Source organism: Artibeus jamaicensis, unplaced genomic scaffold, assembly GCF_021234435.1.
Source record: "Artibeus jamaicensis isolate MK-2021 breed Jamaican fruit bat unplaced genomic scaffold, CSHL_Jam_final contig_466, whole genome shotgun sequence".
Classification (NCBI taxonomy): Eukaryota; Metazoa; Chordata; class Mammalia; order Chiroptera; family Phyllostomidae; genus Artibeus; species Artibeus jamaicensis.
The window spans coordinates 19754679-19898023 of record NW_026521844.1 but is presented as its reverse complement, the minus strand read 5'-3'; the positions used below and the strand labels follow the sequence as shown (position 1 = coordinate 19898023).

General features: G+C 45.9%; 3 protein-coding genes and 1 long non-coding RNA gene across 7 annotated transcripts; 2 read left to right on the top strand and 2 right to left on the bottom strand.

Moving 5' to 3' along the window:
* Nucleotides 1-26108: 26108 nt before the first annotated feature.
* On the bottom strand, nucleotides 26109-56148 carry TMEM44 (transmembrane protein 44). 4 transcript variants are annotated; one of them, XM_037153415.2, is made up of 10 exons: nucleotides 55876-56148; nucleotides 53206-53332; nucleotides 51620-51713; nucleotides 50321-50487; nucleotides 50041-50127; nucleotides 47683-47853; nucleotides 46015-46155; nucleotides 44823-44927; nucleotides 39275-39433; nucleotides 26109-27206 (listed from the first exon to the last, which is right to left on the bottom strand). In XM_037153415.2, exons 1-10 carry the CDS (start codon nucleotides 56010-56012, stop codon nucleotides 26976-26978), a joined length of 1419 nt encoding a protein of 472 aa, XP_037009310.2. In that variant the 5' UTR covers nucleotides 56013-56148; the 3' UTR covers nucleotides 26109-26975. The 4 variants fall into 4 exon arrangements, with proteins under 4 accessions (XP_037009310.2, XP_053523228.1, XP_037009312.2 ...); XM_037153417.2 differs by having other exon boundaries at nucleotides 27025-27206; nucleotides 39275-39429; XM_053667253.1 differs by lacking the exons at nucleotides 53206-53332; nucleotides 55876-56148 and adding an exon at nucleotides 51858-52011.
* Nucleotides 55876-56841, top strand: LOC119055247 (uncharacterized). Its single transcript, XR_005083661.2, has 2 exons — nucleotides 55876-55964; nucleotides 56145-56841. It is a non-coding gene; the product is annotated as an uncharacterized LOC119055247 (long non-coding RNA).
* Nucleotides 56842-65762: 8921 nt separating this feature from the next.
* LSG1 (large 60S subunit nuclear export GTPase 1) lies at nucleotides 65763-96289 on the bottom strand. The gene is made up of 14 exons (XM_037153410.2): nucleotides 95892-96289; nucleotides 94298-94424; nucleotides 90370-90490; nucleotides 90105-90191; nucleotides 89481-89567; nucleotides 83572-83632; nucleotides 82336-82512; nucleotides 78479-78895; nucleotides 75961-76062; nucleotides 75661-75804; nucleotides 73425-73548; nucleotides 70833-70912; nucleotides 69363-69536; nucleotides 65763-66327 (listed from the first exon to the last, which is right to left on the bottom strand). Exons 1-14 carry the CDS (start codon nucleotides 95988-95990, stop codon nucleotides 66148-66150), a joined length of 1980 nt encoding a protein of 659 aa, XP_037009305.2. The 5' UTR covers nucleotides 95991-96289; the 3' UTR covers nucleotides 65763-66147.
* A 12688-nt stretch (nucleotides 96290-108977) lies between these two features.
* FAM43A (family with sequence similarity 43 member A) lies at nucleotides 108978-112178 on the top strand. The gene has a single exon (XM_037153422.2). The coding sequence runs from the start codon at nucleotides 109931-109933 to the stop codon at nucleotides 111212-111214; it is 1284 nt and encodes a 427-aa protein (XP_037009317.2). The 5' UTR covers nucleotides 108978-109930; the 3' UTR covers nucleotides 111215-112178.
* Nucleotides 112179-143345: the final 31167 nt, after the last annotated feature.

Below are 143345 nucleotides of genomic sequence, written 5' to 3'. Positions count from 1 at the left end.
GAAACACGAGGTTGAAAGTGGCATTGACCCTGCCCAATATTTGCAGGATCAGCACGCCCTGGGTCTTCCTATTTCAAGAATCTATGATTCAAAGACGCCAAACAATATCACTAGATCAAAACTATTTATAAGAATCATTTCCTTCATAATGAGTTGAACTTCCACCAACTGCTTGTATGTTTAGATGACATCATCTCTGAGATTTATGTGAAATGACTCCTTTTCCTTGATGTTATCAAGGAGTTTCAGCAGCTGAGTTCCTTATATTTCATTGTGTTTAAATGATATCTGAAGAAGCTGTCATTTGTCAAGGTTTAATCATTTCCATTATTTTTTTCCTGGTATGTATCCAGATATTGCTGGGCAGATTTGATCATGGGTCCGGCAAAGATTTCAGGAGATGGAACATACCTACAAGTTCCAGGTTCCGGCCCAGATCCTTCACTTTTTAGCTGTGTGACCTTGAGTTAGTTGCTCTTTCTAGGCTCTACTTTTTAAAATTTATATAAAATGTGAAGGGAAGTTAGACAAGATGATTTTAAAGATTCTATTCAGCTCTGACTCTATGATGAGTTTTAACTCTGAGATTATCAAGGAGTATCTCATAGTCCTGCTTCCAAATTTTCTTAATGTTATCTTAATATCTAAGTCTTTCAATAATTATAGAATTATGTTTTTGAATGGTACCTCAGAGTCTACTGCTAAAACACCTCCTACACTACTGGTACTAGGTGGTCACCCTGTATCCATTTACTAACACACAGGGACAAGATGCTCACTTCCTCCCAAAGCAGCCCATTTCCCTTTAGTTGGAAAAGCATATAAAAAGGTGTTCCTTGGCAGAACTGAAATCTGCCACCCTCGTACCCAATGTTCTGCACTCTGGATCACCTTGCAAAGCCCATGCAAAAGGCACTTTTCTTTTTTCCCCATTCACCGTCCACTTGACAGTCCCAATGAAGGTGTTTCCTGACACTAGTCTTGGAGGAGAAAGTCTCCCCTTTCTATTTTAGACCTCAGGACTCAAACATGGTTAAGAAGTTCTTCACTCAAAGCTCCAGTGATGAATGTGAACCACACAGAGTCAGAGTATGGAACTCAGGCATTGAGTCCCTTTTCTCAGACTTTGTCCTTTCCCCCTGAGCAAAGTCCGAAGCCTCGTGCCCTGACTTATAACCATGTGGATGTCCCTTCCTTTCCTAACATAAGCTCTTATCTTTCTTCTCATATTCCCTCTTTCTTTCTTTTTTAACCACTCCACCCCCTGCCCTGGAGTACCTGCATCTCCCCATCCCATTTTCCTGAGTTACCAACACTCTTATCAGAAACCCAGGTCCAAGTCCCCTCTGTGTCTGTAAACTGTGCTGCCTCCAGCACCTCACTCCTCTCTCTCCACTTTCTGCCACTGGGTACAAAGAAAAGGTGGTTCTGAGGCCCAATAATGGAAAGAGAGGACATCCAGAATAAAGGGGCCTCCCATTTTAGAGTGCTGTGTGCCTTCCTCCAAATAGGATAGAAAAAATATTAGACACATCTTGCACCTCGAGGATCACAAACTTGCAACTACCAGTTAAGTATGTCATGGAGAGCTAGTGCACAGCATAGCGATTATAGTTAACAGTACTGCATGAGATGCTTCAAAGTTGCTAGGAGACCAGATCTTCATTGTAATCACCAAAATAATAATAATAATAATAAAATTATTATTATTATTTTGGTGATTACAATGAAGATTGTAATTATTAATAATTTTATTATTATTATTATTATTATATGATGTGATAGAGGTGTTAACTAACACCATGGTGATAATCACATTGCAATACATAAATGTATCAAATTAATACCTTGTATACCTTAAACTTATAAAATGTTGTATGTCAAGTATATCTCATTTTAAAAAACAGAAAGAAAAAAGGACTAGTTAACCTTTAATTGGTCTTCATAAGTACTTTATGTTCCTTTTGTCAACATAATTTTAATCTTTCATTTTGCAAAGGAACAGAGGTCCCTCTGCCTTCCCAGCCCTAGGTTTTCATTATAATGTTCTCTTCCATTAGCCTGAGAGATTCATGCCCAAATGCTCCCACCTAATTCTTGGGTTTCTCTATTGGATGGGAACGTGGGAGATTGGAGGATCTTTGGAGAGAAGGGTTTCTAATGTCTTTATCAGGCAGAATTCAACTAGAGAAGAGCAAATAGGAGATACATATTAACATATTAAGAGAGTCATTGCGAGGACTTGCCTTATGCAACTGTGGGGTCTGGCCAGGAAGTCATGAAGCCCACAGCTCAGACCATCAGGAAAGCTGGCCTGCGACTCTCAGGTGGATTTCTTCTTCTCCAGGAGATCCTCAGCTCTGCTCTTAGACTTTTCAAATGATTGAAATGACTGATTATCTAGAATAATATCCCTTACTTAAAGTCAACTGGTTAAAGACTTCAATCAAATCTATAAAAAAGACTATCACATCCCCCAAATACCTATCTTGGAACTTTGGAAGTGACTTATTTCATATGTAGTATACACCTGCTTATTGATTTTTCCCTATTTTTTTAAAAGAACTAATAGAAAGTGTTTCTGAATGTATCAGTTTTCTTTAGAAATGTTTGCATCCTTTGCCCAAGGCAGTAATCCCCTCTCTGTTAATAGAGGGGAATGCAGAGCCCCAGTGTCTGGGTGGCAGTCTCAGTGTCTGGTTCGGTGGGATCATTGTGTTTCCAGTGGGAGCCTTCCTCCCTTTGGAACTGAGACCTCTAGACCAACAGGGCCTAGAATCACAAGAAAGGAAAGTAGAAGTTCTGCTATTGAACCCATTAATTCCTGAACCCATACATTCTGGCTGTGAGAGAAACAACGCCACATACTAGATACTGATTTAGAAGTATCTACAGCATCTTAGAGGACCCTGCCGCAGCCCCGTGAGATAGTGCCATCTAGCTGGTGCTATAACTGAGGCTTCAGAAGGCCATTTCACCATTCTGTCAAGTCAGGTGATTCAAGATGATGAGGAACATGGCAAGATGAGTGAATTCCGTGAGCAGATGTTCATTGCTCACCTCACTGGCTATCAGTTGAGTTCCTTGATCAGAGACAGTGCTGACTGGGATACTGTGATGGTGTATAAAGGACTCTGTAAGTCCACATTTGGTAGTTTTTGCAGAATCACTGTGTGTGGGGAAGGCAAATCCATATTCAGACTAAGTGGCTATTTCAGTAGGAGCAAATTTCTGACACTTGCCTGATAGAAATGATATCAATTTACCACCAGTGTAATCAGTTTGCCACCAGATAGCCAGTGGATCACCCCAGAGTCACATAGGGAGCTCAGGGTTGGTATCTGCCGCTGGCAGATTGGGCACCTAGCAGTGGCCATAGGCAGGTCAGCACTGGGGAGTGGAAATCCATGTTTCTGGGCCCATGCGTAGCCTCCATTCCTGCCACCATTCCCACCTGGTTCTGTTTCCCTGGAGAATCCTGGCTAATGCAGGGGGGAAGAATGAGGGGGACATTAAGAAGAAAGAATAGGTAAGTCCTGGAAATTAATAAAATATAGATTTGGTAGACAGGGGAAAGAGACAAGAATGATTCCAAGGTTCTTCCCTGGAGACCCAAACAGAGGATAGGCTGCTTAATTAGTAGGTTTGGAGAAGGGAGGGATCTGATTAGCCAGTCTGAGTTTGAGAGGCATGGGATTTGCCCAGGGGTGGATGTGTAGGTTCCTGTAGGGAACTTTGGACTGGTTCTTGGAAAATAGATCTAGTCTGTGGGGGTCATCTCTACCAAGAAGGTTGTAATTTTAGAGTGGATGAGACCATGTAGATGATTTCAAAGGTCCTGTCCAGCTTTGACTATGATGAGTTTGAATTCTGGGATTATAACAGGCCTGGTGCCAAATATTCTGCAAGTTATCTTGATTTCTAAGTTATTCAATACTTGCAGATTTATATGGTTGAGCAGCGCCTCGGAGACCAGCGCTGGAGTCTCGCCTGCACCAGCCCTGCCAGGTGGTTGCCCTGCATCCACGAACACCTTCAGGGACAGGAAGCTCACTTCCTCCTTAGATGGACCATTTCTCCTCGTTCAGAAAGACGAAAAGGCTGATTCTTGAGAGAAGTTCATGGTGGGAAGGGTTTAAAGGGGAAAACTTGCCAGTAAAACAGAGAAAGCAGTAAGTAAACCAAAGAGGAACAAAGGGAGGCTGGTACCAGGGAAGTCCAGAAAGGGCAGATTAAAAAGATACAGAAGAATTAGAATTTAGGCTTCTGGAGTTGAGTGAGGAGTCTCCCTGACAACTGAGGAGAGGATGATGCTGAAGGAGTGACAGAGACCGAAGCTGATTTCCAGAGGCCAAGACAGGTTTGGTGGCAGGATAGAGAGTGTGGATTGTTCAAGCAAACGCTCCTTTAGTGGACTTTGTGTGACCTCCTCCATCAGCAAGGTGAATCTGGGCCTTCCTTGGTACTTGCAGGTAGAATACCTATATCTGTTATGAATATTCAAGACTATGAAATGCAATTTAAAAGGTGGGTGTATAAGAATCCAGCTTTGAATGACTGCTGTATAAAATGGGATGGGCTTAGCACATACAGTTTTGTGATGGTTTACATGCAACCAGGCTGGAGACATTTACTGCTGTGTTACACATCAACCCCACAACTTAGTGGCGCAAAATAACAATAATGACTCACTCTCTCATTATTTTTGTGGGTCTGGAATTCAGAGAGGGCACAGCATGAATAGCTTATCTCTGTGCCATGTCTCTGGGCCTCAGCTGAAGACTCAGACATTGAGGAGCTAGAATCATCTGAAAGCTTCACTGGGACGGGAGGACCTGCCTTCAGACATAGTTCATTGATGTGCCCGGCAAGTTCACACTGGAAGTTGATTCCTCCTGACACTGTTTCACCACAGTGTTGCTTGAATGTCCTCACAATGTGGCACTGGCTTCCCGGAGTGAACAATTCAAGGGCCCGAGGTAGAAGCTGCAGTTTTTGCGGATGACTTCTCTTGAGTACCCACACACCATCAGGTGTGCACTGTCTTATTTGTCACGTGGATCAGTCCTCGTCATTGTTTGAGGGGACTACACCAGGTGTAAAAACCAAGTGATGAGGTCAGTAGGGGCCACCTTGGAGGCTGGCTGCCACACCTAGCCCGACAGAGGCCAGTTAAAGCCAGATCAGAGCAGTGCTGACGGAGTGCTGAAGGGCAGGCAATTGGCAGAAGCCCGAGCCTGACTGCGGAGGCGCACTCTCTTGGCTGTTGCAACCAAAGGGTCTTCAGATGGTGTCCATGGTCTAGCAGATTTTTCATCAGCCCGAATCACCTTCCTGGGTGGAGTTTATAGTTTCCTGAAAGGGAAGTGTCAGCTGGGACCTTCAAAACAAAACCACACAAAGCTACTCTGCTGGGCTGAACGAACTCTTTGCTTGCTACGTGTCTGTGGGATGCACAGTTTCTAGAGGCACGATGTCTGTAGTTGCCATTAAATTTGGAGCTGAGTGAGCCGGGGTAGGGCGGCAACAGCAAGCTTTCAAAAAGGATTCTCCACTGAGCAAAGCTAAAAAGAAATTGACGTGACCTAGTAGGTTTGGATTGAGAATAGTCTCCTCGCTCTTCGTAAACAGAAAGTGATAAATGCAATTGCGTGGTGATATGCAGCGCTCTGCAGGAACCAGCAGGGGTTCCCAGTTTGGCCCTTTATGGTTTAATGTACCTCTGCAGCTGTTCTACTGACCCACGGGACAACTGCGAGCCTAACATATTTCCTTCTCGTCACCTCCTCCACCCACTGCAGGGAGCTTTCCTGCTATTTTGCCTTTCCGGACAGAATGGTACAGCAGGGGACAGCTGAGATAGCTCCTGCCTGAACAGAAGGGCAGGGAAAACCAGAGGGACAAGAGGTGAAAGGACTTAGTAAACATGGGAGAGATATGGAGGTGCCAAAAACACAGCCACAGAGCTTCCCCTCTATAGAGAAGTGTTGCATAGAATGGGCCCTCTCTTCTTCCTGGGACGTCGAGTACCTCAACGTCAAAAGTACCTGAGGTCAAGAGCACCTCAGACTGGTGTGCCTCTGTTCTCACTGGAGCTCACTGCAGCTGAGGCCTGTTGTTTCTAAGCAGCTAAGTCATGATGAAAAGGAAAGAATTTTCCTTCCAGAAAACAAGGGCTTCTGTTTCCACGACACACCCTCTGCTGTTACTGGGCTATGTGACCAGGGCAAGCCGCAACCTTTCCACCTGTACTTTCTTCATCAGTGGATAATAATATCCTGCTTCTCTGTGGCTTGAACACATAGTTATTAAGTGCAGAAGGAATGAATAGATATTTACTGAACTCCAGAACACCATTAGGTGAAAGCTTATGAGGGAAACTTTGAGCAAAAGTGTTAATTTGCTCTCTAGTAATTATCCTGGCTTCTCTCAGATAAGAAAAGGCTAAAGGAGTTCATCACTACCAAACCAATGTAACAAGAAATGTTCAAGGGTCTTCTTTAGGAAGAGGAAGGAAAGATTTTAAAAAAATATGAATAATAAAATGGCAATAAGCACATATCTATCAACAATTACTTTAAATGAGAATGGTTAAATGGTCCAATCAAAAGACATGTGGTGGCTAAACCAGTAACAAAAGAAGATTCTTCCCCTGACTGGTGTGGCCGAGTTGATCGGGCATCATCCTGCAAAGCTGAAAGTCATGGGCTCGATTCTTAGTCAGGGCACATGCCTGGGTTGCAGTTCTAGTGCTTGGTCAGGGTACATACGAGAGACAGCCTGTCAATGTTTCTCTCTCATGTCAATATTTCCCTCCTCCCTCTCTCTTTCTCGTTCTCTTCTTTTAAAATCAATAAGCATATTCTCAGTTGAGGATTATAAATAAATACATAAATACATACATAAATAAAACAAAGTCTATAACAAGAGACAAAGAAGAACCAAGCAACTCCACTTCTGGGTATTTATCTGAAGAAACTCAAAATACCAAATAGAAAAGACATACATATATATTTCCATATGCTCATTGCAGCACTAGTTACAATAGGTAAGGTATGGAAGCAACCTAAGTGTCTAATAGTTGAGTGGATAAAAAGGAATTGGGATATATATATACACACACACACACAGACATACATAATATATATACAGGAATATGACAGCCATAAAAAGAATGAAATTTTGCCATCTGCAGTGACATGGGAGACTGAGAGCATACTGTGTTGATTAAAATAATTCAGACAGAGAAGACAAATGCCATATGATTTCACTTATATTGTAATCTAAAGAACAAAATAAAAGATAAAGCAGAACAGAAACACACTCATAGATACAGAGACCATTTTGACAGTTGCCAAACAGAAGAAGTCTTGGGGGACTAAATGAGAAAGGTGAGGGATTAAGAAATACAAATTGCTGTAGTTATGGAACTGTCATGGGGATGTAAGGTCCAGCGTAGGGAACGCAGTTGATAATATTGTAATAACTGTGTATATTGTCGTCTGGACACTAGATTTATCACAGTGAGCACTTTATAAGTTATATAAATGTTTAATCACAGGCTTGTACACCTGGAACTAATATAATGTTGTCTGTCAACTGTAATTAAAAAATAGAAAAATATTTTTAAAAACTAAAATAAAATAAATAATTATTTAATTGGGGGAGGGGGAGTGGTGAAGAGTTCACAGTTAAAAATTCTACACCTCCTGGCTGGTGTAGCTCAGTGGATTGAGCTCAGGCCTACGAACCAAAGGATCGAGGTTCGATTCCCAGTCAGGGCACATGCCTGGGTTGCAGGCCAGTTCCCAGCAGGGGACCCAACAAGAGGCAATGTACAATATCGTTGTACATTGACATGTCTCTCCTTCTCGCCTTCCCTTTCCCTCTAAAGATAAATAAATAAAATCTTAAAAAAAAATTAAAATCTTAAGCCATGAGTTGTCACTTTAGAGATTCTCAGCCTGGACAAGACTCGGGCCACTGTGGCCAGAGCCAAGCCTGGGTTCCCATCACCCCCCCCACCCCAGCATTGTTTCCCAAATCCCTGGTGATCTAAGCAGATGCCCTGAAGCAAAGGAACCAGGCCCACCCTGGCTTCCTCAAGCTGGACCAAGCCTGCCTGCTTTTCTTCAATCCCAGAAAAGCCAAAATTAGCTTCACTTTTGTTTCTTTTTTCAGGAGTCTGTCATTGTATCTCAGGAAAGGATTATTGTGCTCTGGGGACCCTATCTTATCGTGGGGTGTGGGGGAGGTGATGAGTGAAAGGAAAATGGTCTTTGACAAATTGGTTCAATTTGGACAATCACATGACTTTCCAGTAATGGCCCACCACTGCTTCAGTGAGGCTATTGTTTCAGCTCCCAAATATTTAGCCAAGTGGGAGGCTGGGAAGGTTGAGGAACGGTCAGAGGTTTGAGGGCAAGACAATGTGGGGAAAGGAATTTTTTGGTGATCTTTAGACACGCTGGGAATCGTGAGTTCTTTATCACCGAGTTCTTTGGGAGTCAGGAGACTCCCAGGAGACACCGCCGGGTCACTGATGGAATGCAGAGAGGAGCGAGAGAGTTCCTCTGAGGTGTGGGCTCTGGTGGAGATTGCTAAAGCCTAGTTAGATTAGGTAATTGCCTTCTTAATGTCTGGACAGGCTGAGGAGCTGACTCCTCTGGGGATAGATAGAAATATTCTTTTGCCACAGTGAATCGTCACAATGAACACTGCTCAGAGAAATCACATGCAGGGAGCAGGGGCAACTGTGACTTGAGCTGTCAGAGCTGAAGGTTTCTTTTTACCCAAAGAATTCAACTCAAGAACAAGCATTTTCCCGTATCCAACTTCCAAAATTCCTGCGTCTCCAGGGAGACTTGCTCGGCCTGACATCACCCCACTTTGGGACAGGAGGCCAGTGGCAGCAGCAGCACGTGAGAACGTGTGTTATCGATGGGAACACTTTTCCCCTGAGCTCGTGTGGTCATCTGTCTGATATGCCTGTGGGTGGAGGTGGGCAGAGGGGAAGGGAGTGTCTGGTCACCGGCGACAGAAAAGAGCCATGAGGTCATCGGAGCCCAAGGCTTTCCTTGCAGGACCATTGGTAGCAATTGTCTTCCTGGCTTCTATTCCCGAGGGTTCATCTCCGCTCCCACAGACAGCTCTGATATTGGGATTCCTGCTTTCTTTGAACATACATGTTCTTCCATCTGAAAATGTGCCCCAATATCCACAGAGGGGATATATTATTTGGCAAGAGATTTCAGACGTAACTTTGAGAACTGTATTTTGTTGCCAGCCTCTGATGACAGGTCCCTCCGGTCTGCTCTCGCCTGTGAGGTGCCACCCCTGCCTTTCATAACTCCCTGCTTGGGCATGACTGTGTGGGCAGCCCTCCCCCTCCCCCACTTTGCCCACACCCTCCCTGGATCCCTTTCCGTGGCCCAATACAGTTTGTGATTCCTCTCTACTCGTCCATCAGAACTACTGAAGCAGCCAGACTGAGCATGAGTATGGTAAGCAGACCGCCCAGGATTCTGCTGCACACTGAATCTGAGAATCACTGAGGCAGCTGATCTCCAAAGACAAATCTAGCTCCGGTACTCTAGAGTCATGACGTTGTGAGGAATGGCAGCCTCCAGGGAAGAAGCGCACAGCCTTCCACTTGTGCCGGTGAGTTAAATAACGAGTGGGTCTCAGTCCTCTCACTGCCATGAGCTCTACCTTGGCTGCACGTGAGAATCATGTGTGGTGTCTTAAAAAAACTACACCTAATATGGTTTCCAAACAGAGATTGGATGTGTGGGTTTCCCTTCTTTTCTCTAAGAAGCAAAAAATGCCTCAGAGTCAAGTTCCAGAAGGGTACATGTTGGCACCTGGTAATCTCTTGGGGAATTTCCCTAAGGAGGGGCAATCACATGGGCCACAGAGAACAGACAGCCTTCTGAACAAAGTGGGGTGTGGGAACCCCAGGACTTGCCCTGGTTACTTTCTTTAAAAGGGTGGCCTCACTGGGGAAAGGGACAGACTCGGACCCTTTAGGCTCCAAGACGGTGGAAGAAAAGCTGCAGACCCTGGAGTGGGTCTCTGTGGGGAGGACGGAGGTGTGGGGGGCGGGCAGTGGAGATTCCAGCTGCACCCACAGTGGGGCTGGAGCTGGGACTGACTCGGCACTGCAGCTTCAGCAGGCGTCCTGGGAGGGGGCGGCACAGGTGAACTGCTAAGGAAACTAAGTCGGGGTATACTTGGCCACAGTTAGCAAAGTGGTGGCAGTGATCCCTTCCCTGAGGTCCACTGCATGGCTTGAAATGCTGCTAGACACAGCTGGTGGACACCAGCTGAGGCCGAGGTAGGACCAGTGTCCAACAGCGACACCGTGAGGCCACAAGCGGTCATAGACGAAGTAATGATAACTGCTAATATTTCTTCGGTGTTATTTGCCTGGCATTGATATGACTGCCCTACACGGATTCATTCATTTAATAACAGTTTTGTGAGGGAGTTATTATCACCACTATTGTACATAGAAGGAACTGAGGCACGGGGAATCTAGAGTAGCTGCCAGGCTGTGACCAAGGCCGTCTGGCTCAGGAGCCCACACCCCTCCCCACAGGGCAGACCTTGCTGCCTCTGCAATGACAGCCATCATCTTCTGAGCGCTCACTGTGCGCTCTCACGTTCTCTGTGTCTTTTAGTCTTCCCCAGCGACTTACCAGGTGAGGACTTTGCATCCCCGTTTGACAGATGAGAAAGCGAGGCACAGGGAAGCTAAGCAGGGGACTGCTCCTCATCCATTCTCTCCCTCTGGGGATGGAGGCTGGACTAACTGTACCTCTTCCCATCACAGCTCCTTCACTTTTTGGAACTTCTAAGCCTTCAGGGTTCTCAGAAAACTGAAGCAAGGTCGGAATCTTTACTGGAGGATACTGGGCTTCCTGAAATAAAACGCATGCAGTCTGCAGTGACGAAGTGGAAAAGCAAAGATGGTGCGACAGTGCTTCTGCCTCCGGACCTGTGAGAGCAGAGCAGGCCAGTTCCAGGAGCCCTGTCTCAGGTGTGCTGAAGCAGAGCACGTGGAGGGTGAGCTAAGGCAAAACCCGAAAGCAAACCGCAGGTGATTCTGGCACACGGGCAAAGAGGAGAACTGCTGCCCTTTTGCCCACAGGAATATTTCACAGCCCCAGTGAGCAGGCAGCAGTGTTTCCAGAAACTGTTTCTAGTTTTCAAATCCTTATGAGTAAAAAGAACTTGTGTGCGGAAGCTAACCAGAGGGAGTGAGGACTAGGGCCGAGAAGCAAAGCCCAGGGGCCCAGGACTCCTATCGTGCGCTGTGTTTACGCCCACCCCTTGCCTTGTCTCCTTGGACAGTCATAACTGTTCTTCAAAGACAGGCTCAGACATCTCACTGTTGGTGAACACTTTGCCGTCTGGCTTCCCCTCCAGCTTTGCCCCCACCAAAGCACTGCCCCCCGTCGGCCCACGGCCCAAACCTCCCTGAGAGCATCCCTCACCTTGTCCCTTCTCTGTTCTTGCCCCCACCAGGCAAGACAATCTTGTGGGGCTAGATGTTGTTTACTCAATTCCCTGGCCCAGCAGGGTTTCTGGGACACAGAAACTGCTCAGAAAGTGTTAGCAAATGAACATCAGGGAAAGAAAGAAGGGAGGAGTAAAGGTTGGGGTGTGGGGAGGACAAAGAGGTCAAAGGAGCACCCACAGAGCGAGACGGCTCCTGAAATCTATTCAGTGCTGACCCCGAGCACATGCGAGTTCTGCACTGCTCAGTGGGACAGCCAGTCCAGACACTCGCGTGCCACCTGGAACTGTGGGCAGAGGATTGAGAAAATGGTGAGAACATTTATGATTTCACCAAGAATCATCTACTATCTCTGCTGATGCTTAAAACAGTCCTATGAAATAAGCAGTGTAGGTGTTAACAATCTCATTTTACAGCTGAGAAAACAGACTCGCACAGCTCATAAACATGTCCAAAGTCACGTGGCCAGTAAGCAGAAAATGAGTTCATGCAAATTCACTGCTAGACAAAAATAGCTCAGATTCTTAAGGTTGGAAGAGCCCTGGCATATCATCTGATCCAGCTCTCTGGTCAAGGAGGCATCTTCCCCAAGACATCTTAGAGGAGAGGTGATGGAATCACTCTAGTGTTAGAGAGCTCCCAGCAACCAGGGCAGCTTGGACAGGGCAAAAGGAGGTTCTCCCTTGCACCGAGTTAAACTCTGTCTCTGGAGCACATACCCACTAGCTCAGACCTCTCCTTCTGAAAGCCAATCAAGAGCTTAGCTCCTGGCCAGCTCCGTCAGCCCTGCTCTGCTGCCCCTGCGCCCTCAGGGCTGCGGTCCTGGACTGAGGAGGCTCGCTTCCCCTCCCTGGATGCGCTCCAGCAGAGACCTGCCAGCGCTCTCTCAGCTAGGACTGACTCACTCTGGACAGTTGGGTGAGTCACAGCTTGCCTGTGCGGATCTATTTCCCAATTAAGGCATATCAAAAGGGTAACATCCTCTGCCACTCTCGGCTTGCTCAGGAGGAAGTGGAGCTTCATCTCCAAGTTATTTCAATCCTGCCTCCTCAGATGTTCCAAGGGCTTTACTCATACAACCTCCTGATGAAAATGTACTCTGGGCCGAAGAGTCATCCCAGGGGAATTGGACCTAAAAGTGGGGGAAGCTGCAAAATGAATTGCTTCATGTCTAGGAAGTAATGTTAATAACTGACGCGTGCACGGCCTTTACCAGGCGAAAAGGCCCTTTTGTCGTCTGTTTTCAGTTTGTGCGGCCCATCAGTAAGGCAGGCAGGAGAGGAGTGAATGTTCTTTGCTTGAACAAGAATAAAGGGACCAGTCTCACAGCTGGAGAGTGTTGGGATCAGGACTTGCCCCCAGGCCTTCTGGGTCTGAGGGCAAAGGTTTTGACCCACTTGTGGTGGGACAGAGCCAGCCCTCTGGAGACCACCCAGATGCAACAGCACCGGGCACTCCAGGGCTCCGGCTTGAGCTCCGCAGGCTGCTCCCACTGGGATTGGTGGCAACGCGTCTGAGCCTGGTGTTTTATTGTGTACTATCTTATCTCAATAGGAAAAGGCAATTCAAGGAAGAATTTCCTTGTCACAGTGCTCCAGGCTTTCCATTGTCCAGCTTTCTTAGCCCAAGTTCATCCCCTGGGTCTGACCATTACTCATATCCATGGAGGTGCCTTATCATGGTTGTCTAAGATATAGGGCCTATTTTTTTTCTCAATACCAGACAAACTGGAATCTGTGCACTCTTTGTGGCCTGATATAATCCCACAATTAGTGGAATCTGGCCACACTGGGAAGCTGCTTTAAAAGCAGTTAGCCAGCTGTTTCCTTGGCAAAGCCCTGGGATTTCAGGGTCCCCCTTGGTGAGTGTGGTGGAGAGCCGCCTCCGGGTGGGTGGGGCTGACTGTGAGAGTCTTCACTCCCAGACTTTCTCCCCAGCACTGTTCTCTGAAAAACTTTAAACCCACAGAAAAGCTGAAAGAATAACACAAAGAACATGTTTACGCTATTTACCTAGATTCATCACCTGTTCCCATTTTTGTCATATTTGCTCTATCTCTTTTCTCTCTGTACATATATACCTGAAAATATGTGGGGCTCTGAAACAAGTCGCCCCAGGACGTGTCTCTGTGGTATGCAGATTGTCTTGAGCTAAAGGCAACTTTAGTCACAAGCTCAAGAGAAACTCCAACGCCCCTGCCCCACCCCAGCACTGAAAGTACCTAGAAAAGTTTGAATCACAGGCCTTGCCCATAATAAGATATTATCAGGGATAACTTCTTTTCACCTATCTACAGTGCTCGGCAACCTTCTGTTTACTAAACACCTGTTCTCATCATTCTGCAGTGACCCTTCGAAGCCGCCAGGGTGCCTTATCTTGTCCCTACCTCAGGATGTCTTACATACTCACATTCCCCTTCTATCTGTGGAGCACTCCTGCGTGTGGGATGCATCTCAGGCCTGCGGGCTTCCCATGTACATGTAGGTATTAAATTTGGTTATTTTCTCCTGCTAATCTGTCTCCTGTCCGTTTGATTATTAGACCAGCCAGAAGAACCTTGAGCATAGAGGAATGTTTGACCCTTCCCCACAAATACATACTTAAAAAAAAATCCCTGTTGAACTATTTTAAAGTTGTCTAGTTATGATGCTTTTCTCCTCAATAGTTCAGCTTTATATCCTAGGAATAGGACATTCTCCTATAAAACCAGAATCCTATTATCACTCTCAAGAAATGAAACAATGGCTCTAAGCCTCTGCTGATTTTGCCCACACCCGGAAAGGGTCTCTACTGGCCATTTTTTGAGTAAACTTAAATCCGCTCCATCCTGAAAATGTTAGACCATCTCCAGGTTGGGCTCCTCTAATTCACAGTTGGCAGACACAAGGCCTGTGGGCAGAATCTGGCCCTCCACCTTGTTTTATCTGGCCCGGCACCTTGTTTCTACCCAGCAGGAGCACCAAGCTGCTTGCTCCTGGTTAAGGAGTAGTTACATTTGTTTACAGTCCTAAAATTATATTCGGCCCTTTGAAGGCAACCAAGAGGCTGATGTGGCCCCCGGTGAAAATGAGTTTGACACCCTGCTAGATTATTTGGGCCCTAACGCCCTGTGCCTCCCAACAGGCAGCATTCTAATCAATTAGAATCCAAAATAAAGTAGCTCAAATTAGCCTTGACTGGTGTAGCTCAGTAGTCTGAGCGCAAACTACGAACCAATGGCACGTGCCTGGGTTGCAGGCCAGGTCTCCAATGCTCAAGAGACAACCACACAATGATACTTCTCTCCCTCTCTTTCTCCTTCTCTTTCCTTCTGTCTAGAAATGAATAAATAAAATCTTTTTAAAAAGTAGCTCAAATTAATGTTATCTACTTTGACAAAATATTTAAGGTGAGGATGGACAGGGACTTTGAATTATGAATAATTTCTTGATTTAACAACTGGAAGGTGGGCTTTGTGTGATGAAAATTTTTATTTGCTACCCTTGCCCCAATAAACATGTTGAACAACATGTTACCTTTGCCAAAATTGGTAGACTTTATGTAGTTCACCTTGGTTCCACAAAATTTAAAATGGAAGAAATTTCCAAAGAAATAGTTGTTTATTCAGAAAGGAAAATAACATAAGCCATGTTGTTCACCTTAGTGATTTATTTGGCTTTGTATAACATAAAATTTTGTTCTGAGTTCAAATGTTTTTTACTAGTTTTGAAAGTTGAAAAACAGCTGAAAATATATTGTGAATTAAGTGCCCAAATTAATGTAGGGTTATGAAGGTGATGATAGAGTATTGCTAGGATTATTATTTTTACAGCACATGTTGTTTTTTAAGTGGGAAATATATTTGCTTACTCAATCCATTGGTTTTTTAAATTTTGTAGTATGCTCATGTTTTTAGGGTGATGAGAAAAGACCTGGGCTAAAGGAGTATGTATATATATATATATATATAAAATTTTAATAGTTACATGCAATAAGCAGTTATGTTTGCTTATTGTAATGTTTCTTATATCTCTAAAAATCAGTTTTTATATAAAGAAATAAGTTTTTATATCAGGAAATAAGTCTAAAAAGACTATTAGACAAAACAATTCATTAGTAGAAGAATGTTTAGCTTCTTAAGTAACATGTACTTTATTGGTCTAAAAACAGATTTTTTATTATTTGTCACTAAATGAGCTTTATTTCCCATTTTTCCATCAATTTTTACATTTGTCATCTTCGGTAGTTGACACTTAGGTAGTTAAAATAAGTTATTTATTATATATAGATAGTGGCTAAGAGTACGAGCTCTGGCTTTGAATACCAGCTTCACCTCTTGAGAGCTGTGTGACTTCAGGTAGGTTTCTTGTCTTCTCTGCACCCAATATTCTTCATTTAAAAAAATTGTGTTTTTAATCCCCACCCAAGGATATATTTTTTAAAGATTTTATTTACTATTTTTAGACAGGGGGGAACAGAAGGAGACGGGGAGAGAAACATCTAACAGTTGCCTCTCACACACACTGAAGTGGGGGCTGGGCTTGCAACCTAGGCATGGGCCCTGATGGGGAATTGAACCAATGACGTTCTGCTCTGTGGGACAATGCCCAGCCCACTGAGCTGCACCAGTTAGGGCCCAAGGATATGTTTTTTTATTGATTTTTTTTTGGAGAGAGTAAGGGAGAGAGAGACATTGATGTGAGAAACATTGATCAGTTGCCTCCCATATGTGCCCCAACCGGTGATCAAACCCACAACCCAGGCACATGCCCTGACCGGGAATTGAACCCATAACCTTTTGGTGTAGGAGATGATGCTCCAACAAACTGAGCCTCCAGCCAGGACTTATTTTTTCTTTATATAATCAGAATAATAACACTGATCTTAGAGTTTTCTTAGGATTAAATGAGTTTTAAAAATGTAGAGACTTGTGACACTAATTAATAGTCAATAAATGTTAATTATTATTATGTGACTCATATTGGAAAACTAAATGTTCCTTAATAACATTTAGTCGACTAATGAATGGTTTTGTTCTTTTGACCATTCAGGCTTTTATTAGGAAGTGGAACATGATTGATTGATCTGTTTTGTTAGCTAAAATTTAAGTTAGATTAAATTGAATGTGTTGAAATCATTTTTCAAAACAATTTTACAAATCTACACAAAAATAGTAAAAATGACTAGGTAAATGACATGTTCTTATATCTGTTAAGAGTCTTATGCCTAAAAAAGCACAAAACAAATGAAAAACAAAACAAAAACGAACTCAGATACAGAGAACAGACTGGTGATTAAAAAAGAGGTTGGGAAAAGAAAGAACGGGTAAAGAGGGTCAAAAGGAATTAAACAATGTTAACTAATATACTTACATATTCAAATTTCCTCAGTTGTCTCAGTAATCCCATAGAGCTTCCCATTCCTCCCTTTAGACTCCTTTAAACCAGAACAGTTAGCTAGTCTTTTCTTTTTTCTTTCATGACATTGACATTTTAAAAATCAAAGAATTTTTATGTAGAATTGATAAGGGTACCAAGAGGTAAAGATTTTCGTTGCAGTTATACTTGACAGGCTTAAATGACTAACGTATGAGGGAACTCAACAGTTAAAAACTTTAACTGTCGTTGTAGTTGACGGGCTTAAGTGATTAATGCATGTGTGGAAAGCAGTTGTTCCAAGAACTGGAATACAGCACAAGACCTACTTGATTCTAGGAGGTGGACAGCAATTCAACCTTTGTGCCCCAGGGTGTCTGCAAGCCGCTGATGGAATCTGAGCCATTGTGTTCCAGGGAGGGAACTCAGTGATGAAGATAAAGAATTACTGGTCAGCAGAGAGAGAAATCCTAGGAAAATATACATGGACTGCAACTCCCATCTGATTAAACTTTTCCCCAAGTCCCTTACCTATCCTTTCTTCTCCTTATAAAAAGGTCTTCTTGAAATGAGATGTTAAGGTGGTTTTTGAGGGTACATAACCCACCAACTTCTCAGATTGCTGGCATCTGAATAAAGTGCCCATAAAGATTCAATCTTTGTCTCCACTTATTGGTTCTTTCTGGTAGTGACAGGCAGCATGCATGCTGACTTTTCTGATTTCAGAATGTCCCATGATTTGTCAGATTGTTTTCCCCCAAAATAGATCCCAATGAGAACATTTTGGCAAGAATATTTCATATGTGGCCTACTTGTGTGACTCACTTAGTTGGAACATTGCCTCATATACCAAAAGGTTGTGGGTTTGATCCTGGGTCAAGACATACACTTAGGCTGCAAGTTTGATAGGAGGCAGGAGGCAACTGATCAGTGTTTCTCTCTTAGATCAATGTTTCTCCCTTTCTCTCTCCCCTTTCTCCTCTCTCTAAAATTCATAAACGTATCCTCAGCTGAGGATTAATAAGAAGGATATTTCACATGTGGTAATGTATCCAGCTCAGGATATGACATCAGGAGGTGCTTGTTGTCAATTTACTCCATTTTGTTGATGTAAACTTGATTACTTATTTAAAGTGATATCCTCCAGACTTCATAATTGTAAAGAAACAATTTCCATTTGTAATTTTTAAAAAATTTATAAGGACTCCTGGCCAAGATGGAGGCATAGGTAAATACACTGTGCCTCCTTGCACAACCAAAATAAGGATAACAACAATTTAAAAACAAAAAACAACCAGAACTGACAGAAAGTCAAACTGTATGAAAATCTGACAACCAAAGAGTTAAAGAAGAAACATTCATCCAGACCAGTAGGAGGAGCAGAGACAGGGGCCCAGGACAGAGAGGACTTGCGGCAAAGTGGCGGCTAGCAGACCTAGCGAGGTGGCAGATTGTGGAGCGTGGTGTGGCAGTCAGGGTGGCTGGCTGACCATGCAGTCCCACATTCCCGCACAGATAAACCAGGCAAACTGGGGAGCGAAACAGACCGTGCAACCCAGGGTCCCAGGGCCGGGAAATAAAACCTCAAAACACCGATTGAAAACACCTGTGGGGGTTGAGGTGCCAGGAGAAACTCCCAGCCTCACAGGAGAGTTTGTTGGAGAGACCCACAGGCTCCTAGAATGTACACAAACCCATCCACATAGGAATCAGCACCAGAAGAGCCCAATTTGCTGGTGGGGAAGTGGGGAACATGACTGAAATCTGGCAGACAGCAGAGCAAGCACCATTGTTCGCTCTTGGACCCCTGCCCCACATACGCTGTCACAACACAGCGATGTGTGTTACCCTGCCCTGGTGAACACCTAAGGCTCTGCCCCTCACTACATAACAGGTGCATCAAGACAAAAAAAAATGGCCCAAACAAAAGAACAGAACAAACAAAGCTTCAGAGAAAATACAACTAAGTGATGAAGAGATAGCCAACCTATCAGATGCATAGTTCAAAACACAGTAATCAGGATGCTCACAGAACTGGTTGAATTTGGTAGGAAGTTAGATGAAAAAATGAAGGCTACACTAAGTGAAATGAAGCAAAATGCATAGGGAACCAATAGTGATGGGAAGGAAACTGGGACTCAAATCAACGATGTGGACCAGAAGGAAGAAAGAAATATCCAATCAGAATAGAATGAAGAAACAAGAATTTAAAAAAATGAGGAGAGGCTTAGGAACCTTGAGGACATCTTTAAATGTTCCAACATCTGAAGCATAGGGGTGCCAGAAGAAGAGGAAGAGCGACAAGTAGAAAAGTTATTTGAACAAATAATAAAGGACAATTTACCCAATCTGGCAAAGCAAATAAACTTCCAGGAAGTCCAGGAAGCTCAGAGAGTCCCAAAGAAGTTGGACCCAGGGAGGAATACACCAAGGTCCATCATAATTACATCACCCAAGATTAAAGATAAGGAGAAAATCTAAAAGCAGCAAGACAAAATGAGAGAGTTACCTACAAAGGAGTGCCCATAAGACTGTCAGCTTATTTCTCAAAAGAGACCTTACAGGCAAGAAGGGGCTAGAAAGAAGTATTCCAAGTCATGAAAGGCAAGGAACTACATCCAAGATTGCTCTATCCAGCAAAGCTTTTATTTAGAATGGAAAGGCAGATTAAGTGTTTCTCAGATAAGGTCAAGTTCGAGGAATTCATCATCACCAAGCCCTTATTATATGAAATGTTAAAGAGACTTATCTAGAAAAAAGAAGATAAAAAAACAGGTACAGTAAAATGACAGCAAACTCAGTTATTAACAACCACACTAAATCAAAAGCAAACTAAGCAAACAACTAGAACAGGAACAGAACCACAGAAATGAAGATCACATGGAGGGTTAGCAACAGGGGAGAGGAGGGGGAGAAGGGGGAAAAGTTACAGAGAGTAAGTAGCATAGATGGTAGGTAGAAAATAGACAGGGAAAGGGCAAGAGTAGTGTGGGAAATGTAGAAGCTAAAGAACTTAGCTTCTTTAGCTAAGAAGCTAAATGACACATGGACATAAAATAAAGGGGGGGGAGATTGAGGGTGGGAGAGGGTGTGCAGGGTGGAGGGGAGTGAAGGGTGGAAAATGGGACAACTGTAATAGCATAATCAATCAAATATATTTAAAAACATAAAAAAATGTATAGAAATTTATTTGAGCCAAAACTGATGACAAGTTGGGAATTAAGATCTCAAATGCTTCTCCATTTGGAATTAATAAATGAATCTGAATGGTAGTATTTTGAAACTGTATGAATATCCTATTCCCAATAATCTTTCACTCAATTCCTTTTCTTTTCTTTTTTTTAAGATTTTACTTACTTATTTTTTAGAACAAGGGGAAGGGAGGGAGAAAGAAGGGGAGGGAAAGTGATGTGGGAGACACCAGACTGTGAAATGAACCTTTTGGTTTGTGGGTTTGGGGGGCGATGCTCAACCCACTGAGGCACACCCATCAGGGCTTACCCTATTCTCTTAGCAACTAGTGAGGTCCTTGTCTATCGTAAGTGCGAATCACTTTTTCTGTTTGTTTTCCCCTAATTTTAAGAGAAATACATACGCATTATAGAAAAGATTTATAAAGGAAATAATATTTCTACATACACCCAGAGAACAAGATAAAAATACGTGCACCAGCCCTGGCAGGTGTGGCTCAGCTGGTTGGAGCGTTGTCTCTGTAACCAAAAGATTTGATTCCCTATCAGGGCGCATGTCTGAGCTGTGGATTTGATCCCTGGTCCCTGGTGCCCATGGGAGGCAACCAATCAGTGTTTCTCTCTTGGTCTCTCTCAAAGTAATGGGGAAGAAATGTCCTCAGGTGATGATAAAAAATATATCTCTATATGTACCAATACACATAGTTACTTATGAATTTCCTAATGTTTATGTGGATTTTATTTTATATATGTATTAATAAATTTATTTTATTTGGTCTAGTTATATAATAAATATATATTAATTGAAAAAAGTTTATAAAGTACCAAAAAGCATTAAAAAGTATAAAATTCATAAACATCCATGACAAAGTAACATATGTTTTCTTTTTTGTATGTCTCTTTTCTTATTTATACTAAGAACTCTAAAGAAAATCCGTCCTTTTAATTTTCCCGTCCTGCTTTTATTATTATTATTTTTTTCTGTCCTGTTTTTAACTAGTAATTAAGCTGCCATATTCCCCTAGGGGCTCTCTCCTGCCTATTTTCTCTGGTTTGTGAGTGGTTTCTATTTGGTCTCCCATTACTTTTCTCTGGTCTCATGGGGCATGATTAGCAAAGAGCTGGAACTACAGCAGCTGCTAGAGCTAAGGGCTGATCTTGGAATGAAAGGTGTTTGTGCCACAGACTTCAAAGAAAAGGGAACTTAGGGGGAGAAAATTTTTATTGGGGGGGGGTGTATTTAACTATTTCCACTTTCAAGAAACCACTATTATGAGAATCCACAGCCACCCTTCACAATAAAGTCTTCATCATGACTTGTATGACTTTTCTGATCCTATTAGTCAACAGTGTTTTTCTTAAACAACTGCTAATTGTGGCACCCACTCTCTTGTGTTCTACTTCTGTTCCTTGATACTGCGGGGTTCTTTGTTTGTTTGTTTTACCTGTTAGAGCTGGGAATTCATGTTGTGAGACAGCAAGTCACTCACACACTAAATTAGATTATTTCACAGTAATTCAGGTCTGTTCTTCAGTCTATGGTTTTGTGATCTTTTAAGTTTAATGAAAAAATATCATTTCTTCATTAAAGTACAGATGGCCCACAACATATAAGATGGTTCAACTCATGGAGGTTTGATTTCACCATGGTGTGAAAGCTATAGGCACAATGAAATGTAGGAGATATGCAACAATTTATTATAGAATAGGCTTTGGGTTAAATGACTTTGCCCAACTGCAGGCTAATGTAAAAGCTCTGAGCACGTTTAAGGTGGGTTAGTCTTTGCTAAGTTATGTTGTTCCACAGGTTAGGTGAATTAAATGTATTTTCAACTTATCATATCAACTTACAATGGGTTTATCATCATAAGTTGAAGAGCACCAGTATAATGTTTAATCTTTCCCATAAGTGAGGTTTAGGGGCTTTATCACTTTTTTGTTGTTGTTGCTATTCTGAATAGTTTTATGAGAACAACTCATACAAATAGATAAATTTAAAGCCAAATTTCCTTAGGGTAGCATATCTCAAAGAATGGTCTTGGATCACCTATAATAGAATCAATGAGGGAGCTTTTTAAAGATTCTTAGGCCTTGGTTGGTAGGAGCATTGTCTTGTACACCAACAGGTTGCAGTTTCAATCCCTTGTCAGGGCACACACTAAGGTTGCAGGTTCCATCTGCCTGTACAGGAGGCAACCAATTGATCGGTTCTCTTGCACATCAATGTTTCTCTCTCTCTCTTTCTCTCCTGCAATCTCTTTCTTAAAAAAAAATCAATAAACATATCCTTGGCTGAAGATTTAAAATAATATTAATAAAAATTCCCAGGCCCTGCTCAAATCACTGGGGGGTAGAGCCTAAGAGCCTGTATTTGCACAGGTGTCCCACATATGGGAGCTTTAGGATACGTGTATTCCGCAAAGTGCAACTGCTGGTCAGGAGGAAGGGCCTGTGGAACGTCCTGGGAAAGTGTAGTGGTTGTGTACAAGAGCCCTTGCTCCAGTTTCCGGTTTAGAAAATCCCTCCGACTTGCACTGGAGATGCTCCAAGTGCTAATACACCTCCAGTAGCAGGGATAAAAGGGTGAAAGACAAGGTCAAGTCCAGAGCAGAGTAGAAGTTTCCAGGCTATGTCCAAGGCTGTTGTGAGTTAGAACGCTGGACTCAGAAGTTGGGTTCTAGCTCAGGAAACAGCATGGCCAAGGGGGCCCTGGCCCAAATGATTCCAAAGCAACTTTTAGGATGTGAATGAAGATCATTCTGAACACACATCTCTCAATACATGGGTCCCAGTACACCAGTGGCCCTGTCCTGGCTGCTGTGTCTTATTAGCCTGCACTTAATGGAAGCTGGAGAAAATCCAACTAAAATTTTTTTTTTGGTTTGCGGGCGGACACTCAATCCCCTGATCCATGCCAGCCAGGGCTAAAAAAATTTTTTTTTGAATAGGATAATCTTAGAACCTTATAGCTAGAAAGCATATTTGAACCCAAAACTAAATGGGGGCTGGGTGGAGAAGGTGAAAGAATTAAGGAAAAACAAATTTGTAAACACAGACAATAATATGGTGATTATGGTGAGGAAAAGAGGGTGGGGGTGGTAGAAGAGGGTAAAGGAGGAACAAACAGTGATGGAAGGAGGCTTGACTTGGGGTGGTGAACACACAATACAATAATATAGATGATGTGTTCTAGAATTGTTCACCTGAAACCTATACAATTTTATTAACCAGTGTCACCCCAATAAATTCAATTTTAAAAAAGGAGGGGAAAGAGAAAAATACTAGAACAAACAAAAATATTAAAACTGGTCACCTGGAAAAACAAAAAATGGTTGTCAGAGAAGTAGGACTGTTGGGGGCTAAAGGGAGGAGAAAGGCACTGTTGTTTTTCTTCATAAGCATTTTGCTACAATCTGATTCTCTTAAAACAGAAATGTACCTACACTATATTTTAAAAAGCATGTGTAATATAGTTAAAAACAAAGAAAATGATTTAAAGGATGTTTAGCTGTCTCATACACGTTAAGAACGGTAAGATGACCTTGGCGTTATCCCCTCTAAAAATGGGGGGTGTGAAACGCACACTAGAAACCCTTCTGGGCAGTCCTCCCGAGGTCCCGCAGCCCGCAGCGCCGCAGCACCCAGGGCAGGGGTAGGTGGGTGCAGTGTGGCCTGGCGGGACTCAAGTGCGGCGGTGGCAAAGTGTGCAGGTGCGGAGCTCAGTAGGTCCTCCCTTTCTGGAAGTCCCAGGGGTGTACTGAATGGACCGTGCAATCCAGAGGTTTGACAACTTGTCCGAGCGAGAGGTAGGCAGCAGGAGCCCGGATACAGCTCTGAAGATGCCAACAGTGGGGGCCATGCCCCTCGCAGCTGGAGGAGACCACTTACTGCCCCGCCTTGCAGTCATGGACGAGCACAGTGAAGGCTGAAGAGGTGGGCAAGCGTGCCCCCTGCAACCACAGCTGCAGACCCTGAGGACCTGGAAGAGAAGAGCTGGGCTGTCTTCGGCCAATGACGACTGGTGGAAAATTTCCAACAGAAACGAGAGGGTACGTTGAGTTCTCAAGCGTCAGACTAAGTTGATCTGAAGGTATTTCAAGTTAATGCGCTGTTGAATGAAGTGCCTGGGCCCAGAAGACGCCATCCTGGGCGCCTGGTGGCTTGTTCGGCTTTCAAAGCCAAAGAAGTAAAGTAAAAGCAAACCAGATGTTCCCTAAATCACTTAATTTAGCACATTTTGAACTTCTCTATGAATGTCTTTCTTGTCTAATGATGATCCTTCGAATAATACAGGATAGATGTGTAAACCCCAAGACATCTTCAACATTACACAAGATCTTGTGTTCCTTCAAGGCAGAGCCTCCTCTGCTGAAGCATAGACCTAAACCTTGGGCGGGGGGTGGGGGATGATTTAAAGTTGAAGAGAGTAGATCAATGACTGCATAGTAGGAAAATGTGGGAGGAAATGATCTGGAAGGGACCTGCTCTAGAAAACGAAGTGCAGAGAATCTCAAAGGTGTTGTGGAATTAGTCTGGAGACACTGCTAAAACATTTCTGTTTTTTCCTTAATGACTTCTAGATTCTTTGTCTCACACTGTGGAAAATATTTTTCTTATGTTCTTCAATATAAGAGATGGTTTAGCAAGAATGAAGTTTGACCAAAATAAACTCCCTCTGAATAACAGAGCCTTTGAATATTAAGAAAGTAAATGCAGTGGCCAGAATCCCCAAGTTTAGAAACAAGGTGTTAGTGTTTTTAGTCTTCAGTACTGGAAGGAATCTGCGAAATCTGTAAATGTGAAATGCTGTGGTTTCCCTATGTTAAAGCAAGGATGGGGTTCTTGAGAGTTTATAAAGATGTCAGTCTTTTGAGGAAAACAAATATTCTTTGGCATATTCATTAATGGGAGAAAAGGGAAAAATATGGCCTAATTTTTATTTTACAGATGAGGAGACTGTGGCTCAGAAAGAGAAGTGGCTTCTCAAGGATCACACTGAGTCAGACCTGGGAGCTGGACCCCGGCCATGCTCCTTGGCACAGTGCCTCTCCTTACTCCGGGAGCTCATACCCTACTGCAACAGGCATGATGTAAGCGTGGCATCAGATGATGTTCACAAATCTATTCATCATACTGAAGTACTGGCCGGGGATAAGAGGATTGGGTCTTTGGGATCTAGACAGGATTTTAAGGACATCTTAGTGATCTGAGCTCTCCCTTAGATACAAGTTTCCTTGAGAGACAAATTGGGTGAAATCCTTTTTTTTGGAGTTTAAACAGGGTGTAGGAAATCACTTATTAAGGTTATTGTCATGGGGATTCGAATCACTGAAGTCTTTTCCAACCTGATTCTTCGGTTACTAACTGCCTTTCAGGGCCTATGTGGCCAGAAAGCATAGGGAGGAAGGAAACATTCTGTTTCGGTGTCTGCTTTGAGTCATGTACGGTGTTATGCATTTCACAGATGTTAATTCACTTAATCTTCACTACAAGCTTTCTTGGTAGGTGTTATACTCAGTCTACCTCAGGAGCTCGTACGAGTTAGGTAACATGCTCCTAGCCATGCAGAAAATAGGTGGCACAACTAACACTGTGTGACACCATCTCTCATCTCCAGATGAGTGGGCAGATGAGGATCACACATTTGTTCTCCGAGCTCTCCCAGGGTAGGTAACCCCCTGCACTATGCAGTGAGTGTTCAGAGCAGGTAACTCCCATTATTCCCCCTGGCCTAACAGCTAGGGATGAAGCTGCGGTGCAGGCGGGGACCCCCCTACTAGGAGAAAGGCATTTAGGTTAGCACCTTTTCACAAAGGCTCCAGTTAACGCGCTTTGCAGAACAGGCAGATTCTCATTGAATGATGAGGGCAATCTGCTTCTGAAATTCCCAGTTTCATAGCTGACCCTGGAAGAAGAGACACGGGATTCAGCTTTGAAACAAGCTTGGAAACTGATGATAGGAGCTGGTTTGGGAAGAAAGAGGCTAGAATGACAGGATCTTAGGGAGGCAGACAGCATCTAAACTCAAGTAGTTTGCGGTGCTGAAAGTCAGCAAGACCATTTTACTAAATACTTTATTTTTTAAAAGCAGTTTCTAATTTACAGCACAGTTGAAAGGAAGGTATAGTGAGATGTTCCACAGATAGCAAGATCATTTGATGTTCTTGGGTGAATGGCCATTTCCGTCAGGGTCCAGCCAATTTTTGGTGCCTTGGAGCATAAGCCAGCATCCCCTTGAGGAAGGGGGTATGTGCTAAAGGCAGACTTCAGGGATGTCATCCTATCCCCATGTCCCTGCCTTTTAAAAGAGGAACGCTCCTCCTGTCCTGCTGTTACCACTCGCACTAAGCATGTTCCCCATGTTCACACTGCACCCATGACTGTACATTTTTGCATCCTGAAAAGTTGTGGCCCTGGGGATGAAAAGCTCACCCATCAGCTGTGGCCTGCCTGAGGCAAGTCAGTTGGCTGCCTACCGTGGACACGTGGTGTTTTTGAAGATCTATCTCTAACCTCCAGCAGAAAACTCACGTGGGTGAACGGAAGGCAGGAGCCAGTTCCCATCAGTACCCGTGGTTGTGTCCCGGGCCCCCAGCATGTGGGTGCACCCCTTTCGTCTAGGCTTGGTCAGGTCTTGCAGAGTGGGGCTCTACTGAGATTCAAAGGCATTAGCTGTTTGTTAAATGAACTCATCCCTGGCACATAGCAGATGTTCAGAGCACGGTTGAATCAAAAGGGAAAGGGAAAAGAGTAACTTGAGACGGTTTATGTTTCACAGGAGTGCTGTGTGAACTTCAAATTCTCAGAACTCTGGGCATGTCGGGTCTGTCCACAGGGCCCAAAGTCTTCACTCCATTATGAGCACGGCGCAGACAAGCCAAGGTCAGTGACAGCTCCTGGTTCTTCACTTCATCGGGCAGCCTCAGCGAAGCTTAAATGCCTGCCATGGGTGCCGCTGCCAGTTGAGGCCTGCTCAGTTCCTGACACTTGGCTTTGGGCTCTGAGCTGTTGAGGTGGCTCCAAGAAGTGTCCCTCGTCAGAGGTCAAGTCAAATGGCCTCCTAGAGCGCCCATGCATCTGGGGTCTAAGCATCTCCACATTGTCTTTGTTCCCTTCCAGGCTTGTATCTTCAGGGGCCCACTGTGGAGAAAAGACAGAAAAGGTACCTGGTGGAACAGACCCTTCTTATCCCTTCCAATCCCCCAACAGCAGCTCCCATCCCAGTTCTCATGGTCCAGGCACACACAAGGACACACGGGTAAGGGCGGGGTAAGCAGGCCTGTGATCCTAGGACCCGTCAGGGCAAGCATAGCTTTAAATAAAGGAATTAATGGACAACCACCCTGAACAGACCAGCCCCACCCACTCATCACCCTCTTTTCCTTGTCACCAAGGCCTTCTCTAGTGAGACTGAGTCATATTTTCTTTATTCTAAGAATTCCCACTTCCATGCCTAACTCATTCCTAGAACAGACCAGGCAAACACAACCCATTCTTTATGGTTCAGGTGAGTACTTTTCCAGGAAGCCTACCCTGACTGCTTACGTACATTGAGCTCTCACCCCCTTCTATTTGTACTGCCTGTACCGCTCATTTGTAGCTGAGCATGGACAGTCCCGCCCTGTTGCCCGGCTTCTCTCTTGCCCTCTCAGGCAGATGATGAGCTCCTTAAGAACAGGGCACTTGTCTGTCGTCTGTCCTTGCCCATGCCCCCACCCCCATGGCAGTTCCTCTAAACTTGAGGTCAGCAGACTTGCCAAAAACAAGCATTTAAAACCTAAAGCAGAGTGGTTACTGCTAGTGAATACATCATTGCTCTCAGACAAACAGGAGAAATTGAAATTTGTGGGAATAGGTTAAAGGTTAAAAAGAGAGGTTAGCACGCACACTGGTGCAGCTCTTTGCAAAGCCCTCCTATTGCTCTAGTGTGATGGACAAGAGAGAGAAGCTCATACACGACCAAAGAGAAGGGAGTCCCCACTGTGATTCTAGCCATAGAGGCGAAGGGGGGTTGGGCTCAAGTCTTCTTTCTGCCACTAACCTGTCCTCTCTTCTCTGGGCCTTGGTTTCTCCGTGTGTGAGTGGGGATGTTGGATGGGTAACTAGGTAACATGATCTCTTTTCTTTCTGAGTTTCTATGACTGATGATTCTGAGTCATAGGTCATGTTTGACAGCATCAAAAGACCCAGAAAACAACAGGCAAAGGCCACACAGACTCCATCAGCCACAGGCCAGATGACCTATCTGGGCAAGAAAATAGAATCAGGTGTGGACACGTGCACCAAGAAAAATGCTCCACCAGATACTCAAATTTGATCTGAATCGATTCTTCCAGTCCTTGGAGGTTCAGGACAAGGTCTTCAAGGCTCCCTGAGCCAGGCAGAGCCTATATTGTGCCAGCTGTAAAACACAAATTATGGCTTTGTTTTGGATAGAAGGAAACAGCCCAACTCAATGAGAGTTACTGGTAATAACTGAACCAAGTTCTACTACTCGGTGACTGAAAACAGCATCATGTTAGAAAGACCACCTCATCCCTACTAACGCTGTGGGTCAGGGACTAAGCTGATTTGTTTGGTGCAGCTCAGCCCCCAGCACCTGTCTGGGGCTGCACCAGCCACTGCCAGTGCTCACTTCTCATTTACTTGTGGCAGCAGATTTGGGGACACATCTCTATACACATTCCTTTCTGACCTTATCAGAGATCCACATACAAGAGCTTCCCAGCCCCAGCCTCTGTGGCCCAGTCGCCCTGTTGTTGAAGTCGGAGCCTGTTTTCTGAGGATGAACAGTGTGCTTTCTGACGAATGCTGTTATTCAGGCGAGGCCCGCACTCCAGATCCGATTTCTGAGTGTGTTCTGGACCAACCTCCACCAGAAGGGCCCAGGGTGCTCCTTCAAAGGGCTGATGTGGGTGACCCACCCTAGACTTTATCTGTGGGCTGAGACCTACAGTTTGGCTCTGATGCTTCAGAACCACGGCTCCAATTCTTGCTCTACCTGATGACTCAGCTTCCGGCAAACAGAAACGGCCCACCGCTTGGATCAAGTGAACTCTCTGAAGTGGGCTACGCCTTCAAAAGCATTTTAAATCTCTTTCTTCTGATTCTCCAGAATAATACGTTTTAAAACTTCATTTTAAGTAATAAGAACATGGCTGTCATCCAGGCGTAAAGAGAATTTGAGCAGAAGATGGTCCACTGTCTTCTCAGAAACAGTCCTGCGAGACGGCAGACACAGGTGGTTATTAGAAGCCGATTGCTCATGCACCACTCGGGGGCCAGGGTGGCCGGGAGACAGCAGCAGCTGCCCCAGGCCTTGGAGTGAGTGCCTCAACACTGCCACCGCTCCCGGCACCACCGTCATTAGCAACCTTCGGTCATTCTTCTTGCCGATAGACCTATTTTCTTTTCTTTTCTTTTTTTTTTTGATAGACCTATTTTCTAAACCACGTTTCTTCCTTGAGTTACACATCTTTTCTGGGTCCCCACTAGATGGTCTGGACAGAGCAGGAAGGACTCCGAACGGAGAGAACCAGGAAAAGCCCTTGTGCAAGACTTGCCTCTCATTTTCACACTTTTTTGCCCCTAAAGGAATCTGGCGTGGTTCCCAGCTATCCAAGGGGGGTGGCTAGCAAAAACAGGAACTAAAATTAAGCCACAGGAAGTCCCTCCTGGAATAGAGAGCTCAACTGTCCATACCTGCTCCGAGTTTAGGGTTTCCCAATACTAGTGCTGTAGAATAAAAAGGCAGAAGAGTGTATGCTAGGTTTTGCCACCATTACAGAGCAGAGCAGAACTGAGCCCCTGGCCCTGGCTGCTCAGTGGGCCAGGAGGTGGACCCTCTGATGGTCTGAGAGCAGAGATAAAGCAGGCAGAACAGTAGCCGCTACTCGCAGCGACTGTCGAGTTCAGTGATCAATAGGATAACTGCAATCATTACGAAGGCTGCAGGTTCTTGGAAAAATTATGACCCATACAGATTTTAAAATTACCATTATTAGAAATTACTATCACCAGGTGTAATAATAATAATAAATCTTCCATTTATTAACCACATGGCAGAGGTGAGTCAACTCAAAACCACAAAACTAAGACAGAGAGATGCAAATAAAATCTCCACCTTCAAAGTATAGGGTATTTGCTACAGCCAAGATTCATTTTTACTCAACCTTTACTGCACGGTTGGTTCCACTCCAAGCCTCAAATATGCCTGAGTCAGTTCTTGAAGGGCGGCTCTGCAGTTGGCTCTCGTCCTCCGGCACCGCATGCAGTGCCTGGGAGACGTGTTCCGACAGGGCTCTGCATCTGCAAGTGTCAGTTTTATTGCCCTGTGAAGGTCTATTAGGTTGAGCAGCTGCCAGTCTGGAAGGTCCGCAGGATTCGGCATTACTGTCACATTAAAACCAAGCCTCGCCTGTTCAATTATTTTATATTTCCATTTAAGACAACTTTTGAATGATAAGAGTTTCTACTGTAAACAAAAGAATAACCTCATGAACACCCTGGACACACCCTGTTTTATTTGCTCTGGCTCCTTGATTTTTTAATTGCCTGAACTACTTTAAATTCCTCTGTAAATACTTCAGTATGTATCTTACTGATAAGGACATTTTAAAAATTGTAAGCACAATGCCATTTTTATACCTAACAAAATCAGTAATAATTCATAGCATTTGTATTTTAAGGACATCCTGATTGGAGGGGTATAAGCTGAAAAAGAGAAGATTAATTGGAGAAGACATGAAATGACTAAAAATGATGGTTCCATACACATTGCACAAGACAGACATGCCAATGACAACACAGGGGTTCAAGAACTTAAGTAACTCCCACAGATAAATACGGGCATTCAGGCAAAACTGAAATGGTTTCCTGCGGTCGCTGCAGTGGGTGGGTGTTTTGTTCATTAACAAAATTACTAAATGCTATGTGTATACTGGAATGTGACCTGAAACAGAATAAGAATATTAATGGAAAACTGGCAAAATTTAAATAAAATTTGTAGTTTAGTTAGTAGTAATGTACTAACATTAATTTCTTAGTTTTGACCAATGTAACATGGTTTTGTAAGGTGTTAACATTAGGGAAAATGGTAAAAGTACACAGGAACTCTCTGTACTACCTTTGCAACTTTTCTGTAAATCTAAAATTATTTCAAAATGAAAAAGTTTATTTAAAGCTGAGCAAACAAACAAATAAAGAATCTTGAAATTCTCCCCAGCTGGGTTGAAACAAAACCTCAAAACTTCTTTCCAAATCTGTAGCATCACAAGCAATCTAAAATTTAACAAGAGTGCCCTCTAGTGGAGATATTAGTCACAGCTTCTTTTTTACATTTTTAAACCACTGATAGTGTGCCTGAGCGTAATTAACCCTAATCTTTGTAACTGAGGTCTCTCCCCACTCCTCTAAAGTAAAAATAAATAAAATTGTATAATCTTTTCTTCATTTCAACAGCAAAATGTGCTTAGTTTTGTAAAGAAGTTTTTTTTCAAAAGAACTAAAGATTGCCCATAATTTTATGTCCAAAAGAGCCTCTATGAAGTTATTCAATAGCCTTCAAAAACACACACACACACCAAACCGTGCAAAAGGCTGTCCCTCCTTAACATGTAATGAGTATTTCCACATATCCTTAAAGAGGACCAAAATTCCATCACGTTGGTGAACCACAGCAGAGTACTTGACCTCCATTCACCTCCTTTCTGTAAGCACACTTCCTCGTGCTTCAGAAACCAGGAGGTATCCTGTAGCCCTGTCCTCAGCCCTTGGACCTTCTCCTTTGTTCCTGAAGACTTTGAGGTGTGTCTTACCCACTGAAAGAACAGTTCCTTTCCAGGCTTCCACTTCAGACCACGGGAGCTGGATGTGCCTCACGGATCATTTGTCCAGCTTCCGCCTCTTACCCTTGGGGAGAAGCCACTTCCCCGACACTGGAGAGGTGCGATGTTGCTGCACGCAGCACCAATTACAAAGGATTTTTTGTTTCTTCTGATTACAAAGTTTTAAGACTGGTCAGAGACACACCAGCCATAGCTCTCTCTTAATTTTACTCAGCAGATTTCCTTTTAACCTGGTACCTTACAGGCCTTTAAACATGTGATCACAGTCCTGGCTGGGTAACTCAGTTGGTTAGAACATCATCCTGATATGCCAAGGTTTCAGGTTCGATTCCCAGTCAGGCCACATACAACAATCAACCAAGGAATGCACAAGTAAGTGGAACTACAAATTGATGTTTCTCTTTCTCCCTCCTTTCCTGTCTCTCTTTCTCTAAAATCAATAAATAAAATTTTAAAAACGTTCCACCAGTATGCTTCACAGTTTCATCCTTTTCATTTTTCTCCAACTGGCACAATATTTTAGTCAGTGAGTTAAGGAGTTCTTTGACACTTACTTTGTATCAAGCACCATGTTCCAACTCTCACTCTCTCTTTCCCCCTCTCTAACCACCCAAACTTCCCACGCTGCTTTCTTCCCAGGCCGCTGCGGGGAAAATGGGATGTGAGACGAGAACACGCGTCACAGAGTGTGAAGGGCCGTGTGGAAGGCCCAGTGAGAACTTGATCAGCAAGAGGGAAGTTCTGACCCACGGGGGCTGGTTTCCTTTATGAAGATGACACGCAGTTTCACTTCGCGCCCATCTGAAGGCTGCGGTGAAAGTGCCAAGACGGAGGAGCCCTGTGCATTCGAAAGGTGGGCAGCAGCGTGAGAAGCAGCGCCTCCAGCTCCAGTCCCAAGGAGATACAAAGGCCATTTTAGGCTGATAAATCCCAGCACCACCAGAGGGAAGGGTTGGCAACCTGGGCTCCTGTCCCTCATTTTCTTTTTTGTTTTTTTCCTCACTTTTTGAAACGAATTTTCCCTAGTTTTTAAGATATAGTTGGTGCATCACATTGTGGGTTCCTAAATTTCTGGAAGAAATTTTGCCGCTGAAATGCTGCTCAGAAAAGCTAAACAGGAAGTCTAGGGCAGGGCCAGAAGTGCGAATAATCCAGTTTGATTCAGGAGCAGGGCTGCCAGACAAAACACAGGGTGCCCAGTGAAATCTGAACTTCAGATCACAAATAATGTTTTCAAAGTTCACTGGATGTCCTCTATTTTTGCCTGTTAAATGTAGCACCTGTACTCTGGAATGCAGGGAAGTCTTCCTGGAGGAAGCAGGATTTAGCTAGTGCTTTGAAGGGCGGGAAGAGAAGACGGAAATAAGCAACCCAGAGAAGAGAAAGCTGGCCAGATGTGCAAGGAAAACCTGGGGAACTGGCCCAGTGCCAGATGACTAAATGTCCTGGGGGTCAGGACAAAGGGTCCAGACTTCAACTGGAAGCAGGAAGGAGCCACAGAAGGTCTTACAGCAGGGAGGCCACGGGGTCAAGTGCTGGGAAGCTCCTGGGTGGACACCAATAAAGGAGAAACGGAGGCGGGACCTCAGTCAGGAGAACCTGCACTGGTTCAAGTGGGAATAGTAAGGCTCTTCCCTGGTTCGGGGAAGTGGGCCTGGACATTCTTCTAGAGACCGAGGAGGCCAGAGGTCCCAGAGTGGCATCTGGCCAGACCCAGCGGCTTGAGCTCCTTTACTGTAAGTCTGGGCCCTGGTTGGTGTGGCTCAGTGGATCAAGCACCCGCCTGTGAACCAAAAGGTCACTGGTTTGATTCCTGGTCAGGCACATTCCTGGGTTGTGGACCAGGTCCCCAGTTAGGGGTGTGCGAGGGACAATGGAGTGGTGTTCTTTTCCTTCCCTTCCCCTCTCTCTAAAAATAAACAAATCAAATCTTTAAAAGGTAAACAAGTTTGGCAGGAGGCTGACCCTTCTGTCTTTTTTCTGAAAAAAAAAAAAAAAAAAAAAAAAAGACTATTTTTAGAGAGAGGGGAAGGGAGGAAGAGGGGATTAGCACCCTTGATGTGAGAGAGAAACATCGATCACTGCCTCCCCTCTGTGCCCCAACCAGGGAGCAAACCAGTGACCTTTTGCTTTGTGGGACGATGCCCAACCAACTGAGCCACACCCATCAGGGCCCTTCTGTTTTCTTGCTGGAAGCCTTTCTACTGTTAAGAATCAACTAGTGCAATTAATTTCATCCTACTTCTTTCAACAATGCCCTTTGACACTTAGGGTCACGTTACTAAGTGGGACCTTAAAGATCGTCCAGTCCAAAGTTGGCGTTTCACAATGAACATTTATGGGACCAGTGCTCTACTGCATTCAAGCTCCTTCATTCACATCCTGGCCTTGGAGGGGTCTCACCAACCTCCCTGAACTCTCTGTCTGCACTTGCAGAACAGGTCCAGCAAAGTGAGCAGGTGGTGCCCAGTTCTACAGCTAAAAGAGCCGAGTGAGTAGCGAAGCCCACTTCCAGCCCGGTTTCCAATGCACGACAGGTATCGCCTTTGGGAGTCTTGCAAAGCCCCACCAGCACCCCCATTTGACCCTCGTAGTCACTCTGTAATATAGGCAGAGAAGGTCTCGTGATTCCCATTTACCGAGGGAGAAGCAGAGTCAAGAGACAATCCCCCGCATCCACGTTCTTCGCCCCCAGGGGAGCCCGCTGGCTGCCCCACCCTTTCAGGGTGTGCGTCTTCCTCTCTCGTGGCAGGTGGTGCCACCCTCCCTGGGAGGAAACTCATCAGCAGAGAAGCCACATCCTCAACCTCGTTTCTAGCCTTTGGTACCTATTTAATGTTCTGGCCTCTTTCTGCTTACTTATGTGTATTTTCTTCTAACATGAGCACTTTAAAAAAATCTTCACCCAAGGATATGTTTATTGATTTTAGAATAAGAGGAAGGGAGAGAGAGAGAGAGAGAGAGAAACACTGACTGGTTGCCTCATGAGCACCCTGACCAGGGATCAAACCCGCAACCTAAGTATGGGGACCAAACCTGCAACCTTTTGGTGCAAGGGATGATGCTGCGACCGAGCCACCTGGCCAGGCAGCCCTGGGGCTGTGACACGAGCACTTTCATAGTCTGTGCATGTGCACGTGTGTATATTTGCTTATTCCTTAAAAGAATGATATGGCTTTAAAAGTGGCAAATGTCCAAAGGAAACCGTCTTGGTCTGCTGGAAGCAGGGTTTGGAGAGGGAACAAGCAGTCCCAGTTGTCAAGAGCCTTGGGCACAGGGGCACAGAGTCAGCAGGACACATGGATCCAGGACTTGACCTTCTTGCGGACAGGGCACTCCCACCCCCCACACACAACGGCACCAGCTCCAGTCACAGCCATTCTCCACCATGCCAACTCTGTTCCAATGACAGAAAGAGCCTCCTTGCAGAATTCCTACGAAGCTTCCTATGCCAGCTCTACGGCATTGCTAGGAAGCACAGAGGGAAGAATAACTATGTCCGATTTTGTTGCAAAGTTCCACTTAACCTCTTCTTGCATCCCAGAGACTAAAAAATAAAATAAAACAAAAGCTTTCAAAGGCAACGGAACAGTATCAGTGCTGGGGGAAAGTGAACCCTGCACTCACAAAGCAGGTGCTGCAGCCCCAGGAAGTGACATGGCCACTCCCCATAGCCCTGCTTCCTCTGGGCCTCGGCCCCACCTGCAGACCATGGACAGATGCGTCACCTGCACTCAACATCTACCCACTGTGCTCTCCGGATGGCTGTGCCAGGGGCGGGGCCACCGTGTGCAGAAGGGGCGAGTGAGCGAACACAGGCACGAGTGCACTGACGGGCTCTGCGGAGTGTGCCGCCCCCTTGTGGAGATGCCTGGAAACTCGCACAGCCCGAGCGGATGGCCGGAGGCTCCAACGCATTCATCCGGTGGGTGCCCTGACCAGCCCAGCAGCTGGACACTGGTGGAAAGGTGAAAATACTCAAGGTCTCCCTCCACATGAGCCTCCACGGCCTGATCTCCCGTTCTGCCATCACTGGAATTACTTGTGATTCCCAGTGTTTTATTCTGTTTATTAGATACAGTGACCCTGGGGAACCCAGGCAAAGCACAGGTGAGTGGCAAGAGCCCTGGGGAGAGTCGGCTTTCTCGCCTGTGAGAAGGGACTGATGGTACTAAACCTGGTCCTGCATACCACCTGGGGCCGAGTTCCTGCTGAGGCAGGGGATCCCAGTGGTTACAACAGGGGCGCCAGAGCCAGGCAGAGCTGGGCTCAAATCCCAGGTCTGCCAATCAAATCATCATCATCATCATCATCATCGTGGGTGGGGGGGCAGGGTAAGTTACTTAAACTCAGTGCCCAGTCCTCTCTTCTGGAAAACAAGGATCACAAAGGTACTTGCCTTGGGGTTAAGAGGCTTACACCACACAGTGCCTGTAAAGTAGGGAACGTGCAGTACCCGGCTCCTGGCGCACACACTCACGGTTAGACACACACCGAGTCCCGTTATTCGTGGATTTTGAAACACTTCGTGAGCTCGTGTGCAGTGGGTGTGGTGTGTTGCCGAGGCAGCGCTGTTCTCCACCTCCCCCGACACGGCAGGAAGGAGGGATGCAAAACAGGCGATGTGTGTCCTGAGCACATGGACACGAAACCACCTGACAGCTAAGTCACAAGATCATAACGAACCACAGAAAAGCAGAAGCGGACACTCAGGTGGTGGAGGGCACGGAAGCCCACCCCAGTAGCTCCAGGGGAGACAGCGTGGGTGGGGGCATCCCAAGAGACTCGGAAAGAGCCCGAGGTGTCTCAGCCCGATGCCAAAAATGTTTAAACTGTGAAATCCTGGGAGAGAGACATCACAAGCCAGGCGGGTAAGGACCCTGACTGATCCACGGGACCCAGTCCCTTTGGAATGTGGCCTGGATGAGCCAGGCGAGGATCGGACTCCCGGCTGTGACCGCCTGGCCAAGCACCTCCCGCCCTGGGGGGGGGGTATTGGGCCCGCCCTTTAGTCCTTGGGCATTTTTCTTTCAACGCCCCCCCACTCAGAAAACGTCTGAATGCGTGTCTAGACAGACAGGTCAGGTGCCACGTTGCACTCCTCTGCTAACAGTGAGTACTCCTCTGCGTACTCACGTTCAGCTGCAAAGAAGCCAGGATCTTTAAGGAATACTGTCCCCAAACAGGAAAGGCTGTCAAGCTTGCACAGTCCCTCCACTGGCTGACAGTCACTGGTGGGCGGGCACATGAATTTATTTGAATTTTCTTTACATTTTCCAAACTTTCCACAGTAAGTATGTACTGCTTTTAAGAACAGAAAATACAGATTACCAGAGGCCCAGGAGATCACGCGCTTGACAAAGGCTTTGCGGGTGCTGCTCGCACACTCAACTATTTGTATCGGGAGCTTTGGGAGCCTGGCCCCGCTAGCGTCCGTGCTCAGGGAGCTCCCAGGGGCTGCGGGGCAGGGCCCCAGGCTGTGCCCTTCAGTGTGTGTGTGCCGTGGGCCATGAGGCGGGCCGTGCCGAGGGCTGGGGCGGGCTGGGCTGTGGCGGCTGTGCTTGTAAAACGTAGCCCTTTTAGCGTGGGCAGAAGCACTCATTCCCACTTGCCTAATTTAAGAGCGAGACCTTGTCCCCTGGGGATTTACATAGTTAGAGAAATTGTCTGAAAGAGAGAGCAACTAGAGTAGAGGAAGAATGAGGAATGCAAAACAGAGAAATGGCCCAGACCAGCCACAAAGACAAATGTCCGAATGGTTCAAGGTCACTGTCCGATCTCTACCTTAATGGAGGGTGGACGACAAAAATCGCCCTTGTTTCCAACGAGCTAACGTCGCCCCCACCTGTGATCTCCCGAGGCCCGCCCGGACGGGCTCACTGGACTAACCATCCCCTCTCATCCCGGAGCCTCCCCATCCGGCCGGTTGTTTGCCATGCGGTCTCAGGTCACTGCCTGAACGGCTGGCTCCCGGCTGCCCAGCCATGTGCCTTGGGCAGATGCACCCACGAGACAAACAACACTGAGCAACAGGGGGATACGCGGGCCCCCATGGCCCTTAGTCTGGTGTGGAGCTCCTCACTCAAAACCGGGCTCACGATGACCAGCTGTGTTCCCAGATCGAGGGATAAAGGAAAACAAAGGCTGCCCAAGTGCTGCACCTCAAAGCTCGTGCAAGCCCGGTGGCGAGGCGGCCCCTCCAGCTCACTGGCTACGAGCAAACAGTGGAAACTGGGTGTGAAAGTGGAGTCTACTCCGGGCGCCCCAGGGAAGCAGCCGTAATCTCTGGTGTGTGTGTGTGGGGGGGGTAGTTCCACACAGCAGGTGGCATCTGCGTGGGATTCTGACACACGGAGACCGGGCCAGAGAAAACCCCAGGCAGAAAGGCCCAGAGGCTGGGCACAGGGTACAGACCACAGCCAAGGTGGACACCTGGGTCAGGGCGGGCAGGCATCGAGGCTGGGGCAGGTGTGGAAGGTCCGGAACCTCTCACTAAGGAATCTGGACTTTATCCACAGATCAATGATGCTGAGTCTTTCCGACTTCAGGGCCCACTATGAGTTCACTAAATTTGGGGGACCTACTTAGGATGGGTACTGGATTATTTTGCCAAATAAGGCCATTAAAACCAAAACAGAAAGCACCAACTGCCACATATTGTTATCACTTCATAAAAGGGCATTTTAACACCTAAAAGTAGAACCCAGACCCAGACAGAAGGACAGCCTCCTGCTGACACCCTCCCGCCGAGAGCGCCTGTGCCCCATGCCACCCTGGTCCCCATTTTCTGACCCAGGGACACTTCCTGGTAAACAAGGCTGGAGGCTACAGCTGTGGGACCGAGGGGCAGCACAGCTCAGACCTGAGGCTTCCCCAGTTTGTGGTACCCAAGATGTGACACAATTTGTTCACAGATCCGAAAACCAAAACGAGGTAAAGTTTATGAAAGCACCGGCTTGCCTGACCCCAAGCGTGACCCTAATGGTACCATTGGGTGCCGCTGGAGCTACTGGGGGTCCCTGGGGGTGGGGAACGCTTCCATGGCCACGTGCGTTTGGGAAACACCGAGTCCCTCTCAAAGTTTATTATTCATGCATTTATTTCTGTAAACGAATGTGCAAGTGACCCCCGAGGTCGCGTGGCGCCACGCAGCGTCCCCCTGACTAATCTGACCGAGGAAAGCCCTCCTCAGCACTGGCAGCGCGGGAAACTCCTCAGGTGGGCGTCAGCAGAGGCTTGCTCAGCATTTAGCAGGTGTGAGGTGAGCGTGGGTGGATTTGCACCGCAGCGCACGCACCCAGGAGGCACTGGCAGGGGTGAGGAAGGACGCCCATGCCCCCGCGGGCAGGCAACAGCGTGTACCTCAAGGTCGGAGTTGATGGAAGGGACCTCGGAGGAGCTGCTGGAGGACACGCGGGCCCGGATGACTCGAACGGGAGGGTACGAGGGGGGTTCCTGCAGGGACGCAGCTTCCAAGCACATCTGTCCATCCCCCGGCAGCCTGGTGGCGCTGCAGCCTGTCTGCAAGGTATTGTGGGAAGGGGGGACATTAATGGACTTCTTTATTTTTGATCCGTCAAAGCCCTCACGTACTCCAGTATTCAAAAGGCAGAAAAGAGTGTGGAGTGCAATGCCTCTCTCCCCAGCCATCCCGGGGGGCCTCGGTTCCTGTGCACCCTTCCTGCCAGGCAGCCTTGCACATGCAGTCAAGTGCAGACATGTCATTCTCTAACACATGGTGCTGTGCTCAACACTCATGCATCTTCCTCTTTTCTTCTCACTTAGTGTGTCTCAGAGAGTACTTTTTTCCAGACTTTTTTTTGGTAGCATTGTATAGGTGTGCGCAATCTACTTACCTAGCCCCCTACTGATGGACTTGAAGGTATTTCCAGTCTTGCTTTTACAATCACCACTGACTGCAGTAAATTACATCGTGCACCCAAAACTTCAGGGTATTTATAAATGGTGAATTCCTAGAAGTAGAACTGCTGGCTCAGAGGGTATGTGCCTCTGTAATGCAGACAGCTGTCGCCGACAATGTGCTCCAGAGAGGCCTCACCAACTCACACCCACCAGGAGCAGAAAGTTAGCTGACAAGGTTTAAGGGAGCTTCTACCTCTATCTACCGATCATCCATCTATGTTTTATCTATGACCTGTCAGCTGTCTATTAATCTACCACCTATCTTTCTATCACTTATCAGCTATCTTTATTTTCTTTGTATCTATCATCTTTTTTATCTGTATTCTATCTGTCATCTGCCTCTTAATACCCATTATCTATTTATCTATCTATCTATCTGTCTGTCTATCTATCTATCTTTTGGAAGACAGGGCCCACGAGAGTTGGGGAAGTGTTTCCCCAAACATACTGGAAGCGGTGAGGGCTAAGGTTTCAGAGCCAGGCAGTCATTCCACTGATACAGTGCAGGGGAAAAAAACTGCCTTCTGGACCCACGCCCTTGACCAATTAACCATGTGACCTTGGCAAGAAATTAATCCTCCTCAAGTCACCAGTTCCTAATCTACAAGAGGGGCTAGTAATCCCTGTGGTGCCTCCTTTGAAGCAGTGTTACAGGGCTCAGGCGTACACATCCTGGATGCATAAGAATGCCCACTCATACTGGGCCCCGGCGTGAGCCTGACTGCAGGGTGACTGGCGGACGACTCCTGAGTGACTGCAGATCCTTGTGAGAGTCCCCTGGACAAGAGACAAAGTCCCCAAAGGAGACAGAGGCAGTGTTCCGGGTGGCCCCTGGGCGGGGTGTGCAAAGTGGGGGGAGCAAAAGCCTCCCAGGCAACAACGGATTCTATAGAAACCTCCAGGCCTGACCACACTTGAGTCAACAGGGAACCGGAGTTTTCAATCGCTCTAATCCTTTGTTCCCAGTGCCCCACAGCCCTGGGCCCCCAGCTCAGCCTGAACCCAGCTGTGTCTCTTGGAAAATCCCTCCTGAGGACTAGTGTTCTGGAGGGGACTCTGGGAAGCCGCCTGTGCTCTGGCTGCCCACTTCCAGGGCTGTCCGAACAGAACACGGATCAACACATGTGGCAGCAGGGCACCCCCTCACCACCACCCTGCCCGTCGGGAGAGTCCCCCCTAAAATTGCTAACGGCACTGAGAGTATGTTCTCTCCGTAAAAGCTCAGGTCCTAGAACAGACAGGCTTAGTTTAAAACCTGTATGTGTGATTTCCTAACTACAGGATTTGGGCAAGTGACTCAGTCCTCTCTGTGTCTCAATTTAAAATAATAATAAAATTATTACTAATAAATAATAACAATAGAAATAATAGTATCCATCTCCTAGGTTATTAGGAAAATGTGTGTTAATGGTCATTTAAAAAACTGATCATTTCTCAAGTGCTTACTTGGTGTCGGCCATTACATCAAGGGCACAGACTCAGGTAGAGACAAATCTGAATCCTGGTTCCGGCACTGACAAACTGTGTGACCTTGAGCAAGTTGCTGAACCTCTCTGTGCCCTATTTTCCTCATCTGTAAAAACAAGGGCGATACCTCAGGGGCTGGCTGGGAGGATTAAATGAGTTAATCTATGCAAAGCACTCGGACCAGCGCTCTGAGCCCTATGACCAATACAGTCAGAATCATGGAGCCACTGGCTGTTACTGTTCACTCAGAGCCTGGCAAGAATTCAGCCCTACAGCCCAGGGAAGTGGCTTCCTGCCCAGAGCAGCTGGGCTCAGAGTCCCTGCAGGGAGCTATCTCAGACACCTGTCGCCCTCTGGTGGACACAGAGAGAAGAGGCTGAGTGCAAGTATTTGCTCAAAAATGTACTAGGTCGCAGTGGGCAAACACAAGGCCTGTGGGCCAAACCCGGCCCTCCACCTTGTTTTATCCAGCCTGGCACCTTGTTTCCACCGGGCAGCAGTGCTGAGCCCTCGCTTCACTGTTAAGGAGTAGTTACATTTACACAGTCCTAAAATCACATTCGGCCCTTCGAAGGCAACTGTGAGGCCGATGTGGCCCCCGGTGAAGATGAGTTTGACACCCCTGCACTAGCTGGTCTCAGTGGGAGAGAGCCCAGGAGGAACACATTCTCCTCTCAAGAAGCCTGTTCCCCAGCAGGAATCTACTCAAGACTCAGGTTCCGCAAGGGTTACAGTAAATGCATTTTTGCACTAGTATTTTTCAGAAGTTCCATAATGTTAAAATGTCTTGTGCCAAGATTTGGCCAGAGGCTGCCAGGGCCCCCTGTCACCCACCCTCCCACCCTCCCAGGGGAGGAAGCATTTAACAGCTGAAGTGGCCTCTTAATTGAGCAAGTAAGTGGCCTCTTAACCTCACTTATAGTGCCTACGGGTTATTCGCACCCACTTTCCACGGAAGAACAACAGAGTTAAACTCTGTCTTAGCCCAAATCCTCTGATTGTCAGGATGGCCTGTGGGCAGCACGGTGGGGCCAGCGACCCCTGAACTCCGTGCCCCACACACCCCTCTCCAGAGACCCTGTGGCGCACACACCAGGGGCGAGGCAAACAACACAGAAGGAGACAAAGCTTATAGCCCAGCAGGGAACGGACAACAAACAAAAGTCCAAGATTGCGGGAAGTGTGCTTTGCAGAGCATTTAAAATACAGGAGGGTGACGGACATGGAGACTGCCTTCGAATGAGTAGCCAGGGAAGGCCTTTGGAGAAAGCGACATTTGGATTGAAGACTGAAAGACAAGAAAAGGCAGCTGCGTGAAAAATAAAATGAGAAGGAAGCGCATCCAGGCAGAGGGAAGAAGAGAAATCCTGTGGTCAAGAGAAGACTGAAGAGGGACGAGAGCAGCAGGCAGCCAGGGAGGGGCCAGGGCCGGCGGGGACCGGGAAGTCCACATGACGGGTGCAGGTTTCAGTCTTCATGCAGTGGGAATCGGGGGAATTTCAATTATTAGTCAATTTATTATTTTTCATATTTTATTTAGTTTTAGAGAGAGGGGTAGGGAAGGATGAAGAGGGGGAGAGAAACACAGGACCTGGCCCATGACACAGGCATGTGCCCTGACTGGGGATAGAACCGGCAATAGAACCAGGGACTTTTCACTTTGTGGGAGGATGACCAGCCAACTGAGCCGCACGGGTCAGGGCTCCAGAGGACATTTTAATTGAAGGAGTCACAAGATGTAATTTACATTTGTAAGAGACCCTTGCAGATGGAGGGGATGGGACAAAAAAAGCAGTGGAGGGTGAACCATCTATTTAAAAAGTGGTGCAAGGCACCTATTTATAGATTCGAGAATGGATTGGACAGGTGTGGACATGTAGTGAGGTGAAGAGAGGAATTTGGGGTTTGATCACCTGCACGGACAGTGGCGTCCTTCACTGAGACCAGGAACAGGGGGAGAGGTCTGGATGGAAATCCAGAATTCTGTATTGGCCGTGGTAAGTGAGAGACGCCACGTGGTGTCTCTGAACAGGCAGTCGGCAGCCAAAGCTGCAGTGGGGGTGTAACAGTGGGAAATCGTTAACACTGGGAAATCGTAACCATTCTTTTGACATCGTTTCTGTAAGTGCTGACTCTGGCTAATATGTAGCTTGTAGATAAACAGCATGCTTATATGAAAATCCTAGGAATTAACTTCAAAAGATAGGGACTCCAACCTTTAGTCATCCCAGCTCCGGGAGATTTGCTGACCTTCACCCAAGGACCCAGGATGACGTGAGGCTGAGATGATGTGAAGCCAGGATGACTAAGCCAGGATGCTGCACCCGGACCGTCACTTGCCTTATCGGAATGGACTGTGTTCACCTGCATGTGGAGAACTTTGGAACCCCCTCCCTTGGTCTCTCTGTTCTGTTCTCCCCTCCCTCCTTATTAAAGCCTCTGCCTCCACTGAGAGGTGGAGGTGGGCTTTGAGACATGAGTCCCCATCTTCCAGGTGGCCAGCACCTAAAAACAAACCTATACATCAGCACCTGCCTCTCAAGTATTGGCTTTCCTAGTGGCGGGCAGCTGGACCAGCTTTTGGTTACGGAGGGAGAGGGAAAGCGTGGAGAGGTGCACGGGGAGACTGGCCAGGGCTGGTGTGTGAGCCGTGGTGCCGTGGGGCTGGCAGAGGGTGAAAAGGGGAGAAGGAGCTGCAGCCTCCAAGGCCAGCTCACCAGGAGGAGGCAGAAGTGACGGGGAGAGAACACCTGTGACGGTGTCGGCTGGAAGAGTGAGGGCCCCAGAAATCACAAGGAGCTAGTGGCAAAGTAAGTTAAATCTCTCACAAGGACCCGGATTTAGCAACTCGGGAGTCACCAGTAACCTCGACAGGAACAGTCTTAGTAGGGTAGTGGGACCTGCCCTGTCCTCTCCTCTCCTCCCTCTGTTCTCTCCCCGCCCCAGGACCCCGCGCGCAGGCCGGAACCCGGGAGCCCTCCGTCCCCCTCACCCCCCATCCTCGCTCCCCGCAGTGCTCCACCTGCCGCCTCTCCCCACCCCATCGCCGTTTGTCCCCCTGCTCCCGCCCTGGTTCCGGCGTCGCCGCACCTCTCCTGGGCTCACCACTGTCCCGCACTGATTCCAGCCTCCTCTCCCCTGGTCTCTCCTCCAGCACTGCCCACGGGATGGCTCTACGATGCACGCCTGACCTTGAGTCTCTAGTCCTGAGGCCTCTGAGGCTCCCATCCCCTCAGGACGATGTCTTCTGGAGTGTGCTGGAATCAATCATCCTTGCCTCCTCTCCACCCTCCCAAAGTCCCCCCATTTGTCCCCTACTGAGATCTTAGAGAGCTCTTCCCTTTTTCTTTTCCCCGCTTTTATTAGTTTTTAAAATCTTTCTCTTGTTTTTCCCTTTCTCTTTTTCATGCATCCCTGCCTCATCCTGCCCATCCTGTAGCTAAGTGTTACCTCCTCCAGGAAGCCTTCCATGACCACTGCCCACCCTCTGGGCACCTGGCTGTGGCCCACAGCCACTCACCTGCTGCACCCGCTCAATGGTCAGCTCCATGTAGCGACTGATGGCTGCCGTTGCCCCAAGTGACTTGCAGTGCGGTAGTGTTGTGAGAGGCACCCAATCCAAATTCTTTCCAGCAGAGTTGGGGAGACAGACAGGGGGATTCTTAAGTCAGGAGACATTTTCTAAAAACAAGGTCCCATTTTCTTCCAAACAAAATCCCTAAAGTGGTTTCTGTTTCTTTTATGGCATATGTCACTTTCTGCTGCCTATAATCTGTACCTTATCTCTTTGTCACACCAGCTCAGTGGTTCCCAAACTTTATACAGTAGCATCACCTGGGCATCCCCTTGACAAGCCAAACAACTGCTGTCCACCTCTCAGCCCCGTCCCCCCGGATTCTCTGGTTCCCTGGGCATGGACATGGCTGGACAGTTGAAAAGCCTCACAGGTGATGCTGAAGTTCGGGGACCACCACAGTCGCTGCTCAGTAAATGGCTTTGTAAAGCGGTGGTTCCCAAACCGCAGTGTGCGTCAGAAGCACCCAGTGGGCCGATTTACTACAACACCCTGAGTTTAGGATTTGGGGGGCCGGGTGGGGCCCCAGAATCTCCACTTCCAGCAATGGGAGCCCAAGGACCCCACTCTGAGCACCGCTGCTGAAGGGACCACAAAGCCCCACGTCCCCCCACAGAACAACCAGACACACGGCTTTCTTTGCGTATTCTAGCTCCCTTCTGGGATGTAATGTCTCAGCATTCGTTCTCGAGAGCGGCATGAATACCACCTCCCGCGAGAGCTTCTCGGAACTCGGCTCTCCCCTCCCAGCACCTGTGTAGCCCGCCCCCTCGCTTTGGCCACACCCTTCTAGTTCCTGACCTCAGTCGGATTACATGTTAAGTTTGGTGATACATACATTTAAGTACATATGAGTAAGTAGGTCACTGAATAGCATGAGTGGACATTTGACTATTTCATCTACGTTGCTAAAAATCCACTGAAGTTTATTAAGCGTTCAAAAAACTTCAAAAGATGTTGTCAATGGGAAGTGGAGGAGCCTATTTATTCAGGGCCCCTCGGTGCTGGGCACGAAGAGTAGTTTTTTAGAGGGACCAAAGGGCCAGGCTCAGAGGGACCCCGCACCCCAGGCCCACCTCCGCGCCCTCCATGCGCCAACACTGGTGGGACCGCGCTTTTCCAGCCCAGGAGACCTTGCCTGGTTTCTTGCCTCCTCGTTGTCTTCCTCTTTCTCCGCACAGGTCAGAAGGGCTTGGGTGTCCGGGCTCTCTCTGGCTTCAGAGGCAAACCCCAAGGCCCTTCTCATCTTGCTTTTCATCACCCAGGACAGGAAAATGATCTGGGACGTGCAGTTAAGGTCCAAGGACGCGGAGTTCCAGCCACCCGATGCCACCTTCACCTCTGCAGCCAAGGGCCCCACCCTGAGCTCTCGCTCCCTGCCTCGGGGCGCTCACCTGAGGACAGGGCCAGGTGTCTCTACTCTCCCCCTCAAGGGCCTGGTGCCTGGTGCGACCCTGCCCCTCCCAAGCACTCAGGAAATCTTGTTAAACAAAAGCATTGTGAAACCGCCTTCCTCGGAGAACTTGGCTTGCAGGGACCATACCCGTAGTGGGTTGAGTAGTGTCCCCTCAGAGTTCATGTCCATCTGGAACCCCAGAACGTGACCTCATTTGGATATAGGGCCTTTGCTGAGGTGATTAGTTAAGATGGGGTCATACTGGATGGATTAGGGTGGACCCAATCCCCTGACAGGAGCCCCGACAGGAAGACAGGACACACAGAGGCATGCGGAAGGAAGAATGCTGTGTGGAGACAAAGGCAGAGGGGGACCATGCTGCCACCAGCCGAGGGACCCCAGGAGCCGAGGGACCCCAGGAGCCGGAGAGGAGAGAGTGTCCCAAGAATCTACGGACAGAGTGCGCCCTGCCCGGGGTTGGGGCTTCTAGCCTCGAGCTGAGAGAATAAATTTCTGTTAAGTTGTCAGGTATGTAGCAATTTGTCACGGCAGCCCTAACACACTTTTTAAATTGAATTTATTGGGGTGACATTGGTTAATAAAAGTACAAAAGTACGTGGTCTAGAACACGTCATTGGTGCAACACACGTTGTGTTGTGTGCTCACCACCCCACGACATCAGGTCTCCTTCCACCACCATTTGTGCCCCTATTCCCTCTCCTGCCTCCCCCACCCCATCCCCCACCCACTTAGCAAGAGAACATATGTTTCTGAACTACTAATGCTAAATCCACAAGTTTTTCACACGCACCCCCACCCCCATCTCCAGCTACCGCTGTCTGCACTCAGCTGCCTTCGAGGTCCTTGTGCCAAGGTCACTGCTGTGTCAGCGCTTTGTGCACCCCCAGGGGAGCCAAGAAGGTGCTCACTATCACCGACGAAGGGCGGCCTCGTCCACTCTCACCTCGGCTGCGCCAGCCTAGGCTCCAGGACCACAGAGGACCCAGGGAACGATTACCCTGCACAGCAGGTCAGCTTGCAAAGCCTGCCCCTAGCCGGTGGGAAGGCAAGGCCCAGATGAGGAAGACAGACAGGCCCACAGAGGGCAGGGACCAACCTAGGTTGGGCGCAAAGCTGGGACTGGACCCCGGCTCTCCTGGCCCCGGGGCCAGAAACGGGTACAGACCCCTTTGCTGTTTCACTGAGTTCCAGCTAGGGAGAATTATTCTTATTTCTTTAAAAAGAAAACAAAACGCATTATCGCACATTGCAGTTATGTCTCCCTGTGCTAGGCTTGAAACCACCTCCCTGGCCACTGGAGAGAATTCCCTCTGGCAAGGGGAAGGAGGGCATGACAGGGGCGGGAGGAAGGAGGCAGGCAGGCGAGCGCCTCTGGGCCTGGGCAGATACGGCGAGGTCCAGCGCAGCTCGGCCGAGGGAGGTCAGGAACCAGGGTGTGGCCCGCAGCAGGTACTCAGGCTTCCGGTCGTGGGCCACAATGGCTGAAGCATACAGGAGGCCAGCAAGGGCCGACAGGAGCCGGGCCCACAGGTGGATGGAGGAAAACGTCTTACCCTGGCACTGGGCACAGAGAGGAGACAGCTGGGCAGGGAGGACCACTGCTGCGGCCCCAGCTGCTAAGGGCTCAGGCCCTGGTGGCACAGCAGATTGGAGGGCAAACCCTCTGCCCCTGACTAGTCCCCCAGGGAGCACTTATCTTGCAACCAAGGGGCCACTATGCTTGAATGCCTCTAGTGATGGGAAGCCCACTACTTCCAAATGTAGGAATGACAATATACTGGTTGCTCTCAATACGCCAGGCGCTGTGCTAGGTGTCTAACCCTTGAGTGGGAAGTGGCCTTCCCGTAACCTCTCCCCAGTGCTTTTCTCCAAGACTGGAGAGGACAAGGCTGCTCTTCCTGCCCCAAGACAGCCCTTCTGATTTCTACACCCATGCACTCAGCGAGCAGTGTTTGCTGGTGCCTGCGGGCCCCACGCACTGGAATGCAGCGGGGAACACAACAGACAAGCCCGCTGCTCTCACGGGGCTGATGTTCTCCTATCTCGTTCCCAAGCTAACGACCCGGTAAAGAACTGAAGGAGCAAGTTTCAGGGTGTGACGGACGAATGCTGTGGAGAAAGTGAAGCGGAGTGGAGGGACTCAGTGGTGGGGCTGGCCTGGGCTGCTTTAGGTGGGGTGGTGGTCTGGGTGGAGTTGTGTCCCCGCAAAAGATGTGAAAGTGCCAACCCCAGAGCCTATGAGTGTGACCTTCCTAGAGATAAGGTCTTTGCCGATGATCACGTGGAGATGAGGTCACTGGGGTGAGCCCGGATCTCACTGGGTCGTGTCCGCATAAAACGGGAAAGCTGGACACAGACACGTACAGAGGGAAGGGCCACGTGAGATGCCCGAGAGGGGAGAAGGCCGTGTGGACACTGGAGTCGTGCCAACGCCAGCCAAGGAACTTCCAGAGGCTCGGAGAGAGGCCTGGAACAGATCCTGCCCTGGCACCTTCAGAGACGGTGTGGCCCTGCTGACACCTTGATATCGGACCTCGGACCTCCAGGACTTCGAGACAGTGCACTTCTGCTGTTCGGCATCTGTGATGCTTCATCATGGTGGCGTTAGTAATTAAGACAGGTGTTGGGAGCACCGCAGCAGTTTCTTCTAGGACCTTCACCTGACACGGTTGCCCAGCCCCCATGCCACCCTGCACACCTGTCCTGGGGTCCCTGCAGGGAGAGCAGTGCTTCTTACTCTACCCTCCCTTGATCTGCAGAGAGAACCTTTGCTTATGAGACCCAGTGTCCTGTGGGGTTTCTGGCCAACACAGCATAGGCTGCGGCTTCCCACGGATGATCGACTGAGCAACTGGCACTCCCGGAGTCTGTTCTGGAACTGCTATTAAACGAGGCTCTTGGGCAGGTGAATTTTCTAGATGTGAGGATAGGCTCATCTTGTTTCCAGCGTTAGGCTGGCCGTTATTCCCTCAGCAAGGTCCTCTGGAAGCACACGTGTGCACGCGTCCATGGTATCTTGCTCTTTCTTGCCTTGGTGGCTTCCCCGTGCTCTCTTCTCTCCCTCGCCTCTGCCTCTTCAAATCCTACCTTCCCTTCGGAGACAACCCGAGGCCTCCCCAGCGCCCACCGGCCTGACAGTGTAAACAGTTTTCAGCCTCACTCATCTGAATAGTGTAGGAGCCTTCTCTCCCTCTTCTGAAACCCCAAACACTTGAGGCTATATTTCTTAGGGCATTAAATGATCCTACTTTGCAGTTCTGTGTCTTTTGTGAGGCTGTGGGCTTCCCAAGGGCAAGCACAGTGTCTCAAGTCATATCTGTATCCCCCTGGGACTGGCCAGCACAGGTCTTCCCTCACCACAGATGCCTGAGATACCTGCAAGTGAGATGCTCTCGCACACACAGGACCCCAGGAGCTCCATTGACTCTACCCTCTGAAACCTACTCTTGGCCTAACAGGGTGTTTGTTGGTCCAACCCTGGTGGCTTTTTCCCAAGAGCCTGCTTTTCACTTGCTGTGACTGCTGAGAGGATGCAGTGGGTTCCCCAGGTCTCAGGACTGCTCCTGGGCCAGCCTCCTACGCACCCCCCACCACACACACACACACACACACACACACACACACACACACACGGCGTAGCACCGCCTCTCTGTCCCGGTGACCTGGAGCTTTGACGAGGCTCCCAGATGCCCTAAAACCTGCCACGGTGGCCCACCACCCCAGCCCCAGCCCCAGCCCCAGCCTCACGATTCTGGAGAGAAAGGGGATCCGGGACGCCCAGGAGCCAAAGGCTGCGATGCCACCCAGCAGGTAGCCAAAAACTTCGGTGTTGTCCTGCAGGAACAAGTGTCACACTCAGTGCTCCGAGGAGACCGTCTGTACTCCAGACCCGTCCTTTTCTCCCTTTAGGAGGGTCCTCCCAACCAAGGCTAACCCTGCTCACCCCCACCCCCGAGGCATGTGTTGGGACCCGCGGAGGGAAGGGACCTGCACCCCCGCCACGTGCCCCCAGCTAGCCCAGCCTCACCTGCAGCAGGCTTCCCAGCAGCCTCCGCTGTGGCCCATGGACAAGGCCTGAAGCCTTTGGGACAGCAGCCCAGAGAGCCCAGCAGGGGCCCAGGCTCAGTGGCAGCGTCAGGGCAAATACACTGGCCCTGAGCTGCTGCCTCCTCTTCCTCTCCTGGGAGCTGTGACCTGCAAAAGACACCAAAATCCCCTCAGTTCCTGAGGACCTGACAGGCTGGGGAGAACTGGTGTTGGTCCAGCCCTGATGCCGGGACACACACCCATGTTGTTCTCCTGGCCAGATCCTCCCACCCCTTCAAGGTTGTGCCACCTCTGTGAAGGAGTCCTTCCTCCCCATCACCCAACCCCCCCCACACACACACACACACACACACACACACACACACACACAACTGGCACTCTCTCCTTCCTCAGCCCTCTTCCAAAGTTCATGTTCAAGGCAGGATGATGTTTCCCTTATCATGTGCATGTAGCTGACTGCGCAGGGCCGCCTCTCCTGGGCTGGGGCCCTCTGAGGGCAGGCGCCGTGCCCTGGCCGGTCCCACAGTCTCGTCAGAGCCTGGCTCAGAGCAGAACTGGCACAAGCCTGGTGAAGGCATCAATGAGGGAACATGTTTGTGCCGGGACACAAACTGAGAGGGACAAGGAGCGTTGTCCTTCAAAGTCCCCTTGAAATGTAAGACAGACGCTCCCCTGAACAATCCTAAGAACGCTCCCTCTCTGTGCAGCACTGAGCAGCTGAGGGCATCTCACATCACCCACCATGCGTGCGTCTCCCTTTGGACGAGGGTCCAACCGCACTGCCGCCCCTTCTCAGGAATGCGCCTGTCCCACAGCTTGACCACTCATCATGGGCCACACCAGGCAGAGCCTCCCCCGCTCTGCGTGACCCATGCCCCTTCCTGGCATCCATTTCTGGAAGCTGTAGGGCTTCAGTGCCCCCCACCCCCACCGGATATGCATCCTGGGGTGTCACTGTTCATTCCCAAAGCTGGACACCCCCTCTCTGCCCAGCCTTTGCTCACACTGTCTTTTCGCCCTTGCCTGCAGTCCCAGTTCCAGCGTCACTGCCTTCCCTGACACCTGCAGCCCCTTCCCTCCCCCCGGTGCCCATGGTGGGTGTGTGCACACCTCCTCACTGGCAGCTCTAAGGACTGCTTCGGGCCCTGTCTCCCTCCTCTGGCTGGTCATTCGTCTGTGCCTGGCAGGGGTCCAGCTGGGGCGGGGCAAGGCGTAGGCACTCAGTGTGCTGATGAATGAGAGTCTGAATGAAGACAGGAACAGATGGCCACACACTCACCCAAATTAGACTTGAATTTGGAGCCACAGAGTGGGAACAGAATGAACACAAAGTTCATCAAGTCAACAGCCGCTAGGTAGGCACCAGTGAATACCTGGGAGCAAATGGAAAGAGTCTTCATGTTCAGACCTTTTTCAGCAACTGCAGCACCTCTCATCCTGGATCTCCTCTGCCACACATGGTCCACTGACTAGTGCTTCCAGGGACGCCTCCCAGCCCCGAGAAAGGTTGAGATCACCTCCATCTGACAGGTAAGGAGCTGGGTGGATGCTTAAATGATTCATCTCAAGTAATGAAGCCGCCCATCAGCGGAGATGGGCTGGAAACCTAGCCCTCTGCTTCCTATTCCACACTCTCTCCACCACGTGGTGAAATCCCTACTGTGTAACTTCGGCCAAGCCACTGACCTCTGGGCCTCAGTTTCCTCATCTGCAAAACATGGAGAACAACAGTGCCTCCCTCACCACGAGAGCAGATTACGCGAGTCAGTACGTGGGAAGAGACTGGTCCAGCCCCTGGAGCAAAGGACAATGCACCCACCTGGAAATGCACTGGCAACCAGGGCAGTGTGGTCAGTGCTACGAGCATGTGTTTGGAGTTTGACTCCTGGCGCTGCAACTTAGCGAAGTTAGTTAACCTCTCTTTGCATCGGTTTCCACGCGTGTACAACAGGGATAAGAGCACTCATGTCAGAATGATTTGAGGGTCCACTGAGTTAATATACAAAAAGCCCTTAGTGCTAAGTACGCAGTGCAGTATTTAATAAGTGCCAGCTGTTATTACTGGACTGCAGCTGGGCCTCATTACTCTCCATCTCCTGATGGGAATGGGCACCCCAAATGAAAGGTGATCTGTTTCTGAGACAATACTGCTCAAAGCAGGGTCAAGAACTCCCTCAGTCTGTGTCCTGATTACTAAGCTGTCCTCCTTCATGTCCAACTGGGTGGGCAAAAGGTCAGGAGCAGCCCTACGAGGCGGCCCTGCAGGGAAGCCCACAGGTTTTTCTTGGGATAAATGTTTTGGGACAGACCTCTCTTATACAGGTTTGTTGGAGGGCCTAGATGTTGAGAAAAATTAAAATTGCTTCTCATCACCACCTGGGAAAGGATTCAGGCACCCCTGCATGAGCTGGGCCAAGGTCTGGGCTCTAAAAACAAAGCACCAACAATCACTATTTATTGAGCATCTACTATGTGCCAGCTGCTATTTTAAATGATGGGGATACGGTAGTGAATACAAGTTTTTGCTCCTGTGGTGCTGACATGCTAGTAGGAGTTAAACACAATAAGCAATAAACACACTCAGTAGGTAAAGCAGATGGTGTATGGGGAGTAAGCCATGGAAAAAAACAATAAAGCAGGACGAGGGTGTGTGTGGTGGAGAGGAAAGTCAGGGGATGCCTTACTGAGAAGGTGGCTTCTGAGCCGAGACTTGGAGGTGATCAGGGAGCCACGTGGCTGTCCAGACATGAGCATTGGAGGTGGGCAGAAAGACCAACAAGAACACAAGCCAAAGGGGAGGCAAATTGTGCCTCACACGGGGAGGGCACAAGACAGAAGTCATGGTCAGCTGTAAGCCGGACACACCTGGATCGTGAGCTGCCTGGCCAGAATCGCCCCAACCGCGTCACACAGGCTGGTCAGGAGGCAGCATGCAGCACACAGCGCCGACTGGGCCTGTCCGGATCTCTTTGCGCATGTCAGATAGAGAAGCCTGTGGGGACAGGGAGGGGTGTGGACAAAACATGGCAGCTGCAAGTCTGGGCTCCCACACGAGGGTCTGAACAAGACAACTGTGACTGTGTGTCCTTCCGAAGCACCCTCTCCCCCAGGTATTCTGCGGTGTTTTTGAACTTAGTTTATGGGTTGAAAAAGAAAGGATCAGATGGCTCCTTGACCCACCTCTCTTAATGAAGAGGAATTTCTTCCCTCCCACAAATCTGGCCAACTCAAGTTCATGACCACCTTTTTGGTGCTGACAAACTACTAGCTGTGAGGTTTCATTTCATGAAAGGAAACAGGAGGGTTATAAAAGTAAGCCAATCACAGCAGTTTACTACAGAGCAGAATTAATTGCCTGAATATAAAAAGACAACTTGTTTCTCTGAAATTAAAGTGAAATCCTTCTAATCCATCTGTGCCATCTGTGTAACAGCGTGGCCAGGCTTCTGCTGGCCAACATCCAAGCTGATTTCATTCTGGGTACATGTGCTTTACACAGGGAGTTAGCACAACTCCTAGAAGATGCCGTGGAACTCTGGGCTAACCAGACACAACTTGCTGGGTTATTTCCCTTATCGCCTCCACTGCCTGCACCCCACACAAGTTCAGAAAGGCAGAACATGCAGGAAGGGGCCAGAGGTCTCTGTCAGTGTCACTGACTGGATCTCAGAAACACTTTGTTCTAGATGTTTCCCCACTACATTTCTAGGGAGAAACCAAAGCACAATTGTAGCTCTGGTTTCATTTCCTCATTCTTAGGACTCGCAGGGTGGTACTTACTCCACATCCTTAGGACCATTTGGCTGGTTCTGAGCTTCAGGCCTTGGGGATAATGGATGCGGATGGAAGATACTAGGTTCCCAAACATCCCTGACCTGCCAGGGGAAGCCTGAAGCTCCCAGTAGGAGGATCAACCTTTAATTTGGTCCCTGGGCTCCTAGGAGTGAAAGTCTAGGAGTGAAAACTCTAAATTAGAAACTCTGAGTTAGACCCAGATTAGGGATAATTGATCTCAAACCTTCCATTTGAAAGCAGAGGAAACTGAGGCTATGGTGAGAGGGGAGTTAACCGTGGGCCTTCTGGCTTCATGGAGGCTTCGTTCTGTATGGACCCTGCGGCTGCGTAGTCATTTTCCGGCTCTCGGGGGTTAGGGATGCCGGGCTGACTGACCCGAACCCAGCTCACACACAGCTGGGAGGAGACATAATCCCTCGAGATAAATGAAAGTTCAGGGACAGTGAAGTCCTAAAAACAACAGTGGGTCCAGACCTGAGGCAGGTGAGAAAGCTGAAGCTCTGCTCTCAGACGGACTGGCTGGGCATTGCAGAGAATTCCCCACGCTCGCCGAACCTTGGTTTGCAGGTCGGTAAACTGCCTGTCATGCGGACCTGAGGGTGGCCGTGGGGAACACACGAGCTAATGCATGCAAAGCGCCTCTGCAGTTTCCGCTTCTGGTCCGGCTACTTTAATCCTCACGGGCCTGCCCTTTTCCAATAGGATTGCGGGTTTCAGTTCTTTCCATTCACTTGGGCAAGTTCGTTAACCTGCCAGAACCTGGGGCTTCCTGATCTAAATGGGGGTGATTACAGTCCCTACCTCCCGAGGCTGTGGCAGGGATTAAACGAGTTAGTGAATGCACCACGAGTGTCATTTTAGCCCTATTGCTGTCACTGAGCAGCAGGGCTGAGAATCGCTATTGCTATCAAGTGTCTGAGGGGACACCTACTGGGTGCCTAAGGTGTGGCAGTGCCAGTCTCCTGGGGGTGCTGGTCCTTTCCCCTCTGCCAGGGTATACTTGGGTGGCAGGATCCACCCAGCTTGGGACAGGGTGGCTGAAGAACTGGAGGCCACCGTTAGCCAGATTTCACCCAGGTTATGGTGGCGTTTTGACCAAACTGCTTCAGGTGCTGACAGAGCAGGGCAAACTCTGCCGCCAGAGTCAGATCAACCCTTCCCCATTTCCCAGTTAAGAGGGCCTTGGGAAATTGAGGCCAGAAACATCAAGAGACTTGTTCAAGGTCCTCGCCCTCTGCCAAGGGTTGGTGGCAGAGCTGGAGCAATAGTACTGATATTTAATGAGCACTTAACTAAGTGCTTTATCGGTGCTAACTTTTAATCCTCTGTTCAGTACCAAGAGTTATCATCCCCATTTACGTTAGGTTTTATAGCTTGCCCGACGTATGTACACCTCTAGTCCTTGGGGAAAGGGTGACAACAGAACCCAGGACTGGAGGCGTCCAGTCCAGAGCCCTGCCCACTGCACCTCCCAGCCTCCTCCTGTGGCCCAGCCTCCCTGTGCGTATTACCCGGAAAGAAGTAGCCTGACTTCAGTCTACAGCGATCTGTTAGTTTCAGTCCTGGAACTGTGCTACCTCCTGCAATCTCCCTTTCTGCCCCCTCCCCTCTGGGTTTCCAACTGGGACTTGGGGGGTGGGGTGGGGTTGAAGGGTAGCTTCACCCCCCCACCCGGCCCCCCACTGCCCCTGGCAGTTGCCCCGCCCCGCCCTGGCGACGCCAGGTCCCGGTCCCCATTACAGTGCGTGGGCGGCGATCCAGCAGCAGCAGGCGCAGATCCACAGGCCAAAGGAGATGCAGACGCGGTGGTGGGCAAAGCAGCGGTCCAGGTAGTCCCAGTCCCAAAGCGCGGGTGCGGGGCTGGGTGCCTCCTCCATGGCAAGCTCAGCTCTGCGGGTCCAGCGCGGGAGCCCCCCCACCCCCCGCGTGGCCGGGGACCCGTGCGCAGTCCCCCCCCAGGCCGCGGGCAGCCCCGAGCTCTGCCGCCCCTCGCCCCTTCTCTGGGTCAGGTTCCGCTGCAGCGGCCCTCTGGAGCCGCGACCGACTGCGTGCGGGAGAAGGGCACGTCCAGTTCTGCTGCTCCCGGGAGCTGGCGGCGGCGGCCAAGACTCGAGGTTAAAGTTTCCGGGACCGGGCGGCTCCCCACCCCTGGCGCTATTGTCGGGGGTCCGCGGGCCGGAGGCCGCCCCCCAGCGGCGGGAGCCGGGAGCAGCGTCCGCACAAAGGCTGCAGCCCCCACCCCTGAGAGCAATAGCCACGCGGCTCCGCAGCCCCCTTCGCTGCCACCCAGCCCCCCAAACCCTCGGCGTGAGCGGAATGCAGTGAGCTGATGGGTCACTGTAAGGCACTTTGTCTGTTCTTCAAGGCACCACATTTTCTGGGCCGAACAATGCACACTTCGAGCCTGGCGAAGCTCCTGCGTGCTGGGGATCCCGAGGTGAGGTGAGCGGAGCGTAGTCCCGGTGGTTAAAAGGCTGCAACACAAAGGTGTGGGGGGAGGAGACAAATGCGCTGGTGAACAAATCCCTCTCCATCGTCTTTCTTTTGTGAACCCGGGATGGCACCCTCTGCCCCACGCAGTCGCCCAAGCCAGGCTTATTAATGGACAGCTACCCCAGTTGCCTCTTTTTGTCCAGCCACACCGCCACACTTTGAGGCACACAGGGCTGTTTTTCCTGAAAATAAACTGTTGTCATAATGTTTAAATTTCCTGTTGATTTTAGTACATTCTCTTAAAGAAAAACATGCCTGTGTCATTTTTTATTTCTGAAAATAGCAGCTTTATTGAGAATTTCTTCATATATCATAAAATTCACCTTTTCACTTAGTTTTTTTAAAAGATTGTTAAAAATTTATTTTTAGAGAGAAGGAAGAGAGGGAGAAACATCAATTGGTTGCTTCACACACCCTACCGGGCACCTGGCCCATAACCCAGGCCCATGCCCTGACCTGGAACCCAACCCTTGACCCTTCAGTCTCTAGGACGAAGCCCAACTCAACAAACCACACCAGTCAGGGCAAAAGATGTTTTGGTATCACAACCATTTTCAACACTGTTTGGAAGTTGTCCAGAGTTACTCTAACTTTGATCCATGAACCCAGGTTTTACAAGCCGCCAGGACTGTAGAATTGATAGCTGGGAAAGGCTAACAGGACAGTTTGTGGGATGGGGATATTTGAGACTGAGACCTGTTGCCCTGTGGTGCAGTAATGGATGTTTCGGGGACACCAGTACACTAGTGATGCAGGTTAAGTAAGTTTAGCTAGGTTTCTTTACCATACAACTTTTAATGTTCTCCAGTATAACTTGCGACTCTATGACAGGAAGATAAAGTACCTAACACTTTCCAAACTCATGGTGCTGGGTCCAGTGGGCCATGGGTCAGACAACACTGTTGGAGGGTGTACAGTGAGGCAACAACTAGAGAGGAAAGCAAACAAAAAGAGCTACAAGTTCACTTACAAAAACAAATCATTTTCAGATGGTGTGAGTATTTCTCTGTACAATTTGAGAAAACCAATTTAAAAACTGGTCAGCTATAACAATAGTTTTACAGTATATCAGCAAAACCAGTTAAAAATAAAGAAAAATATCATATTTAAATACTATTAAAATATAAAATTTCCAGCAATAAAATTAATAAGTGTATCTGATCTATATGATGAAAACTAAAGCCCTGACCAATGGATCTGTTCATTGGAGCATTGTCCTGTACACCAAAAGGCCAGGGCACATATCCAGGTCTCTGGTTCAGTCCCCAGTCCGCCCGGACTGGGTTGCCGCCCGCACCAACGGGAGGCAACCAACCAATGTCTTCCCCCTCACACCCATGCCTGCCTCCCTCCCTCCCTCTCTTCCTCCCTAAACATATCCTCGAGTGAGGATTAAAAAAATAATGATAAAACAAAACCCAAAAAGTGTTCATTCTTGAAGAAAAAAGAACAAATAAGAAGCATTTTCAAGGTTGCTGTGAAGATGTTAATTTCTCAAATAAAATTCACCCTTTTAAACCATACAATTCAGCAGTTTTTAGTATATCCATGGAGCCGTGTGGACATAGCCAGGATCTAGTTTTAGAACATCTTTCCTCATCTGCCAACAAACCCAGGACCACCAGCGGTTACTGCCCACTCCCTGTGGCGTCCCCAGCCCCGGGCAACCACAGGTCTACCCCTGTCTTTATGGATTTCCCTCTACAGGACGTTCCTTATAAATGGAAGGATCCAATAGGTAAGCTTTTTGTGACTGACTTAGTGTTAATTCTTAAAGTTTCATCTCCGTTGCCGCTGATATCACACTTCATTCCTTTGTATGGCTGAATAGTAATCCATTGCTTGGGGGTAGCACATTTTATTTGTCCATTTATCAGTTGATGGACGTTCAGGTGTTCTCACATCTTGGTTATAATGAATAATGCTGCTGTGAACATTCACGTACGAGTTTTTGTGTGGACAAAGGTTTTGCATTCTCTTGGGCACATTCCTGGGAGAGGAATTGCTGGGTCCCATGGTAACCCTGTGTAAGGTTCTGAGGAACTGCGGGACTGTTTTCTAAAGTGGCTACATTATTTTACCGGCTTACCCATTTTTAAAAGTTATGACCACTCACAAGAGAAATGAAACACTGTATGTCCGGCGTTGTGCTGTGCGCTGGGGACACTTTGTTGAGAAAGACAGACGAGGTCCCTACCTTTGTGGACCTTCCAGTGAGTTCAGTGGAGGAAGGAGACATTAAACAAGCAATCAACCAAATAAAGGTAAAATACCTTATTAAACAAAAGGGCCCAAAATTAAAATGATAAAAGGATTACAATTAAGTGATATAAAATGAATGCCAACTAAGACAAGATTAAAGAGTTAAAAGGAAAAAATATATGTAAAAGCCACGTTTCCCATAGTCTGCCAACAACCAATACGCACAGTCCAAAATCCCCACCTGCTGGGTTCACGCTCTGCCTCCCAGCAGCTGTGACTCGGCGCCAAAGCTCTGGTCCTCTCTGCACCTGGCTGTCCTCGCCTGTACGTGAGGGTGACAGCACCCACCTTGGAGTTACTGTGGTTACAAGAAACCCTGCGGACAGAGCCCCTGGCACACGTCAGGAGGACAGCTTATTATTGTTATTGTCTTCCCCAGGAAGAGCCTTAGAGCCACTAAAACGGAAAGTGGTTCAAGATAATGTGAAGAGAAAGATCAGCTAATGGTGGAGACAGAGGGCCCAGTTCTTGGTTCTATTCTCTTCTCTCCCAGATGCCGGAAGCATCTGGTCTTCTGGCTTTAAATACGGTCCCTGCCCCTGTGCCCCCCAAGTGAGTGTCTCCAGGTCAGACCGCCCCCGCCCCCAAACTTTTAGACTCACAAGTGCAGCTGCCTACTTGACATTTCCTCTCACACGTCTGATGGAACACGTCTAAAACCGAACTTGTAATTTCTCCTTCCCAAGGCTACTCGGCTGACAGCCGTCCCTCTGCAGGCTGACTGGGTGTCCCGGTCCCGTTGGGGCACAAGTGCCTGTGTCCGCACTCCTCCTCTGCTGGGACACCTCTCCCGGCAGGGCAAGCAGTGCCCTTCGACCAGGCTGTGAGCACCCTGCAGCCAGGGCTGTTCAGTTCACACCGTATCCCCAGCTCCTCGCTCAGTGCATGATCCTTAGTAGGATAATATTTACTGAACAAATAGTTTGAAACAGTTCATATTAATCTGTCATGTACTGTAGTAGGAGCATGTTTACACTGCTTTGGTGACACCTAATGTTGTGTGTGTGGGCATGTTGGGGAAGGCTTTTGAGAAATTCAGGAACTGGGCTTTGAAGAGTGTGGCCTGTGGCCACCGGCAAGCAGCAGAGGGTAGGAGATGAAGTGAGAGAGGCCTTCAGCAGCCAGGCGTGAGGCTGCAGGGAACACTTAGGATTAGGTATTCTGACCAACACCCTCCCTGCCAGTCGGACCCCTCCCAGTACGTCCCAGAGGGCTCTCCGCAGGGTTGGTCCTCAGGAAGTAAATCAGTTCCGTTTCCAGGCTCTCCCGAGGTCTGGCAGCTGCCTCGCCCACAAGCTAATGTTTTTTGGCCAAGGTCCCCAGTTTGCCGAAAAGAAAAACTAACAAGTGGATCATAACACATGTTCTCCCCGCAAGGAGGCATTTCCTGTTGGCAGAGGCACTGCTCCCAAGGGCATTGTCCTGAAGGGTGGGCTGCAGCCAGTCCCTCGAGTGGGCAGCCAGTCGTGGCCGTGAATCCCAGCTACCTCGGGAGACGGGCCAGCAGCTCAACAAGCTTTCTCTTTTGAGGACGTTGCCTCCTGCCAATGTTCATGAAGCGTATTCTGTAGAGGAAGGGCTCATGGCTGCTCCTCACAAAATGACATTAAAAAAACTCCCATCAGTTTGATTTAGCTGCTGTAAATGTAGAGAAATCAATTCTAAGAGAATGCATTTTGAAATAATGGCATTTTCAAATCTTAGTCCTATTGTAGACATGCTGCAGTGTGGTGATTAAAGCAGGTGTAGGACTACTGGGTCCTGGGATCTATTTAAAAATCTGTCATCTGGCCCTGGCTGGTGTGGCTCAGTTGGAGCATTGTCCAGTAACTGAAGGGTGTGGGTTCAGTCCCAGGTCTTCTGGGTGAATGGAGGGGGGCAGTTGATCAATGGTTCTCTCTCCCCCTTCCTCTCTCCCTAAAAGCAATGAGAAAAAAAATTGTCCTTGGATTTGGATGAGGGTAAAAAAAAAAAAATTAAAGCTCCATCGTCAATACAGTTCATGATCTTGTGAGGTGTTTTTTTTAACTTATTTTCTCTCAAGTTCTTCATTAATAACATCTGATTACTGAAAGTCACTTGCTTCATGAGGCTCAGAAGTGAGGCAGGAACGAGAAACTAACAGATGTAACAAGGAAAGCCCTGCCTTTTTAAAGAGGTAAATCTCAATGAATACTGGCAAACAGCAAGGCAATTCACTTTTAAAGAGCCAACTAAGTAGAATGCAGTTCTTGAATATTTGCATTGAAATAATTACTAACGAGAAATGTAACTTCCCATTACAATTCAGAAAGAAATCAGCGTCCTACAAAGTTCCTACAGGCCAGTTTGAGAGCTGGATAATCCCGCTCCCCACAAGCCAGCGAAGGCGGAGGAAAGACAGAAGCCATGTTTCTGTTCCCTGTGGTCACAATTTGGTTCTGGTCTCCCAGTACAATTCTGGCTTGTCTGAATGACTCTGAGCCCTTGTGATAATATTTAATTCTCTTCTCTTACGACCTCACAGTCCCCAATTTTTTTATTTTGAAAAGTTCCAAAACCACAAAAAAGGTGAAATTGAAACTCACCAACTGAACACACAAGACAAACAGTGGAGATTATTCAGGGGGGAAATTTTGAATTTCCTCCCTCCCCACAGACTGACGAAGGGCAAGGCTGTGGGAACAGGGGACAGTAAGCAGACTTCTGGCTTGCTGCTGAGTTTTCCATGTTGCCCATCAAGAAAACATGTTGCTATTGGCTTCTTGTCAAAACTTCAACTTCCGTCTAATTTCCCAAGATGTAAACAGATGACAGCTATATAGCAGGTTATACTTTAAATGGGTGGTATATTTCTTGTAATAAAAGTGCTCAGGGAAAATGTCAGAACAATAGAGCAGTAATTGCAATTTGTAAGTCTAGATAAAGTACTATGCTGAACAAGGTTGGGAATACTTTAAAATAAACACACAGGAGGCTTAGGAAAACATTCTGGGCAGAAGATCCTTTCAGGGTGTCCTACTTTGGGTTCCTCGGACTCTAAGGAAAGGACTGTAGTTCGGTTAGTTAATTTAGGAGATAATTCCATGAATTAGAAGTGAGGGCGTGCAGAAGGTGAGACAGGGATGGGAGAAAGGCAAGGAAGGGTGAGTTCATGAGATGGTTTTAGCTTAGGGCAAGTGGGGCTCAATTCCACTTAGGATTTAGTGAGGACCGTGCAGGATGTGCACAGAGTGATGGGGAAGCTGGGGTACTTCCCAACCAGCCCCCATCCCTCACCATTTGGGGGTTGCTCTGGGGGTGTTAATCCCCAGCCCTTGGGGACAGCTCTACGTGCAAGCTCAGCACATTTCTGTGGGGCAGGAAAGCAGCAAACAGCGGCATGCACTGGAAGGGGGGCCACAGGGCTGCCGGTGAACTGGAAGCAGAGCTGGGCGGGGCGACTACACGGACATCTCTTACCAGTAATAGTTGTTAGAAAGATACTACTCCGCACAACTGTTTCTCGTTCATGGACGTTCAATATCAAAGGCAGACAGACATCCAGAAATATACCTTCACATTTACATTAGATTTTCAACAAGGGCACCAGAACAACACAATGGGGAAAGACTAGTCTTTTCAACAAAGTGTTGGACTACTGGATAGCTACAAGCAAAAAAATGAAGTCAGTCCATTTCCTACCTTACACCATGTACAAAAATTACCTCAAAATGGATCAGACCTAAATATAAGGTCTAAAACTACAAAACTCTTAGAAGAAAATACAGGGGTAATAAGTAATCTTGGATGTGGCAATAGCTTTAAAAACACAACAAAAGAATAAGGAACCAAATTAAAAATATAAACTTGGACTTCACGAACATTAAAAATGACCCTAGTTCATTGTTGGTGGGATTGCAGACTGGTACAACCACTGTGGAAAACAGTATGGAATTTTCTAAGAAGACTAAAAATGAATCTCCCTTTTGACCCAGCAATTCCACTGCTAGGATTATATCCTAAGAACCCTGAAACACCAATCCAAAAGAATCTATGCACCCTAATGTTCATAGCAGTACAATTTACAATAGCCAAGAGTTGGAAGCAACCTAGGTGCCCATCAGTAAATAAATGGACCCCCAAAATTATGGTATATTTACACAATGGAATTCTATGCAGCAGAAAGAAAGGAGCTCCTACCCTTTGCAACACCATGGTTGGAAATGGAAAGCATTATGCTGAGTGAAATAAGCCAGGTGGTGAAAGACAAATACCATATGATCTCGCCTTTAACAGGAACCTAAACAACAAAACAAAAAACCAAGCAAAATATAACCAAAGACACTGAAATAAAGAATAGGCTGACAGTGACCAGAGGGGAGAGGGGAGGGAATTTCAGGGGAAAAGGGGAAGGATTTACAGGAACAAGTATAAAGGACACATGGACAAAAACTAAGGGGGGTGGAAATGGGAGGGAGGTGGGGATCACGGGGGGCTGGGGGTGGGCTGGGATGCGAGTAAAAGAAAACTGTACTTGAACAAATTAAAATTAAAATGTGCTTCAAAGGACATTATCAAGAAAATGAAAAGACAACCTACTATAGAATGGCAGAAAGTATTTGCAAATTATATATCTGATAAGGGACTTCTAATTAGAATGTATGAAAAACTTTTGCAACTCAATAGTAAAAAGACAAATAACCTAATTAAAAATGGGCAAAGAATCGGAGTAGACCAGTCCCCAAATTAGATGTATGTGCAAGTGGCCAATAAGTACATGAAAAGACACTCAACCTCATTAGTCACGAAGGGGATGCAAACCAAAACCACTGAGATACCACACGCACATCCTACCAACTAGGACAGCTGCAACAGAGGGCAATAATGTGGAGACATTAGAACCCAATATCCTATTGTTGGGAAATGTATAATGGTGCAGCCGCTTTGGAAAACAGTCTAGCAGCTGCTCAAGAGGTTAAATACATTGCAGCTCCAATTACCCAGCAATTCCTCTCCTAGATGTATACCCAAGAGTTCACACAAAAACTTGTACATAAATGTTCACAGCAGCATTATTCATTATAACAAAAAAATGGAAACCCAAATGTGTATTAACTGGTAAGTGGATAAGCAAAATGTGCTATGTACATACAATGAAATATTACTCAGCAATAAAAATAAAGTGCTGATAGATGCTGTGATATAGTCAGACCTTGAAGATGTTCAATTAAGTAAAAGTAGTCACGGGTCACCGTGTGGCTCCATTTGTAAAATGTGTAGAACAAATCTCTATGTGAATTGGATGGGTGCTTGCTGAGGGCTGGGGGATGAGAGGACTGGGGACTGACTACTAAAGGGCACTGGATTTTTGGGGGGGCGATAGTGTAAAATTGTGGTGGTGGCTGAACAACTCTGGATTCACTAAAAACCGCTGAATAGTATACACTTGGAATTGGTGAATTTGCAAGGTGTGTAAATTATCTCAATAAACTCGTTACAAGAATAATCAAATGCATGGAAGCACATTATTTTTTTCTAAAGTCTCATGTTTTCACCATTACATTAGAACAAAACATTCTAAATAATCCCGTTTTGTCCACTCTGTATGAGTTTCAGCTACATGCCTGTGTGTTTGTTCTCCAGTAAACAGAAGTACGTTTTCATGTGCCAATGCTTGCTCTTTTTCCATCATGAGCTTTTTAGATGGTCTCACTTCTTTCAGATGAGGGAATGAATGGGCGCAAATTGTTAGACAAAGGAACGCAAGTTTAGAACATCTCCAGCTTCGCATTCTCTACGTCTACCTCAGCCTTGATCTGGAGTAACGTGATATAAAATGAAGAATTGGAACACATCTCATTCCTCACTTGCACAAACCCTCCCTTGGCTTACACACTGCTCTAACACCCAGACTCCCTTCCCAGGCTCTAAGGCCCCACGTGCCCTGTCTCTGGCCTTGCTCCATCCTGCAGTGCTCCTTCCTGCTTCACCGCCCTGCCCCACTGCCGTCATTTTTGGACTGACCTTCCTGTCACATGGTAGGTAGTCAGCAAGTATTTGTTAAATACACGTAATTCTGTCACTCCCTAGATATAACACATTTTCAAGTATCTTTTTAAATTGAATCGATTGGGGTGACACTGATTCACAGAACCTTGCAGGTTTCAAATGTACAATTCGACCCAACAGCATCCGCACACTGCACTGTGCGCCCAATGCCCCAGGCAGTCTCTTTCCATCCGCATTCATCCCCCTTTGCCCACCTCCACCTACCCCTACCCCACTTTCAAGGCAGGGTTTAACTGTGAATTCATGGCTGAATTTTGGAGGAGGGGGTCTGTAAATCTTCTATTCTGCAAAGTTGTGTATATGGGAACGTGCATTTGTCTAGAGAGAGCAGCCATCACTTCCATTAGATTTCCACAAACATCTGTGACAGAAAACAAGGTAATGACCTCAGTTAAGGGAACAAGGCTCAGAAAAACGGAGTCAAAGGTGAAGAAGTCAGCGGCTTAAACGGCCACAGTGCACCATAAATACGTTAGAGGGAGTGTGACTGTAGAGGGTAACTGCCCTTGTCGTCCTCTTGAGGGTCGTAAGGAAGTACCAAGGACATCAGGGATCCCTACACCTGAAGCACACACAGGCTGACCGCCTGTCTTCTCGCTCCCTGAGGGTCAGCTGTAGCAAACCACACGCCGGCCCCCATTCCAAGACTTGATATGCCTCCTGTCCTACCAGGGGTGTGCTGAGTACGCGTGAGGTTGAGAATCATTAATCTAAAGGGCGTGCCTAACAGAATCCATCGAAAAACCCAGTTGGGTTTTAGCAAATTAAAATTGTCTATAAAGAATGTGAAATGTCCAAATGGCAGTGTATGTACATAAACCAATAAAACATGTTAGTGGCAATTTAATTTTAATTATCTGTTAAAAAAACCCCCAACTTATAAATTAGTATACATTTGTGTGTATGTTTATACAAACAAATATACATCTGGAAATTTAATTTTAATATCTTTTCAAAAAATTTCCAACTCACGAGTTTGTGTCTGTTTACCGAATAAACACACACATTCGTTCTCCCACCCCAAACCCAGCCCTCTACAGGAGGCGGCTCCTGGGGCCCGGATGTCTACCGCAGGCCGAGCTGCTGCTCCAGGAGCTCCACAGTCCTGCCGCCGACTGCTGGGTGGGCTGGGCGCCACCAGAGCAGGGCCCAGTCTGAGGCACCACAGGCAAGAAGCAGCTTCTGCTCTTTTCCAGATGCACAGGGAAGACGCCATTTCTGTTGCATTCATGTATCCAGGTGCTTGTAGAGTCTACGACTTTTCTCTTTTTTATTTCTGTTGCCATGTTTTTTCCAGGGCTTCCCAGTGCCGCTCTCAGAGTTCACAGTGGCTGTGGTCACCAGGCCGCTCCCAGGCTTGTAGCCCATCACAGCCTGGACGCCTCTGGTCAGAGCTCTCACATTTTCCTAACAGCGAGAGAGAATATTGGGCTATCAGCGGTCTCCTTTAGAAGATACGTACAGTACTGTTTACAGAGAACTCCAAGATAGTGGACTTCTATCTCTTTACCTGGTCCTTTCTCCCCATTAAATGCTAAGTTTTCAGTACTGTGTGTTCAGTTCATTCTCTTTCCCTCAGCTTTGCTTAGTTCCACAGCCTCAAAAATTATCTGTGCCGAGAATCACAGAACTAGCTACTTCCTGGAAATCTCTGTCTTGGTGTCGAAACCCAACCTGCCTCAGTCTACATTTAGCTAGAAACTGACTCTCTGTTCTTCGTTTTAGTGAGTGGTATAGGAATCCACCCAGCTGCCAAGACGGCGCATTCTGTCTTCCTTATCTATTATAGTCAGTGAGCCTCTAAGTTCTGTTGATCCTGGTCTCTGGAATTTCGTTCATCTCTTCCCACTGTTCTAACCTAGGTGCTCATTAGCTTTCACCGGGCCACGGCAAGACTCATTTCTGCAAGAGTTCTCTAATCATAATCACTCCATTCCTGTCCTCACAAATCTCTGACAGCTCCTTGTAGGGGGGGGGGGGAATCAAGTTCAGATCCTCTCACATGGCACAGTGTCACCTACAACATGGCCTCTTTAATGATAAACCCCACACTCCCGTCAGCCTTTGTTCGTGCAACTCCTTCTGCCTAGAAATCTGGCCCTCACCATTCCTTCCAACTGGTGCATTTTTATTTGTCCCTCGAAGTCCAGCTTAAACATCACTTCCTCTCTACAGATAGCTCTCACTCACCTACTCTGCTCTCAGCCCTGACCTAACTGTTCTCCGGTCCAGGCTGAGTCCTTGACTCACACCTCTGCCCCAGACCTAACTTGGCACGGTATTTGTTACCTTGCCACTCTCCCCTTTGCTAGAATGTGATCCCCCTCAAGGCAGTAATTGTGTCTTATCAATTTTCATACCTTATTCTTGGTCACAGTCAGTGTAAGAGCTGGCATATAGGGCTCAAAAAAGTTGTTGTAAACTTGTGATTTAAATTAAAAAAACAAATTTTAAGTTTACTTACTAGAAAAAATTTAATCTGATGTAATTTATAAGTATAAAGCAGTATCTCATGGTCTTCTTAAAATAGTAAAATATTACTCTAGAAACTAAAGCTTAGATAATTATTCCATAATTAACTGTAACTTTTCATCTTTCTTATACATGACCTTTAGAAACTTTTTGCAAACACCTAAAACTTCAACTTAAATGTCCTGTATGACAGTGGCAGACCCAAGAAAGAACCTCTAATTTTTCTGCTTATTGTTAAATTTTCTTCTAAATATTAGCAGACTTGAAGTAATTCAAACGAGGAACCACAATAACTTAAATCCACGCCCAGCTTTGCCACTTAAAACCAGTGTCCTTAAGTAAGTCACTGTGCCTTCCTTCTTCAGCCTTGGAGTCTTCAAGGATGAAGGGGGAGAACGTGTCGGCCCGGTGTGCCTCGGCAGGACCGCTGTGTGAGGCGCACGAATAAAGCACCACGCAGACACAGGAAAAGTCTTTCTCTGTGTCCATCTGACTCCTGCATCCTATTTTTTATGGTTATAGTAGTTACAGTAGTATTAAAAAATATGTATTAGGTATGATTATAAGACTTAACTGTTCTGCACATAAATTTGGTCTTTAAAATGCTATATACAAACTGTACTTGCAATGTGCCAGATGGATACTAAACTTATCAGGGTGACCACCATTAAGTTACATAAATGTCTGATCACTATGTTGAACACCCAGAACTAATATAATATTGTATGCCAATTATAACTAGAAAAGTTTTTTTAATTAAAAAATTGTACCTGTGATGTAAACACAGTGATTAAAATGTGGTAGCTCAGAGAAAAGACAATTCACTAAATGCAAGAAAAATCTGCAAACCGTAAATGATAAAGGCTCATATCCAGAATATACAAAGAACTCTTACAACCTAACCACCATGAACAATCCTCCAAAGAAGAGAGAGGTACATGTGCCAATGAGCACATAAAAGATGCACAACATCAGCAGTCACTAGGGAAGCATCACTTCACACATATAGGGTGGTTAAAATAAGAAAGGGCGAGCCCTGCTGGTGTGGCTCAGTGGGTTGAGCACTGGCCTGCAAACAGAAAGGTCACTGGTATGATTCCCAGTTAGGGCACATGCCTGGGTGTAGGCCAGGTCCCCAGTAGGGGGTGCATGAGAGGCAACCAATAGATGTTTCTCTCCCTCTCTTTCTCCCTCCCTTATGTTTCTCTTCCTTTCTTCCTCTCTCTCTCTAAAATGTAAAATGTAAAAGTAAATAAAATAAAAAAAGAAAATAAATATTAGCAGGAATGTGGAGAAATTAGAACCCTCATACATGCTAGTGGACATGTAATGTAGCAGCTGCTTTGGGCAGTAAAATGTGGAGTTACCATATGACCCAGCAATCTCATCCTAAAAATATACCACAAGAGAACAGAAAATATATGTCCACACAAAAACTTGCCCATAAATGTTCACAGCAGCATTATTCCTAACAGACAACAGGTGGAAACAACCCAGATATCTGTCCATCAACTGATTGAATGGATAAACAAAATGTGCTTTATCCATTCAATGAAATATTACTTGGCAATAAAAAGGAATAAAGTCCTGCTATATGGATGAACCCTGACGTCACTAAAGCCAATTGAAGATATCAGTCCCAAAAAGCCACACAGTGTATGATTCCATGTATAAAAAATGTCCAGTATAGGCAAATCCACGGAGAAGGTAAATTAGTGGTGGGTAGGGTCTGGTGGGAGAGGGAAATGGGGGGCAACTGCTAATAGGTCTGGGGTTGCTTTTTAGAGTCAGAAAAATGTTCTAAAATTAGATAATGGTTACAGCCACACAACTCTGTGACTATAACATAAACTACTAAACTGTGTATTTTAAAAAGGTGAATTTAGTGTAATAATGTGTGGATTGTATGCCAACAAAGATGTTATACAAAATGTGTTGGAGGAGAAATTAAGGAAAACTTTAAAACTTACCTGATGGAAAAAGCTTTTGTCAACAACATTTTCAATCTGTTCTGCTTTCTTTTTTCCACCAGGCTGTGTTTTTATTCCACCACCACCCCATTTGTTCTCTCGAAGTCGCTGGTGTTGATATTGAAAGGTCACGGGGTCTCTTCCCGGAGGAGGGTGACAATACAGAAGTTTACCCTATAAAGACCACATAAATGATAACAGTGCATCATAAGGGCCATCGGTGCCATCCCAGGACAGGGAAACAGTCCTCGGACAAGGCCCCCCGCCAGGCACACTTGGACAGGGCTTCCTGCTTTCGGTCACTAGCTGAGCGGAGCCGGCCCACTGCAGCCGAAGAGCCCTATTAAACGGATGCTGGGCCTTGGTGTTCCAGAGGCCTAGCCTCCTGCCTCAGCCGCCAGGCAAGAATAAAATCTCTCTTCCTTTGTGCTCGTTTTTGGCCCATTTGCATTTCTACTGAAGCATTCTTCAGCACACCTCTATGACTACATTTATGATGCATATCTTCCAAAGCGAAGACCAGGCAGGACACAACCAGACAGTGTGGCTGCATGAACAGGGACACTAGGCTGGCTGCAGCTGTTCACTGGGGTGGACTTCCCTCCTTCTACCATAAACACTCCCAAAACCGTGACTGTTTCTAATGCGCCTTCCCATCCTTCAGTTCTATAAATGGTAAAAAAAAATTTATTCATAAAGTACTCCACCATTTCCCTCCGAACTGAAGGCAAGAGAAGGTGATTGCCCACTTTTACTTCTACGCTCAAAGAGCTCTGCTACTGTGGTACCCAGGAGGGAATACAGCCAAATCCTCAAACCTGTTATCACTGGGGCCCTGTAATGCTAATCTGTGGAAAGAATTAAGAGCTTGATACATAAAAGTTACTGCCAGACACTGAGCTCCAGTGTGTGTGTATCTCCACACCCGTACACTGTTCTCACAGATTTTCTGTAACAATCTCATGAGATGGGCAGGATTTGCTACTCTCTCCCTGGCAAGGAAAACCCCAAACTTAGCACATCCTCATTTATAATAGGAGAAGAAGAACCTCACAGACTTAGGTATGTTTAATGAGATGAGACATGTAAAACATTCACAACTATTCCCAGCAGGGCTAGCTTTGAATAAATGTTAGCTATTATTATCGTTACTAGATAAGTGTAGGGCATATAAACAACTGTATTACAAGGAAGGCTGTGCTACAGGGGTTGGAAAAACCAGGCATTAATTTACCACTTTCACTGACAACAGGCGTTCAGAGACCTTCATCTCTTTCACATTGTTATCAGTCACTTCACTGATCTGTATGATGCCAGCTCTCTCGCATCAAGAATATAAATCCAGTTATAAACCAATCTCGACGAGAACACACCTCCTTTATGACTTCATAGGTCATCACTTCCTAAACTCACACCGTGGAGAAAGAAGACCCATGTACTCAAGAGCAACAAGAAGCAGGGCTCACTCACGCTGACGTAGTCCTTCAGGACGTAGCGCGCAGACCGCGGCTGGTCCGGCTGCCCATGTGCTGTCATGAACCCCCGCATACCTGTGAGGAGAGACACATTCTGTGAGATATAAGCTCCAGGACAGAACACCACAACAGAGAAAACTGAGGTGACAGAACTTAGTCCTTTCCCTTACCTCACTATGCATCCTGACTCTTTATTTATTTTTAGAGAGAGGGGAAGGGAAGGAGAAAAAGCGGGAGAGAAATATCAATGTGTGGTTGCCTCTCTTGTGTCCCCTACTGGGGATCTGGCCTGCAACCCAGGCATGTGCCCTGACTGGGAATCGAACCAGCAACCCTTTGCTTCACAGGCCTGTGCTCAATCCACTGAGCTACACCAGCCAGGGCCTGACCCTTTATTTTAAAAGTCAATTACCATTGTAGAAAATATTTTTGCTAGCATTATACAAACATCTCTGATAACCCAGAAGAACAGCAGAGCACAGTGGGTAAGAATACAGGCTTTGGCAGATTGGCTGGGTTCAAAACTCAGCTTCAAAATTCAGCTCCCTCACATACTAGCTGTGTTTGGCTCTTCCATTTTAGGAGAAAACAGAATCCCAGAGTTCACCTCACACATAAAAGCACATTCAGGCAGATTAAAATCTAAAGGTTTTTAAAAATAAAAGATACGCCCTGACTGGTGTAGCTCAGTGGATTGAGCGCGGGCCTGCGGACCACACCATCGAGGTTCGATTCCCAGTCAGGGCACATGCCTGGGTTGCAGGCCAGTTCCCAGTAGGGGACTCACGAGAAGCAACCACACATTGATATTTCTCTCCCTCTCTCCTTCCCTTCCCCTCTAAAGATAAATAAATAAAATCTTAAAAAAAATAAAAGATACCATCTTTTATCCTTTAGGGATATGGAAGGCCTTCCCCAAGTAAAACACCAAATCCAATCAAGCCAAGGGGGCAAAAAAACCCCCAATCTATTAAAATTGTTAACTTCTGTAGTGCCAAAGAAACAATAAACATTGGGAAAAACATTTGTGGCGCATGTAACAAAGAACTACAAATCAAGACAAAAACAAACAATGTGTAGGGAAAAGGTGATTCCCAAAAGAAATACGAGTATAAATTGCCAACAAACACACAAATAGCCGCTCAACTGCACTGGTATTTAAAGAAAATGCAAACTGAGCTTTAGCAACATCTTTTTAAATGAACTGTGAGAGGCAGTTCTCTGCGGGCCCACAGATGGCAATCCCTGAAACCGCTTGTGCGCTCATCCCTTCCGACAGACCGGCTTTCCCCTTACTCCGCCTGCACCGGACAGTGCAGAGAGACAGGTCTGCGTGAGGGCATCCGGGTTCTCATCCAGGCTCAGCCACCCGCCAGACACCAGCTTGGGCAAGGTATTCACTCTGAGTTGCAGTCTGGGTCCCCAGTAGGCAGCGTGTGAGAGGTCTACTGGGGTCTCTTCTTGTCCTATGATTTTGTGACTATATCGGTCTTACCACAAATGCTTATTAGTATTTATTCTCTTTAAAGTCTCTCAATGAAGGTGAAATCAAGGTCTGATTTAAGCGTTGTTCCTATCAAATCACCTTTTTCTGCCAGTAAATTCTCAGGCTGAACGCCTTCCCAGGTGGAGACAGCCCCTTTAAAGACAGGCCACGCACACAGAAAGGTTCCAACAGCGCTATTTCTTTAGGTAGATGTAGTTCCCCAGACCACTTTCGAAGTGTGTATTTAAGGTAAACAAATCACAATAAACAATGGAAAAATGATCTGCTATGATAACTCCCATGTGGAATTGGGGTAAAACTCGGAGGGCAGACAGCTGTGGACTCATTTTAATGTTAAACAAGGCTCACAAGGGACTGATGAAGGGGAAGGAAGCTGTCTCGTGTCCGCATCCCAACCAGCTCTGCTCTGTCGACTCTGAGTCTTTCCCTCCTGATGCGCCCATCACAACTCTCCTATCCTGCTCTGGTGAGCATATGCATTTTCTCCCCAACACTCCTTTTCTTCCTTTTTGGGAGAAGTCTCCCCAAGCAGCCTACGGAGCCTCAGGTCAGAACCTCGGTGCCTACACTCGGGTACCATCAGAGCAGTGAACATCCTCGGGCTTTCCCTCGACAAGGCTGTGGTAACTGCTGACTGGACCTGCGCTCCCTGCAGGAGCTCGGAACACTGCCCACACGGAGGCCTCCTATGTGGGAAGGGCCTGAGACCAGGGAACCAGGGACCGGCTTCTGTGATGACGGTTAGGAAAGGGCAGACCTGGGGAAGAGGCGAGGGATACGAAGTGTCTCCTCCAACTTCTAAAAAGCACTTCACACAATGAAGGAAAATACCACTCTGGCAGCGCTCAGCGCTCCCTCCTTTACTGCTGGACCCTGAGGCCACCACCTGGAGCTACCTCCAGCTACCTGGAGGAGGCCACTTTCCAGGCAAGGCCAACAGAGAAAACACAAATATCAGCCATGGAAGATTAACTGAAAAATGCTAAGAAAAAATTCTGAATTTGTTACCTTTGCAGAGGACTATTTCTCTCATTAGCTATATTATTTTTGGTTCATGTTTTTAAATAAATCACAACTCACATCCATAGGCTGTCAGCAGTTCTTCCGACGTTGGAGGTCGATGGGGAGCTTCATCCTCTCGAGGCTTTATGATGTTAATGCCATAGGTAGCTTCTAAAACATGTCTTGGGATATTCTGGCAAATGTAAGCTTGTCAAGGAAACCACCCCCTGAACTGAACCCTGTCCCCATGGCATCTGCCACAGGCTCGGAAGAACATGGTGCGTCAGCACTTCTATGGCAAAACCTTTCTCACCTCTCCAGAAGAGCAGTAGAGTTATTAACTTAAAAAGACATTTAAAAAAATGAAGCCTTATGTACCAACCATCACTGCCAAATGAGTCCTTTTAAGTGACAATTATTAAAATACCTCTGCAATACACTGTAAAGGTGATACGTTTTTATCCAAATGAACTATCGATTTGTAAGGTGATCCTAATTCAGACATAAAGCACAAAGAGTCTTTGTTTCTGATCCCTCTGTCTATGTCTAATTACCCAGAGTCTTCTTCTTAATCTACTTGTGACGTCCTACTGCGATCTCGTACTAGTCATTCATGTACATGTACTGAATCCTGAAAGGGCAGGACTCGCATCTGATTCGTCCCTGCATCCTCCACAGAACCCAACCTAATCTGGCTTGTAATAAATGCTTTGAGATTCTCCAGGTTATTATAAGTACATTTAACACATTCTTTAAAAAATTTTTTTCAATTAGTTTACTTCCAATATTATTTTGTATGAGATTCAGGTGTACGAGCATAGTGGTTAGACAATTACACAATTTTATTTTATTTATTCATTTTTAGAGAGAAAGGGAGGGAGAAAGGGAAGGAAACATCAATGTGTGGTTGCCTCTCACACGCTGCCTACTGGGGACCCAGACTGCAACCCAGGCATGTGCCCTGACTGGGAATGGAACCAGTGACCCTTTGGTTCGCAGTTCAGTGCTCAATCCACTGGGCCACACCAGCCAGAGCCAATTACATAATTTTAAATTGATCCTCCAATAAGTCTAGTCCCCACCTGGCACCATCCATTATTATAGTATTACTGGCTATATTCCTCATGCTATACTTTATGCATTCTTTTAAACAACTGTATCCTATGTTAGAGACATACCATATTTTATTTATCATAAGGAATGAATCCTTACTCATTTTTTTTTTATAGAAAGAGGAAACAAAATGGGGTGAACAAAAGTTGTGGCCGTGAGTGTAGTTATGAAGAATCCTGTCAAGAATTGTGCAGGGCCTGGGATTCGACCCCACTTATAAATGAGCCAATTTGCATGCCAGGCTTCACAGTCTCCTCTTTAGCTGGCACCCTCCAAACAGTAGGGTTAACTTGTTAGCTTTCAGTAGGGTTAAACCTTAGACCCTGCAGTTTAAAAATTTTTTAAATTTATTTTTAGAGGGGAAGGGAAGGAGAAAGAGTGGGAGAGAAACATCAGTGTGTGGTTGCCTCTCATGTGTCCCCCGCTGGGGACCTGGTCCGCAACCCAGGCATGTGCTCTGGCTGGGAATTGAACCAGTGACCCTTTGCTTCACAGGCCTGTGCTCAATCCATTGAGCTACACCAGCCAGGGCCCTGCAGTTCTTAACAGATCTATCTTTGAGTACGTTTTCCATGCCAGATTCTAGCCTAGCTGCTTTATGTAAGTTAACTCATTATACTGCTGACAGCAAAGTTCCTAACCTGTACTTGCTAACTGTGAGATCTGAGGCAACCTGTTTAACTTCTGTGTGCCTCAATTTTCTCAATAACAGTACCCACTTCAAGGGATGTCTTGAAAATTGAATGAGGTAATACTTGATAAGTATTTAGCAAATTACATAGCAAAAATTCAATGCACGTTAGCTATGGTTAAATTCTCCTAACTAACTGTGAGGTAGAGATTATTGGCCTCATTTAATAGAAAAGGAAAGACTCAGGAAGGTTAAGCAAGTTTTCCAAGGTCACTCAGTAAAACGGCAGTGTCGGGATTCAAACAGGTTTGCGATTGGCGGCTGAGATCCCAGCCTGGGATCCTCCATTTATACCAGGCTGCCCTGCTGCAGCCAGGACGTGAGGCTCTCATTCTGAAGTCCTGCTGCTGTCTTGCTGCGTGAACCTGGGCCAAGCACTAGTAAGTATTTCAGATTTTCCATTCTCAGATACCGGTCCTAAAGACATCAAATGCGAGGCACTGTCCAAAATAAACCCAAAGCCCCAATTCACACATAACCACCAGGATCTTTGCAAAGCAGAAAGGATATTAGTGATACAGGTGGAACGTGATCCCTCATCTGGTCAATTGGGAGGATTCCACTGCAGATCATCTCCGCCTTGGTAGAGACAAAGGATGGCATCACCAGGCCTGGGCAGTCACATAGGCAGAGGCCAGGTTCCACGAAGAGAGTCTGAAAGACACGTAAGAAAGGTTTACGTGGGCCTACAGCGGAGGAAGGGAAGGCACTGAAAGGCACACAAGGGCACATGAAAGGCATCCGGAAAATACCCGGCGGGAGGAACTGGCTGGGAAGACGACGCAGCGGCCAATGTTTAGAAATGAGTACCTGAAAATGCTTGGTGTGACCAGGCGTGGCGGACACAGACACTTTCTTGTTGCCCATGATGGTGTTGATTGTTGAACTCTTACCCACATTTGGGTAGCCCACCTAGAGGAGATGCAGAAGTTACTGAGCAGGCGAACGATGCACCTGTCAAAGACCCAAAGGTGTTACGCGAACAGTGGCAACCCCAGACCATGCGTCCACTTGCTTCGGAAGATTATCTGGGCTGCACGTTGTTTGCTGTCAGGTACCTCCCCCCGGGCCCATGGCATGGGTGTATTTATTCAGATTCGTCTCCAGTGATGAAACAGTCAAGCTAAATAAGTGCGTTTCATTTTTACAGGTTTTGCTCTAAGAGCAGATGCTACAGTAAAACTCACTGCCTTGCCCCCCGCTCTTCCCCTGCTCCCACCTACAGGCATTTCACTGGGTCCTCCATACTGGGTGGAGCTCAACATCAGGTATTTTCATCATCACAACATACACTTGTTTTTATTAACATCACCAAATGTCTGTCTTGCTGGCCAAAAACTTCAAATGGTACAATCACCTGATGTGGGTTGTCAAGCTACTAAAACTCTTTAATTACTCCTGGGTTCTGGGAGAAACGATATCCATTGTTCTACCTCTCCCTCTCCCTCAGCTATCAACAAACAGGAAGTGTCACATTGCCTCACATCGAGCAGGATCATATCCAGGAACAAAAGAAGTTCCAAAATGACAAGCAAACTTACTGCTCAAATTATGCCATCTTGGTTCTCTGCCTTTTCTCAGGCTTTCCCCCCCAGCCTCCAAATCCAACTCACGCTCTTACATGGTTCTGAGAATCCTCCATCAGCACGACCGGAAGATTGTAAAATACCAATCCCATTGCATATGGAATCCCAACCTGTCCATCTCTACAAGACCTAAAGTGGACACATTCCCGCCAACCCGGTCTCCCCTCTCACCACCCTTCCAACTCCAGCCACTCAATCACATGCCGCCCCACCAACCCACTCTTCCATTCCTGGGGCTCTGCTCCAGCACTTACCTTCTGACTACCTGCAATGCTCTTCCACCATCACTTGTCCCAACCTTACATCATACTTTAAGATACGAACTCTTAAAGATTTCAGGTAACTGCTTATTACTTTCAATGTTCTCCTAATGTTCTGTTTATATCTTGATTACATGATATATTACTACATGCTTAAACGCTGTTTGTTGGGGGTGGGGCGGGGAAGGGGACTTCTGTTGCTGTCATCCTCCCCCTGCCCAATCAGGTGCCCTCATGGTAACTCCTACAAGGTGCTGAACGCCCCCCCCCCACTCTCATCACCGGGAATTGCAAGACTTATGAGGGCGGGACTGTATCTGTGCTGTCTGCTCCATCCGTGGCCAGGGCCCATCGGGGGACTCGGCAAGCAGCAGGTGATCAGTGTTTGCAGAGTGAATTAATGAACACGTGCCAGGATTTCCACAGAGAGAAACTGAGAAAAGGAGGGAGGCTGCTTCTCATGCCCCTAAACATAAGAAATGAAGCAACTCATAGGGAAGCTGGGCTTTCTGGTACACATAGAAAATAAGTTTTTAGCATATAGAGAAATGAAGCCTTAAATATGAGACATTATATAACTTTTCCAAGGTTCGTAGCAAGTCAAGGCAGTGCCACTAACAGACCTAGGAATCACACCTAGGTTTGCCTGGCTTCAGGGACAATTCTCTTAATCAGTGAACTAAAAGAAAATTTGTAAAAAAAACCCAAACAAAAAAACACTTTATGTGTTTTTTTGGGGGAAGGGAGTCAAAAACAGTTAGGGTTAGCTATACCTGATATGTAACTGAAGAGCTGGGAGAGTGTCATGATTTACTTTCCTCCACTGTCATGTTCTCCTGGAGGGAAGACCTTTAGAATAAATACCTTCTCCAACACTTCAATTTCCTCAGCTAAAGGCGTGGCTGTCTGGAACCACGCTGTACTACTCCCTAGGGGTCTGGGCACGTTTATCAGCCGCCTTGTATTAGGGTATACGCAGTTAAAAGATGAGCTCACCTTTTCCCTTATCTAGTGTTTATGCAACACTACAGCATTTATTATATTTTCCCTGGCCCTTAGTTGTTGGGATTTTCCTAACATACTCCTGGAACATTTACAGTAAAAGTTGGCAAGGACCACAGGATTCCAAAAGCCTACCTCTCTTAAAAAGCCTACCTTACCTGAAGGAAAGAACACTGGACTAGAAGTCCAAAGACAACCATAAAACCTCTCATTCTAGTAGCTCTCAGTAAGTCATGTGTCAGGTAGGGCTGAACTGAAGGAGACTGGAGAAGACTAATATGAACAGGGCTGCAACCAATATAAGCCTTGAGAAAGTTCACTCTTTCAAGCTGGACTTTGCCTGTCACACTGCCTTTCCCACAACGGCAGTGGCTATTAAGCAAGGATTAATGTTTCTCTCCTGTGATACCAGAAACCTGGGTTCCAGTGAAGCGACCAAAGGATGGAGTGGTAACTGATTTATGAAATGCTTCATCTTACCAGTCCAACAGTGAGGTGCTGGTCTTTCACCTTCTTCCCGGTGTGCAGCTGCTTAAAGATGTCCAGCAACTCCTGCTTTGATACCAGGTGGCTGAAGTTGTGAGTCTGCCTCTTCTGTGGCGTTTTCGCGCCCTGACCCTCAGAGTCCACTGTACAGCTTTTCTTCCAGTTCTGGCCACAAGCTTCTTCGTTAGGGTTGCTGTCCTCTTCTGAACATGTCTGCCAATCTTCCTCCTCCTCCTCCTGGCAGTCCTCATACTCACTGTCGTCTTCGTCACTAGTGACAGCTTCGCTAACTGAGAGAGAATCCTTGTCTAGCAGATGCTGAGCCTCGCCATGTGCAGTTTCAGCCTCGTCGCAGCTGGAGTTTTCAGAGTCACTTCTGTCGTCTTCTTTAGCATCTCCATTTGCTTGTTCCTGAAGTAACAGAAAACAGAAAAATGCAGAAGTGTGTAACAACTGCACTTTTCCTCTCCAGTGAAAATACTCAAGCTGGTTATCCAAGATGAACAGAGGGTAAGAAAAGTTCTGAAGGAGACCAGAGACAGTGAATGCCAGGAGGGGCGATGTAAGCCTCGCAGGGCAAGGGCACAAGCGCGCTGTCCAGAGTGGTGCCCTTGGGGGAGGAGGAGTGGTGGACCCCCACTTTACACTCTTCTGTGGTGTTTGAACTTTGTACAATAATATGTATTACTTTTGGAACAGACAATCTTCAAAGAAAGCGAGGGTTTAGGAAAGCCTGTGTCAAGCTAAATTCTTTGGCCGTACATCACTTTGCAATGGGCTGCAGAATAAAACAGCCTATCTCATTAATGACAAAACATTTTCTTCTTTGTACAAAGCAAGAAGGGTTTAATTGGTAGTTTGGGCTTCATTTTACATCTGCATTTTTAAAGACAATGGTTTGCTTGCTTAAGGAAACTGCTATTTCTAAAAATTTTTTAAATTGCCTTTAATAAATCAAAGCACTGTGGAGACAGCTCCCTGTGTATAAAATGCAGGATCAACAAACTCAACTCTGTATGTAGATATTATTTACCAATTAAAGATTTCCTCTAGAGAAAGAGAAAAATCATGTACTATTCATGGTATATTAATTCTTTTGAATTCCTATCAATAACAAAGCAAAAATAAAGCAATTTACAGTATTACTAATTGGTACCGACAAGGGTGAACTTACTTGGATTTAGAAGTGACGTAAAAAACCTTATATCACTTCCAAAAAATCTAGTGTTAGAATGCATAGACATCACAGAAAAGGACATGGTGAACTCAGTTAAACAGGTACCCTATATTTTAGGAAAGCAACGTAAATAAATGTGAGGAAAAATAGGTATTTCATAATAATGCCTGGCAATCGAAAGGAAACATGGGACTGGAAGAAATTTCTATGACGAATGAGCAAGGAATGGAATGAAGTCACTGTGCCCTCTTCTGAATCATTTCAAAATATGGAAAGAGGCAAAACACAAGGATGGGAACTGACACACCTGTACAGGTTCAGGAAAAGTGATGACGACAACAAGAGAGCTTCGTGGTAGTTACATCAAAAACAAAAAGAAGGGAGGGTCAATCTTTTGGGGAATGCGGCGCAGTTTAACAGATGACCAAGAGAAAACTGAGGTACTCAACTCAAAAAAAATTTTTTTTTAAGTAAGAAGAGGTTTAGTATCTGCAGACAAAAAACAAACAAACCAAACTTAGGTGAGAAAACAGAAAATATCAAACTATTTTTAATAAGTTCACATTTGATAGTCAAATGACAGATAAGATTATAGTTAGAATATCACAGTAGTAACTGGTATTTTTCTCTTGGGAAATCATGAAAAACAGAGATTTCAGAAGACTTGGAAGTAGTAAATGGGGCCTAACTTTTAAAAAGGAAAAAAGAGTATCTTCCATAAACCACACACTGTTAACCCAGAACTCAACACAGAAGCAATTCCACGGTTCACGGTGAGCTCCGGAAAGAAAGAGACACTCGGTGACGGGGGTTCCCTGAGGACAGACGATGCCAACAAATTCCATATTCCTTTGACATCTACTCCTTGGTTAACAGTGCAAGGAACATCACAGATGTAGGAACTAATCCTTTTCCCATTTTTCACAGGGTTGCTGCGTTGGTGCATCGGAGGTAAGCAAAAGAATGATAAATACTGATTAAAAAACTCCAGCGACACATCGACTGAAACAACAGAAATGATAAGGAGGACAAACCAGGAAGCCAGCGCTGGAGAACAGTGAGCAGTTACGCTCATTGTTGAGAAGATTAAAGGAATAAAATATATAGTGCTTAGAATAGCGGTACCTGGCAGAGAATAAATTTTCTCTGATTTAGTTTTTAACAACAATAACATTATTACTGTTACCGTTACATCCTTGCAGATACATCTGTATTCATCAGGCAGGGCTGACTCCACAAACGGTTACAGAGCTCTGACCTTGGTCTCCATCTATTCAACAATGTTTTTCATTACCGGAAAGAAGATAAAGGGCAAACACACAAACTGTGCAGATGACCCAAAGATAGAAGAGAAAAGCAAGCTATACAACCAAAATGAACTCTACCCTGGCCCAAATCACTAATATTTAAAAGGAACAGCGATATCCTAGGTTAAGAAAAACAAAATGAAACATTCCCACATGTAAGGACAGGATGACATCTGCCTAAGTCTTTCTTTTAAGTATTTGAGGGAGTCGGTTGTTCACAGCTTCAATGAGCCAAGAGCATAATATAGATCCTTTGAAAAGGGATGAATTAACAAAAGGTCTGAATTATTGGGAGTATTCTGATCACAAGAAATAACAGTCCCTCTGTAATAATGCCCTGGGCAAACCACACCTGGACTAATGTATTCAATGAGGTTCCACTAATTTGCGCGTCATCCTGACACAGGCAGGCAGGCACTCCGGATCAGTGCCCCAAAGGTGATGTCCATGAACAACAGGAAAGCAGAAAACCCACAGTTTGCAGAGCTAAGGAAACAAGGGAATAGTCCTTAGATCAAAGGTTAGGGATCGCCTTTGCTTCACTTAAAGAACTTTCAAAATTCAGAGATAAAAAGAATGAACTGCCTGGTCTCTGTCATTTAAAGTGGTCACAGAGAGGTTGTATGACTGTTTGCTAGGGAGGCAGGAGAAAAATTTCCTTCAGAGTTAGAGCTCACTAACTTGAGAGCTCAGCAAAGGGTGGGTGTTGTATTTATGCACCCAGTCAACACACTTAACAGTCAACAGATGGCTGATAAATAGGAAAGGAAAGGAGGAGGAGAGGAGAAAAGACATTACTTAAGTCTTTTCCAGTTCTAAATTTTTTTTTAGATTTTATTTCTTTATCTTTAGAGGGGAAGGGAAGGAGAGAGGGAGAGAAACATCAATGTGTGGTTGCCTTTCGTGTTCCCTGCTGGGAACTGGCCCGCAGGGAACCAGCCTGCAACCCAGGCATGTGCCCTGACTGGGAATCGAACCGAGATTGTGTGGTTTGCAGGCCCGCGCTCAATCCATTGAGCTACACCAGCCAGGGCCCAGTTCTAAAATTTTATCACTAGTATCTTTTTACAGGTAGTTAGTACTTTTATTAGAAAAATAAATCCCAAACAGTTAATATAAACTTTGGGTTAAAAGATATCATAGTGAGTATCAGTGTGTAACAGAGCCGTGGGGACAGCAGGGAAAAGCCACCTGTGACTCCTTTTCCACAGGTCCTCTTACTCTTGTCACAGGACTGGGGGTGGGGAACCAATCAAACAAAACACCCCCAAAGTTCTACAAATCTTCGTAAGAAAAAGCAAAGCACACTAACCAGAAACTGAAATCCTGTTCCCTGAAACCCAACCTGGAAAAGTGCCCCAGGTTACCTTAGAGTCAGCAACCAGAGGAATGGCTTCGGCCAAAGCTGACCAGAAAATAACCTTCACGTTTTCTTTTTCAAAGTATGTGGCCCAGGCACTCCGCTGCTCAGAAGTCAGCAAGTCCGCCTTATTTATCAGAATAACATTTTCCTTACTGTCATCGATTTCTTTCACGTAACATTCCTAGGCAAGACAAGGATATTTAGGAAGGCCCCTCAAACGTGTAAAACTTAGCCTAATTATACTGAAGATCCCGAATGCCCTTAGTTTCAAGTCATTCCTTATTTAAATATTTTTAATCATGGTACATTCTACCGATCCTCTCAGTAAACCCTGAAAAGAAGTTACATCACATAAGAAACTGGAAGGGGTTAGAAAAAGCAATGCTTTCCTGCCCTGATGAGGTGTAACAGGTCCTCTTCTCTTTAATAATGCTGAATTGTTTCTCCTAAACAAAGTTAAACACTGCACAACCAGGTCTGTGAGCCAGCTGGGACTGTTTTTCAGCCAAGTGATGGCAGCCAACAATATTTAATGTAAAAATTATTTCTGAAGTCTAAAAGGAAACCAAGACTTAGTCATTGAAATTAACTCCCAAATTTGGCTGACCATTAGGAAACACACCAGAAATACAAAAGCTGACTTCATAAGAGTTTCACCAGTAAGATTCTTGTTATTCACCAGTGGATTCAAAATGAATCTATACTATTACTACTGCGGTTCTCAGTAGAAACACTTTATGTGTGTACAGTGTTTTATTATTCAAAGCCTATGTTACATTATTTCATGTGATTCTCACACCTTCTTACCCCCTGTGGCAGCTTTCAGACTTAGTTTACTTGTAAGCTGCCATAGGGTGGGTGTGATAACCGATAAATGAGAAAACATAATGGGATGGGTAAGAAGCGACCAGGAATATGATGAAGGAAAATGCTATTGTGACTAGTGTCTCCAAAAATGAGAAACATTAGCAAATGCCTGTTCACAAAGTGGCTTCTACACTAAAAGCTAGAAAGTTCCTGTCAGTGTCTGTGCTTTCCTGCAGATGGAAACCACTGTTTGAGAAGCGAAAACACCTGTCTAAACAGTTGCATTATGCAAGCTCCTGACCTTGGGGCGGGGCCTAATTAAACACAGCCAGAGAGAGGACAGAGTGCATGCCTAGAGTTACTGTGACCAGGGATGCTGTCCTCCCACTGCTCCTCCAAGGACCGAGTCTGAATCTTGCCACACTTTACTTACCAAATCCTCACATCTAAACAGGAGCGGGTTTCGAGCATCCACTATCTGGACCACGATATCGCTGCAAGACAAATGTGAGATACTGCAATTGCAATCTTTGTGAAGTGAAGAAAATACCAACCATACGTAATAGTAGAAAACACTTTCCATATATTAAGCATTTGACATATGTAACTTTTTAAAGGTACAATCATACCCAGTTTATATAGGAGGAAACTAAAGCTTAGAACAATAGAGTAACTTCTTCAAGGTCACCAGCTACGAAATGAAGGAGCCAGAATGGGAACTCAGGCAGTCTGGACCAGGGGCCACGCTCATAATTGTAACCTCCTCCTCCTCCACTTATACGGCCTAGTGGGGCTCTGGTGATGTTTCACTGCTAACATTTTAACTGTATCTTCTAAAACCTTTCCAGGAAACATAAAGTGAGGTCTACTGTATATTCAGTACCTGACCCATACTGTGCTAAGGCCTCAAAAGAAAACTAATGTATCACCTGCTGACAGCTGCCACTTGCAAAGCCTATATCTTATTTAAATCCGAGGCTGATAAGACAAAGCATATACCTAGCAAATAACCATCCACCCATTCCAACAATGTGTTTAGATAGCAAGAATCCAAGACAGCAAATTATTCACTGAAGTTGCCATCCTGAAGGAGGAGCGATGAGTTCAACTTCTTCAGTCACATACAAGAAGATGCAGCAATAAGAAAACTCTCCACAGCTGACAGGCCCTTCGAATCCCTAAGAAATGTGGTAGGGACTACAGCAGCCAGCACTGCACGAATACATGTGTCACTTCCCTGGGAGGACCCTCCCTTCCCTCAGCTTCTGTGGTCAGGAAAGGTGCCTTTTTAAGGGCCAGCTGTGACTAACACTGGAAAGGAGTGCTGCCTACCCCTCACAGTGGTCTCCCCATGTCCATGTCTGGTTTGCCTTTTTGGAGCGCACTCTTCCGCAACCATGCTGAGTACCGAAGACATGCATGAAATCATGGTCACCGCTGAGGACAGGGTTTCCGACATTCAAAGTGCACTTCCTTCAGAGTAGTTACATTTCCACCATAATTAGATGATTCAAAGGAATTCTCAGACTTGCTAATTTATGACAAATTGTTTTTAAATTCTCAAAGTAAGCAGATCCTCCTATTTTCTTCTTTAAGGTAATAATCTGCCACTGTCACTGTGATGATTTAAGAGTACATGTAGAAATGACTGCAAAAAAAAAAAAGGACAAAGCCTGATGAACTAAAATTACAAGGTCCAACAAACAATATATCTACCTACCAAACATGCAGAAAGCATGAGAATAACCAGCTTAGAAACATCAGTAAGGAAACACGACCAATTTAATGTGGCTTGCTTCCGGTGCTGAATTAGGGTGCAGAGAAAAGCGCCAACTGTGCACCAGGAAGGGCTGGTGCAATGCAGTGGAAGCAGCCGCGTTGCTGGAATGCTGGGTTCTGCCCTCAGTGCCACAGCAGTTTCCTGCACTTCAATCCACGTTATACATCAAATCTTTTCTGATAAACTACTTTTGTAATTAAAGAGACAGATGGTTTAGCTGCCTGTTACCAAACAGGAGACATCTGTTGTGTAGAACCCACCAATACGTATTTCCTGTTAAAAGATGTGGCAGTAGTCACTTTATTGATAATAATTCTATGTAACTCAGATCAACTGCCACATAAAACACACTACATTCGAACAGGGAAACACAGCTCGCCTCCTTGCACAGCCACATCAAAGTTATGACGGAAATACAGACTAACCATTACTCAGAACCATCAGAAATCAAGCTGAATGGAGTCTGACAACTAGGGAATTAAAGAAACCACATCCATCCAGACTGGTAGGAGAGGCACAGATGTGGAATGGGCTGGTCTCTCACCCACATGTGGTGGATAAAAATTTGGGAGGGATCTCTCAGGAGTGAGAAGTCCCAGCCCCACACCAGGACCCCAGCCAAGGTTCCAGTGCCAGGAAGGTAAGCCCCCATAACTTCTGGTTGCAGAAACCAGCAGGGATTGAGTCCATGGAAGAAATTTCTGGAGTCCCAAGCAGTTCTTCTTAAAGAACCCACATGCAATCTTAATCAGATTCACTCCCTCTGAGCTTCCGCACCAGGGTAGCAGCTTGAAAGGCACCAGTGGCATAAAGGGAATAACTGAAGTGTCTGCCACCGAGGTGAGAGCTGGGGAATAGCTTTCTCCCAGACAGAAAGGTGAGCCACCATCCCTTTTCCGAACCCTCCCTGCAGAGTAGGTAGGCTGGTGGCTTATCTGAGACTCCACCACTCTGGCTAACACTGTTTGCCTTGCCCTGGAGATCCCCAAAGACTCCAGACTCCGCCTTACCCCAAGCTGCTTTTCCATACAAATGCTCATGCTTCACAACTTCCTAAAACCTCTCAAACAAGCAACAGCCAGCCTCAGTGAGACCCCACCCCCTCTACCCCTTGCTAAGGGGCCCAAGGCCTGGCACTAGCAGCAACCAGCCTAGATTCACAGCTTGGCTTTGCCTGGGAACCTCCACACCCAGCACAAGTAGCAGTCATCTCTGACTGCTTTATAACTCAGGCAGGGTGGCCCTGGCAAAACACAGGTGGGTGCTAAGCTTGGCTTGCACCACCTGGGAAACCCCAGAGCCTGGGTGCCCAGTGGACCACACAGTCCACACAGACCACACAGGAGCACCTCGACCCTTCCCCTGCACAACTGATCCTTCATGGAGGGTGGAGGCTGGTGGTCAGTGGTCACAGCCAGTCCTTGCAGCTGACTGACTTGGGAAAATCCCTCCCACTGACCTGCCAACAGAAATCAAAGCTCAACTACAAAGGAAGGTGTACTCAGCACACACAAAGGGTGCACCTCGAGTACCCAGCTTTGGTGATGGGGGAGGCTGTGCCAGCGCACCATACAGGACACCTACTACATTAGGCCACATTACCAAGACATGAAGTCAAAGCAGTGTTACACAACACATAGAAACAAACACAGGGAGGCTGCAAAAACGAGGAGACAAAGAATCATGGTGCAAATGAAAGAATGGATCAAAACTCTAAAAAAAGAACTAAACAAAATGGAGATAAACAATCTATCAGATGCAGAGCTCAAAATATTATAAGGATGCTTAAGAAAGTTAGTGAGAACCTGAACAGCATAAAAAAGATCCAGTCAGAATTGAAGGATACATTAACTGAAATAAAAAAAACAATTTACAGGGAAACAATAGTAGAGTGGATGAAGCAGAGAATCAGATAAATGATTTGGAACATAAGGCAGCAAAAAACCACCAACTAGAACAGGAAGAAGAGAATCCAAAAAATGAGGACTGTATAAGCAACCTGTGGGGCAACTTTCAGCAATTCCAACTTTTGTATCTAGGGATGCCACAAAGAGAAAAGAAAGAGCAAGAAATTAGAAATCTATTTCAAAAAATAATGAAAGAAAACTTCCCTAATTTGATGAAGGAAATAGACATGCAAGTCCAGGAAGCACAGAGTCCCAAACAAGATAGACTGAAAGAGGGCCCCTCCAAGACATATCATAATTAAAGTGCCAAAGATTAAAGATAAAGAGAGAATCTTAAAAGCAGCAAGACAAACAGTTAGTAAACTACAAAGAAGTTTCCATAAGATTTTCAGATGATTTCTCAAAAGAAACTTTGAAGAAAGGACTGACAAGAAACATTCAAAAGTCATGAGAAGCAGGGACCTACAGCCAAGACTGCTCTACCCGGGAAAGCTATCATTTAGAATCAAAGGGCAGATAAAGAGCTTCCCAGACAAGAAAAAAACTAAAGGAGTTTATCATCACCAAACAATTATATGAAACGTTAAGGGAACTTATTTAAGAGAAAGATCAAATCTATGAACAACAAAATATTCAAAACTAAGAACAAAACTATGAATCTATCAACAATTGAATCTAACTAACTAAGCAAATAAGCAGAACAGAGAGAGTATCATGATACAGAAAGTGTTTTGATGGTTGCCATGTTTGGGGTGGGGGTGTGGGGAAATGGGTGAAGAGGGGAGGGGATTCAGAAGTACAAATAGGCAGTTACAGAATGGCCATGGGGATGTTAAGTACAGGATAGGAAATGGAGTAGCCAAAGAACTTGTGTGCTTGACCCATGCACAGGAACAATGGTGTGGGGACTGCCTGAGGGAGTGGGGGGTGCTGGGCGGAGGGGGTAAAAGGGGGAAAAACTGGGACAACTGTAATAAACAACAGAATACAATAAAAATACACTATATGCAGTGAAGTAGAAATATGTTCCCTCTTATGAAACGAGAAATACCACGAAAGAAAAATAAAGCAAATAATACTATAGTCTGATTGATGCTAAAAGTTTCTCAAGCACAGGGTCATGCTAGGGAAACCAATCACTTATTTAGGGGCAGAAGAAGTGGGTAAAGGGCCATCCTGCTGACACGGAGGCACACTTGGTTATCTCTGCTCCCTCTCAATATCTACAAAAAAAAAAAAAGAATGGAAAGGCTGGAACTCATTAGGACAAAAAGAAAGAACAGCAACTAAGAAATGCCAAGCCCATAAGATGCAAGCCTGGTCCTGCCCCAGTGTCCCAGGGAAAGCCCAGGATTAGAAGCATCAGGGGTAGTTCTGAAGGCGAGGGTGGGGGATGGGCCTGAAATCCATCTGAGCAGGGATGTTGAGGACATTTCCCTGTTGCATTCAACCAGGCAACCACGCCGGACCCATTTCACAAATTTAATCCAAGAGGCGTTTTGTTTGTTTGTTTGTTTGTTTGTTTGCCTAACAATGCTAAATGCGGAAGTAATCTTTTCCAAGAACCAATAAAAATCCTGTTTCCTAATGTGCTCACTTGGTGTATTCTATAGATTTCAAAAAAATACAACCTGAAGCTTCCTTGTTAAAAAGCCATCATTTCAAATATAAGCTTTATGTATGAAGTCCTTGTAAATAATTCAGACACTCTGAAGAAAACAAAAACCTTTAACTATACCAATGATTTTCAACCTTCTTCATCTCACAGTACATGTAAACTAATACTAAAATCTGCGGCACACCAAATAATTTTGCCAACTTGCCAAAAAAAAATAGGTGTCCTTTTGATTTATTCACACTGGACGGCTATTGTTGTGTTGGCTGCTGGCATTTTTTAATTTGACAATCTAAGGGTAGGGAGGTCAGTGTGCCTGTCTAAAATAGTCAGGCACTGCATGCTTTAACAACCTTTGCAGTATAGTTGAAAATCGCTGAATTATATTAAGAGGTGAGACTGGAGAAAGCTGATTCATCAACATCAACAATCAGTGCATTAAAAAAAAAAGACCGAAAATCTCCCATTCTTAATTTCTCAAGTTCAAATCCCAATGAAAATAAATCATTTCATTCCCCCAACCTTTATCAACTGGTCCTCCTCCTGCTGGGACCTGGCCCACCTCCTTTCTATCCGCAATGCTGTAGGAACTGCACTCTGCTGTGCAGAGTAACCTGGTGACACTTCACCAGGTTTGTTACCTAAGTGCGAAGACTGCATTCCATTCATCTGCCCTGGCGCCTGGCTCTTTGCCTGCCCCCTTCACCCTCTCTTTGCAGGTAGGCACCTACCCCTTTTCACACCCATATTTTCCATATCACCAGTAGAAATTCAATATACATTTGCTGAAATAACTACAGTTGCTTCAGAACTCATCTTACAGAAAACATTCACCATTCTCACAAGCTTGTCAGTGTGTTCATCTAATGACAAAAAAAATCTATATAAAAATAGTATCATACTTACAGTTTTCATAATAATTCTCAACAGCCCTTTGCATAGTTTAATCCTGCCCGCCCCATCCCTGGGCCTGTAAACTTATATTAATACCCAAACCCAATATAACACAACAACTTCACCACTCCCCAGTGGTGATTTACCTTCTCTCAATCACCCTCCAAAGCTGGCGCCAAAAGTCCAAATTTCTTTCAAATGGAGTCAATATCAGCTTTTGTTCCTCTTCTAGCCTGGCTTTAAAATGATAGGTTTATAACTTTGCCAGATTATAATAGAAGGTTTTCAGTAATATAAATACTCGAATACATCACATTCAAAAGCAAGTACACAAATACCGACAAATTATTTTAACATACTTTCTGCTGAGGCAATAAAGAAAAACAAATTCAAGTTTTATACTTAATCTATTTAAACCCTGAGAGGTTATCTATCACATGAAATGACGTTTCTCTAAGGCATCCATCCACCTCCTCCGGGAGGACCGCTCGAGGGCGGTGCTCACCTGCGGGGTAACTGTGGCTGGAGAAGGGTACAAAGGAGAGACCGGGACAGCGCTGGAGCAGACCAGCCAACTCGCAGCCTTTGCGCAAGGATTCCCATGCAGCCAGCAGTGCTGTCTGCACACACTCCAGTTTGCACTTGAAAGAGGAAACCTACCATTTTCCTTTTTAAAGAATCAAGATTTAAAAATGCAAACAGCCATGCAAACACACCAAAATGTCTGACTTGGAATTTCAAGACGAATCTTCAAATAGTTTAACACTCACCGGACAAGCTGACGCCTCCATTCTAGAAAGTTATCTTTCTCTGCCTGTTTGAGTTCTTCAGGGCTAGTATTTTTGTCCCACTTTGGTCTGAAACAATCACAGAGGCAAAAAAATTCCACGTGAGTTACCAAAATAAAACAGGAGATTTGGATTAATAATGGCTACTGAGAGAAGCTAGCAGGAAAAAAGTGTATGCCACCTTAAAAAATTGATCCTCAGTGGCCTTGTGGTGCCTTGTAAGGTTCTACTTTGTCGTTCGACTCACCTCCTTGGTATGCACAAGAACTGTTTGTTCTCTTCCTGGAGCTTCTTAATTCTCTGGCTCTCCTCGAAAGACAGCAGTCCAGTTTTGGCCTCAGGAAGCACAAACTTAATATTAAGCTTTTCTGTTTATGGAACAGAAAAGTACTGTTACTTAAGAGGCAATATAGATAGTGAATATTGGTCATTACTTCAAAAACTAAAAATATGAGCACCTAAAAACAGAACTTAAGCTTTTTTGATTTAGATTCCTCTAGCCTTGGATAAATTATAATTTCCAAATAAAATTTTCTATCAAAAGAAAGAAAAAAAGATCTTTATGAAAGTTTGCAAAAGGTCAACTATTTTTCAAGTACTAATTTTATAAAATTCCATATACTAAATGCAGTAAGAGTGGGAAGCAGTTGTAAAGATTCACTAAAACCAATCTCTTCATTCATTTTACGCAGGAAGAATTGTAAGCCAGTGGGAATGGGCGGGGAAGCCAAGATGCAGCAGTCTCACTTCAGTCAGAAAAGGTGCACTACTGCACCGCTGTGACTGACGTAAGATATTTATGGTGAACACCCGACTAGGGCTGTATATGAATTCAAATAGTGAAAGAAGTGTGAAGTCCGTGCATAAACCACAGAGACCTCTATTCTAGGGCTCTACTACCCGCCCTCCTCTTGCCCCGGCAGCCATTCCAGAGTTGCTCCAGGTCACTCCATTCCACGACACACTACGTGCAGCTCCCTAGTCCCCTTGGGCAGGTGACCTCACTGAGATAAGAATCTAGAAAGCCAGCTAAGCTTATTACCAAAATGCCAAGAGAAGGTCCTATTCAAAGATAACATGACATCTGCAGCACACACACACACAAAATGCACCAATGCACACAATTCCGCATGCAGTCCTAGGGGTGCACAGATGGCTGAAACCTGTAGCCTCCAGGTTAGGGATCAGTGTCCCTGTGTGTCTAGCAGCCAGTGTTGTCTGCAGGCCACAGAATTGTGACCTTTAGGCGAAGTGTGGTCTGTCATCCTTCTCAGACCACCAACTCCATCTAGGACTTTGGTCTGCTCAGTCTAGTAACCTAGAGTTCAACCGCCATTCTCTTGCATGTCATCCTCGGCCAACAGTCAAAACACACACCACTGAGCTACATACACTTGGTAACTCTTTCAAACTGATTCCTCCTTCAGTGGTCATCTCCTACCCAATGGCCAACCACTGTAAACACCTCTGGCCCTCTGATTCTCTACTCTTCTCCCAGTCCGTCACCCAGCTCGTAGCTTCACTTCTTCCCCTATTTGGCTAAAACCATACGGCACATACATTCGACCAATGATTGAACATCCGTATTCATTATTCCACTGCACCCATTCCCAAATCTCCAACCTTAGGTAAAGCCGACTGTCTTTTCTCCTCATTTTTGTACATTTTGTATGGGCACTTGGAGTGCTGCTCCAAGTACCCATACGACAATGCGGCCACTGGTCTCTGAACTGTGTTTACTACCAGCACTTCTGACACCAAGTGTGTGGGTTTCCCACACCAGCAACCGAGTCTCCAACTCTCCACACATCAGCCAGTGTCCTACAATTTAACTGTATTCCGTCAGACTCCACAGGTATAAGGGCTCTGTCCCACCACTTCACTCCAGGTGCCAAATCCACGAATGGGTTTTATGGAGGCTTCATCAGGCAGGCACGAATGCTTATTGTCAGTGGTGATTAACTCAACCCTCAGCATCTCCAGAGGCTGTGTGTGTGTGTGTGTGTGGGGGGGGGGGGGCGGGCGGGTATTTGCTGAAAATTCCCACACTCTAATCATGTGGTTGGAGGTTCCTGTGGTACTCAGCCCCTCCCCACCCACGCAGAAGTTACCTAGGGGCCCACTAGTCACCTCATAGCACAAACGCTCTCTAGCCCTCATCTCTCAAGAAGTTGTAAGGATTTTAGAAGCTTTCTGTATCAGAAACTGGGGATGAAGACCAAATATATGTTATTACATCACAATACCAAACCTTCCCTTATTTACTGAAAATTAAAAACGAGTGCCATCTTCTAAAAAGTAGAATCCCCAGGGAGCATTTCACTTGCCATTATTTGGCACTCCTTTGTTAGGTCAGGGACTCACATGAGAACCTACTGAAAAACCACAGACCATCGCTGCATCCAAAAATGCACCAACGCACACATGCACACAATTCCGCATGCAGTCCTGGGGTGCACGGATGGCTGAAACCTGGAGCCTCCAGGTTAGGGATCAGTGTCCCTGTGTGTCTAGCAGCCAGTGTTGTCTGCAGGCCACAGAATTGTGAACTAAGTTCTATCACCTTTACATTATTAATGAAAAGAAAGTAAAGGTTTATAATAAATTTTAGTAAGAAATTTTAGTGGATTTTCAAAAGATTCATAGAGGTCTCATTATGTAGGCACGACTTTTTAAATCACTGCCCATTAGTGATTATACTCCAGACCTTCCCCCCCTCCCTGGAGGTGGGGCTCCAAGTTCCAAGTCTAATTATGCCCCATTCTGTTTAAAAGACCAACCCTCATTCCGAAGGCACCCAGGGGTCCAACAACCAGCAATTACCACAGCATACAAAAAGACACTCCAATTGCACCAGAGATTCCAAAGGTAATTTTGAAATTTTCATGTCAAGAACCCAGGCAGAGGACCAAATATATAAGTTTCTTATTGTATCACAATATCAGTATCACTACAAGTATATGGGTTCAACATCAGCTAAGTCCTTAGGATTTTCCACAGAAGGAAGAAAGTCTTTGTTCGTGGTTTTTCTCTCTCATTCCCTAAATTGTAAATACTCTCCTTCAGCTCCCTACTCCTCATCTGTCCACTTCCTTTCAGAAGATGGCCTTCTACCTTACTAAGAGAAAAATCCAAACTGTTAAGATATGCACCCCCCTCAGCTGCGCACCCACACGTTTCTAAACGTGTGCTCCCCTTCGGCTTCCTTCTTCCTTCTCTCAGCTTTGGAGGACGCTGCACTTCTATCACAGGAAGCTACCCCTCCAACTTTGTTTTTGATTGCATTCTGTTGCCACCTCCTTCTAGAGTCAAACTTTGCTCCATTTCCTTATTCATCTCTATTTTGTTTCATGGTTTTAAAAATTAACTTTTACTTACACATTTACACAATACATCAACTCTCCTCGTAAAAAACTCAACCATAAAGGCATTTTTCTCTGACCAACCCCCAATCCTCACCCCACTCCAGCAATTTCAGTTCCCTCCCTTGAGATTATTGATTAAATGCATAGCTTTCCAAGTTTCCCCCTCTAATACACATACATATATCGACTGGTCCATTTTTTAAAATATTTTTAAAATGTTCAATTACAGTGGATATACAGTATTTTAATTAGTTTTAGGGATACAACGTCATGATTAGACTTTTATGTAACTTATGAAGTGATCATCCCATTAAGTCTAGTACCTAGGTAAGATTTTTTAAATGCAAATGCTGCCACACCATACACACTATTCTGCACTAACTTGATCTGTTCATAATTGGTAATTGGTCTCGGAGATCCTTCACGTTAGTATTCGGAAACTTACTGCATTCCTTTTAACGATCGAATAGTATTGCACAGCATGTCCATACCACTGTTTCCTTAGCCATTTTCCCACCTATTGAGCATGTAGGTTGTTTCCAAGTATTCACTGTTAAAATACAGCATTATCTGAGAACTTGTTAGACATGCAAATTCTCAGGCTCAACCCACAAGCTGTGGCACATTCTGTATAACTCACACCTTGAGTACTACTAGACCTCCCCATAATGCTTCTGGGATATCTCCCCTTATGCTCATTTATGAATTTAGCAGGGTCTGCAAAACAGTTCCAAGTAGATTTATTTGTATCTAGTCAGCAAAGACAGAAATGTGACCATTGTCACAAACCCTCAGCAATAAACAACTTACCAGCTACAAACTCTGTTCCTGCAAGTTCTGCAGTAGCAAGGAAGTCATCCAGGGAGCTCTGCTCAGTCACCGACTGAAGGTTAAGGCGACCCCAATCATAGCCATCATTGAGTTCACTTGTGTGCAGCTGTGAACGAAACAGGGTAAAAATATAGCTCCTCTCTTCTGCTTTTGACATCCAAACTCTAACCCCCAAGAACTAACTATTCCGCTGTCTTGAGTGTCATGTCAGCAGCTTTAGAGTCAAAGCGAGTAATAACTAACATTTATAGGAGCACTTTCTTACCTCATTTTTTTCATTTAATTTTTGAAATCTTTTGAAGTAAATTTTAATGTCTCTCTATTTTACTTGATAAGGAAACAGGCTTAAATAGATAAAAATAAACTACCTAGAGTTGTAACTAATAAGTGATAGAGGTGAAATTTGAACATAGACTCTCTGGTCCCGGCAGCCACAGAGTAGTCAAAATTTTTTATGAGCCCCAGAGTAAGTTTTCCACAGTGACCCAAATGCTGTTCTACACATAATGACACAATTATGTACCACTCAGTAGAGTAAAATAATAATTAAAAACTATCCAAAAGCAAAGTTATCTTACTACATGTAACACACTGATATTTTGAATTCTTTTTTGTTGGATTAAAAACCCTCTAGTTGCCACCTCCTTAACTGATTCCCAGACACAACCAGGAGTTGAAAAACACCACTCCAGCTACATGCTCAGTACAGGTACAAATAAAAGGGAAAAAAACCCTGAAGGTTAAAAGGTCTGACCAAGGCCACAGAATCAGCGAAAGTCAGAGTAAGGATTAGAATCCAGTTCTTTACAATTCATATTCGATCTTCTCAGCACTTCTCCTAAAGGTTACATTAATGACAAGCTGCTTCAAAGTCCATTGAAGTTATCAGTAATCTAACGTCCAGAGTAACTCTAACCTAGTGAACCCGGATGAGCACCGAATGCGGCTTACTCTGCATATTATATGAATGGAAATCAGCAGCACACGAACAGTTAGTCCCAGGGACATATTTGACTTTAGCAGACTCTTGTCTCAAATACCTGGGGTTATGAATGGTCAAAATAGCAAGCACAAGTCAAACCACTTCGTCCATTTTTCGAGGTCATAAAACTATGACCTTTTCTAGCCCTGGGAAAACAATGGGCCAGCCACAGCCCGGAGATGAAGTGTTCCTCTTTAAGGGCTACTACTAGGAAAAAATAAGGATGAAGCAGGAATGAGAGATACGTTGGATTTCTAGTAGCAACCAGCCATTCTTAGGGGGTCATTTCTTTGAACTAATTAATACAAAAAGAAGTAGAATTTGCGTCTCTCACTTCCAAACGCCCCCATGTCTTGTGAGGCAAAGACCAAACTGTTATCCTGACATAAAGACCCTTCAAGATCTCACTCCTGCTTCATCATTAGTCCTACTGTTAAGCCTCCACCTTTGTGTCCTCTGCTTCTCCGTAAAAAGGACCTGATTATCGGCCTGGGAGAAACGTACTCATCCTTCAAAACCCTACCAGGATTCGCAGCATTCACTCCCACAGCCGGACAGAAAGGCTGAAAAAGATGACAAGATCTGTCTCACCCAGGAGTCGGTGTGACGATGGCTACGGCTCCGCTGAGTCTGATGGCGGATAAGTGCCCGGCCGAGGGATCCAGTTCCCGGCGCTTTCTTGCGGCTCATTGCAACACAAACGCCAAACTTGATGTGCCCGAAGTGCACGTTTTCCACTATTCCAGCGCCGGACCCCAGGAAGTGACGTTATCAGCGAGCCCAAGGAGTGAAGGCCCGCGTTGAACATAAACAGAAATAACTTGCTCAAAACTGCCTCCTTATATCTCGGGTCTGCCATTCTCGTTGAAAAAAAAATCTCGAGTTTTCTGGTAACTTAACTTTCTATAGCTATCTCTGGTAATCGCTCAAAATTTGAAAGTGGGGGCTGAATCAGAGCATGGTACCTTCCAAACTCGTGCATCGGTCTTCCGCGTCCGGCGAGGAACCCGGAAGGTCTAGGAAACGGGCCGTGGTACTGGCGGTGGTAACCCCGCCTCCCTGCTGTTTTCGTCAGAAGAAGGCGGGGACCCGTGGGAAGGGTGTTTCTGAGCCTTTGCACGAATTACTTTGCCTCTTGCTTCTTGTTTTCAGCGGGTGTCTGAAGGTTTGGCCCCACCGCTTGGAGTCCCGGCAACTAAATTTTTGTTTTCTTAGTCTTCCCGAGCTGCCTATTGGGGAGGGAAAAAAGCCCTGCCTCATTAGGAGTTCGGAACAAAAGGAGGAATAATGCTTCCAGAGCTTGGCAAAATTGCAGGGAAACCAACAGGATCTGATTTAAAAGCTTTATTTCAAATAGTAGTTATAGGAGGATTTTCTTGGTGCTCCAACCACTGCCTTTTTCAAGAGCCAACTTTAATTGTAAAAAGTTTAAAATTTCCAGTTATAATTGTATTAAAACTTTCCTGTAAGTAAAGCGAAAACAGTGAGGCGGCTCTGTTCTGCGGCCTGGGCTTTTGTTCTCACTTTACCGTTAGTGCCCTGTAATGGGAATATAAAAAGTCAGGTTGGAGTCCTGGAGATGCTGGGGATTTTACCTACGTTTTGTTAGTCAGGCGGACCACCTCAGTGATACGATGCTTGGAGAGGAAGCAGCTTGCTCAGGTCAGGTGGGATATGTGTGGTGTCCGAAGTCGAACCCAGGTTCTATCAGCTATGTTACATGTTCCTGGTGAAAGGAGAGAAAGAGGGTTGTTAACATGTATTTTGAACCAAGTGCTTTTCAAACTTTAATGTGTATATGAACCCTCCTGGAAATCTCTGTAACAGATGTTAATTTACAAGGTCTGGGATGTGGCCAGGGATTCTGTACTTCTAACAAACTCCCAGGTGATGCTAATGTTGCCAGTCTGGTCCATGGGTCATGCTTTGAGTAGCAAGATAAGTCTACTCTCCTGTGATGTGGATGAAGATACATGCAAGTTGGAAACAGCAAGTTAAGGGCATGCAGAACTGGGACATGTCATCCACCGGTCTCTGGATTTCCTGCCAAGGCCACGCTGTGTACTGCATAGGCTGTGGGAAGTCAGCGCGTGCAGATCAGTAATGGAAAGCATCAGAACGTGGTTTCTCCCATTCTCAACTCAGAAACAGTATATCTTTAAAAAAAATCTTGAACATAATCTCCAGGAGTAAAATGGAGAAGACTCATAGAAGAGAATAAGTGGACAGTTCTCTTGCAGCATAGAAGTTAAAGATAAAGCAGTTAAATGACTTTTGCATTCTAATGACAATAATAATAATAATAATAATAAGATGATATAAAAGAAACCTGCCACCTCATTCCTAGAGCTCAGTCAGGACTTCGTCCTCCTTTTCCAGATTTTGTCGCTTTGAGAGATTTAGAAAAGCAAACATTTTGGGTTTCTATAGTCATTCTCATGGACTCCAAAAAATCTTGACCAAATAAAGTTATAAGTTAATCAAGTCTGGTGGAGAATCAAAAAAGACACTGACATTGTAAGATTAAAATAGCAGCAACTGTTCAAAACTGACAAATAAGTACGGCATAAGTAATTTTAATATTCCCCCAAGATGTTCCTCAAATCTGCCCCAGAGAGAGAAGAGCCTCAGTTTTCTTATCTGGTTAGTAGGGATAACAATCCTGTCCTGTGGAAGTAGCAAATAAGATAATGCCACAAGGTCATTGCCTAGTAGTTTGTGGCATACCAATTTTCACAGCTGAACAAATTTTCCCCCCAAAACTGGTTTATGCAGGTAAGAATCCAGATGTATAATTCACCCATGTTGAGTGATTATGATGCTAGTTCATTAAAAAGAGTGAGGAAGGGAATTGAAGATGCTGATAAGATCATGGGTCCATATTCAGAGGACCAAGTGAGAATGAGGGGAGAATGATGATGGTGGTGGTGGTGAAGGGTGGGGCAAGGTGCTGGCTGCTGCCCAAGTGAGGGGGTTGCAAAGATGAATCAGCCCAGGTCCATACCTTCCAGCTGTAGAAGTCATTCCACCCACACACTTCAGGAAACACCACAACCCAGCCAGACTTCCCTCTTCACTTTGTCAGGACGCTCCTCCACTGGGCTTATGCCTGGAAGACTGATCAGATCCTCCTGACTTCCCACATGGCTGACCCCTCATGATGAAGCTGCAGTTCTCTAAACAGCTGACCCCTGAAGGAGGTTGCATTGATTTCAGGATTGGAAGCCTCCTCTGCAGCTTCCAAAAACAACACAGGGAGTGGTCCTCATTTGTGATGTTACATAACACTTGATTTACTGTGGCTAAACAAATGTAGTTACAACCAGGACACCCACACCTGGGAACAAACCTTGAAGTAACTTTCACTCCAGCTCCACACTGTTGAGCCTCTGGGATCCACATCAGTCTGGGAAGGGAGAGGTGAAAGTGCGTGGGGTTCCTGTTTTTTCCTTTCAGCCCTTGGCCAAAAATGTGTCAGTGGATGAAAAATTGTTCCAAGGCAAGACTGCAGCCCTGCTCCTCCCCTCTCCCACTCTCTATACCACCGTGTTCCACAAGGACATTGGAGCAGTCTGCATAAGGCTGGGAATTGTGAACATAAGTCTGCCAGTCGCTGCAGAGCCACTGAATCAGTAAGGAAACTTCCTTTGACTAGCTGTCATTCTCTATTTATCCCTACTGGAAATGGTTATTATAAACCACTGAGTCACTTCAATCAAACATTGATTGCTACTTATACAAGTCATTGTGTGTGCAATGAAAAGTGTAAAAGACCTCTTGCTTTGGTGATACAGGCTACAAGATCCTATGGACACTGTATTTACACCTATAAATTTTACCCCAGTCCTTGTAGTTATATGTGGAATATCCAGGGTCTTTAATGCAGAGATGATTTTGAGATTATTTTTTCTCCTCACGACAGTCAATTGAGAAAGGGCATTGCTATTGTTCTGAACTTTTAGTTATACATTTTTAGAATCCTCATCCCAGGGACAGGCTTACTGGTTTTAGAGAGAGAGGAAGGGAGGGAGAAAGAGAGGGAGAGAAACATCGATTGGTTGCTTCTAGCACAAGCCCCGACTAACGACCAAACCCACAACCCAGGTGTGTGTGTGCCCTTACTGAGAATCAAACTGCGACCTTTCGGCTTACAGGACAATGTCCAAACAACTGAGCCACACTGGCCAGGGCTAGTTGTAAATTTTGAGATCCAATAAAGTTAAGCAGAGTAAAACAAGGGAAAGGAGACTAGAAGTAAAATTAATCATCACCAACTCTAAAATCTGCAGAGAGAAAGCACCAGATTTCTTTAATTAAATCATTCCTTCACTAATTTATCACTAGATTATTGGGAGTTAGCATTGGACAAACTCCCTTCCCCCAACTGCCCATTTCCCCCCAAAAGCTTACATTTTAGCGGTCATCTACCTGACCGAGGGACTCACCCAAGGTAAAATAGCTCGGGTCAGTGGGGGAGCTATGAATAATACTACCAGTTAGACCCTACTCCACCATGAAAGCCTGCTGATCAAAAGGATATTTTTCTCTAAAAATGACCCCTCCCCTTAAATCACTGACAAATCTATTAAGTGTTAGTATGTCAACTTGGATGGTAAAGGAATGAGGAAAAGGTGAAGACTCCCAGAGTATATGGGGGCCAGTTGCTCTTCGTGTGAAGACTGAAATAGAGAAGGAAGAGAAGATTGTTCTGAGTAGAGACAAGGCAAGCAGAACTAGAACAAATGGGGAGAAAGTACAGGGTCACAATTTTAGGTTCAATTTGTTTGAGCCTTCTTGCACTCAGAGTGGTTCAAGGGTGGAATAGACAGCCTTTTAAGGTAGTGAGATCCCTGCCACCAGAGGGCTTCAAGCAATGGCTGAACAACCAAATGTCAGAGTGTTCTAAAGCAAGTTCATACTTCAAAGTGGGTGTTGAAATAGAGGGCCGCTGAGGTGCTTAACAGACTCCTTACCTGCAATCTAAGATAACAGGCACAATGGTGGCTTCAGAAAGGATGCCTGGGCTGGCTTGCAGCACTTTCACCGTGTGGTAACTCGGGGAGAAGATTACATCCTGCCCTGTTTGCCATGTGAGGGTTGAGGGCACTGTGAACTACCATCTAGCCAATTCAATCATCATTAGTCACAAATACTATAACTACGAATGGAAATGTCACCATCCAAGGATTCTGCATCAATGCTAACCATGCAGGGATAGGGATTTCTCCTCCTCCCACCTTCAGAGAGGACAAACCACTCTGCTCCCTCTTCGCTGGTCATTGCCTCTGGTGGCACTGATGAAAAAGGCTCACCTGCAAGGCTCACAGTCTCACTTTTCTTGTCTTCCTTCTCATGCCTTTGCATTTCTGCCTCAGTCTTATTCAGGTAGCAAACATTCCTAGTAAACTGCCTGTGAAAGGAGGGGCTTCGTGGCAAACAAAGGTCATGGTGAGAAACTTTCTGGAGGCTTGGGCCACATGGTGACCTCTGGAATCTGTAAACATCTGATTTGTCTATTGCTCCTCTCTCACTCCAGCAACTCCTTTTCAAGGCCCCTGTGTTGGGCTGAACAGTGTCATACTGGATTGGAGTGGGCCCTAAGGCACTGATGGGTGTCCTAATAAGAATATTCAAACTTGGACACACACAGAGAAGACACGGAGAGAAACACCATGTGAAGATGGAGGCAGAGATCAGAGCGATTCGTCTGTAAGCCGAGGACTGCAGTCAACTGCCAGAAACTAGGAAGAGCAAGGAAGCATGCCTCTTTCTTCCAGTCTCCAGGATTGTGAGAGAAACAATTTCTGTTGTTTTAAGCCACTCTGATTATGGTCATTTGTTATGGCAGCCCCAGGAAACCAAAACAGCCTCCTACGATTTTAGAACCGGAAGGGGATTACTCAGCTCACAAACAGGGAGGTGAGGGCCCAGAGAGAGGCAGCAGCTTGCTCTGGGACCCTCGGTGAGTCAGGGCTGGGACGTGAGCTCTGGCTCTGACCACGACATGTCCCTGCTCAAATGCCTCCAGTGACTCACCACAGCTCAAGAGACACCTCCGTCAGCTGGTCAACAGCCTCCAGGGTCAGGCCCTGGTGTGACTAAAACACAGAGAGCGTAGGCTTTGGAAATCTTGGGCAAATTTATTAACTCCTGCAAATCTCAGCCCATTTTCTCTGTAAAATGAAGAGCATGCCATGGACCCCACAACACTCTTACAAGGATGAAACATCCAGAAGCCTTTAACATAGTGTCCAACACATAGTAGGTGTGCAGACTCTGGTTCTCAGGGAAACACATGAGGATTTCCACCATGTGTGGTAACTTGGGGAGAAGATTACATCCTGCCCTGTTTGCCATGTGAGGGTTGAGGGCACTGTGAACTACCATCCTGCTTGAGTTCCCTGCTTTTGCCTCACTCATAAACGTTCAGTACCAGCCATTGTCCTTGGGAGTCATTTTCTCCCTCTGGACTGCTTGCCTCTGTCTCTGTCCATCGCAACCTGCTCCTCCTTCAGTGAAGCATGAAGTGGACCCCCTCATTTCTTTACGGCTTGGCTAGAAGTTATTTTTCCCTTTGAACTGCTAAAGTGCTCTGTGTTTAGCTCACACCTCATGATCATCGATCAGACTCTTTCGCACCTGTGGTTCACCTCCTGCAGCATACCCGAAGTACCTTCTCAGGTGCACTCTGCATCAGTGCATACTGGATCATGCCCACTTTAAGGGTGAGACCACGCGCATCTCAGCACCACCTAGTGGGGAGAGACCAGGACAGTTAATATTTGTGATCGAACAGCTGCTTCTCTGCTAGCTCAAATGCACAGCCTAGCTAAAGGCCCACATGGGGGCCGACATGCCCCTAGCCAGGCCCACAGGCACAGAGAGAATTCAAAAACGAAGGATAAACTAAAACATAGGTTGCATAATATCCTCTCTACTCTCAATTTTAAAGTCTCCAAGTATTTACTATACACATTTAATTTCACTGGTACTTTTTTATACTATTTCCTGAGAAATAAGAACTGCTATAACTCTCATTGTTTTTGAAGTCAAACCCCCAGAGACGTCGAGGGTCCTGGGCAGAGCAGAGGACCAATGGGCGACCAGACTGCCATGGACCTGAGCGTGATCTTGACCACCAAGGGGACCAAAATCTTAGTATGACCTTGACAGTCATGCTTGATTCTAACCTCTTTGGTGACACTGAGAGACAGGAACAAGGGGACTGTGTTTTTTAAAAATGTTTTTTAATTTTTTTTATTGATTGATTTTAGAGAGGAAAGGAAGGTAGGGAGGGAGAGGGAGAGGGGGAGAAATGGGGGGGAGAGAGATATTAATTTGTTGTTCCACCTATTTATTCATTCATTAGTTGATTCTTGTATGTGCCCTGACCAGGGATCAAACCCACAACCTTGGCATATTGAATGATGCTCTAACCAACTGAGCTACCTGGCCAGGGCACAAGGTCTTTTGATGAAGGGCCCAGTGAGTGGCAGCCCTTAGGTCACAGGGAGAAGGATATTTAGTAGATAAGGGCTGCTCAGGCCCAGTGTATCCAATGAGCCGATAAGTCCCCAAAGCACAGCCCTTCACAGAAGGGGAAAGAGTATAGAATGTGTGTTCTACACGTTTATGTGTTTAAAAGCCTCTGGCTTTATGTTCAGCTGAAGAAAAGTGCCCTGAAATTAGATTCAGGCTACACGGGTCCTAATCTTGGTTTGGCTGCCAAAGAGCTGTCTGCCCGTGTGTATCACTCTCACAGCCTCATTTCCTCATCTGCAAAACCTGGGGGGCGGTGGTGAATGACAGTTGTCCGGGAGGCCTCCTTCAGTCCTGACAGTCTGTTTTTGCTAGTCTCATCACTGTGGAAATAAACACAAGGTTATCGTTCACTCCACAACATTTATGGCACACCAACTTGGCAGGCATTTTGCTAGTAGCTGTGGACAGAGGGTGAACTGAGCACAGTCACATTCCTCAAGGAACTCACAGTCTAAGGAGGGATACAGACAAAGATACCATCACAACAAGGCAAGTGCACAAGTACAGATACACACAGGGGAGGACAGAAGGGGAGTTAGGGAGGCCAGGGCATTCTTCTGGAGAAGATGGAACCTGAGTTGGCTCTTTAAAAATGAGAAGGGGTCAGGAAGGAGAAGTGGCAGGAGGAGATCATTCCAGTTAAACAGAGCCACATAAGAATGGCTGGAAGACAAGAAACAGTCTGTTGGGCATGGTGAGTGCAGAAATTACAAGGCCAGGAGAAATGATAAATGAGGCTAGAGAGGCAGGTAGGTGCCAGACTTGAAAATCCTAATGTGTTTTCCTGAGAACTAAAGCCCGTGCGTGACCTGTGGTTGGTGGGAAGCCACTGGATGCTTATACTGGAAAAGGGTATAAGGTCAGATTTGTGGTTTGGAGGATGGATTTGAGGGGACAGGTACAGAGGAAGAAAGACTTTTGAGCCTGGGCGAGAGAGGTGAGAATGGGTGTGGATGTGGCTAAGTGAGGTGGTGCTGGGTTGGCACACGGTAAAAGCAGCTGTGACTGCCTCAGGTTTCTTAAGGAAGTACCAGGTCCCTTGCTTGGCTCTGATGGGGAGTGCACAGCTTTGGAAAAGTGGTGAAGTTTCAGGGCACGCACAGAGGGGAGTGGGAGGAGAAATAGAGTCAAGATGAGAGAAGTCTGAATGGGGGGCGTGTTGCCGCTGTGACAAATGACCACAAACTCGGCTTAACCCGACACAGATTTACAGTTCCTTCCGCAGGTTAGGAGTCCAACACCAGTCTCGCTGGGCTAGAATCAAGGTCTCATAGGGTGTCCTTTCTGGAAGCTACGGGCAGAATTAGTTCTTGCCTTTTCCAGCATCTAGAGGTACCTGTGTTTTTTTGGCTTTTGGCCCCTCCCTCCATCTTCAGAAACAGCAGGGGAAGTGGAGACTTTCTCACATTGCATCACTCTGATCCCCTCCTGCCTCCTTCTTTCCAGTTACAAATAAATCATGGTGCGATGCATATAGAATAAAATTAATCATTTTAAAGTGAACAATTAAGTGATATTTTGCATGATCACAATGTGCAACCACTACATCTAGTTCCAAAATATTTTCACGACTCCAGAAGGAACCCCCGTAGCTGTTAAGTAGTGTTCACCCATTCCTCCTCCCTCAGCTCCTGGCAGCCACCGATCCATGTTCTGTCTTTATGGGCCCACCCGTTGTGGACACTTCATATAAATGAACTACTGTAATACATGACCTGTGTGTCTGGCGTCTTTCACTTCACATAATGTTTTTGAGGTCCCCACTTCCACGTTGCGGGAGACTGGTGATTACATTAGTCCCATCTGGATAACTAGGGATACTCTCCCTGTTTCAAGGCCAGCTAGTTAGCAACCCTAATTCCATCTACAATCTTCCTTCCCCTTTGCCATGCAATGTGACACAATCACAGGTTCCGGGGATTTGGACAGAGACATCTCTGTGGTGGGGTCATTATTCTGCTTGCCATGGGAGAGGTCGCAGTGTGTCGAGGGTAGAACGTCTGAGGGAATCTGCTCAGCGGTGTGGCTCCAGAAGCAGAGCACATGTACCGTGCTAGTGGTCCAGGGCTGGGGCTCTGCTGGGTGGGTGTGTTGTAGAGAAACTGTGGACCCGACACTCATCTGCAGGGTCTTGGATGGGAAGGAGCAGAAAGATAAGAGGCTAGGAAGGAGATACTACTGGGAGAAATGAAGTGGGCTAGGGCAGGGCCCCCTAAGCTTTGCTCAATCACAGCAGAAGTTGAAACAGATTTCAATTTATGGGTGGGATCTAGGAATTGGCCCAGTGAATTCTGACGTAGCTAGTGGGTGAGTCCACTCTGTGAGGATTGCTGATGTAGCTTCTGGAAGTCTTGAGGTTAAAGAACTCATGTGATGGGAGTCAGGAATTAGGAGGGCTGGCAGAGTAAAAGGCTGGAATCACACCGTGGGATTTTTGAATCTGGAGCTCATTCTTGAAACTGCTAAGCTTATTCCCACCTTAAGGCCTTCACATTAGCTATACAGTTTGCCTAGCACAATGCTGTCCATATACATAGGTGTTAATATTCTGCCCACATTAAAGAGGTACAAGGAAGCGAGCAAAATTAATTTTAATAATATATTCTATTTAACTCAACATAATCAAAATATCATTTAACATACAATTACTGTAAAATTGTGGAGATATTTTTACTTCATTTTTGTCTTACTACCTCTTCAAAATTCAATGTGTAGTTCATTTCATACTTGCTTCCCATCTCAGTTTCGACCAACTGCACTTCGAGTGCTCATTAGCCTCAGGTGGCTCCCACGTGTGTCGCACAGGATGGAGCATCGCCCTCCTTGCCCACATCTCTGCAAGGCGGCTCCGTCTCATTCAGGCTTCTGCCCAGAGGTGTCTTTCCTGGCCACACCGTCTAAACCAGCCACCTTATTCTCCTAACACTTTTTTCTCCCTTTTCCTCAGAGACTTATTGCTATCTGATGTCTTGTTAGTTATTTGTTTGCTTATTATCTACCTCCCCATAGGACATAAATCCCATGAGGGCAAAGACCTGTCTGCCTTCTTCAGTGCAATACCCCCCGCAACTACGTCATGTTCTCAATAGACTCTAAACAAATATTTATTGAATGACTTTGAAGATTCCAGATTCTTCGTTTTTTGTGTGTCTGAAGCCAATGTTCATTTACTAGGATGTTGGGGGACGGAGCCAAAAGGGAGGACCACTGTGCAGGAAATTAGGTGGGAGAAAGGCAGCCTGAAAGCTTTCTGTGAGCTCAAAGGCTGACTCTCAGATGTCAACTTAGAAGCCAGGTTGCTCTGCAGCTGTCTTGGCTTCTGGTTGATTCAGCCACTGGTTTATCTGGTTCTGTGAGAAACCATCTCACCAAGTGGTACTTCTGCCTGGCACCAGTAGATGGGGCAGCGTCATAACAACAACAAAAAAGTGGCCTGTCCTCCAGTGGGGCGTCTAACCCCTTTCCCAACCAGCTTTGCTTAAGTTCTGTTCTGGAAATGCCCTACATCTCGGATCTGTGGTGCGGGCTCATAAATGGTGCTGCCAGCTCTCCCAACAAAATAAACAAAGACTCAGTTGTGACTTGTGCTTTCCAAGGGGGTGGCCAGCTTCCCCAAAAGGTGAGGCAGGCCCCTGAGGCTGGCCGGGCTTCCAGGAAAGAGCCTGGTCCTCCTTTAGGGTCTAAGAGCACAGCCACAGAGGGTGACGCACACACAGGAGTGTTCCTGTTTATCTAGAGCCTTTCTGTCCTCTTGAGGTTGAAAACAAGCTTACTAAAAAGGCAGTCCCGGTGGGGCAGAAACCAGTTCACAGGAGCACTCTGTGGGCCTGTGTGTCTGGGACTAACACTCTGGCTGCCACCGAAAAGCCTGACCCACCTGTGGAACCCTCCCTGCCACTCTGCACCTTTGGTTTCCCTGCCAACACGTGAAGCCCGTGGTGGTGCCCCTTGCGGACGCTGAGGCTGACCGTAGCTCCCACATGTCCTACCCCCTCCTCCCCAAACCATTCTGACCCTTGAACCTCCAAGCAGTTTGGAAATGTTAACTGGTTGAATATGATGTATATTTTTGTAGAGTTTAGATTTTGAGATTATGGGACAGTTAAAAGGTCACAGTGCATTTTTACTGGAATTTTTTGTTTGGTGCATGTACTATCTACTTTATTGCCACTGCAATGTATTCTGAAATTTGAGAGAAAAAGAAATTGACTTTAGCTTACACAGCTTATTATAACCCTGACTCGCTTGCTCCAGCCTCATGCCTGGTGTCCGTCCGTGCAGCTGAGGAGTGAGACACAGCAGCTCTGGTCTAACAACAGGCTGAGGCTGGCTGGCCACGGAAAGGCCACTCCTCCCCTCAGAGACTAGGGGGGCACCAAAATGCATGGTCAAGAGACTTTCTTCTTTGGTCAGGAAATTTTCTTCTTTTATCGTTACAATCATTAAACTCCACCCTAATCCGCACGTGTGCATGCATTTTTGTGTTCTACAACTTTATTGCCCCTTATACCCAGAAAGCCCATTCATTCTTCCCTGATTGTTTATCCTTCATACATTACTACTTCTGTGGAGCCTTCTCTGATTTTCCTAGTCACAATGAACCTTTTCTTCCACTGTTGGGTCTTTCTCAGGGCATTTGGCTCACTCTGTCTCCTTGTTCACATGCATGTCCCGTTCATTAACTCAACAATTAAGCAGTGCCTGTTTGCACCGGGCACTGGGGATATGGGGTGCTCTCACAGAACTGCAAACCCAGAACTGGGTGGGAGCTTCACTGGACTGCGAGCTTTCTGGAGATGGGAATTGGGCCTGCAAGGCACTAGTTACTACATCAGGGACTGGCGCCGAAAGATAGTCAGAAGTCAGTTAAGTGGAAACTCAGCACCAGTGACTCTGAGAAAATTGGGTTAGAGTTTTTAAAAGGTTACAAGTTAGCAAAGGTAGAAGGCCAGAGAATTTCCAGGAGGGGCTACAGTGCTTCTGAAATCTGGTATGGAAGCCAGAGATGTCCACCATCTCCCCATGGACAGGGCCTGTGGACTGTGGGTCACACTGTCCAACTGCAGGAGGAATTTGGGTGTTTGACACAGGGTCACCTGGCTTTTATCACAAATTCTAGCAAGAAGGTTTTGTATGTTTGTTTTTTGCTTTGATTGAGAAGACCATAGAAGCAAGCACGTTTTTCCAAAACCCAGAAAGGAGTTAACAGCCAAAGATCAAGCTGGTCAGATGATTGAAGCTACATTGTCTAATTGACATATTAAAAAAGTGCGAATCATGTAACTATTCATTCCCCATGGAGGTGGCCTACCATTATTTGACACTCAGGTAAAAAATGTCATTTGAATTTTTACTAGGATTTCGCATCTAAAATGTGTCAGTGATGTAATAAAATTGAATGACTGGCCTGTCAAATCAGTCTTACGCTTATGTGTGATCAAAACCAAGTTCTGATCACACAGAAGCATTACTTGGAAAGTATCTCAGAAAACTGAGATAACTGGGAACCTGACAGCAGCAGGGGGCACTGCAGGGGTTAGGAGAGGGTAGTACCTTACTTACAGACTACCTACCATATTGTTCCCTCCAGTCATCTCACTATTACCTGTGGAGAAAGGCTCCAGATAATGGAAGATACGTCTTGGTGGTTTTTTGTCCCTCTCTATTTACTTTAGTGGAATTAAAATCTGGAAGAAAAACATTAAACAGCACCCTTCCATTCTCAGAGAGCTGTCACGCAATGAAAAACTATTTTCCCCAACCTTTTTGCATAATAAGCTATAGTATAAAATTCCACCTTGTACCACCTCCTCCATAAGTTTCGATGGAGACATTTATTCAGTGAGTTGCAATTCATCTTGAGGGTGGAGTGCCAGAATTCAAGATGCTTCGCCAGAGGGGTAACTCCAGATCTTGGCGATACCTGTAGATAAAAGAAATGTTGGCAACTTTGGGGGGTAATTGCTGGGTTAGAAGTCTCCCCATTCCCTTGACCAATGGCTGCAACCAGGCCCCTTTAAGAGACCGGGAACCCGTCGGGCGTCCGGGACCCAAACAGATAATCTCTGCTCCTCCCCTGTCCCTGCGTAGCGAATGGTTCGCTCCGGCCTATATTTACCCGAGTTGCTCCTCCCGGACCGCAAGGATGTGAGGCTGGCGAGCTGGCCGGCTCTTGCAGCACCAGAGGGGTAGTGCTGCATAGGAGAGTAGCAGACCCAGAGAAGCCCGAGAGCGGAGTTGGACAACCCCGGAAGGAAGAAATGAGGTAGCGACCGTCCCGGAGCAGACCATGCACGCACCCCACCTTTGGAGCCCCGCGGAACCCCGGCGGAGCCAGCCCGGACAGTGAGCGGCGGAGCGAGAGTCCCCCGCGTCCGGTTGGAGCCAAAATGCAGTGAGAGCCACGGTGGGACTGCTGCGCGGGGCCCTCCGCGGCCAGCCAGACCCCACCATCTGACCACACTTGGGACAAGCAGCTGATTGTGGGACCAGCCCGGCGGAGGGGCTCTCCGCTTCAAGCCCCCCTGAGGGCGGGGGCACTGGCCTCTAGGCTCACTCGCGGTTGAGTTTCCGAGGCTTTCCGGCCCCAGCCCTGGGAATTGTGTTTGTGTTTGAGAGGGGGGCCGTTTTCACATTCGCCGAGGAATTCCTGCATTATTTTCGCACCATCTCGGCTGCTTTTGGTTGGGGGCCCCTCTATTTACTTTCAGGGGCGCATCTTTTTGTTGTTGTTGTTTTTTCTTAAAGATATTTTCCACACCACTCTCGTTCGGTCTTTTTCTCATTTTGCTTGCTTAAGACTTTTGCCTCTCCCCCTGTGCAGACCAGGGTAAATCCCGTGTGCGCTTTTTTTCACACTCGCAGCTGAGTATTTTCTAACCTTAAAAAAATTCTACCCGCAACTCCCGCAGAGTTCTCCAGCACTACACCCTTCTCCCGCCCTCAACTCCTTACCACTGGGCCACTCCCAGCGGAGTTTTATTTTTCGGTCTTTCCCGGGCCGAGCCCGGCCTAGGCTGGTGGCTCAGCGGGATTCGGACCCGGAGCTCCGCCGCCGCCGCCCAGCTGCGCCGGGGCGCCCTCCGGAGATGCTGCCGTGGAAGAAACACAAGTTTGAGCTGCTGGCCGAGGCGCCGCCAAGGCAGGCGTCCAAGCCCAAGCACTACGCGGTGAGCCTGCACTACTCGGCGCTCAGCTCCCTGGCGCGGGCGTGCCCCGAAGGCGCGCTGAGCCGAGTGGGCAGCATGTTTCGCTCCAAACGAAAGAAGCTGCACATCACCAGTGAGGACCCTACTTACACTGTGCTCTACCTGGGCAATGCCACCACCATCCAGGCGCGAGGTGACGGCTGCACCGACCTAGCGGTGGGCAAAATCTGGAGCAAGAGCGAGGCAGGCCGTCAGGGCACCAAGATGAAGCTGACTGTGAGTGCGCAGGGTATCCGCATGGTGCACGCTGAGGAGCGCGCGCTGCGCCGTCCGGGCCACCTCTACCTGCTGCACCGTGTTACCTATTGCGTGGCGGACGCGCGGTTGCCCAAGGTCTTCGCCTGGGTGTACCGGCACGAGCTCAAGCACAAGGCAGTAATGCTGCGCTGCCACGCCGTGCTAGTGTCCAAGCCCGAGAAGGCGCAGGCCATGGCCCTGCTGCTCTACCAAACATCGGCCAACGCACTGGCGGAATTTAAACGGCTTAAGCGGCGGGACGACGCGCGTCACCAGCAGCAGGAGCTGGTGGGCGCGCACACCATCCCTCTAGTGCCGCTGCGCAAGCTGCTCCTGCACGGACCTTGCAGCTACAAGCCGCCGGTGGAGCGCAGCCGCAGCGCGCCCAAGCTCGGCTCCATCACTGAGGACCTGGTCGGCGAACAGCAGGAACAGGAGCTTCAGGAAGAAGAGGAAGAGGAGCACAACGAGGGCTACCTGTTGGAGGAGGAGGAAGAGGAGGAGGAAGATCATGTCAGGGAGGAGGACCCGGCAGAAGAAGCGGAGGAGCAGCGGGCACTGGTGGTGGCTATGCACTTTGAATGTGGGGACTTGCTGGACACATTGGAGAGCGGCCGGGAGGAGGCGCTGCGGGGCAGCGGGGTCTCGCTGAGCCCCGGGGTTGGGCCGCAGCCTTTGCTGCTAGGCAGCTCCTCCGACGTGAAAGCGGAGCTGTCGCAGGTTATTAACGACCTGGGCGAGCTCAGCTTCGGCAACGACGTGCGAAGCCTGGAGGCCGATTTGCGGGTGACACGCCTGCTGTCTGGTGAAAGCACCGGCAGCGAGAGTTCCATAGAAGGCGGGGGCCCAGACGCCACTTCTGCCACGGCCGGGGACCAGTCCGGCCATACCGACCGCACCAGCCCAGATGAGCCGAACTCGCACTGAGCTCCCCCCAACCTTAGCGCGCGCCCTGGCGCTGCACCGTGACTCCCCCCGTCTTCTGGACTGCCTCCTTACCTCTCCCCACCACGCCACCCTGCCGGCCCTGCTCGAGCGCAGGAAAGGGGAAATGGAGGCCTAAGGCTCAGAGTTTCCTCTGCCCCTCTCCCCGCACACATTTGGCTCTGTTTTAAGTGGAGCTCACGTTGCCTGTGGAGATGTGGCGAGGTGTGCGGGAGTGGGGTGGGGAACCCTACAAGGAAGAAGAGAGGCACAACGCTCTGGGGTCCGGGAGGAGGGACATGCCCGCAGAAGTTAGCGAAGCCCCGCAGGCGTCAGGTGCCTGCCGGCCAGTTTCCTGTTTGTGGGGCAGCTGGGGCCTCAGGAGGAGGGTTAACTTCCTCCCCATCCCTCTCACTGAGAGCAGGCTAGCATTGCCATTGGCACGTTATTTAAAAGGAAAGGGAATTGATTTTCACAAGGTTTGAGGCTCCAGTGCTTGCCTCTGAGCCCCCGGTTTTTTTGGTGCGAGTGCTTGGGTTGTTTACCTCAAACTAAGACCCTTGAAATTCTGCCAAATTCCTCAGTTAATTGTTTTTTTTTGGGGGGGGGAGGGAAATGAAAGAAAGTTGTATTTTGTTTACAGTTAAAGACATCTAATATCTAAAAAAGGAGTTTTCCTTTAGAAACACACACACCTTCCTTGTTCAAAAGATCTCACTCCGTGATACTGTGTAAAAATATTTTTGCACTGTTGTGAAGTATTTTTGACATCTTTGTTTTTGTACATAACTGTGTTCTCAGAGCTGGATGTTTATATCTTTTGCTGTGCAAAAGGGACGTGTAAAATGTTGTTCAGTTGTATATAGAGAAATGTGTATAAAGCATTTTGTTATTTTTGAAGAGTAGCACTACTCTGGTTCTGTTTGCCCACCAGTGGGGAGAGAATAAAGAGGAAAATTGAACAGAATAGGTGAGCGTCTGGAGCTGCTGCTGAGAATGCAGGGGGGCACTGGGGGTGGGAGAGGGGGTTTACGGCGGTGGGACACGGTGTGGTCAGACCATGTGGCCTTTGCCTTGCTCAGAGGTGATTAGGGGATGGACCTACTTTATGCAAAGTTGGGGGCCTCTCTGGCTACTTGCCACTTTGGGTACTGTGGCTGGGAACAGCCTTCTCAAGTATGTCCCATATTCTTAATTAATTTCTGGGAATATGGGCTTTCTTTGGTCTCTTTGAGTTAATTCTCAGAGATGCAGGGTGAGTTCTGTTCCTCACTCTCAGACCCGTGAGGTTATTTAGGGAGGAGTGACTTTCAGTATCTTGGGAGATTTTACCACCTTCTGTGGTTCGTGCTAATGATCAAGTGTTAGAATACAATACAGTCTTTCCCTTTATAAACAGCTTAGGGAGCCTTAAAAATGAACTAGAGATCTAAAAGTCTCCATTGGGCTTTCTGGGGAGTAGGACCATCTTTGTTTTGTTTGTTTTCTGGGAGGAAAATCAGGGATAGAGGAAAGTTGGGAGGTTCCAATGGTGGCATGAGTGAGCAGAGGTGCAGGGGGCGTAGGTGGGGAGGCAGGTGGGAGAACCTATTCCCTTCTACAACCCAGCGTGACCCAGTGCGGGGATGGTGTGGAGGTGAAGGCAGAGGAGAGCTGTTGCAGCTTGCTGTGTGTGTTTTTGGGCTTTCATGTATTCTGTATGTTTGTTTCTGTTGTAAACTCCAAACAGATGTCTCCAATTTGGCTACACCCGGTCAGCTAGGAGTTGTAAATGAGACACTGCCAAAACTGTGCCTTCTGCAAACTAGTTTTTCCTTTTGCCCCTTGGGGCCCCTTCTTATGAAATGCAGAAGTGGATTGTACTCCTGGCCTTCCCTCGTGTCCTGAGGCTACTTTGCTTTGTTTTCATCATAAATACGTTCTAAGCAGCTAGACCAATTTGAAGGAGCCTGGAATTCTCTGGAACCATAGAGGAATGGGTGGGGAAAGATCTTTCTTCCTAATTAATGGGAATGCTTGAGGCATAAGACTATCTTTAGAAAAGCAAAGGTTGGGAAGGTGGGTGGGAAATAATTTTAAAAACATTCAGTCGCTTCTTAGGGGCTTTAAGACAAGGTCCAGGAAAGGGAAAGAAACGTCAATGTGAGAGAGAAGCATCAATAGGTTGTCACTCACCTGTGCCCCAACTAGGGACCAAACCCGCAACCTGGGTATGCACCCTGACTGGGAATTGAACCCACGACCTTTCAGTGTACGGGACAATGCTCCCACCAACTGAGCCAAACTGACCAGGGCTCACTGAATGACATTGTAAAACCCCCAGCTAGAGAGAGGTCAGGAAAGTCAAGTCCCAGCCTACCTACACACCCACATCAGGTGCCTTCCACACCGTTGTCACCTGACCAGCAGACAGCTGTGTAGGCCGTTGCTATCTTGCGTGACTAGATTTCACATTTCAAATTATTTCTACATGTTGTCAATTTCCTTTGCTATTTGAAACTGGTGAGAGCATTAAACAGGGTGAAGATCATATGGCCAGTACTTGGGGGTGAGCAGGGTCTGCATGTCTCTGTTCTTACCCAGTTTATGGCTCCAGTGAGAGTGCTAAGGTTGGCTTTCTTCTGTGACTGATGGGGGCATGGTGCCTGGTCAAAAAGTGCAGACAAATGACATTTAAACCAACACTACCAATAAATATGAGGCAACTGTCTCTTTAAAGTCTGATTTTTCCTGTTATCTGACTTACAAATAGGGAAGGGGGCTTAGGGATTGAGGAAAGAGGAAGGAGAAAACAGGCAGACTGCAAAAAACCCAGCTCCCTTCCTCCTTCTCCCCCTCTACTTTTTGGCTTTTATCCTCACTGCACCCTGGGGTTCTGGCTGATGTAATTCTAGAAGAGATGTGAAGGTGATACATGATTCACTCTTCTTACGGCTCAGTCTTCCAGGGATGATATCACTAGCGTAAGAAGAGATGTTTTAAATGAAAAAAACCACCACCAACAACAACAACCCACAAACAGAAACAAAAAATGAAAGCTTACTTGCTTCTGACACTCAGAGGGAAAGGAGTGGTAAGACAGCAGCAAATCGAAGTACAGGTGGGTGAAATACACACACCAGGGAAGCGCCTGAGGTCTCTCTGGTTTACTCATCGAATTTAACATTTCCTTCTTGCAAGGTGAGTCCTGTGTTTCTCCTTTATGTAACCCGATGGTACTTTAAATGCAGTGAGACACCCTCCACGTTCTTCCCCGGCCTAAGTAATCCTCTATGTCCAACACTGCGGCATCAACCGCCTGAAAAACGGAGTGACTTCTGCGACAAGAGAGACTGTTGCAGGGTGGCAGTGTGAGCCCACACATGGACTTCTCTTGTTTGGTTGTTGAGGGGAAGGAGGGAGGAGCAGGACTGTGAAATAAACAATGGTATTACATACTCTCCCAACTATTAGAGTTGCAAAGAACACCCATTCCACACACACACAATGCTGCTCCCTAAAGAAAACACCCCTTTCACTGTCCTAAAGGTAGCAGAACAGTAGATTTTAAACAAATTAGAAAGGCTCTGTTCTACTAAGAAAGGACGATTCCCTCCCAGGGATAGAGTTGCTTTTCAGGGTTTTGCTTGTGAAAGAGGGAACTGGCTGGTGGAATCCATCCCTGGCACCACAGTGGAGATTAAAAACCTCTTGGGAGTCACCAAGGATCACGAGAAACATAAAAATTCTATTAGGAGTAAGTTGCCCTTGTTTCTGACAGGATTTAGTAATTTAAAAAGCACAAGTCTTTCTTTCCTCTGTGTGGTATGCATCAGTAGCCCTGGCATCTGCTGGTAAGTGATGCTCGATGGAGCTAGAAATGTGCGTGGACTGCTGGGGCGAGGAGCTGTTTCTGACGTGTGGGAAACGACTCAGGGCTCCAGGCAGGCAGGAGGCTGCTGGGGCCAGGGTGCTCCGTACTGTAGGTACCAGGTTTTTCTGCAACATGGCCAACTGGATCTTGCTTCACTGTTATCTGGGATTGTTCCTGCTCCTGGCTCATTCATGTTCACAGGTCACAATGTACCTTGGACCAAACCCCCACCACCAGCTCTGAAGTGATGAAATTTGAGCAGCCTTGCCTAACCACCGTTTTGTTGTCGTGGTTTGAATGGCTAGGTGTCTCTGCATGTCAGCACTCATTCCTTTCCCTCTCTAGGCTGTTCAGTGGCACTAGCAAAGGTCCTTGTCTCTAACCTCCTCTACAGAGAGCGGCCCTTCTGACAGCTTCCTCTCCTGCATCTCCTCTTCATCGCTCTCCCAGCCCACTTTCTCCTGTAACACATCATTCTCCATTGGTTTCTTTTATTATCCAGCTTGCCATCTGATCCTGGCTTCCATTCTCTTCCTTCCCACAAACCTAGCTCAGACCTTAAATCACTCAAAAGAGAGGAAAACCCAAACTTCAAGGGAAAAACAAATCAAGCACACATTTACTGGGCAGTGCTTACAATTCCAGGGCGTGCTGTGGCCCTGCCCCCACTTAGAGATGAAGGAACTGAAGTAAAGAAGAATAATGTCCTGCCCATCCTACCCACGGCTACAAAAAAGTGGACGAAGACCCAGAGGTCCAAGCTCTTAAATTCCTGCCCTTTTCACATTCCTCCAGTCTTCATGGCTTATCACCAGATTTTTAGCTTTGGGATGGCAGAAACTGACAGCTGAATTTCTCCTTTCTTTTATACCCTACATTTTATACACATGGTAAATGATTGATGATAAATATTAGTGATGCTGTTCATGAACATGCCACTCCCATTACCAAGTGGGTGCAAGTATCTATTAGCTGCACCATGCTGGAGGTTGAGATGTCAGATGCCTGTCTTCCTGGGGAGAATGCTCCTACTGGGTGGGAGGCAGCCCCCAGAGGGACATGGTCTTCTCCTGCTTCCACTTGAGATCGAGGCTGGTGAGACCTCACCCTAGAAAAGTAGGTCTAGTTTAAGGGTGGGGGAGCTCTACCCATTGCATCATGAATGTTGTTAATCATCCATTCTTGTTGGCTGAGTAATCCAAGGACAGGCATGCATCATTAGGCATGTATTGTTAGGATTCACCAAACTTAGCACAGAGCTTGGGACTTAGTAGATGCTCAGGAAACACTAAGGATGGAGTAAAGAAGACCTAAAGATTCTACTTTAGGTCGGGAAAATAGGGCTGATAAATTTCAAGATTACATCCAGATGGAGGAGCCAAGATTTTAAGGATTTATGTTTAGAAAGCAAAGAAGATTAGGATCAATGGACTCTTTCACTCTACATAAGGTAGATTCAATTCCCACAATTTTCCTTGGAATTTCTTTGACCTTCTGAGGGAGGAATGATTCTAGTTTGGAGAAGGATAGTTTATTTGAAATTGGCTTTGACTGTCTCATTTCCACTCCAAGGTTATTGCCAAAGCTCTCTAATTTTAGTCAAATGAAGGGAGAAAACCTGCCAGAAGAGCCTTGGTCCAAGTGACCTGGGCTCCCTCACGCTGGACCTTTCAGTCCCTTCCCTTCTCTAGCCTCAAGATTCTCACAGGCAAAATGGGTGGGTTGGATTAGAGAACAGCAAGACTTTCAGCACAAATGTTTTGAATTGAAGAAGGGGCAAAAGTCAAGGTCAAGTGTGTTTCTGTCTTCTTCTATCCCCTAGTGGGACAGAATAGAAGAAACCTCTGACCTTGGGCTAGAAACCATTTGTCCCCAGAGCCCATCTTGGGCTCTGTTAGGCCAGTAGTTGCCTGTTAGGCACCCCTTTCACTACTTCGAAACTTGGAGACCATGGTGGGTCTTAAAATGGGGACTGACACTGAATCTAAGGGACAAGTCAGGGCCCATCAAATGATTTGCTTAAGCTCATTCAGCAAGTTATAGCCAGAACACAGGTCTCCTCACTCCAAGTTCCACACTTTTTCTTGTATCTTTCAGGTTGGGGTAAGTTAGTTTGAAAATAATCCATACCTTATCCAAGGAAATTCCGCAGAGCCCAAGTGTGTGATCAAAGTCTACGAGTGCACCTGGCAGCAGAGTGTTTTGTTTACTTAACAATAGTGACCAGAACCCACCTATACCACCTACACCAAGTCTGGGAATGAGAGAGAGCTGATACTGGGCAAGCTTCCCCATCAACCTTTGCAGCAGGCTCCGCCCTATCCAGGAACCACCTTAATTCTGGATTCTCCTCCTACAAGAATTTATTCTTAGCTGCCTGTCAGGGATTCTTCCTTCCCTCATTCTAGCATTAGCCAACCGTGGCTCGAGAGGTCACAAGCTCACTCCAAGACCTTCTACCTCTCTCTCTCTCTGAGAGCCTGAGAGCCAGACGGAAGCTCAGTGCTTCTCCAGTCCAGTCCCCTCTTTTTACAGATGAGAACACTGAGGCCCAGAATTGACATTTTAATGAGGAACTCTTGAATATTAAAAGGCTTTGAATATATTGGGTTGGTCAAAAAGTCCATTTCATTTTTTCAGTAAAATAAAAGACACATTTTTCATTTTCGCCAATAGCTGTATTGATTTGGATATTTGAGTATGTCAACTACACCCTACTATTGGCTTCTAGTGGTAGAGGCCAGGGGTGCTGCTAAACACCTTCCAATGCATATGAATTGCCCCTCAGCAAAGAATTATTTGGCCAAAATGTCAACAGTACCAAGAAACTTCACAAACCACTTTTGATGCATTTGATTAGTCACAGCCCCTTCTCCATACACTGCACAGATCTTTTTTTGTGTTTTAGTTGTCTTTTTACCTTTTCTGGAACAATAAAGCATAATTACCCTCCAAATGTTGTGTATGTTCCTCCATCTTCAATATTAAAATAACTGCACAAAAATTCACCAATAATGATAATTTTTTAAAAAATACACATTGATATGAGAGCTGTCACAATACAATCTAACAAAATAGTTTTGAATGAAGTTAAAGACAACTAAGCACTACTAAAATAAAATGAACTAAGAAACTAAATGAACTTTTGGCCAACCCAATAAAAGTACAAATAAAAGGAGTATTTCAAGCACCGTAATGAGAAGAAGCTAGAATAGGCAAGAAGAAATATTTTGGTGCAGGGAGTACCTCTCCTAATGTTACAAATGTTCTCCTAGCATCATAATACATATTCCCAAAAGTTCCACTCTTGCAGCTGTACTCTTATACAGAGGAAGAGAAAGTGATGTTTCCAAGGTTACATAAGTTCACAGGGATGGGGGAGAGTGGGGGCTACATGGGGCCACTGGATACCGACTGCACCAGCACACTCTCAGTTCTGTGTTGCAGTTCAGGACTTGCAAATGATACCCAGGCACCATCTACAGTGCTACAAAACCATCAGCATTTCCTTACCCACAGCTGCTGTCTGTCCTCCTCCAAGGCTTCCTCTGCAGATCAACTTGTCTCAGCCTTTGCATGTTGACTTGTCCCCAGTGTCCCTGACTCCTAGGGAAAACTGCTCATCACCTGGTTTCCAGTAGAGAAGCTTATCTCTGTAAAATAGCACCATGTTGTTAGGTGTTCCTGTCTGTGCTTGGGCCAAACCACGCTGCTTGTCCAAATGAGATGTGTAGACACATCAGTGAGATGGGGGCCTTTCCCTCTTATCTAAGCAGCAGCTCTTACAGATGAAGGAAGCTCACAGAGTCCATGGCCGTGTTCACATGTCCTTTTGGATAGGTTCACACTGATGAAGTCAAAACAGGTTTCAATCTTACACTCCGTCTTTGCCATTGTATTCCTTCGACCCAGGTCTTAGCAAGTTACCATATTAACTAGCAAATGTGAGACTGTAGGGTGGGGCCAGGGTGAGGTGGGGAGCACTATTCCCATGGGTAAGGCTGCAGGTATAGCAGAAAGAAAACTGGACTGGAGACCTGGACTCTAGACCTGGTTTTCTCCTACATTAGATCTTTGACCTTGGGCAAGTTTCCTTTTGGGGCTAGTTCTTTCTGTGAAATGGAGATAGAAATACTTAACCAAGCTAACTCTCAGGTGATTTGGAGGCTCAAAATCCAAATATTGGATGAGTAAGTGTTTGTAAAGTGCAGTACAGGAAAGGAGGGGTTGCTGCTGGAATACTGATTGAAATAACACAGTTGGGATGAGTGAGGCTCCGCGGTGCTCCCTCACAGGGTGAGTGTGTACGTGGACATTTTCCATGAAACGTGTGCCAGGGCTCAGGGAGGGAAAAGAGGCAAACACGAGGAAGTGATTTGTTAAATATAGGAAATGGTGGGTGAGCATTTAAAGGGCAGGCTTTCTGTGGAAAGATATCTGAAGTCTAGATGCCCACATGCGCTACGTGGCTCCATCCCCAGCTCAGCCTCCTCCATCGGCTGCAAGAGGAGAGCAGGGCAGCCACTGTGCTCCCCCCCTGGATTTTCATTTGTTCCCTGTAATGGGATTCATTTTGTCAGCATGTAATTATCAGCCCAGATCAATATTTCTAGTGTGATTAGTATTCTATACACAGACACACACACATAAACACACTATTTCCAGTACTTCCCATACATATTTGCATTCCTGATTTCATTTACCTCTCAAATAGATGCTTCGGAAATGGACACACTTGTCCTAAAGCAATTCTGCAGACTGATTTCTAGAAATGTGGAGGTTCTGAGGTCTTCCTTGGAGACAGTCTATACAGAGTACACACAGGGATATTTAGGATCCTCTTGTCCTGATGAAATTGCGGTGTGTGTGTCATCATGGGTATGCCTGGGACAGTGCTCAAGGGTGAATATGAGCTGTCTTGTAAACTCAGGTTGTTGTGGTTGGCACTAGTGTGAAGCGGTCAGTGAAAACCCATGGCGCAATGAGAGAGCTATACTGATCCTCCAGATTCCTGCCAAGGAAAACTTCAAATCACATCACCTTTTCCTTTCCATTGTACTCTGAGCTTTCTTTTTTTCTTTGTTTTGAATCTTAAAAGGTTCTTAAACTAATAGAAATCACCTATTTCCTTCAGGAATGCTCTATACTGCTGGATACTGTGATTCAAAGAGGCCCACTGCTAAGATGACCATAGATTCTGGTTTGCTCCAAGTAGTCCTCGTTTATGCCTGATGTCCTCACATAATTATAGTTATGTGCCACTTAATGATGGGGATATGTTCTGAGAAATGTGTCATTACGTGATTCCATTGTCATGTGAACACCATAGAGCGCACTTACACAAACGTAGGTGGTAGAGCCCACTGCACACCTGTGGTGTATGGTATAACCTATTTGCTCTCAGGCTACAAGCCCGTGCAGCATGTTGCTGTCCTGAATACTGTAAGCCATTGTAATGTGCTATGCTACAATGCTACAATGGCTATATGTCACTAGGCTCACTAGGCAATAGGTACTTTTCAGCCCCAATATACTTTTGGGGGACCACAGTTGTACATGTACAACTGTGGTCTATCCTTGATCAAGATTGTTATGTGGCACATGACTATACAGTAGAGTCTCCTCTCACTCAAAGTGTCTTAGTTTGGATGATAAATGATATCGTTATTTACAACATAGGTAATTTTGACCTTAACTTGTGCATGTCTTCATTCATTCATTCATTCATTCATTCATTCATTCCTCTTTTCTCCTTCACTGAGGAAACATTTTTGGTGCATCTACTGCGTGCCAAGCACTGTGCTAGCTTTGGAGGTAAAGTGGGGGGAGTGTGAAGTGGGGGATGGAGGTGGGAAATAAGAAGGAAACAAGAAAGGGCAATAAGAAGTAGTCTTTGTTCCCATGGAGCTCGTAATCTAGTGGAAAAGACCAAAACATGAAATACCTATCCTACATAAAAGAGGTATGGTCAGTTTACATGCACAGTGTTGAGGGAATGCAGCAGCAGGCCGGCCAACGTACCCCCAGCTGCCCCATAGGAGGGAGGGATTGTCCCAGAAGAATAGAATATGGTTGGCAATTAAACAGGATAAAGAATGACAGCTGCTTTAACACTTCCCACACTCTTACTGACTTAACACAATCAGAGTTTATTTCTACCTGGGCTCCTTGTACTGCGGCTCCACCATCTCCTAGAGAAGGATTTATGCCTGAATTGGGTTTACTGGCTGTTTTTGTATATGAACTTTTATTGGAATACAATCATGTTCATTCATTTATCTATTGTCTTTGCCTACCTTGCACTACAATAGCAGAGTTGAGTAGCTGCAACGAAGGCCGTAGCCCACAAGTCTAAGGTATTTACTCTCTGGCACTTTTCAGAAAATGTTTGCTGACCCCTGCCTCAGTGCCTCAGAATTCTCTCTGGGTCATAGGCTCTGGCCAGAGAATGTCCTCCAGTGAACAGAGAGTGTAGAAGAGCAGTTGAAGCTTTTAATGGGCAGGCCTAGAGTGATACATACGACTTCTGACCACGTTCCATTCGCCAGAACTCAGTTCATGGCTGCATGTAAGTTCAAGTGCATCTGGAAAATGTATTCTAGCTGTGAGCTCAGAAGAAAGGGGAAATGGGCTTGGCCAAGTGGTATGTAATCTCTCCACCGGACTCATCTCATGACCACTGGCCAGGTTTATAAAAGCGAAGGCTTTGGGAGGATAGGGGGAAATCATTATGGATAGGAGTGTGTGAAGGCCTTCATCATTCAGTTTTCACTTGGTCCCGAGGGCTGCTTTAAATAGCTCAGGGTCCAGAGCTCAAGTAACTTCAGAAACGGGCACTGCAAATATTAGCTCAAAACTAGAAGGGACATTTGAGGTGGACTGTCTCCTCTCTGGGGGTCTGCAAATTCCTGTGGCCTTTGGGAGATCTCTTTCTCTTAAGACAGCTCAGCCCCTGGATGGATAGCTCTGCTTCTTAAGTTCTAAGAGTTCCCTCCCTGCAACCTGTCACACTTCCCTGTGAGTCTGCAGAGAGCAAGTCGGCTCATTCTTGCCCATGTACCAGGCAGATCAAAAGCTCCGGTAGCTGTCCCGCTCTGCCCTGTCAGAAAGGGCTCTGTTAACCAGCTAAATCAGCATCCTGCTCAGTGTGGGCAGGATGAGGAGACTTTCACCATATGCCATACTGCTCTGGGTAGGTTTTGAATTTTCTTAGCACGTTACATTTATATTAAGCTAATACAATTAAAAACTAAAAAAAGCCATATACTGCATTTTAGGCATATTTTAATTCAAAATAAAATTAAAAAAATCTATGGTACCTAACAGGATTATCTGAAAAATTTACTGGAATGGGTGTTCATGTATTATGGCATTACTTTATTCGTTACTATTCTTTGGTAAGTTTAGGGTTAAACCTGCAAGTAGTTTTAATAAATGCATCCTTGTCAAGAAAAAGAGGAAGGAAGAAAGGAGGAGACAACAAACTCAGTAAGTTGTGTCTTTTCTGGAGTAACTGCCACGTGAGGAGGAGCACAGCAGTCCAGCTCAGAGGCCTGGGTGTGTACCCCACTCTGGGTTTGTACCCCATTCTGGGCTTATACCCTACTCTGGATTTTACTTTGTTCTTGGGTTTGCACTGTTCCTGGATTTGTCCCTCATCCTTGGTTTGCAGCCTGTTCTTGGGTTTATACCTAGTTCTATAAGGCTCCCTGGGTGTTGTTGCACAACGAAGTGCAATTCTCCGAGGTCCTTGTTTGTAAATCATTGTACTACCTGTGGCATTGTGAAATTCCAGGGAAATCATGAACATAAGCCACTTTTACGGCAAAGTGTGATACAAATCTGAGGAATTTTTATTGCTGTCTTCCTGGAGGAATCTGGAGGGCAGGCTAGGGTTGGATCTCAGGACACATTCTGGTTCCATAGGGGCTGAGCCTACTCTGTTCTTCTCCTATTGCTTCCTGAGAGTCCTGCTTCCCACAAAACTTCTTGAGGATGCAGACTCAGTATTTCTTTAGGACCCGCATTCCTGAAGGCCAGACCTAGACAGAGGTGTCCCTGACAAGGAACAGTCCCCTTGGAAGGTGGTGTCTGGCCAGTGACTCCCCCGACACTCCAGCCCTCTCTCCTTCAGTGGAGGCCACTCTCTGTGCATGTGCTACTGTACAACTTAGAAATGATGCTTCCCAGCTATTTTTGTCCTAACACTTATAACCACTCAGGAAGGCAGGCAGGGCAACATCAGTACCACAGTTTTCATATGAGGGGCCTGGGGATTAAAGAGTGAAATATAGTAAAAGGAGAGACCCCTGAGAAGTGTTTAGCACCTACTAAATGCAAGGCAAAGTGCTGGGTACTTCAAGTGCAGATATCTCATGATGGATGATGGAGTAGTAATTGGCCAGTCTGGGATTGTGGTCCAAGTCTCCAGGTTCTGAGTGCTCTGTAAACACAGAATGACATAGGGCAGAGGGATATGGACATTGGATACTGGGGGACTAGTGGGTAGACAGGCAAGAGAGTAACAGGGAGGGGCAGGTGGGAGTGGGGAGAGAAGATTGGCAGCTGACAAGTATGAGGCTATGGGTGGGGCTGGGGCCATAGCTCCCATTATGTGGCTGTCATCAAAGTGCCCAAATAAATAAAGGTTTGCAATTACTGGGAGACGTGGGTTTGGGAATCTCCCAGCAGCAAGGCCTAGATGTTAATTAAGCCTAAGATAGGTTATTATCTCTCTCCATCAGATTGAATAGAGGGAAGTTGATGCAGATGGCAGGTTGGGGACTTTCCCATATGACTGTTATGTGTTATTATTTCTGGTTTTTAAGAGGCACTCAACCTAGAGATTTGGGGTGTAGCTGAGGGGAAGGAGGCCACCTTTAAGGGCTAGTCACTGAGAGCATTTCTCACCCTTCCCTCACAGTTAAAGAAGGGCCTGACCAGGCACTTAGCATTTGCCCCATGCCTTTTGGAGCTAACTGGCCTGCGTTCCCACACTGGGACTTCCACAGAGCCAGGAGCAGAGTGTGGGACACAGAGTGACAGGACACAGCAGGCTCCTCAGGCCAGACAGGCTGGGGGGCATTAAGATATTTAATGACCAGCATGGCCTGTTCACATACTATCTGAATGGACATTGGTCATAGCACTGGCCTAGCTCAGGTCCTTGGGAGCCCCTGTTTGGTCAGGTGTTAACTCTTTGATTCTTGGATCCTGGATAGGGGTGTGTGTGTGTGTGTGTGTGTGTGAGAGAGAGAGAGAGAGAGAGAAAGAGAAAGAGAGAGAGACATGGAGGTGGGGGGACGGAGGAGGAGTTTCCAGGGGAAGGGACTGGGTGGTCAGAGTGACACCAGAAGGATTACCCAAGGAGGCTTGAATCAGTGACAATTTAACAATTTACCCACAGATACAGGAATAATTCAATGTTTTATCTATCAGTATGGCTATACGAGCAGAATATCAATCACGAGGAAAGTACTATTTTACCTGTAAAATAATTTACAAATATCAAAGGTTTTACCATAATAACAATATGATGTTAAAATTGGTAATATATTTAGTCTTTTCATAAAAGCCCCATTGGATTAGGCTTTCATGCCTGTTTTCAGATACCAAGAGGATGTTTCTGATCTGCTAGGCCATAGACTGGAGGCCTTGGCTAACTCCTGCTTTGGGGGTAGTAGGAGAAGTGAGTCATTTTTTCCTTACTCAGTGTCTTTCATCAGCAGGGGTTTTTACGCTGTTGCAAGATAGATGGTCCCCTGTGGACAGGCCATCTGGCCATCTGTGTCTGTCTACTGTTGTAGACCATGTACATTGATGAAAAGGTGAGTTGCTTAGGATTCAACCTTTTATTCTAAATATCCTTTGGAATGACTGAAACAGAAACTGCACTGCCAAGATCATGGTAGTGGCGGCAGACGAAGGGTGTGGGTGGCCAGGGTGGCACATCAAGGAATTCCACAGGGAGGTGCGAGGCACTAATCCTCAAGGACACTGTAACAATTTCCTAATTAGACCTTTATTGGGCTTGGAAATGTGGGGATGAAGGCTACCGGGCAAAGTGTCGCCATTGAACTTGAACATCAAAGTAAGACCTGATTTATTCCCAAATTTTGACCTTGCTTTTAAAGGGCTGAGTAGTAATAGTAATATTTAATAATGGTGTTGGAAAGAAGGCATTTGAAATACTAGAATGACCTAGTTATGTTCTCCCTGGGAAAGGCAAACGAGCATGAGTTACCTTCATTCTCTTTAGCATATTTGTTAAAGGGCTGACTGAGCATTGAAAACAAGCATGTCTGGATTCTAATGGCCAATCCTTTGTGCAGGCCTTGGGGAATAAAGTGAAATAATGAAAACTATTGATAAAGGCCTGGCCTGCCATGCCTGCCACTGCTCACCCAGTGGATGTCTGATCTCTGAGTTTACCCAAGCGTGGGCGGAGTCCCCACTCAGGAGGATTCGCCTTTAGCGTACTCCCGCTTTTCTCTGGACTTAACGTTCACCATAAGGACTATAATCATGTTAAAATCTATTTAAATCCCTGAGGAATGTTTTAAAGACTTTAACACACTAATCAAATTTCATAAATAATAACTAACCTATTTTAGTGTAGCTTGCAATGGTATTTTTACATTATCTCACTTGATCTTCAGGAGCCCTCTGAGATGGATAGATATTATTATCCACATTTTATAGATGAGGAAGCTAGGGCATAGAGAGAGAGAGACTTGGCTCAGAACCACAGTGTCAGAAATATTAGTGATATCTGGTGATATCTAACTTCCTTTTCAGATGGAAAAAGTACCTGGAGCTAATTTTCAGATAAACAAGGGTCAGGTTGTAAAGAGCTTGGATATCCAACAACTTTGACCTTTCCTTTGAAAATCATGAGTCTGAAGGATTTTAAGAATCCAGGGGCAGCGGGGTGCCATGAGATGTTGGTGTAAGAGCGACCACTCGCGGTGGTGGGGAGGAGGGATGGGAGTGAGGAGAGCCTTGCGGTGGAGAGAACAGGGAAGAGGCCTTCGCAGTAGTCCAGACAGGAGATAATAAAAGGCTGGGCTGAGGAAAAGATGCCAGGGATGGGAGGGGGAGACAGGTCCCAGGGACATTTCAGAGTTATCAAGAGGACAGTCAGGGAGTGGGGTGTCCAAAATGCAGGGGTGTGCTAGAGCCTCTGGTACTCTCTCAGGGGACAATGTATAGCTTTTCTCTACTCTGCACTTAGGAATGTCATGTTGGGAGCTTTAAATCAGCCTCGGCAGAAGTAATAACACCACAGAGAAGAAGAAAGTAGATACAAATCAGGACCTTTTCTCACAAGAGAGCTGGTTTTTAAATGTTTATGAACACACCATTCCTGAGGTAGGGGGCAGGGTCAGATGAAGTGGACTTGGGAGGGTTCAGAGGCATTTGAGATGGGCGTTGGGCAAGGAATGGTTTGTGGTAGGTGGGGGTAAGGGAAGGGCATTTTTGGTGAACTTGTGGTAGGTGGGGGTAAGGGAAGGCATTTTTTGGTGAACCGCGCATGTGAACAAAGGCCTGCTTTCTTCTGGGTATCTTGGCACAGAGCAGGGCCCTTAAGAGACACTCCATGACCATTTGTGGGCTATTGCTAACAGAGTCTCAAATTAGGACTTTATGAGTTGATAGATCAGATGCACAACTGAAACGTTCCTTCAATATTTACAGATACATGATGCAGGTTTGCCATGAACTGACCTATTTGTGCTAGGAGTTCATCTTTACAATGAGCTGTCCCTGAATCCAGTTGTAATTGTTCATGACTTACCTTAGGAATGACTCAGAAAATTTTCTAGATTATTATTTAGTAGGGAGGGAACCTGAGTCCCAGAGAGCACTTCAAAGGCTTTCCTAGCTCATTAGTGACCTTTATCAGAATCAGAACTTTGGAGTTGGAACTTGTATTAGTTATCTATAGCTGCAAAACAGATTTCCTCAAAACTTTTTCAAAAGTTTAAAAATCTGTCTTTAAAACAATAAACATTTATTACCTCTCAGTCTTACAGTTATTGTATAGTCAGGAATTCAGAAGTGACTTAACTGGGTAAACTTGGCTTGGGAACTGTACTAGCCAGAGTTTTCCAAAGAAATGGAACAAGTAGTGTATCTATAGATGACTTATTATAAGGGATTGGCTCACATAATTATGGACGTTGAAAAGTGCCATCATCTGCTGACTGCAAACTGGAAACCCAGGGAAGCCACTGGTGTGATTCAGAGTCCAAAGGCCTTAGAACGAGGGGAGCCAGTGGTGTAAGTCCCAGTCTGAAGGCAAGAGAGATTGTGAGATGAGGTGACCCAGTTTAAGCAGCCAGGCAGGAAAAAGTAGGGGTGAATTTTTTCTCTATTTTTTATTCTATTCAGGTCCTCAACAGATTGGATAATGTCCCTCACATTGGGAAGGACAATCTACTTGACTGAATCCACGGATTCAAATGCTAGTCTCACCCAGACACACCCTTACAGAAAGACACGCCCAGCAATATTTAATCTGTGTACCCCAAGGCCAGATGAATTAGCACAGAGAATAACTATCACAGGGTATCTTGTGAAATTGCTGTCAAGATGTCCGCTAAGGCTGCGGTCATCTGACTGGGGCTGGAGCATCTGTTTCCATGGGGGCTGATGGACATGATTGACACATTTGTGCAGGGTGGGCAGGAGACTAATTCCCCTCCAGGGCGCCTCTCTGTGGGGCTGCAGGAGCATCCTTATAATGCAGGAGTGAGCTTCCGTCTGAGTAAGCGATCTGGAGAGACCAAGCCAGACGTTCTGATGTCTTTTATGACTTATCTTCAAAGGTCATAACCATCATTTCCATACCACCTTGGTGGTTCCCCAAGTAAGTCTTTTTCATGTGGGAGAGGGTAAGAGGCAGGGATCATTGGGGACCATCTTGGATGTTGGTTATCACAGAACCCAACACAGAAAATGAGATGATTAAAATCATAAGACTCTTGAAGTCAGAAAATGTGGTTCTGCTATTTGGTAAGTAGGGATCCCAATAAAGGCTCAGCTTTCTTATCTATAAAGTGGAACTATAGCTTCTGCTTGACTTACCATAATGGGTTATGATGAGGACCAAATTGCAAAGACAGCATAGATGTGTTATGGTGATTACTCCTAAGTCACCTGTGGTTGAAGAAGAAACAAGGTGGAGAACACCAAATCCCTGCTCACTGATGGCTGTTCAGCAAAGCCCAGGAGTCTTGGGCTCCAGGGGAGGCAGCTGCAATGTGGTGAGTGTGGCTCTGGAATGAGGCTTTGTGCTCAAAGTTCAACTCCGCCACTCAGCGACAGTGGGATCTTGGGTCAGATACTGAATCCCTTTGTGCCTCGGTTTCCTCACCTATTCCCATGGAAACGATGGCAATACCTACTTCATAGGGTTGCTGTGAGAATTAAATGAGCTAATTCAAGAACAGCATTTAGAACAGTTCCTCCTGATATTTAGTGACAGCGTGATAGAAATAATAGCTTTGACTACAGAGTAGCCACAAGTCTGGAAACAGGTATTATTTTATCAAGCATTATAATGTAATATCAATAAGCCATTTATTATATAGTTGTCTGTGTTTCCAGACTTGGTGACCAACCTATATCAGAGTCAATCTGATCCTGATTGTCCAGGCAGCTTACTCTGCCCTTTACTTGTGCCTATAATCCAGTTGGCTGATCTGGTATGAGATTCTAATCTCTCATTAGAGAGGAGAAGGCCTTCATTATACTTATTAATGTCAGCTCTGCCTCCAAGCTTCCCCAGATGTGGGGTGCTGTTAAAGCTGCACTCAGGTGTATTGCTCACCCCACTGGGGCCTTTTATTACACGAGCACGCAGGGTAGAACACTTGCCCTGTGCTATTAAGTTGGTTTTGCAAACCACTGTGGCCAAGCCACATAATGACATAAAGATACACCTTACCTCAGAGAGGGCATCACATGAAAAGTGTTCTGAGCAACCCGTGACAGCGCCCTGAGAAAGGAATGTTCCAGAGAAAGAAGGTTTGGAGTTGCAGAGATGTACCCTATGTTAACAAGGTTGAACATTCAAACTTCTGAGCCCAGAAACTGGTAGCTTTGATGGTGTTTAATTTAAGTTATAAATTGGCTCTTTGTAAGCAGTTACAAGTTTCTGTGAATATCTACCTCTCTGGTTTGTTTAATTTTATTTATTTATGTAAGGATTTGAGCCACATCTTTGTGGAGAACATCTATGACCTAGAAGGGCTTTTTAAAAAGTGTTTTTGGAATGCTAATTTCCACAGGTTGTTACTGGATGTTACATCAAAAAAACCTTTCAGTGATCAAATAAGCTCAAAGAAACACTGGATTAAACATAATTAAACAGATGTTTAAAAATAAAATAAAACAGGACTCTTCAGAGTCTGTATGCTAATATATCTTTTGAATCTCTATGAAGGCAATAAACTCTATAGTTATTTTTACATTTGTTTGATCATAAATCCTTTTCGGGGTGGAGTATATTTCAGAAAATCTATTCAGATAATATAGATAGAGGAAGATAGCAACTTAATGATTGGAAATCTACTATGTTATCTGCTGGCAAATTCACTTCTTTCTGGTAACCCTATTTCCCCCTCCTCTGAGAGCTGTCCCCAGCACCATTTGCATAGTTTGCAAGATCACTGGTGTTTCCTTAGACGCCTGCTCTCCAGGACCATGGGCAACATGGCTCCTCGCCAGAGGAGTGATCACTGGACTTGGGCTGAGCCACTAGTCCCTTCTCTGGAATTTTGGGATTTGGGATCAATAATTCTTTCTCTGGTGGTATAGCCTGTAAGACATAATCAAGAGCTGTTAATTGTTTTGTTTTCTGCTATTTGGAGAAAGCAATGAATGAGGTTTAACAGAACCAACATGCAGAGAGAAAGACATATAGGGGGTGAAAAGTCTACTCCATTTGACCAATAGCTCTCATTATCCTGGACTTACTCATTTCATTCCACTTGTGTGCAGCTTGGATAACCTATGTGAGTACTACTCAAAGTGTGCGCAAAGTGTGGTTTGTGGACTAGTGCTGTTTCCCAAAGCATGTGTTACCAGTCTCTAGTGAGGTGAATTCAAAAGCTGAATGTTCAGTAATTTTTATCATACTTGACATTGTTGAAACACGGAGTGGCATCTCATTTTTCTAGTAATTCCTACCTACTTAATTTACCAAAGTATTGATGTACAGTGGATTTTAATAGTAATGGTAATTTAAAAGCCTAGTCCTTCAACCCAGACAGTCTGGGCAGAGCTGTTGTGTGAGCCGTTCCAGCAGGGCTGCTGCTGTGGCTGTGCAGGCCATGCCCTGCCCGGCTCCAGAGAGCGCCGCCCCACGATGAGGGCATGAATGACTCCCTTGGGCCTGTGCGCCGGTGCAGAACCTGCCCGACAGCACACCTAACTATGTTATCCCCACGGCCTTCCAACAAATTCTTTTTTGTTTTGCTTAAATTAGCCAGAGTCATTTTGTTGTTGTTGTTCAAGCTAAAGAAATTTAAATAATATGTCTACTAATGTCTTAGTGGCCTATTTCAACTGTCTACTATATAGACGAGATCTGGTTCTGGAGTGCAACTTTTCTCACAGTGTGATTCATCCGTTTTGGTGTCTTGTTAGTTCTCATGGAAGGAAACAGCTTTAATACACACTGCTTGGAAGGATGCCAAGCATTCTTCTCCACCAAACCCAACAGTCTGTGGTTAGACACGCCAGCATTTAAAGGTTCTTCCTCTTTCCACATCTGAGCCGTAGTGTAAAGAGATCTTACAACTAGCCGGTTGGGTGGGTGAAGGTAGCTGGCTGGGCATTCTGAACACTACGTCAGTGGGCCTGTAACATGGTTGTCTTTCTAGAAAAGTTTAGTAATGCCTACCAAAAGTTTTTAAAATGCCCTTTGCCCTTTTGATCATTATACTTCTAAGATCCTCTCTCAAGAATCTAAAACTGCCTTCAAGATTTATCCCCAAAGATGCTCACTGTGTTTTCATTGTGAAAATAAAAATTAGGAATAACCTAAATATCCAACATATAAGAATAATTAAGTGGATAACAGAAAATTAAGGAAAAGGGAGAATAATATGAGTTTATTAAAATTATAGTGTTTTTTTAACAATACGGACAATTACATAATATGAGGTTAAAAATCAGAATACAATATATGTAAGAAAAAAGTGCTAAGTAAACATACTAGAGAGAAATAGACTAAAAAGATAATAGCAAATATCTCTGGAAGGAGTGATATTTTGGGTGATTAACATAAAAATATTTTTCTAAAATTTCTATCAAGAGTACATATTACTTTGATAGGGGAAAAGAAAGTTAAATATTTAAACAGAAAAAATAAAGATAAGGCAGCGGTTTATTGTAGGTTGGGCTCCAAAATATAGCTGGTGGGGTCACAGCAGGCTTAGATCTAGTCTCGAGGTCTGAGTTCAGCAGCTTGATTTCCTCAGCTACTCAAGGTCATCTGCGTCACACCCACAGGGACGCACACCCTGTTGAGAGTGAGCGCCCACGCAGGGGCCGAGTGCTTCTGGCTAGCAGTTTCTGTTTCTGTGGGTAGCACTTCCTGATCTTATTCTCGGTTCTAGGAGCGCCCATGTCTGGGAAAATACCCGTGATTTCCCGGAGTGGCAAAGAGGCTGAAAAAAGACTGAGGCCTGAGGTAAAGGATATGCGTTCCTCAAACCAGCCATTTCGCTCCTAGGTATGTGGTCTGGACAAACCCACATGTGTGTGTGAACACTCATTATGCCATTGTTTGCAATAGCGACAAATTGGAAAAAAAGGTGGGAAAATTGGCTGTCCATCAAAAGGAGAGTGGATACATAAATTATAGCATTTTATACAATGAAATACTATAGAGCATCAAAACAAATGAATTAGCATGAACATAGATGAATACCAAATCAAGAAAGTTAGCAAAAACAAAGCAAGCAGCAGTTGATTTATTTGTTTACCATCACATTTCATATATTATCTAGCTTATATAACATAAAAGGTGCTATTATAATTTATTGTTATATTATTTTATATTAAGTTAACACTATGATACCATTAAGGTTAATTTAAAATATGTGAAAATACCATCGATCATATATGGTTGTCCACATATGGTAAAAGTAAAAAGTCATGCATGGGAAGACTAAACATCCAATGCCAGAGAATGGTTGCCCCTGGGAATAAAGAAGAGAAAAGAAATCAGGGATGTCTCAAAGGTATCTGTGAGCTTTTGTCTTTAAAAAATTTATTTGAAGCAAATATGGAAAAGAAGGTTAGGATTTGACAAAGCCTGGTGGTGGGCACAAGTTATTATATTATTCTCTGTAATCTACTGTATTTTGGGAGTATTTTGTAATACAATGTAAGTAAAGAAACAAACAGAAAGCAGGGCGCCAACCCAGGATGCTCTGAGCAAGATACAGGCAGAAGTGAGCAGGGGAGACAGGCTGGTGAGCCTGGGGCAGGGAGTCTGGGTGTGGTAACACGAGGCGCATGCCCTGCGTGGTGCACACTCCCAGCCCTGCCCACCGACACACGCAACACCTCCTTCCTCCCCTTCCTGTTTTTGTGTCCGACCTGGCAGCTCCTCTCAGACCCGCTGTCTGCTGGGAATTCCAAGTCTCAGCAGCAAGGTTCAGTTCTGACGGCCTTCACACAGATGTACTACCTACCTGCCTGCCTCCCCTTGCGTGGCTCCAGCCTCTCTACTCTTGGGGCTTGTGTCAGAACAGCACACGTTCACACCCACCTCCTGCCAAGGGACAGAGAAACCTTGGAGGCCTGGGAATTCTGATTATTTTATCTTCCTCAGGCTTCCCCATGTGTTTAGATAGGTCTCCACTGTCCTGGTTACAATTAATCTGCCTGACTCATGTTTCTTCTTCATAGAAATGAGTCCAGCCCAGGTCACTGCCAATATTCCAAAAAAGTCCAGACAGGGCCTCCTCACCGGTGCTCCCGCCTGGTCTTAGAACCAGGAAACCTGGTCTGGGGTCCCCTCAGCCAGATGCATACTCTGAGTAAACCATGGCACCTCCCTTTCTTCCTCTGGGAAATGGGGCATGTGCGCCTGCCTCACCAGGCTGGCATGACATCATGATTGTATAATGTCTCACTTGTTCAGGTGCCAAGCACAGCGTCTGCACAAGACAAAACACAGTAATTTAACTTTTCCTAAGGTCAAATTCAGCAGTTAATGTTGGCAGGCCTTTCAGGTTCTGATCATTTTCTTCCCAGCAAGCTATTTCCTCCTCTTCCTCCCTCTGCTCCTCTCATCACCTCGAATAATTTGTTTGGTCTACTAGGTCGTGACTGACTTCAGCTCAAAGTAATCTGCACGCCAAAGTGGCACATTCCGAGGATGCTCACTCTGAACCCTTTCACCAGGTGTGTGTGACACAGCAAGACTGTGAGGCTCTAGTTCTCTCTTAGGCTGCTCCTCCCAACTCTGGGCATAGACTCCAGTTTAATGGAGGGTCTGCAGCCCAGAGAATGGAAGTGATTTACTCAAAGTCACAGCTGTGGCCACAGCAATTAAAAACGATATGGTTGGTGGCACAGTGTTTGAAATTCTTGGCTTTGGCTTTTACTTGTCTGGAGGGTTTGGTTGGGATGTTGCATCTGGAACCACACACTTATAAGAGCAGCATTTAGCTTTGAATGAGCAGTTTGGCCAAAGTCTAACTTCTGGGTAAGTGTGGTGGTGACATTCTAGTCTCCAAAGGCTTCAGCTAGGGACTGGTTGTGAAAGGTAAAGTGGGGGCTCATTTACAGTTTAATACATATCCCAGGGTGAGGATAGACAGAGAGGGAGACAGAGAAGTACCAAAGAGGGTTGGCTGAAATTTGCGGGAAATACCAGCAGGTTTACTATAGCTGACTATATTTTTTGGTATTTGGTTAGGCGTTTAATAGGTGGGTGCAATTTCCTCCCCTGCTCCTATAAAACAGCTTCATGTAGAGCACATTTTTATGCCTTGTGCCATTTGAGCCTTACGACACCCCTGATTGAGATGATCATCTCTGGTTTATGAGTAAGGGAGCTGACGACCAGAGTAGAGCTGGTGTGGGCTAAGTTGTTGGAGAAGCTGGGACCAGTCGCTTCCTCTACCGAGTCTGCCTCCAGTTGTTTAGCCCGTCAGTCTTCCAGGATTTTACTTCCACATTGCATGCGAGTCCACTCAGTTTCAAAGCAAGGATTTACCTTCTGGTAAAACTCTGCTTACTCTAGGTGATTACCTGACTCACAAAATGGAGATATCAAAAACCATGTTGGGGATAGAGATTTTGTCTCAATCTCTGAACCCAGTTTAGTTTCCATTTTCCCCCTTCCTGTCCACATCACTATAGCAAGAAGCACTAACCAAGTAATGACTTCACCACTCATATCCTGAATACCTCCCATAGGGAGGGCCTTGAAAAGGGGTTTTCGGAGGACAGAGATGAATCCATATTTCCTGCAGGAATGGCAAATGTGTGGCTCCAGGAGATCCACTCTCCTTTTCTACACCCTGTGCAGACGTCAATAATCTATCATGCTTATTCCTTCCCGCTAGGCCCGAACATGACTATTTAAGACTCTGATGCAGGCATCCAGGAACATCCAATAGAGATGGTATTCAAGTTAATAAGAACTGGCACTTGCTAAGTGCTTACTATGTGTTGGCCACTATACTACATTCATGACCACATTACTCCCAGATGGTTCTGTGAAGCAGGTACTGTCATTACCGTCCTTTTACAGATGAGCAAACAAGCTTAGAGAAGTTAAGTGCCTTGTCCCCTACCCGCAAGGACTCTAATATTTGAACCCAGGCTGTCCAACTCCAATACCTATGTCCTTGTTTTTGACTTTTTATTGCTACCCTTTTTCCATCTCTGATCTGCTACTCACTGCCTGCTGTCTTTCTGAGCACGGAGCCAGTATGGCTTGTGGGTGAGAATAAGTTAATGTTTCCTGACTGCTCTTCCAGCTCCCCTGATGTTTTATAGCCAATGATCATGGGCCTCATTTCACAGAAGGAAGCACTTATGGGCTGTGACATCTCCAAGGTAGCAGCTCAAATGACACAAAGAAATGGGAGTGGGAATAGTGAATTCCCAAACCCAGACCTATAGGTCAGCCCAGGAACCTTAGGGCCTTTTGGGGTTTTATAAATGCCTCTTCACATTCCTCAAAGCCTAACATGATTTAATTTCACAAATACTCCTGGGGCACGGGGCTGACGAGCAATATAAACAATAGATCTGGCTATCACTTGCCCTGGATTTGTTACTAATGAAGTTGAAGCAACTGATGTTAAGGGATTTTAAATGATTGTCACATGGGAATTCCTATGTAGGCAGACCATCAGCCTGGGCTCCCCTTGAGCTTCCTGGGGCCATCTCAGTGAATTGTTCTGTTAAATTTGAACACTGAAAGGAGTTTGCAGTTCATTTTGTGTGTGTGTATGTGTGTGTGTGTCTGTGTCTGTGATATAGTCTGTTGAGCTTCATTAGGAGAAAAAAAACGAGTTGATTATACTTTAAGTATTACATGTTTGCTGTTTCTAAATGGGCATAAAACTTCCAAAATGGCTAAAAATGTGGAATAAAATCTGAAAAACTCCCCCAAAGCATAAAACCTACCTTTTTCATCTGTCTTAAAAACTTTTAAAGGACCAACCTAATTAGACATTGTTTTCTTTTCATTGCGGGCAGATGGCTTTCTTTCTAATATTCTATGGAAGGATGAAGTATCCAAGTAGATTTATAGATAGACTGGGATAGATATTTCTACTGCTTCCATCCTGGGGATAAAGGACAACAATTCCCACAAGTAATTTATGAGGTTTATGGGTTCAGGAGTGCACTCCCTCCCCCAACCAGTGATGACCTCTTAAAATCTGTGGAAGTCACCTTGCAGGGCCTTTGCAGATGTAATCAAGTTAAGATGAGGTTACGCTGGATGAAGGTGGGTCATAAATCCAATCACTGTTGTCGTTCTGAGGAGAGAGAGACATAGGCACTCAGGGAGAAGTTGGCAGAGACTGGAGTGATACAGCTACAAGCCAAGGATGCCAGGAACCATCTGATGTTGAAGGGACAAGGAAGGATTCTTTCCTGGAGGCTTCAGAGTTCACATGGTCCTGCTGACACCTTGATTTTGGACTTGAGCATACTCATTTGTTGAAGTGCTCTTCAGTCTCACATTTCATCAAAAGGCCTGAAAAAGGAGCCCAGTGTGAGAGTTTCTGGGAGTCAAGAATGGACAAAATCCACAAAGGTTTCTCTCTTATTATCTAATTATCATATTAATAGATAACTGGAAGCCAGAGCCCACTATTTGGGAAAAACAGATGCTATTCTGAGAACTGAGCCAGCTAAATCCAAGAACTTTGGGAGGTCTGCTTCAGGCATGGACAAGTATTTATTGAGTAGCAAGGCGGGTCACCTGCTTGCTTTCATTTAAGAAGATAATTGAAATTGGTGTTTGATCTGGACATATCAGAAGTACTTGGGAGCTTGAAAAGTACTGATGCCTAGGCTCCAGCCCTAATTAAAGATTCTGATTTAATTAGTCTGGGGTGCCAAGAGGCCTCAGGGATTTTGAAAGGTCCCCTGGGTGATTCTGATGTACAGTTAGGGTCGAGAAGCACTGGTAGAAGTTCCTGCAGATTCCAGGCCATTTGGGTGAGACTGTCACATGATTATAGTAAATTAAGCAAAATTAGTAGAAACATTAAAATATATAATAAAAAGAGAAAGTAAGATAAACAAAAAGGTGACATCTGAGATAAAATCAAGCTCTGTGGTGAGGTCTTCAAATACTTAAATAGTGCAACAGCTACTTTTGAAAGCATGGTCCCAACAAGTACAGCTCTGGAGTCAACGGGATGAGTTTGAATCATTTTCCTTGTTGGAGGCCTTCGCACAACGCCCCCCACAGAGCAGGCTTCAAGAAACATCGGCCAATGTCGTCTCTTTAGGAAGCCAAGAGAAAGCCGTGGTTCAGATTTCCCTTGGCAGCTTCTTTTCTTTTCTAAAGAAATCTGTATTACCAAAATTATCCACCAAAGCCTCCTTAATTCCTAGGAAGGCAAACCCACTTCTTTAAACCGAAAAGTTAATTACCTTTTACTGATGTTCTCATATTCATGTCAGATGGGTTAAACTGGTGATTCAGGGGAGTTGGGTGCTCTTATGTGGTATGTGAGTACTTTATAAACACTGACTAATCCATATAGAGAGAGTATACTTAGGCTCATTTTAAGGAACTTTAAAGTTTCACACTTCAGTTAGTCCTAAGAGTCTACTGTTGGATAATTTTGTATGACCTGTTGTTGATCATCCTTATTTTTTGTTGTTGCCAAGTTCTTAGTCAGAAACACAACCTCCAAGTATTTTATTACTATTATAAAAATATAATCCGCTTACAATTTGGTTTTCAGGGATACACCTTGGTAGAAGGTGGGAAATATCACGTGCTGTGTATGTAGGCAGTGTAAGGGAGTGTGACTGTGGGGTGGAAAGGCCCTCCACACCAGAGGCAGGTGGGTTTTAAGCCTCGCTCTCGTGGCATAGCATCACTGCTGTTATCTCTGTCTGGTTCCTGAGTGTGTGTTTGGGAGTACACAAATACCTGGCAAGGACCAGACAAGGGAGGCCAATCAGGTTTAAGTTTGTTTGCCCATGCTCATAGATCAACTGGTAGTGATGGCTTGGGCGACTGGGTTGCAAATGCACCTGAAGCCAAATCTGTATTGTGGGGAAGAGTGCCAAGATTGATTAGCAATGTCTTAGATCACACAAGAGGAGGGAATGGAAGCATGAACACAAAGCATTTGCTGAGATCTTTTTAAACCCTCACCACAGCCCCCCCACCTTTTTTAAAAGAAAAGAGCCCTTAGGAAGTGCTGCTTATTTTTAAACAACTCTATGCCCATTTTGGAAATTCACTGTGTGGTGCAAAGCTGGTCACCTTGGGTGAGGTGTTTTAATTGATAGGTTCTCTAATAGGTGAAACAGTTAGTTTGAGACCAGCTAAGGTCTGCACAATCCTTTCCATCTGAGGTTGAACAATTGCTCTCTACTACTAATTATTTTACTTTTACTCACTCATAATAAGAAACTTTGCTGTTTAAAAGGCGTTTAAGAATACAGTACAAGAGGCCACATTGCTTGAAAGAACAATGGTCAATGTTCAACTTTAGTGTCCGGGCTTATGCTCAGCAGTCCTTTAGAAAGCTGCACGTGGCATACCTGGCCCATCCCTCTCATTTCCCACCAGGCAGCAGCATTTTGTTGTCAGATTGGATATATCGTATTGGAGAAGAGTCAGGATGACCATTTTAACTTGAGGAAATGGAAGGATGGACTAGCCAGCCGCTCCTGAGATGAGGATGACTATGGAGGAACAGGTTTTAGGGACAGATTATGAGTTCCATTTTGGGTATATAAAGTTTGGGATTCCTATCAAATATCAAAGTGGAGATGTCAGTCGGGTAGCTGAATACACGTGTCTGGAAATCAGAGAGGAAGTGTGGTCCATAGATATAAACTTGGGAGTCATCAGCTTATTGATAGAATTTAAAAGCACGGAACTAAATGAGGTCATCAGAATAGTTAGTGTAAACAGAGAAGGGGTCCAAATACTGAGCTTTGGGGTAATTTCAAAATAAAGAGGCGTGATGAAGAGGAACTAGCAAAGATTGAGAAAGAACAGAGTGTAAGGTAAGAGAAAGCCAGCAGAATGCCGTAGTAGCCAAGGAAAGTGCTTTGAGGAGGAAGAGTCATTAGCCAAGCCAAATGCTTCTGATAGGTCAAATAAGGTGAAGAAGATTGGAGAATTCACCACTGGGTGTAGTAACATGGAAGCTGCTGTTTTGATGGAGTTCTGGGGGTGAAGACTCAGTTGAAGCGTGTTTAATAGAGAATGGCAAGTTAGAAAGTGGAAGCCACAAACATAAACAATGTTTTTAGAAGTTTTTCCATAAAGAAATGAAGTGGTAACTGAAGGGGGAAATGAGGTTGAGATCTTTTTTTTTTTTTAATGAGAGAAATAATTGCCCATTTGTGTGCTAGCGTCAAAGGCCCAAAAGACAGAAGTTGATGATGGAGGATAGAGAGGAACAAGGGCCTGCACAGTCTCTGTGCTCTATTCCTGTTGGATGTCTTGTACAAAACTGCTTGTGTACCTACTGATGCCTCACTTAGTTAAGGTTTGTAAAAAATTTTTTAAAAATCATTCATCCAGGAGTGTTCACAGTCATCTTGACCACCCAAAGCTAACAAAGCGAATTTTCTATTTGGGAGGACAATTCTCCCCTAATTTCCACCTTGGAAAGAGGAAGGATTTTTTAAAACTGTAATCAGTTTAAATAATGTAAAAAGAGACAGGTGGGGAGGGAGAGTGATTCAGGTACAAGCTCGGTGTTGGCGATGGGAGAGTGGACAGTGCAATGCCGCTATAGGGTTTGGTTTCGCTTCTAACGGGCCCCCCTGCGTCTTCTCTGACTGACCTTCCCCGCTTCTCGTCCACTAGCGAAAGGGTTTCATAAAAGCAAGAGGGTGGGGTTAGTGTGGCTGTGGCCTAGTATTTTTAGAATTTCTGAACAGTGTTGAAAGGATGTGTGCTATTCTGAAATTACTTATGCTATTAGAGCAACAGCTCTTTATGTTTCTGCTTTATTATTTTATAAAAAGAACATTTAGGGAGCATGGGGTGGGGTGGGCTGGGATGGGATGGGAGAAATAGAAAACGGTACTTGAAAAATAATTAAATAAAATTAAAAAAATAAAAAGAACATTTAAAGTTTTAAGTGTGTGTGTTCTCCACTTTATGGCTGGAAACTCAGTGTGCCACTCAGTGATTAATTCTGTGGGAATACAGGTGGCCTGTTTGTTTCATCCCCTCTGCACTTGGCATTGACTAAAGAGCCCCTGCTAGAGAGCAGCATCAGCAGGTGACTCTCTGGGCCATGTGCTGAAAAAAGACAGCTGTTTCACTTAAGTTCATTGAAAGGGAAATGTGAAAGGCAACTAAAAGTCTAATGGCTTACCTGTCTTCTCCCAAACTCCTTTTGCTAATTGAATGATCTTGTGTGTGTGGGGGGGGGCGGGGGAGAGAGAGAGAAAAGAAGGAGGAGAGAAGGGGAGGGGAAGGGGAAGACTGGGACTGTACCACACACTTTCTGTTTCAAGGCGGGCTATAGCACACAGCCAAGAACGTCCAGTCTTTCAAAATTACCTCTGGTTCTTGCCAATACTAGAAATGGCAGAGGCATGAAACAAATCTTTGGGTTAAAAAATGCTGCCTAAACCATTTTCCAAAGTCACATTCGAAGAAATTGAGCCTGGGAACAAACACTTGAACATAAAAAAAGTGTTCTGCTTCTCTTCTCCCTAAAAAATCTCACTTTACCAGAAGGGACATCACTGTCAATCAGTTTCATAAGGGGTAACCTCAGCAGCTAAGATCCAGATAATAATTAACTGCATGACTTGGGATATATCACTTAACCCATCTGTATATTAGTGTCCACACATGTCAAAGCTATTTGTATACTCTCAAGAATCATTGAGACTTGAGAGATGAAGATCATCAGTGTTTGGTGTGTATTGAGAAGAAACTAGGTGTTGTAATACAGATTTTACAAGAGAACTTTTCCAACCTGTTTGGGTGAGAAGCTATTGTCAGTTTTTTTTGTTTTTAATGCATGATGATGTTAAGAATTTTAGTTACTCCTCTGATTAAAATGTAAATGACTACCAATTTCACAATAATATCTAAATTTCTTTAGCTTCTCTCACAAGGGATGGAGAACAGCAGCACTTTGGGGCATATTCTAATTCTCTTGTGTGTTCAGGCTTCCTGTATAAGTTACCTGGAGCTAATTAATTAAGGTACAAGAGCCTAAATAGAAGGGACTCATCTTTTGCCTGAGAGTCATCTAGATAGGGGGCTGATCCTTTGAAGATTATTACATGGTAGGTGTTGTGTTAAATTCTTGGCCTCAAGGATGCTCACGATCCAGGACTGGACCAAGGGGCTATGAGCTTACCCTCACACTTATTTGATGGGCACAAATGCAAAGAAGGTGCCTTTGAAGTCACAGTGGGATGACTTCATCAGGAGAGCTAGCTCATCATCCACATGTAGCTTGCTCTGCTCTGCGGTGACCTCTCATGGGGTGCAGACACAAAGGGAACCTTAAAGCAAGAACACTGCTCAGGTTCTCAGTCACTAAGAAGTCCCAGGCCCTGAGTGCTGGCCCCAGAGGCTGGGGTCTGCCAGGCTGCTTGAAGGGTGCTTTCAACACGAGTGAATGCTTATACAACTAATTCCCAGCAAAGACACTCTTCCATTGGCACACAAAACATGTTGTATGGGAAAGTGCAAATTTCAAGAGCTTCTGGATTGTTGAGAGAAAATGTCTTGTTCAGGGAGTGACTGGAATCAGGTTCCTATCTGATCCTCTTGAATTACTCTGTTTTCTCTCTGTTGCATTTAAATGGTGTTTGGAAATTAAGTGTGCAAATATGAGACGTGGACCGCTACTGTGGAAACAAAATGGGAGTAATTATTACTTTGTGTTCTGAGCAAAAGAAGTCTAGACATTCTAATTCCAGAGATCTAAGAATAGAAGTTAAAAGAAATGAAAGTTAAGTGGGGAAGAAATATATCCTTAGACAGAAAGGAGATCCCCAAAGCTAATGTGCCCAAGAAGTCCATATTTGATCTTTAAAACAACTTCAACAATTGTAAATGATTTGTTGTTAAAGACTTGCCTTGTTAAACTGTTAGCCTATAGACTACATATCATGGGTCTGGCATACACTGTGTCATGCTGTGCCTACTTTCTGGCTGTCTCCAGGGGAAATGGAAAGTTTAAATCACTGGTTTAAGTAACGGAACCATGAATCAAAGTGGGGGTGACAAAGTATTCCCTTGGCTCTCGCTGTGAAAGTCACGTTCAAGCACAAATGTTCTGACAAAAAAGGGATCAGGAAAATTTGTTTCTTTAGGGATATTTAATCTCACCTCCACTTCTACCATGTCACTGCTGGTACCAGTGTCTGTTTGGGGAGGAAGAGTCTGACATGAGTACAGTCTGATCTCAGCAACGGAAAATCATAGGCCAACCTGGGAGGCCTCTGAGAGAGCAAATAACCTACACTACTGGGTGACATTCTAAGAGTTCCTAGTCCCACGAGGAGCCAAGACTTGCCTGAAGTCACAGTGCTAATTGAAGTGACCAGGACTGAAACGCAGATCTCTGGACATCCACTCTTGTGCTATTTTCATTATGCCAAGGGCTTCTTGGTTTCCTGGATGCCTAGAAAATGAAATGTATTAACTCAGTAGATATTTATTGACAGGCTCCTGCTGTATGGCAGGAGTGGCGGGAAGGGTGGTTGTATGTGATGGTGTACAAAACTCATGTAGTCCCTGCATTGGCCAGTTTACAACCCAGTGGGGGGGAGAAAGGCATAAAACCAAAGATCACATAAATAAGTATGTACAAGCTGTGAGAAGTGACATGAAAGAAACATAGGATGTCATGAGCACGTATAGCTGGAGACCTGCTCTAGTCTAGAGGGTCAGGGGAAACTTCCCTTAAGAGGTGACTTGAGTTGTGAATGGAAGTGAAGAGTAGGGGTGATAGGAGTGGAAGGGAAATGTTCCAGGTAGAGGGAACATCTGTGCAAAGTTCCTGGGACTGGGCCTGGGACTGACCACATGGAGCTGCCTGTGAGGGCACAGCAGGGCACTGCTTGTATTTTAAGAGCTATGGAAATCTCGAGCAGTGATCTGCCATGATTATGCCTGCATTTTATAAAGATCTCTCTGTCTGCTGCACATGAGACTAGCAAGGTCATCAGGCTCTAGGAGAGCCATAACCTTAGCTTGGGCTGGGGTGGTGGGGGTGGAGGTGGGGAAGAATGGACAGTTGGATTGAACACCCCACCAGGGATGGCGAATCGAGGGATGTCATGAATTAGCTGCATAATGCACAGAAGTCAGGCCTCCTTCTTTCCTCACTCAGAGAAGCTTCGGAGCATTGATCCTCCTGCAGAATAACAATTTCCTGCATCTGTAGATCTTGAAGCATGAGAGGGGTGGGACAGAGAGCATGGCCTGCCATTAAGTGACTCAAAAACTCACAGATTTTACTGTAACTGCAAACTTGAAAACAATGCAGTGGATACGAGGTAATTGGGGGAAGTTATCTCACCCAAAGTTAATAGGACTCCAAGACA

What these genes read in the sequence shown, in the direction of transcription:
- TMEM44 (XM_037153415.2), bottom strand. Translation starts at nt 56,012, where the DNA reads ATGGAGGAGGCACCCAGCCCCGCACCCGCGCTTTGGGACTGGGACTAC. An exon ending in CCATTGAGCGGGTGCAGCAG is followed by an intron (nt 39,434 to 44,822) that starts GTGAGTGGCTGT and finishes AATACCTTGCAG; the next exon opens with ACAGGCTGCAGCGCCACCAG. An exon ending in CCATCAACTCCGACCTTGAG is followed by an intron (nt 27,207 to 39,274) that starts GTACACGCTGTT and finishes TTTTCTCCACAG; the next exon opens with TGGGCCCCTGAAGATACAAG.
- LSG1 (XM_037153410.2), bottom strand. Translation starts at nt 95,990, where the DNA reads ATGAGCCGCAAGAAAGCGCCGGGAACTGGATCCCTCGGCCGGGCACTT. An exon ending in TTCTTGTGCATACCAAGGAG is followed by an intron (nt 90,192 to 90,369) that starts GTGAGTCGAACG and finishes TGATTGTTTCAG; the next exon opens with ACCAAAGTGGGACAAAAATA. An exon ending in TCCTGAAGGACTACGTCAGC is followed by an intron (nt 69,537 to 70,832) that starts GTGAGTGAGCCC and finishes TGGTCTTTATAG; the next exon opens with GGTAAACTTCTGTATTGTCA.
- FAM43A (XM_037153422.2), top strand. Translation starts at nt 109,931, where the DNA reads ATGCTGCCGTGGAAGAAACACAAGTTTGAGCTGCTGGCCGAGGCGCCG.